The sequence below is a fragment of the Excalfactoria chinensis genome, chromosome 2 (genome assembly GCF_039878825.1).
Source record: "Excalfactoria chinensis isolate bCotChi1 chromosome 2, bCotChi1.hap2, whole genome shotgun sequence".
Classification (NCBI taxonomy): Eukaryota; Metazoa; Chordata; class Aves; order Galliformes; family Phasianidae; genus Excalfactoria; species Excalfactoria chinensis.
The window spans coordinates 17,109,641-17,253,819 of NC_092826.1; the positions used below are offsets into that span (position 1 = coordinate 17,109,641).

Here is a 144,179-nt window from a genome sequence, read left to right on the forward strand (position 1 = left end):
AATTTAAACGAACGTGATCCTGAGAATGTGAAGACCGATCCTGACATATGGCAGAAACAAGTACAGCACCAGAGAAATACGCGTCATCACTGGCAACAACGTGTAAAGAATATGTGGACCACAACAGAAGGCCCGAAGTTAGTGAACTGATTAGGACACTTCAATACTTCGAACATCAGTTGTCCCCACTGTACACCGCCACTATTTCTGCCATCTCACAAGTAAAAGACCGGCTGGATGAGATGCACGAGAAACTATTTCCATTGACCAATCGTGACAAACCCATACAGGTATCAGCAGTGTCCAATGAAGATCAGAACGATCAAGGAAGTCTACTAAAGGAACTGATCAAACTAATTAAAGGTGATGAACACTACTCCTCACCTGTAAGATCAGAAGTCTCGGCAATTAGACGCACACGCTTCCCAGCTCGAGCAAGGAATAACAGTACAATTCCACCACGTGTTTCCATGTGGCGCTACCTACGTGACTGTGGAGAGGACATGAGGAAGTGGCATAACCAGCCTACTTCTGTACTGCGAGCACGGGTGAGAGAACTACAGAATAGACCAACCACCAGTAGAGCTGCTCCGGTTATCACAGGTAACCAATAGAGGGGCCCTACCCTCAGTCAGGGGAGGGACAGGGATAATAGAATTTATTGGACTGTGTGGATTCGATGGCCTGACACATCGGAACCACAGGAATATAAGGCACTGGTGGATACTGGCGCACAGTGCACTCTAATGCCCTCCAGTCATGAAGGGACAGAACCAATCCATATTTCTGGAGTGACTGGGGGCTCTCAAGAGTTGACTGTGTTAGAAGTCGAAATAAGTCTCACTGGTAAAGACTGGCAGAAACATCCTATTGTGACTGGTCCAGGGGCTCCATGTATACTGGGTATTGATTACCTCAAAAGGGGGCATTTCAAGGATCCTAAGGGCTATCGATGGGCCTTTGGAATAGCTGCTGTAGATACAGACAATATTAAGCAGCTGTCTGTTTTGCCTGGCCTGTCAGAGGACCCGTCTGTTGTGGGGCTGCTACGAGTGAAAGAACAGCAAGTACCAATTGCTATAAAGACAGTACATAGACGGCAGTACCGCACTAACAGGGATTCCTTGCTCCCCATTCACGATTTGATTCGTCAGCTGGAGAATCAGGGAGTGATCAGTAGAACTCATTCCCCTTTTAACAGCCCCATATGGCCAGTGCGTAAAGCCAGTGGAGAATGGAGGCTAACTGTAGACTACCGTGGCCTGAATGAGGTAACACCTCCACTGAGTGCTGCTGTGCCAGACATGTTGGAACTCCAATACGAGCTGGAGTCAAAAGCAGCCAAATGGTATGCCACCATTGACATTGCTAATGCCTTCTTCTCCATTCCTTTGGCTGCAGAATGTAGGCCACAGTTTGCCTTCACCTGGAGGGGTATTCAGTATACTTGGAACCGTTTGCCCCAGGGGTGGAAACACAGTCCAACCATTTGCCATGGACTGGTCCAAACTGTGCTGGAACAAGGTGGTGCTCCCGAACACCTGCAGTATATTGATGACATTATTGTGTGGGGCAATACAGCAGAGGAAGTTTTTACAAAAGGAAAGCAAATAATTCACATTCTTCTACAAGCCGGCTTTGCTATTAAGCGAAGCAAAGTAAAAGGGCCTGCCCAGGAAATTCAGTTCCTAGGTATCAAGTGGCAGGATGGACGTCGTCACATCCCAGCAGATGTGATCGACAAAATCACTGCCATGTCTCCACCAACTAACAAGAAAGAGACACAGTCTTTCCTGGGTGTGGTGGGCTTTTGGAGGATGCACGTTCCAAACTACAGCCTCATTGTAAGCCCCCTTTATCACGTAACGCGGAAAAAGAACAATTTCACATGGGGCCCTGAGCAGCAGCAGGCTTTTGAGCAGATAAAACAAGAGATAGCCCGTGCCGTGGCCTTGGGGCCAGTACGGACGGGACAGGATGTAAAGAACATCCTCTACACTGCTGCTGGAGAGAAAGGTCCCACTTGGAGTTTGTGGCAAAGAGCCTCAGGAGAGACCCGAGGCCGACCCCTGGGATTTTGGAGTCGAGCATATAAGGGGTCTGAAGAGTGCTACACTCCAACTGAGAAGGAGATCTTAGCCGCATATGAGGGGGTTCGGGCTGCTTCCGAAGTAGTTGGAACTGAAACACAACTCCTCCTGGCACCTCGACTGCCAGTGCTGAACTGGATGTTCAAAGGGGAGGTTCCTTCCACCCATCATGCTACCGATGTCACCTGGAGCAAGTGGATTACCTTGATTACACATCGAGCAAGAATGGGGAACCTCAATCGTCCAGGAATTTTAGAGGTAATCATGGACTGGCCTGAAGGTAAAAGGTTTGGAACATCACCAGCAGAAGAGGTGTCACGCGCCAAAGAGGCCCCACCATACAATGAACTTCCGGAAAACGAAAAGAATTTTGCCCTGTTCACTGATGGATCGTGCCGCCTTGTTGGGAAACATCGCAGATGGAAGGCTGCTGTGTGGAGCCCTACACGACAAGTTGCAGAGGCCACAGAAGGAAGAGGAGAATCGAGCCAATTCGCAGAGGTAAAGGCTGTCCAGCTGGCCCTAGACATTGCTGAGCGGGAGAGATGGCCAGTGCTTTACCTCTATACTGACTCATGGATGGTGGCCAATGCCTTATGGGGATGGCTGCAGCAATGGGAACGAAACAACTGGCAGCGGAAGGGTAAACCTGTTTGGGCCGCTGAACTATGGAAGGACATCGCTGCCCGAACAAAGAATATGGCCCTAAAGGTGCGTCATGTAGATGCCCACGTGCCCAAGAGTCGAGCAACAGAGGAACAACAAAATAACCACCAAGTAGATCAAGCAGCCAGAATTGAGGTGGCTCAAATTGACTTGGACTGGCAGAATAAGGGCGAACTATTTCTAGCTCGATGGGCCCATGAGACCTCGGGCCATCAAGGAAGAGACGCAACATATAAGTGGGCCAGAGACCGAGGGGTGGACTTAACTATGGACACTATTGCGCAAATTATTCATGATTGTGAAACGTGTGCCATAGTTAAACAAGCCAAGAGGATGAAACCTCTCTGGGAGGAAGGGCGATGGCAGAAGTATAAATATGGGGAGGCGTGGCAGGTTGATTATATCACCTTGCCACGATCTCGCAGTGGTAAATGCTATGTGCTTACCATGGTAGAGGCAACCACTGGGTGGCTTGAAACATATCCAGTACCCCATGCCACCGCTCGAAACACCATATTGGGTCTTGAGAAACAAGTCCTGTGGCGGCATGGCACCCCAGAAAGAATTGAATCTGATAATGGGACACATTTCAAAAATTCACTTATAAATACTTGGGCTAAAGAGCATGGCATTGAATGGATTTATCATATTCCCTACCATGCACCAGCCTCTGGTAAAATTGAACGATATAATGGGTTATTAAAAACGATGTTGAAAGCAATGGGTGGTGGAACATTTAAGCACTGGGAGAAGCACCTGGCAGAAGCCACTTGGTTGGTCAATACTAGAGGATCTGTCAATCGCGATGGTCCTAGCCGATCTAGTCCCCTACACACCATAGAAGGAGATAAAGTCCCTGTTGTGCATGTGAAGAGCATGTTGGGAAAAGCTGTTTGGGTCCTTCCAGCCTCTGGAAATGGCAAACCTGTCCGTGGAACTGTTTTTGCCCAGGGACCTGGGTGCACCTGGTGGGTGATACAGAAGGATGGGGATGTTCAGTGTGTACCACAGGGCAAATTGATGCTGGGGGAGTGCAGTCAGTAATTCCATGTATCTGTGTAACCATGATGTAATAATGTAGAATAAGGGGTGGAATGTCATGGTTTTGTGCTGTCAATATTCTACATCATGACATCATGTGCGGTATGAACTGTTTTGGTGGTATAAGAAAGTGTAACAGAGGGTATGTGGAAGTGTAACAGAGGGTATGTGGAAGTGTAACAGAGGGTATGTGGAAGTGTAACAGAGGGTATGTGGAAGTGTAACAAAGGGTATGTGGAAGTGTAACAGAGGGTATGTGGAAGTGTAATAGAGGGTATGTGGAAGTGTAACAGAGGGTATGTGGAAGTGTAACAGAGGGTATGCGGAAGTGTGGAAGGTTCATGCTCCAGATCTGTGGAATGGCAGCATCCCGAGTACTCAGCCCTTGGAGGAAACTACATATCCCAGGGGACAACGCGGCCAGAGATGAATCACCAGAGGAGGAGGACACACATATAATCTCGCTCCCAGGCTGGAACGTCCCTTTTTTCGCCCTGTCTTTCGCTTTGGAGCGCTCCATCCCTGCCATCTCGCTCTATCAGCAACGTTCCAGCCTGTCGCCTAGAGATTGCAGTAGGCCCCCGGTTCTCCGGGACTCTTTTTCTCTCTTTCTTTTTCTCTGCCTTGTTTGATATAGTAGTTGTAGTTATATTGTATCATATTGTGTCTCGTATTTAGTAAAATAATTTCTTTCCTTAGATTGCTGCCGTTGTTTTTGTTCATTTCTCCCCTTCTAGGGGCAGCAGCCTCTATCACGGATAAATCTAGATAACCCGATTACAGATACAGATATACAGATAAGGGTGGATTAAAAGAAGATGATGTGTACTGGGTAAGGCCAATGGGTAATGTTCACAGTTTGCACTGTATGTATGGCAGTAATCTGAGAGGGTGAACCAGTCTCAGAAGAGGTCTCCCGGAAAGGCTGTGGAATGTTCATTTTCAAGTATCTTCAAAACTCAGGTAGATAAGGCTCTCAGCAACACAGCCTAACTCTGAAGTTAGCCCTGCTTCAAGCAAGGGGCTGGACTTGATGATCTTCAAGCTCTCTTCCAAACTTAGTTACTCTGTGATCCTGTGTGGATGTCTTTGTATGAGTAAGAGCAAGAAAGCAGTGGTTATGTGAAGCTTGGGGCAAAAAAAAAATGGGAAATCTATGTAAAAGTATGTAAAAAATTATGTACAAAAAAAAGCAGTTCAGTTTTCAGCTTTCCATTCAAAAGGTCCATCCCCGTGAAGCCAGTTTTCTGAAGCTGTACCAGAGCAAATTTAAACTCATATGTACATGTTGCAAACCACAACTCTATAGTTTGACTGTATTCCAAAACAGAAAGTGTGGTAGGCTTGGTATGCACTGATTTTTTTTTTTTTTTAGTCATTTTCTCATCTATATGCTGGCAAATTGATTCACCATTCTCCAAGAGAAAAGGTTTGTCTGCTACTGCCAAGCTGGCATTTAAGCTCTCACCTTAAGAATGTGATATCCATGCATGAGCAAACTGTATTGTGCACTCTCCAAGAGAAATATGGTGTCCACAACTGGCAGACAGGAACTGGTTGTCTTGTGCCAGTCCAAATTGGAAGAGAACGACACACATCATTTACAGCATGTTTTTCTCATTACTTTTCCTGGGCTTCTTTTTTATTTATTTTTTATTTATTTTACTTTATTTTATTTTATTTTATTTTATTTTATTTTTTTCTTGAAAGAACTGGAAATTAAACTCAAGAGAGCTACTAAAGTTATTTTGGAGATGTCACCCCTTCTTTCCACATGTTTAAATGTTAACCCTTCTTTCCATTTATTTTGCTGAACCCTTAATAAAGATCTTTATTTTTAATGAACTTGCTCTCATTCAGACAATATCCTCATGGATATTCTTGGAAGATTTTCATGAGAAAAGCCTGAATAATTGGGTCAGAAACTGTGAAGTTTGATTGTTTCAGAGAAGTCAGAGTCAAAACGGTGACAATCTTTGATCCCTTACTCAACTTGTAAGAGAATTTAGATGGATTGCATCTAATCTCAGACTCTTCATATCTACAATCTTCTTCTATATGTCATTGGATATTTTTTCTGAGACTAAACTTTTTAAAAATGAAAATAGCTTTCTACAGAGATTATTAACATTTCCACAACCTTTTTCCATAAAAGAGTATGGAATACTTTTGTTTCACTGGCTTTTGTGCATAAAATAATTTCTAAGGTCATTGTAGCTTAAAACTAAAAAGAGGATGATTGGAATTCTTCCTGTTGCTTCAAAACTAAGGGACAGTTTTATGAAGATTTGTTTCTCTGCATGCTGTGGATATTTCGGATTAACCAGGTGTGGCTGGTTAGAGCTTGAAGTGAACCAATGCTAGTGTCAGAAGGATGCATCGAACAGACTTCTTACCCTATTTTGGGAACTCGTGGTTTCTGTAGAGTTGGCAGGGATGCTGGGAAGTCCTTCGTGCAACTTTCTGCTAAGAGCTGGGTCACCAGAGTTGAGATGATGTTGCTCAAAGCCTTGCCCAAGGAGGGTAAGTCTGCAACTTTTCTGGGCAAACCTCCTCCAAAATTTATTCATTCCCATATGGAAGTTTCTATGCTGCCATTGAAAACCCTCCTATTTCAGTGCCATTCAGTGTCTCCCATTCTTCTACCTGTCACATCCATAAGCAGCCTGGCTTCACCTGTGCAGTAACCCTCTTGTGGGTTCGGCAAGGGGCCTTTAGACCTTCCCAAATGTGCTCAGCTCCCTCAGCTTTCCCTCAAAGGGCCATACTCCTACCCCCATACATGTTGGTGGTCCTCCCATGGCCTTGCTCTAGTTTAAAAAGGCTTAGAACTGGGCAGAATATTCTCATATTATTAGTTCAGTTCATATTTTGAAGAATCCATGAATTAAGTATATTTCAAGAATTTAAAGGAAGTAAAAATTGACTCAGAAATACACTGTTGGAAGCAAGATTGTATATGAATATTTCTTTCAGTTGTAAAGCTTATCAAGATAACTCGTTTCTTTCTCTGAAGATAAAAGATAGATCTCCTCTACTGCAGTATAAAACTACATAGACTTTCATATTCTTGCTGATACTCTGGTCTTGGTGAAGAGAGTGACTGAAGCGTGAAACAGTTGAGTCTCCCAGGTACTGCAATTTGGAGTGATGTAGCAATTTCCTTTAAAATTAACTTTGGTATTGTTTATTTTAAATCTCTCTCTGCTACATGATGAAGTTAGGATGGTTGCAGATCACATATTATGGAAACCAATAAGGAATAGAAAGATTCGATTACTTCATACCGTAAAAGCAGCAGCATTTCGGCTTTAATATAGCCAAATGTAGAAGTCGGTGAAATCTCTGTGGAGCACCACACATAAAACTGAATATGCACTGAATAGAGCTCTAATTCTGTAAAATAATATGATTTCAGGATGGCGTGTAATGAATCATTTCAGCACTGTTCAAGTGCATTAAACTGGCTGCTGAGACTTTTGAGTAAACTATAAAAAATACACCCCTTCCTAGCTATCCACACAGCTGAAGCTGCTGCCCAAACTCATCTGGCATTTCAGTTATTGCCACATCATCTTCTTGGGCCTTGAGTAATGTATTCTTCCCATGAGCATGTCCATCAAACAGCACTGTTCAGATCATTATCCCAGTTTCTCACTTTGACAAAGCCTCCTGGAAGGCATAAAGTGTTGATTAATGGCCTAGTGCTGCACAATGGCACACACACGGTTTAATGCCTACAGTGAGCTCTTCTCTGTTGATTTCAATGAGAATCCAAAGAGACAGTTTTACAGTGTCCAACAGAATCCATTCCAGTACCTTTCCTTCCTCTGCTCTTTAACCTCACAGGTAACTTGACTCTTTTCCCTCTCCTTGTAAACATGCTGTAGGCTCTGCAGTATGTAATTAGTCTTCTGAACCACTGACATCATTCTTTTCAAACTCTTTAGTTATTTCTTCTTAATCGAATCTCAAAGTTACCTTCACTCTTCTCAATTTGCCAACCATCATAGACAGCTGGCTATGTTTGCAGTTTTGTTCTCCATTAGCTCTGTGGTTCCTCTTGCTCTTTTCAACCTTTCATTCCTGTTACCTGTTCCTGTTACCATTCCTTTCGAAGCTCACTTAGAGGTGATCCTCATCCACCTTCCGGATGCCCAACATTTGTTGACTAGTCTCTTCAAGACATTTCTGCTTTCTCCTTCTGCCTTCTATCTCTGGGTTGTCAAATTCAGATGTCAGTCCCATAACAGTGAATAACAGCTGTCATTTTTTCTGATTCGCTGAAACCAAAATCTGGACCTTTCTCAAATGCTTGCACAGACAAAAGGTAAAGCATTAAGAGACTTTTCAGGTGCTTTGAACACATTTATTGTGAACAACACTATCACATTTGATTGGTGTGAAGTACTGTGGTCATTGCCTGTGACTTACCTTTCCTTTTGTTAACCAAGCTATACTGAGAAAGATTATTTATATGCTGGTGATTTTTAAACAAGAATTTTCCATCCATTGTCACATCACAATTATTATTCAGATACTTATGGCCAAATATCTTGCTTTCTACAACACTGCATTCTGTGAACTAAAACCTAATTGTAGTCTGAAATTTGTCTGGAACTCTGTTACTGGACATTGGCTTTGATTATAATGCTCACTTTCTTGCAAACTTCTACAGGTTCTTCCTCATGATAGGAAGCATAAGATGGATGACTTTTCTTTGAAAGCATTTCCTGCCTACTTTATTTCATGCAGTATTGAGAGTTTACTTCCCATCTCCATTTGATCCAGAATGCCTCCATCACCCAAATACTGAATCTGACAGTACTTTCATACTGTCCCTTTAGCAGCTCATCAAGCTTGGAAAGAGCTCTTGAAAAATATTAATGAAATAAAAATAATATTTATTTAAAGTTACCATAGCTGTGATTCCTACTACAGTCTTGAAAATGCTACTTGTGCTGAGCTGTCTGCCTGTTACAGACCACTGGTGGACTGCAGGAGTTCCCCATATGTCATGACAGAAGCCATGCCCTCTGTTTACAAGGCACAATAGGATGCTATGGTGAGTGCTGCCAGGGCATGAGAACTGTGTGTGGGTGATGCAGCCTGCCTGGCTCACCATGTGGATGCTGAGAGCCCCACCAGTTGCTGAACCATGGTGGGCTGAGCTGCCTCTCACCTGGGCTTACGTCTCTCCCATTATAAGCAGGAAAAATATAGTGCTGGGGCACTCCTGGTCTCCAGGCAAGGTACTTCACATGGAGATGCTTTCCCATAGGTATTTCTTTTTCAGATCTGTGAGACTGTCAAAAAGGCCCAGAATAAAGAAGAGTGACATGCTGTTCTGCCTAAAGAGCTGGAGAGATGTCTGAGTCCTGCATCCCCTGGAAGCCTGTGCTACCCTTGGGGAGACCTTGGTCACCTTCAACACCAGCAGGCCACCGGTTTAAAAGTTCCCATATAACTTTATGTACTTCTGACACATTCAGGTCTGAAGCTGAACTAGCTAGAAGTGCTGATGTCAGTACTTACACAAAAGACTCTGTCTATCTATCTATCTATCTATCTATCTATCTATCTATCTATCTATCTATCTATCTATCTATCCATCTATCCATCTATCTATCATCTCTCTATAACTCCTTTGGAAAATTACAGCGTATAAGTAAGGAATCATAGAATGGCTTGGGTTAGAAGGGACCTTAAACCCCCTGCTGTGAACTGTATTCCACCCATTGGATCAGGCTGCCCAGGGCCCAATCCAGCCTGGCCTTGAATGCCTTCAGGGGTGGGGCATCCACAACTCTGGACAGCCTGTGATAGCACTTTACACCACCCTCAGAGTAAAAAAGTTAAAAGTAGAGTAAAAAGTAGACAGAAGAAAACAGTAAGCTGCAAACCACATATATGCAAGCCTTATTTCTTGCACTTTTCCTTAGCATCCACTTTGAATCCACTCAGACACCTCTGACACTGAGCTGGAAGGGCCTTGGCTGACATAATTCTTAGGTCTGGATGAGTTAGCTGAAGGTTCTGGCTCTGCAGAGTAGCAGAGTGAGACCTCATACATTGAAATCTCCAATAACAGTTATGGTAAATAAAGATTTGTCACCAGAAGTTATTATTCTATATTGTGGTCACAGAATCAGTAAGGTTGGATAAAACCACTAAGATCATCTAGTCCAACCGTTAATACATCACTGCCATGCCCATGCCATTAACCCATGTCACTCAGCATGATATCTCCTCATTTCTTGAATACCTCCAGGAATGGTGACTCTACCACCTCTCTGGGCAGCCCATTCCAATGCACTACCATCTTTTCTAAGAAATTTTTCTTCATATTCATCCTGAGCCTCCCCGGTGCAACTTGAAGCCATTCCCTCTCATCCTATCACTGTTACCTGGGAGAAGAGGCCAAACCCCACCTCACTACAACCTCCTTTCAGGGAGTTGTAGAGAGTGATTAGGTCTCCCCTGAGCCTCCCCTTCTCCAGGCTGAACAACTCCAATTCCCTCAGCCACTCCCTATAAAACTTGTGCTCCAGACCCTTCACAGCTTCATTGCCCTTCTCTGAATATGCTTCAGGGCCTCACTGTAATTCTTGTAGAGATGGGCCCAAAAGTGAATGCAGTACTCAAGGAGCAGCCTTACCAGTGCTGAGTACAGAGGGATGATCACCTGCCTGCTCCTGCTGCAATTTCTAAGGCAAGCCAGGACACTTAGCTGCCTGGGCATACTACTGGCTCATGTTCTGCTTAGCACTGACCAACATTCCCTCATCATTTTCCCATGCACAACTTTCCAGCTACTCTGCCACAGATCTGTAGCACTGCCTGGGGTTGTGGCCAAAGTGCAGGGCATGGCACTTGGTCCTGTTGATGCTCATACAATTGGCCTCAGCCCAGCAATCCAGCCTGCCCAGATCTTTTTGTAGGCCCTTCCTACCCCAAGGCAGATTGACATTCCTCCCAACTTGGTGTCATCTGCAAACTTACTGAGGGTACTCTCAGTACTCCCATACAGGTCATCAGTGCAGATGTAGAACAGGACAGGCCCTCAGCACCAACCACCACTCTGTGGGCCTGGCCATCTTCCAGTCCTTTACCGATCAGAGTGTACCTGTGCAAGCCAGAGGCGAATCATATAACTTGTAAAAATCTTCAGCTTTCATCCTCACAGTTACACAAGTGTAGCACTGCTGCTGTGCCACATGTGAGCACAAAGGAGGGCAGCCCAGGGATTACTGCACTGTCTGAGAACTTGGGAAACTCAGGACTGAGTTTTGACTGTCCTACCCTTGCCTTCTGGTTCCAGGCAAGTGACTCAGATTCCTTGTAACTCACTCTGCTGCCCAAGGGTACCAATGCTTTTCTGCTTTAGGATATTATTCTACTGATAAATATAGTCAGAAGTTCTGAGGTCTAAGGGCAGTGTGGTAAACACCATACAACCAAACTTTCCCTCTCTATGGTCAGGTAGATCGCCCAAGCTGTGGAGGAGAAGCATGCCCGGGTCCAGCAGCTGTCAGTGCAGTGGATGATGTGAGGAGATAACAAATCTCCCTGGACAGAGCTAAGTGTTTCTGAGAGCTCTGGGGTACTCTCGTGTTCCACCCTCTCTTGGCAGTGCTGCCTGGTTCCAACTTCACCAGGGAATCAGTGCTCTGAAGTACCTTTGCCAAGTGGAAATGTGGAGAGGAATGGCTAAAAGTCACTCTGTGCCCGTATACCTGGGGACTTCAAGAATAATCTTCCCAGAATAGTGCAAATGGCTCCTCAGTGGAGAGCCTTGGGAGATTTAGAGATAAGATTTTAGGAACTGTGAGGAAAGGAAAGAATGGAAAACGAATGGCTTAAAGTCTTAAAAACCGGGCTGAAAGAGGGAAACGTTTAATTGCTGGACGCTGCGGGAAGAAAAGAAGGAAAGAAAGAGCGAAGTGAGCGTGCTTTAGGCACTCCAGGAGGCTTTGCAGGAGAGGCACCGGCGCGCCGAGCCGAGCCCGAACCCCGGGGGTCGCGGGCGGCGCTAGGGCCCGGGCGGGAGGAGGCGGGGGCGCGGCGCCGGGCGGCGCTAGGGCGGGCGGCGGCGGCGGCATGGCCGGGAGCGCGGCGCGGCTCCATCCCGCGGCCCCGCGGCCCCGGGGGGCGGCCCCCGCCGAGAGGCTGCGGGCGGCCGGGGGGAGCGGGCGGCGCGGCGTGCAGACGGGCGGAGGAGAAAGAGGAGAAGGAGGAGCGGGGGGGAACGCGGACGTCGCCCGCATGCGGCCGGGAGCTCCCTCCCCCCAGACTCGAGCCGGGCGCGGGGGGCAGCCCCGCGGAGCCGAGTGGCTCTACGGCCCCGCCGACGGGGCGGGCTGGTTGCGGGGCCGCGCCGCGGAAGGTAGGGGAGGCGGCTACGGTCCCGCCGTGCTGCGACCTGAGCGCGTGTGGGCGGGGTGCGCCCCTGCGCCGGGATAAATAGCGGCTGGCGAGGCTGACAGCCCGGCCCGGGGCGCTCGGGTCCGGAGGCTGCGCTCGCGGTAGCGCCGGGGAAAAAGTTGGGGGCACTCGGTGACTCCTCTCGGAAGCTCCTCTCCCGCCCGCAGTCGGACCGAGCTTTTTGTTTCTTTTCTTCCTTTTGATTTTCCCGAGGAAAGCCGGAGAAAGGGGAGGACCGGAGAGCCTCGCGGAGCCCGAGCCGCGCTTTCCCCCTCTCTCTCCACGCAGCGCAGGGGAGATGCTGGAAGGCGCAGCAAGTTCGCAGCGCGCGTTCAGGGCAGCGGGAGGCGCGTGAGCTCCCGCAGCAGCCGCTGCCCCCTCCGCCCGCCTCGCGCGCCGCCGCCGGAGGAGGCTGCCCGCCCGCCCCAGCGGCCCAGAATGCGGTTTCGCCTTTTCTCCTTTGCCTTGATCGTCCTGAACTGTATGGATTACGGCCACTGCCAAGCCGGCCGCTGGAGACGCGGCAAGAGAGGTGAGTGAGGAGGAGCAGCGGGGGCCGCCGTGCCCGCCCCCTGCCCGAGGCAGGTGAGCCGACCCCGGGCCGGCTGCTCCGACGGGCTCCGCCGACCTCCAGCCCCGCATCGCTCCCGGAGTACCGAGTCGTGCCGCCGCGCGGCACCGCAGCGGTTCGCAGCGAGCGGGGTCTCGGGGCGCGCTCTTAGGTTTGGGCGTTGGGGTTGCTCTCCGTCCGCCCTGCGGTCTGGTCCCGGCACGGCGGAGCCTCGGGCAGTGGTTTGCAGAGGTTTTGCTTTGTTGAGCGGTGAAGTTGGGCTCAAAGCGCGCAGAGCCCTTTGAGAAACGGGGAGAAGCGGTGCGCTGGGATCGGGTCTGTTTTGCTGAGATGCTGCTGCGGGGATTGCTGAGTTGAGAACGGAGCGGTGTGTCTGTACAGCACCCGTGTGGCCGCAGCGGTTACTGCAGCTCTTCCCAGCTGTCAGCAGCCTGCGGGCTGCTTCCTTCTTTCTTCCTTTTATTTTTTATTTTCTGTCGGACGAATCACTTCAGTATAAAATGTTTCTATTTTCTACGTATTCTCAATCGCGTTGCCGTTCGTTTCCCCATTCTTTTCACAGCCATTCCCCCCTTTACCGAAGCTAACAGTATATCAGGTGGCTCCAGTACTGGGACAGACGTTGGGATTTCAGGACAAATTGCACCGAAGGGATCTTTGAGTGGGGAGGGAGCGAACATCTACAATGTAAAGCCGGTACATATAGCACTGAAACTTGCAGAAGAGCTTGTGCTTCCCCGCAGCCTCAGAGTAGGCACAAATAAAACTGTACGGCACTTTAATTTTGATGGTTCTCCAACAGATGGTTTCCAGAATTTAACTTCAGTGTGTGGCTAAAACGATAGCAGTCCTTGAAAGTGACCAGCCTATCTGTGCTAACAAAGGGGATACTGTGTCTTTAATTAAATGTGGAACTACTTAGAGTGCTGACGAGACAGCGGAGGGTGATAGCGGTATTTCTGCTTTACAACAGAGCTTAAGGGCTGCATTGTGGGAGCTCGAAATGAATAGGCATGGAGCTCGAGTTGTGTGAATTGTCCTCTGACCAAACTTAAGCTGGTTTTAATTGATCTCATGTTCGACGATTGATCTCAGAGCAATTGTTGAGCTTGTTGAACAATTGGCTTTTCCAAGGAGATTGATTTAAATTAGTTTTTAGTTTAGTTATTGGATAAATAAGGTCGGTATTGATAGTTGACTTACTGGCACTGTTTTGTGCCATCACCTAAGGGTTCTGTTTTGTGCTTTGAAGAATGTGGTCTTTTCCAGTTAATAAAGCTGAAGAAGCAAGCGCAGCCAGTTTTGAGCACTGAAAGCAAAAGCTAAGAATGCATTCAATACTATAATAGACGTTTGCCATGACACATGCAGTCTGAAGTAATGCTTTCGTACAGGACTCAAAATTCCAATAATTTCACAATTTTTCCATATCCCATCTGCAAATAATCAGGCATTCACTGTGGGGTACTGGCAGTTAACGTTTCTTTGGCATTCTATTTTGTCTGTTACATGATCTCAGATGCTCCATAATATCATTTTCTTAATGAAATGAAAAGTTTGGCATCAATTCAGTCTCCTGTGTGGTAGAAATCAATTGCATTCAGTCTGGAATCAGGGCAAAAATCATGTGTAGCTGACTTTTTTTTCCTTCTGAAAAGCAGCTGAATTGTGTATTGTGAATGTTAAGTATATATATGGCTGCATATTTGTGTGTTTGTAACTACTGTGGGATACTCCAGTAAACAAGAATTTAGATAATTTGGGTGGACATTTCCAGACTTCTGTATTCTCCTTCTTCTTTCAACCCTTTCTCGTTCCAAGGAATCCTGCAACACTGCAGTACATGTGGAATGAAATACTGTTGCTTAGGAAATACTGTTCCTTCTGGCATTGGTTTTTGCTCTCTTAGCGTGTACCCCTGCTTTAAAGGTAGTGCTTTATATTTATCACAGTCAGCAGATGCTGTGAATGCCACTGTTCCTCTTAGTTACTCTGTTGGCTCATTAGAATTCTGCTCTGCAAGGTTCAGGCAGACCTTACTTCTCTGGATACACTCAAGCACCTCCTCCCATTAGAGGTCTTGAGCATAGGAAGGTAGATATGATGATTTGCCTTCCTAACGGAATCTATTCTAAAAAGCATTGAAGGGTATATAGCTTAAAAGTCTGTAGTCCAACCTTATCACTAACTGATTAAATATCAAAGCACCTCCTTTCCCTTTCCTGTTTAGTTGTATAGTTTGATTTCCCCCCCCCCCCCCCCCCCCCCACACACACACACACTTATTTTGAATGCCTACTACTTGTTCATTTCAATCTCAGTTTTCTTTCTCTGTGTTGCTCAGCATAAGATGTGTGACTCCATGTCTTAGGATTTCACTGAACATGGTGGTGTGTGTGAGAGACCAATCATTTTGAGAAGTGAGGAGAACAACTTTCCTGAACTCCACATCCAAATGGTAGTGGTATATAGAAACGAAGGCTGTAAGCCATGCTTATCAGGAGGACTGATGGTATTCTGCAGAAGCACTGACTGAGAGGAGTTTGGTTTCTATGGAAATGACTACCAAAAAAAAATGAGTTGCTGAAGTCAATGTGATAGCAATGTCTGCATGGACGGGGAGGCTTTTCTGTAGTAAGAGAGCCTAAGTGGAGTTGATGAGACCACTGCTGGAATAGTGAAGAGATGCAAATGGGACACATTCACATGAGGAAACTGGAGTTTACCTACATCCCAGAACTCCAGAAAAAGCTGTGTAGAAAACTTGTCTTTCAAGTCAGTTTGAGACTTCATATTCAGTGAGTGTGATAAAGGCTACCGTACATCCTCATGTGTTAGATGTTCTCATTCTGTATTGAATAAAGGCTGTGTCACTGGAAGTGCATGAGTGGTGAGCAACAGTATTGATGGCAAAATATCTGTAGGTAGAAGTAGGAGGAGGGCCTGGGAATGGAAAATTCCCTGTTTCCAAGTGGCTTAGTAGAGCTCTGCCTGGAGTGTTTATAGGAGTATATGCATATATGAAGGAACATAGTCACTGGAATCTGATCGAATCTGCTTAACTGTGTATCACCTTATGCAAGATGAAGATCTTGACCACACATTGGTTATTAATATGTTACATATGTTCCCAGCTAGAGGAGAACTTATTGAGATAAAGCTATTTCTCAAACCCCTATATCAATTACATAATTACTTGAGAAGGGGATAATATCAAAGCCTTTCTCATTTGTATGTGTGGTCAGGCTATAGGAAATGTTGAGGACTCAATTATGAGGGAAGAGGAATTAAGGAAAAATGCCTTGATTAAGGCATATACCACATTTGCTTTACAAGAACTGTACTGACTCCAAAGAGCAGTATGCTGCCTTAAACAACAGCAGCAGTCATACAGACAGAACAGAGAACACCTTTTGACTGTCCGTCAGTATCCAGGCTTTTTGTCTGTTCTTACTTCTCTTTGAACTTGAAACATGTGTTGCGTTTGGAGGACTGTGAACTTTTTGCTGGTGGGTTAAGGCTTAAAATCTTTCCGGGAAGCTGTACTTTGAACTCTGTGTTTTCCTCAGGTGTTACTTAAGTGCTTGTAACAATTTGTAAAAGACATGTTAACACTTGCTGGAGTTATTCCCCAGGTACTTGTGATCAGTAGTAACGCTCTGGAGGGTCGCTTCTGTTCCTCAACACTTTGCTACTTGGAGTAGTTAGTTATAAAACACTCTGCATATACACATGGTATTATACCAGCAACAATATCCTAACAATGAGTCCACTGAGAAGTCTAACTTGAAAAAAAAATGTTGGCTACTTATACCCTATTGTCTGGTAAGTCTAAGGAAGCTTCTTACATTAAAATGTCAGCAGAAACCAAAACTTGTATGAATGAAGGAATAATGAACTAGCTGATGGCACAGTGTCACTGAGGATAATCAGTGCTCAAGTGGATTGTGGAGGTTTGTGAAGGGGTGCTCAAAATGCAGAGTGGTGTTCTGCTTGGAAATGACCTCTGAAGTCCAGGAGCTTAATTCAGTTGCCTGATGTAGGTTTCTAGTACTGCTTGGGATCTTTAAGCCACCCTTTTGAGCCTGATAGGCTTGATGGGGATGTGTATGACCTTCTGGAGAAGCAATTGGAGGATTCCCATAGAGCAGGTCACATGCATCTGACACCCTGAGGCAGAAGATGCAAATGGAGAGCACATCCCAGCACGTGCTATATGTATGCATGCTTGCCCATTCCTGCCTGCATCCACTACCTTCCATTGCTGTTCACTTGGGGTGAGTATACTGGACTAGATGGTTGTCTGGACAAGTATAGCATCTCTGTCCTTTTATTTTTCTGTATTGAAACCTGTAGGAAGATTTCCAGTGTGCTTTCAGTGTGTTGAAGGGTATATTTGTCTGCTTTTTGACTTCAGTGCTTTCCAATGTTTGGGAATATGTCTTCCAAGGCTTAGCTGAAATCTGTTGCTAGAGCAAGTCAAAATGCATGGCAAATGCTAAAAGTGAGGGTGCTTACTGATTAGGAAAGTTAAGATGGTGTAAATAAGAATGCTATTTCACAACAAAGTCTATCATCTGCAGTATACAAGGACATGTAATTACTATGACAAAATACTACCATACTAATATACTTGACATAAGCCTCTGTCAGTAAGAAAGACTGACATTATTTAAAAGACAGAATGTGAAAGAGGTGTTCACTACCAAAATTCAAGGCATAAAAAGAAAAACAATGGTCTTCCTTTTTATATTATTATTATTTCTCTTTCTGCTTTTGCGAAGAGCCTGACTGTCCCACAGAGGTCTGCTTTTCATTTCTTACATAGCTATTTTTAATAATAATTATAAAAAAAGAAACAACAGCCAAATGAAAACCTTAGCTATTGATTACTTTTTGTAGTTTAGGGAGAACTGTCAAGTCAAACCTGCAGATCATCACAGGTTACAATTTTTTTTCCTAGTGGACTGTACATCAAACTCAAAAACTTATAGCTGAATTGTAATGCCCCTTTCCAAAATGTATCCTTGATTATAAATCTCAGGAATGGAATTTACTTGACTACACATAATTATCTTCAACATGAATATTGTATGCTTCTTTTATAGTTGATGGAACGTTGGTCAGTGTGGTCAATGTAGCTGTTGGTACAAGTTAATCTATCCTGCTATAGATGCCTCCCCTTGATTGGGCTCCAGAAATATTAATAAACTCAATAAATGTTAAATAAGATTACTCACTAGCCTTTTAGTATATCTGAAATATAGTTCAGATATGTACCTTTCTGTTGTTGGTCTCTGAAACAGGCTGAAAGCAATACCAAATTAGAAGGGAACCTGCACATCCAACTGTCTTACATTTTCTACACAAATTATGTTGGTGTAGCTCTCTCAAAAGTAACAGATATAGAACCTGGAAAGCTCTGCTTTATTTTTTCTTAGAGGTTTGTTTCCTTCCAGGCATTTTTAATATGTGTCCCTCTGGAAGTAATACCTCCTATTGGAAGGTCTTTCCATGGACATTTTCCCATGGACCTACAGCAGTTGCAAAGAGCACAATAACAGTATTTGATAGAGAAAATTCTCATCTACAAAGCACCATTTTTCAGTGTAGTCATCATCATGAGCAGATTCACATGGACAAACTGATTTAGAGTCTTTGTTTTATGGTATGACAACTGTGCATGGCCATCTGGAATATGGTTTGTCTTCCATATTGCTGTTGCCACTGCTGAAATGCACCATCCACTGTTTGGTCTTGGTAAACATTTGGCAAGTATCAGTGAATGCCGATGAATGTCACTTTTTGTTTTTTTCCTGCTTGGAGGAGTTCAGTTCCACCCCTTTGCTTCATAGGCACTTCCACGTCAGACTGCTCCTCTGCTGCCATCTGTCACATGGCAACAACATGTAATGGGATACTGATGGAAAGATTCATCCTCTGGTGTCATACCACCATCATCTGCTTCTGATGTGGTGGACAACAAAATAAAATAGGAGGCATTACTTTTGGAACAGCCCTCTTAAAGTACTAAATTTAACCACTTCCCCCCCATCCCCCCCACCCCCAAGCATTATTTTTCTTTTCACCACAAAGATGTGTTTGGGCACAGTTTGAGAACCTTCTGGTATTTGTCTAGACTCCAAGTGTTTGCTAATCCTTTTCTTAGTGAAAATGTATGACTTCATACATGTTGGCTATTGATAATGCAAAAATGTAACAGTTCGATCCTTTCATCACAGGCTGCTTTAGACCCCCAAATTAGGTACTGCCATAATGTGTATACTCATTGTCTGTGCAGTGCTTGTTTAGTAGATGCGATACCTTGGGAAGTGTTATTTGGGTGCTGCAAGGTTACCTTATGCATGCAGAGTGAATCTATTACTTTTTTGGCAGTGGTGTTGGCTTTATAGCCTGTTAAATCTCCTCTCTAAGAGTTTTTTGTTGTTGTTGTTTTAGAGTGTGGAAGTGGGTTGCAACACGACTCTTTGATACCTGGATCCTGACTAGTCCATCTCACTAAGTGAAGTATCAGGTGAATCCTACTCCTGAGGCCCATTGGGCAGATGCAGAGTTTGGGCTGTGCATCTGCTTTTGTCTGCGCAATAGCTTTGTCCAGCCAACTCCTTGCATTAGAACCATTTGTTGACTAGGGTTTATTTTTGTATTTATTGAACTTCATATATCTGTGGGCAGCAGGTCAACTTGCCCAAATTGAGAATGAAGTGATGGATCTATGTTTCTCTAAATCTGATCCAGCTGTCACTTGGTTTACCATGAGATGAACAATTCTGTCCATTTCATTAATACTTTTGCAAAACTCTGGGGACAAATGAAGTTGAAACAGTTTGAGGTATTGGCTCCCAAAAAGGCACACTGGTACAGCAGTGTGTCAAGCACAAAAGAATGAGAGTCTGGTTGACAGGCACTTGGATTAATGGTACCTTTGCAATATAGTTTCCATATGGAGATAGGGAAGGGGGAATTGCAAGAAACTGGTGTTTGTATGTATTGTATGCCAAAACCTTAGTTGATGAGAAGGTCAGTAGAAGTAACCATTGTAGGTCATTACAAGTGTTTCTGCAGATTTTCTCATCCTGTGAGACAACGAAGGTTTGAGACATTGTGTCCTTAGTTTTGGCCCATTTCAGCACTTTGGTTTCAGAGCCAAGCACATCTCTGAGCTTTGTAATGTCAAACAGCATTCCCTGGAGCAGGTGCATTTTGTGAACTTGCACACCTTGTCCTTATGTCAGTGCTGAAGTACTCCTGAAGACAAGGCTGAAATTAATCTATGTAGCTTTGCATTAATCTCACTTCACTTTGCTGCAATTGTTTGTTTTTATGTGCTGAGTTGCCTTTTTACATTTCTTTTTGGATGGTGGCATGGGAAGATGTTGGTGATTTCTTGGTCTTTCCTCTTGGAGTGTGAAAACTATAAGGAGTGGAAGAATATAAGGGAATAAAATGTTAACGTGGGGCAAAATGATCTTCTTCTCAGGTATTTCTTTTAAGATATCTTAAGTATCTTGACTGTGTAATGGCAAAGGAATGGGAGGATTTTAAGATCCAGTATGTTAAGATGTGATTAACAGTGTAAAAAAAAAAGTTCATGATCTGCTTCCACAAGAGAAGCTTGTGTTATATCCTTTTGTAGCATGTAGTTTGGCATTCAGTAATTAATTAATCATGGCCACCAGTAATTAATCAGTTATGTGTTACAGTAGAGCCAAGTGCTCCATGTATCTGTGAGATTTTGTCCTTTCATAAATGAATGGAATTCATTCTGTTTACTCTGACATCTTTTTATTTGTTTGTTTTTATGGGATGGCATTTGAGTGGCTTTAGTGAGGACAGTGTAATTAAATACAACCAGTATTAGGCATGCAATTCTGTAATTACTTTTCAGAACAAACACTCATGATTGCATTATGACCACTGTTTGAAGAGGGCACCAACAAATATCATGTGCGGTTCGTGTAGATTCAGAATGTTGTGGAAGTCTTTCCAGTAAGATTTACTGCTAGTAAATAATAAACTTTTGCTCTCTAGGATTTTTTAAATGTAAATCTAAAAATAATCCAGAGCTTATGGGTTAGGGATTAGGAGGCTTAAACTCACCTTGCAGTAACTTTTGTCCTTTTATTTTGGGGGGGAGAGGGAGGTGAATCATCATCCTGATGAAAAACAGACACAAATGTGGATGTAGTGAGGCAGAGTGAGGGCCTTGAAAGATGTTTGATGCTTGGGATATCAGCAGTTGGTTATTGTCACTGAGAGGTTGCGTGAACACTCTCCCAAGCAGACTGGATGCAGCAGTGAATCTGTGCTTATGTGCTGGGGAAAACTTGTACATGTCACACTGCAAAGGGAAAACAGCTTTTGTGCGAGAGAATTGCAGTGGTGTAACAAAGTATAAACTTCCTGATGCGGGTAAGTTCTTTTTTTTTTCCCCTGAGATGAAATGCTGGATGAAATGTGTTACAGACAAATACATGCACTAATGTATGGTCTCTGCAGCCGTATGGTTGCCACCTTTGAAATAAAAAAGCACCATCCACCCAACCCCGGACTGGCCGCATCAGACATATGGCTGCAGTGCATGCACACATCATCTGCACGTGTATTGTGGCCCAGACTACAGCCAGTGTGCCTGAGCTAGGATTTGCCAGGCAGGTTGGAAACTACAAAAGCAGTGACTGTGCTTGGTGAAGGTAGATATCATTGACTTGCTCAATTCCTTTCCAATTGCTGCAGATTTGATTGCTGTGTTTTTATTATAAACCTGCTAACCTTTCTGCTGGTGTACTGGCAAGCCTGTAGCTAAGCTTCTATTAATGATAACTAAAGGTTACTAATCTTTTATGTTACCTGCAGTGAGTTAGCATTTAAGGATCCCAGCCAAGGTGGGGCCTGGTAGTACTGGCATTGCTTAGCTGACGGCCAAGGAAGAAACTGAATCAAAGTCACCAGAGAAAAGTCTGGCCTGGATTTCCCTCCACTAGCAGGAATGATCCTTGGCCTTTCATTACAGCTTGTTCAGACCTGTTTTATGTCCAGCTGTACGCAGTACATGCTAACAACATGATGGACGTGGGCTTAGTTTTGACACAGCAAGAGGAATTGTAACTCAGCAGGAGGCTGTAATGCAGCCAAGGGGCCTTAGGTTGTGTTTACAATGCAACAAGACAGCAGCCCCTTGTTTTAGTTTGTTCCAAGCTATTGCCTATTATTGCAAAATGCTTACGTATGGCCTCTGGCTTGAGGTGCTTTGCCCTTGCAAGGGGTGGGAATCCAAATGATGTTTTATAGGGTGTTTGTTTATTTACCTAGCCTCTTGGAATTGCATATTTCAATGCCTTCACCAGGAGCATTTGCAGGGGGTGGTTTCACCTCTAAATTTGGTCCCCTCCAAAATGGTCAGTCTGATCTCCCCTGCCTAGAACCCTCTCTTGTGAGCAAAGCTGACTTGAGAAAGCATGCTGCCATTTGCAGATTTCCCATGCATAAAACTTTTGTTAACACATGTATGCATCAAAGCCAGTGGTAACAGAAAATAATTTCCTGCTTTATGTAAATGTGAAGCAGCATATTGGTGTGGGGGGAAAATGACGTTATGGCAATATGGGAATTAATAATTAAAACATGCAGTTGAAAAGGTGCTTCAAAACAGGTGCTTTGGGTTCCAGCTGTGTTTCTTACAGCAGTAGTGAGGTCTGCAGGACTGCAGTGACTTCACTGATGCTGTGAGATGCCAGTGGCCATGGTTTCTTTTTACAGTTCTGTGCTTTCATTCATTTTAAGTGCTCATCGTTACTGTTTTATTCAGTCTCAGGTATTACTGTCTTCACTGGTGGCCTCCAGAGGAGGAATTGAATTTTAGGAGATGTGGAGAAGGGGAGGCTTGGGGATCTCATCAGTGTATCTTAGGAGAGTGCCAGGAGAATAGATCCAGGTTCTTTTCAGTGGTGCCAGTGCTGGGAGAGGAACAGAGGAACTGGAACAGAGACTCCCTCTGAGGCTGTAGCATCTATTCCTTGGGGAAGTTCAGAAGCTTCCTGGCCATGGGCCTGGGCCCCTTGCTCTGGGTGTCCCTACTGGAGCAGGGGTGGGCCAGAGGGGCACAGAATGCCCTGCCAGCCTCAGCTGTTCTGGGATTCTGGGAAAGGCAATTTGGTAATGTGTCAGGTATCTAGTTGGCGCCTGCTTGGTTTTGGAAATCATCAGCTGTGGAGAGGAAGCGTGGAGCATCCAGTCCCTGTAGGAATCCCTGGGGTACATGTTCTAAATTATCTGCAGTAATAACCTTAACTGTGTTGAGGGACTTAGTTTGGACTTAACACTGTTAAGGCTATTGAGAAATGTAAAGGAGTTACCTTGTGTTGAGTGGTGATACTGGAGTTCTGAGGCCAATCATTTTCCTTTCAGCAAGACTCTCAGGCTTGCAGAAGTCTTGAAGTATCACCTGCTCCACCCTGACTTTACTTCTTGTCCTGATGTTAAAAAAAAACAACAAACAAACAGACAAAGAAAACCAACTAATATTGTTGCACAGGGGAAATGAGATGTAGGAGGCAAAACCAAACAAGATGAAAACATGGGTCTATCTGGGTGATTTGTGCCTTTTCAAGATATCAGGCAACACAAAATTGGGTTCTCGATATCATACTGATTTTACATTATAGAAGTTTCTTTTCTCCTCAATATTCTTCTTTCTGAAGTTAACATTTTCCAAATACCAGAGACTGGCTTGTGAATGAGGTGGCTGAGATACCAGAACTAACTTTGGTCTTGTTCATTTTATCTGTGGATGATGCCAAACTGACTCTGGTAGAGTGCATACAACTGAAGTGGTGCTTGTTCTGGTGAGTATTGCACTGTCAAGCAGTTGTACTGTCAGGATATACAGGAAGGCCAAATGTCAGGTATTTCTCTTAAATAAGAACTATAGTATGCTTTGTCTAATGCTGTATCTGAAAACTCACACTCTTTTATTCCTTTTTGTTCTTTCCATCAGACTCCTGGAAAAAGTCCTGCTGCTTCCAAGTTCCAGTTTTTGTAACTTTAGCAGTGGCATAAATACATGTAGGGTTTTTCAGCTTCTGGAAGAGGGTTGAAATGTGACTCTATTAAACCTGAATCTGAGGACTGACTTGGTTCATATTGTTTTCTCTTAATAGCTTTCCAAGCAGCCGTTAAGTGAAACTACTGCATATTGAGCCGGGTGTAATATGAGGCTCATTGGGTAAAATAACATTAGTCTGTGCTACTTAAACACACTCTGAAAGGCTTAAGGAGGAGAGGAAGGAAAATATTTGAAGAGATCAACTGGGATGCGGTGGAATACAAGTAATGTCACCTGAGAAGGATTAGAATTTGCCAAAGCTTGACCTGAATGAAGACCTCCATTTAGGGCTTGTGTTCCTACCAGATGAGCTGCAGTTAGTTTTTCCATGCAGGGCTTTCTATACCAGCAGTCATAGTGAAAGAGCCCAGTGATTTACTTGGCTACTGTGTCTCAGTAGCAGTGAAGTTTTTTTTTGTTGTTGTTTTTTGTTTTTTGTTTTTTGTTTTGTTTGTTTTGTTTTTTGTTTTATTTTTTTTCTTCTTTAGTAAATAATAATAAAAAATATAAATCCCAGTTCAACGTTGTTTCTTATTAGCTGCAGCTGGCTTTTTCTAATTACCGAGGTCTTAAGAGAATGTAGCTGAGAAAAATACTGCTATTTTCCTCATTGGCAGATCATTATATGCACTGTAACTGATAGGCAGCTTCGTATCCTATTCATGTCCTTAGATGCAGGGGGCCTCAAAACTGTGTACTGACACCTCAAAATCCAGAAGACTATGGAGGAGCTGATAGCAGTGGCATATTATCTGTCATGATTTTTTTTCATTTTATTTTATTATGAAGGGTCAGCTAACCCAGCAGCCCCATACTCTTAACAACATGCCTGCTGTGATAGTCTCTTTGAAAACAACTTATTCTTAGGTACTTAGTGCCCCTGAAGTAACAAGTAGTGATGAGGTGGGCTAGGGCTGGAAGTATACAAAACAATTTCTCTTATGTCATGTTACTAGGTGGATATTCACCCCTACAGGCCATTATAGCCAGTCTTGGAGGTCTGAGAATTGCAGCAGGGTTAAGTGGGAAGTCCTTTCATATGGAAGTTAACATGACTCATGCTTGGTAGCATCATAGATCTTCAGAGGTAATATTTTACCTTATGCTTCTTTGTTTGGGCTTGAGTATGAGAGGTTGGGAGTACCTGTGTGTGAAGAGGAATTTGCATTTACCAGCAAGAAGTTCTTTATGCCTTTCTTTGAAGCACTATTGACTGCTGCTGCAGTGAGTGATGCTTTTGCTCTTTGCATCAATTTCCATGTGAAATTTTCGTTACTGCTTTTCACAAAATAGCAAGATCCATGCCAGTGGTATTTGGTTCTGTATTTCTGTAAGGTTCAGCTTAGTGTGCACCTTTCAGGGCTTGATTTTCCTGAAACACACCGTAAGTCACAGTTAAGCCTAGCAGAAAAGTAATGAGAAAAGGCACGCAGTGAAATGCAGCACTGTGGAGGAATATGGCATGTCTCTCCAGAGGCTTGTATGGGAATGATTTAATGTCAGAACTAGTTAGTATTATCCTTCTCTCTCATTTACGTCTCATTGCTAACTTCTGAAGCTTTGGCAAGCACTAACCATTTTGTTTAGCCATAAACATCACTGACTTGTTTTTTCATCAGTGCTTCTTAGAGTCGTAACTCATTTCTTGATTTTTGTCATTCATGCTTAGTTTGTAACAGAAACTATATCTGCTCTCTCCATGAAGTAAACATGTAAAGATCCCCACGTTATTCTACTGTATGGAGTAATTTCTGTTTTGTTTACATATTTTAGCCAAGGAGAAGCCTGATTAGCTGAATTTTTAGTAGCATTCAAATACATCCTAGAGCTTTGCATTTGCTGTTTGATGTTCCATTTTATAGCTTTACTTAAATGCTCTGCAGGGATTGTGGTTTAGTGGTGGGAGCATGAAATTTGAATCCAAGGTGCCTGTTTCTCTTACCAACAGAGCTGGTCAGTATGTTTTAAACGTCAGATTCTTCTATCCCACCACCCTCATAATGCATTTTCTCATGTATGCGAAGAGGTTTTTTTCCTTTTTTTCCCCTTCCTTTCCTCCCCCACTTGCCTTTTTTCTTCTTCTTCTTTTGAAATAAATGTTGAACATTCATAGATTAAACAGTAATTGCGAGTGCCTCAGTTTCCCTGGTGCACAGGGCAGTGTTTCATTACACTGCATTTTAAGTTGTATCAGTGATTTGTGTGGCTGAGGGGTCCCAGAATGTTAATCTCCAGGCATGTATACAGTCCTTATGAAAGATGATAAGCACATAAATGAGTTTCCTGCCTCCTCAGGTTCACTGACAGAGCAAACATCTGCATGTAGAACATCTCATCCATGCCAGTGGTCTAAGAGATTTAGGAATGGTTTGTTCTGGCTGATGTGAAGTCTATGCTCTCTGCAGATTTTTATTTTTATTTTTTTTTTTTTCACAGCAAGATGTGTCTGAGAGAGTTTAAATGCTTTTTTTTCCCTGACATATTTTACTAATTTTCAGACACAAAGGATGGAGCTCTTCATATGCAAGTAGTTATTTGCAGTAGACTGATTAATTGCAGTGTGAAAGATTTATATACACATAGAGCCCAAGTGTATCTTATTTCATACCTAAATAAGATAATTACATGATAAATACTTTGGAAATGGCAAGAGATTTGAGGCACCTCAGACTTCAGCTTTTAAGTTGTTTCAAAGAGTTCTGCTTTTAGAGAAAACCTTCCTGGTTTTATTTTTTATGGGAACTTACCTGCAAATGGAAGCATAGCTTTAAAACTCTAAGGCAAAAAAAGAGGAAAAAGAGGAAAAAGAGGAAAAAGAGGAAAAAGAGGAAAAAGAGGAAAAAGAGGAAAAAGAGGAAAAAGAGGAAAAAGAGGAAAAAGAGGAAAAAGAAAAAAAAAAAGAAAAAAAAAAGAAATCAGTAGCTTCTTGCCAAGGAGTAATCTTAATTTCTGCTTTCCAGAAAGCCGAACATGTGGGGTGCACAGGTAAATCTAACACATTTTTTATTTAATTGAGGAAATTCTATAGCCATAAAGTGGCAATCTTTCTAAGCTGCTGTGATATAAGTGGATATGAAATACAGAAGCTGTTTTTTTTGTTGGTTTTTTTTTTTTTTTTTTCCCCTAATGTTATTCCTACTAGATGAGGAGATAAAGCTGTACGTATCTGAACAGCAAATGAGCTCCATCTGTTCCAGTTCAAGATCTCAAAAGTCTGGTCCATCATTTTTGTTTGATGTCTCAAACTCTGATGCCTTAAGTTGACAACAGAGAGGATGACAGAAGATTTGGTGGATGTTTTGAATGTGCTAAATTAGTGCAAGCAGGATGTAAAGTACAGTGCAGTGGGGATTGAATTAAAGTGAGATACTGAAATGAACCATCTAGCTGTGTAGTATGTAAACAGTGAGAGTTTGAGAAGTCTTTTTCCATATCTTAGTAAAACTTGGATATATATATATATGTATGATAATATATGCATATTTCTAGAGTTATATCTTTCAGGTTTAGTGTTTCTCCACCATGTTTAGCGGCACTTGTTTTTTCTTCCTCTTACCTTCTTCCTTTTAAAATGGAATACTTTGATGCTACTCCTCTCAGTTATATGCAGCTTTGACATAATTTTTAGTTTATATATATATAATATATATATATATATAATTTATATATATATATAATAATTTACCCATACCATGTGACATCACATGGAAGGCCATAAAGCTGTGGGGAGCCAGACAAGGGCTGATCCCTGGTCAGGATTTGGTTGGGTGTCAGTGAGTAATTGTATTGTAGATATATATCTACATATGTATGTTGTTGTTTTCTCCTTTTTCTTTCCATTTTCCTTTTCTGTCTTAGTAAATAGCTTTTATCTCAGCCCACAAATTCTATTTTGTTTCCAGCTCTCTCCTTCTTCCTCTCTCTCTTTCATCAGCGGGGGTGAGAGAACAGCTGTGTGGTACTGAGCTGCTGCCAGGTTAAATAATAATGCTATTAAATTAATGACACATCCTCCATTGACCTGAGTGCAATGAGAATATCACCACTGGTTCAGAAGTGTTTTGTGAAGAGCTGTGTCTGGGAATAAACTTCTTATGGGCTTTGGTAGGACCGTGTGCTTGTTTGCACAGTACTTTCTGTATCTTCTATGTACTGTAGTTAGGTTTTAGATATCGTAGAAGTAGCTGAAGTGAACTAGAATCATAGAATCATGGGATGGCCTAGGTTGAAAAGGACCATGAAGATCATCTAGTTTCAACCCCCTGTATGTGCAGGGTTGCCAACCACCAGACCAGGCTGCTCAGAGCCACATCCAGCATGGCCTTGAATTCCTCCAGGGATGGAGCATCCACAACCTCCTTGGGCAACCTGTTCCAGTGCGTCACCACCCTCTGTGTGAAAAATCTCTTCCTAACATCTAACCTAAACCTCCCGTTTCAGTTTAAAACCGTTCCCCTTTGCCCTATCACTGCCCACCCTTGTAAACAGGCATTTCCCCTCCTATTTATATATGTTCCTCTCAAGGACTGAGAGGTCACAATGAGGTCTCCCTGGGGCCTTCTCTTCTCCAAGCTAAATAATCCCAGTTCCCTCGACCTTTCCTCATTGGAGAGGTGCTCCAGCACTCTGCTAATCTTAGTGGCCCTCCTCTGGACCTGCTCTAAGAGCTCCACATCCTTCCTGTATTGGGTGCCCCAGGTCTGGATGCAGTACTACAGGTGAGGCCTCATGAAAGCTGAGTAGAGGGGGACAATCACCTCACAACAAGCTGCTTCTAGAAGAGGCAAGCTTGTTCCTAATAAAATAAAAATACAAATAAAAGGACTCCTTCAGGTTTCTGGATTTTTATTTACTCAGCATACTTTTAGCATGTGAAATATTATGGGCATGAATGTGATTTAGAAAAACTCTCTTTTGTTAGCATTGTTTCCAGTTTGGCAATAAATAAACTGTACCCTGTCCAGTAGATAACTATTTCATATTTTATTAGAACAATTTGGCTCCTGACATGAACTGTAGTCCCATTAATCCTGTAATGTAGTGCATAGGATTGGAAAAACACAGGATGTAAATATGTTCTTCATTATGCACTTTAATGTAAAACAGATATATAGAGCTCTTTCTAGAACATGGTAGTCAGAGTGTACTAAGCAACTAGCAAATTGTTGACTAGACTCATCTGCTATTAGTTTATTTTGGGGCTAGGAGCAAAAAGCTTAAGAAATCTCCATCGCTTCACGTTACATCTAGATGTATACCATATCTTGCTGAACACAGCTTAAATAGGTAGGACCAGCAATTCAATTGCCTTCATTAAATCCAAAATCAAGGCAACTTAAAGGTTTTGGTAGGTCTCACAAAAGAAAAAGACTCAGTAATGAGGATGTTTGACAGTGATGTTATATAATCATAAATAAAAATCTAGTCAATGGAGCAGTAAATCCAGGGGCTTTTTTTGTTTGTTTGTTTGTTTGTTTTTGTTTTGTTTTTGTTTTCAGTGACCTTTTAATTTTAGGGCTTTGTTATCCTTCCCAAGTTTAATCTGAGAGTTCCTTGGATCTTTCAGAAGCAGTAAAGAATAAACTCCTTCTAATACTGTAGCATCTACTCTGTGAGTCTGAGAGGTTGAGTGAATTAGTTGGTACTTATTTAGTGGGAAAATGGACTGGAGCAACCTCTAGAAGTAAATGGTTATACAGATGTGCTACAAGAAATACTGTCTCTAAAAGTTGAGAACTGGAATAACAACCTGAGTTGCTGGTTCCTTAAAGATAGATACTTAGTTGTGTAATTGCCTCCAAGAATGATGAATATTGATTGCCGTGAAGTCAAATGGAAAGTGTTTTCAGTTTGTGCTTACTCTAGTCATTGGTTGGGCTTCAGACTGGAAAGTATACTGTAGACCGTTTATCTTAATTTCATCCATGGGATGGTGTGTTTTGGCTTCCAGGATAGGTGGACTTCCAATACATTTGTGTATGTGAAAGCACAGTTCCTTTAAAAATGAGTTTGGAGACCTTCTCTGGAGACCACTTAATACTTAATTATACTGCTGTGTAATTCTAATATTGCATTAGTGTACTGCCATATTACCTCGTTTCCTGTCCTTACATGATAGGATAGCAGAATTTTCAGGTACTCTGAAACACCGTGTGTGTTAGAATATGATTTCCATGACACTGGTGGCTGAGCAAGGGGTGTCAGTACTAGTTGAGATGGAGTGAAAAGGAATCTGTAGCCTTACTATTGTCCCTTTCTGAAGTCTCAGATCTTTCCTATTAGGAATGAAACCACTATGCTTCCACAGCACAGATATGGTTATTTGGGATAACAATCAAAGGATGCAGTAGATTTGGTGGAAAGCACCTCCTTATTTTCTTCTAGTGGTGGAGGAGTCTAGACTGAAAAATAGGGAAGGGAAACAAAACAAATCCTTTTCATGAATACCACTCAACTTTAATTAGAAGTATAACTAAATAAAAGGGCAAATAATTGCTAAATGAGACATCAGTGTAGTAGCTTACAAGCAGTCACAGAAAACAGCATCTAATTAATTGATAAGGGATTTGGGGGTGCAGCTTTTATTGGGTTTGGTCAAAATGCCAGAATGTGTTATGTCTCTTTGGAGTGAGACTTCATGGCAATACACTAGCAGCTAGTGCACAGATTCAGAAAACATTCCTGTATTTGAAGTGGTTTAGCAAAATTCATTTATCTATTAAATCAAGAGTTGTGTTTAGGCTGCAGAACCTGATGGCCTGCATAACATGCACGGGGCTCCTAGCAGTCATATGTAAACTGACTAATTGCTCTCAGCTGTGTTGAGACAAATAGTAGGAAACTTAAAATCTACCAACATTGGTACCTGTATCTCTAACAGTAGCAGACATTCCTCTTACTGCTTCCTAAAAGAAAAAAAGACAAGATACCTTAGGGAAAAAAAACAAACAACAACTTAGATTTCTTTAAATTACTTTTTGCTGCTACTGTAAAACTGCTCTGTAGAGCTTGGCTGCCTCTTGTCCATGTTCCATTGTTTTCTTTGAACAAAAGCCAGTCTTTTTTTTTTTTTTTTTTGGCAAGTACTTTGCCATCTGAACAACTGTCAGTAGAGGGAGATGCATTTGTGTGTTGAGACAGTGATGATTTTAACGGGTTGCTAATACAGCGCAGGATGTTCCTGGAGCATTCCTGGATATTTGGTTCCTTGCTATGAACCTTTCATTTTGAGTCCCAAGGCACTGTACGGTGGGCGGGTTTGTCTCGTCTGTTGCGTTGTTTTCACATGGGTTAAAAGACCCATAAACTCCTTTGCAATAACATTTGATGTTACTTAGCACACATTTTATTTAGGTCTAAATGTGTGTGTGGGTTACAAAAGCAAGGAGAAAAAAAGCTGCACCCTGTGTTATGCTGAAAGATTTTCTGTTTTAGTAATGTTATTTGATATATTGGAATTTTCCAGATCTCAAATTGAGAAACCCAAGTCTGCTGAAATGTCTTACAAGACCTGGGAGAGTATTCTGAAGGGGTAGTATTGTGGTGGGCAGATGATATAGCTTTGCACTCCTTTTAGAAACAGAAAGGACACTTCTATGTGAAAAATCATGAATACTTTGCTTCAAGTTGTAATGAGATCTCTTAAAAATTCTCATTGCATACACTTTGAGTTTAATTCAAATATGAAACTGGTGTCTGTAATGAGAAATCCTTTTTTTTTTCTTCAACAGAGGCATGTGAGCAGATGTAGCAACTTTAGTATTCTGTAGTTACCCCATTAATTAGCTGGTGATTGCTCAGCAAAGAATCCAACAAATCAAGAATACAATGCCTCATCTGTGATATTTGCTGTATACGATAGTTCAATTGTTCAGTCTTGGGTATATGATTACTGCATGACTTATTCGATGTTTTATAACTACAGAAGGGAGATAAAGTGTAAGAGCTCGTTTTCAAACAAAAGATCTTTTCTTGGATTCAAATGGAGATGATCTTTCTCTTTTCCATTCAGATTATCGTCAGTGAGACCAAAAAAGGAAAGAAAAAGCTGTACAAGTGCTGATGATAGCACCTGATTGATTAAACATTTAAATGGGGACTTTATGTTCATTTAACTCTGTTCTCAGCTTTGTTTGTAGTATTTAGTCATGCACTAAATTAGGTCTTCTACTCCTGAGCTGAACACAAACTAGTGATGAGCTCAGTTGAGAGCAGGACTGACTGCTCAACTAAGACCTGCGTGTACTTGCAGGTACATGGCCTTGTAACACTCCAAAGGCTGAGGGTGGTCCAAAGAGTACAGTCTTAAATGGCTTATCCTCTCTTCTGTTTTTAGTATACCCATTTCTAGTGGACAGTGTATCTTTACAAACTGTTAGGCATAGTTAGAACTCTTGGCAAAAGCCCATAGATTCTCATGCTCATCATGACTACATTACATGGAATGTGATGGTAATATGGACTTGAAAAATTGAAGTTTTCATGAAGACAAGGGAGTTAGTTCTTTTACTTTGGTTTATGCCTTTAGAAACCTTTCTCATTTGCTATGATTTATTAAAACCAACATTTTCTGCATCTTAGCAGCATTTACAAGCAGTAGAGGCTGTCTTGCTTTCTTTTAGTTTGTTTTGTCTGTGAAGATTTTGACTCAAAATCCATACATGCATAAGTAAGTGTGCAATGCAATGCAGATACATTTTTCCAGATATCTCTTAAACCTTACATCCTTGTTACTTAGGTAGAATGCTTTGCAAGTTAGTCACCTGAATCTTGAGTGTGCACCTCTGTCTCTTGGGCTCTTGTAACAATAATGTAGCTCTGATCTTAAAGATATCATCTACAAGGAATTCTGAATTCATATAGAATTTACATACCGCAAATAAAACTGGGGTCCGATTACTTTAATCTGGAAGTCCAAAAGAGCACAGAGAAGAAAGAAGGGTGGCAAAAGACAAAGCAGACATAAGTGTGCTCAATGTGGCACTGAGAGGAAGTTGCAATGGAGAAGGCAGTTCTTATTAGGGAAGGAGGATCAGTTGAGTTGATTGGTTTCACGTGTTGCTAAGATTATTTTGCAAATATTTGTTTATGAAATTAAATATAAATTCCTTGCTTGGAAGGAATATTGTGATTGAACGCAGTTATGCATTTGTGACAGTAGATAGCAATGTATACATTTTGCATGTGGAGGGGGGAGAGAGGGGGAAAGACAAGGCTGTTCAAAATACAGATTTATAGGGGAAGCACCTCTTCACTGACTTGTAACAGCAGCTAAATTGTGTTCCTGCCTTAATTAGTGTCAAAGTTATTTGGTTCTCATCATATTAATCTTTGTTACAGTTATTTGAAATATAGTTCTCGACATTGTTCAAGTGTTAGGTGCTGATGAGAAAGTCTGTGCATCTTATAAATCGCATGCAATGTGTGGAGTTCTTATTAATTGGTGGTGGAAGTTACAATCCATATTTTAAATAAGTAGCATAATACAGCCATTCAGAATTACACCACAAAAAAGAGAGGTTTTTAATGGGCTCCATATGTCTGCTTTTAGAACTGGTTGAGTAAAACTTTTGCTATACCACATAATGGTAAACCATCAGTGCTATAATGTCTTTAGGGTCTTTTAAGAACCTTCTTTATAGACACTCTTTTGACAAAGATTAATTCATTAATGGATTCAAGCCAACAGCATTATAGTTTATACTGTTGCAATAAGCAGGCATCAGTGTTGGTTGCATTATCCCTTTAAATTCCTGAAAACTGAAATGTAATAGCCTTCTCTCTGGGGAAAAACTCATTCTGAGCAACAAGCACTAGTTCACTACATTGCTTGAATTTTAAAACAATCATTTCAATGCTTATTTTTTTGCTTATCCTTTTTCAGAATAAAGACCACAAAGACTAGATGTATGTAGGAAGATGTAATACCACATCCTATATTTACTACCTTAGTGACTTGTTTGTTTTACATGGAAAAGTTAGTCCCTACTTCTTTAAAGTCATTTTATGGCTGAGCCCTATTATTAGCTAAGAAACTAGGGTTGAGCTGCTACTGGGTAGCTAACTTAAGGCCAAGCTATGTTAAGAGCCCGACTGCCTGCACCTTCCTGCAAGTAGTACTAACACCTGGGAGTATTTCATAACCCACTGAACCTGGCTTACAGAGACTGAGTTGCACTTATAGTTCTTCCTGGCTCAGCCACTCTGTAGTAAATACCAGATCACTGGGCTTAGCATCAGCAGTCCTGTGGGGAGCATGTTAAAAGACCTGTGGTGATCCCTCCTTCACCTCCTGCCTTTAAACATGGGCAGTCCCAGTAAGACACTGGTCTGAGACTGGGCTTTTCCACACTTGTAAGTATATCACTAACGAGACAAGAATGCCTTGGTAGAAGATAAAGGCCATGACTTTTTTAAAAGTGGCACAAATAGGAATCTAATCTTCCACTTGTTTGTTATGTGTCTTAAAATTATTTATTTCAGAACTGTGAATGTTTGTGTGTGCTTTTAAATCAGTGTACTGCTGAAGTTCTTGTTAAGTTCCATTTTGCTAAGTTTAAAGACTAAAACTTTACAAAATGTGGACACGAATGGACTTTTTGTTTTGACAGTCTAGGAAATTTCAACCTATTACTTGAATTCAGGATTTTTTTTTGTTTGTTTGTTTGTTTGTTTTTTCATGTTGAGTTAATTGCATGAACTGCTTAGACTAACTCTAAGCTGTATTTAGAGCAATTAGCCTTTCAGCCTGAAGCCCGGTGCTCAGATCCATCTTCCCACTTCCATCTCCACATGAATATTAATACTTCATCTCCTGGCTGTTGCTTGTGGCTGTGTGTGGTGACTTGACCTTGGCTTGTGGCCAGATGCCCACCCAGCCGCTCACACAATCCCCCTCCTGCACAGAACAGGAGGAGGAAATAAGATGAAAAAACTTATGAGTCAAGATACCAAACTCTTTTGTGCTCTTTTGCGGTATGGGAATAACAGCAGTAAAATCTACTTTTAGTTCCTGGAGAGGTAGAGAAGGCATTTGGGCCATGTTCTTGAGTGCTACTTCATGACTGCAGAGTAAGATTGTTTCCTCAGTAGTTATGGAAATATCAGTGTATTTTGATAAAGCAAGAGGGGGGGTAAAGCCTCTTTTTTTATTGTTTGTTTTAAACCCTAGTAATCCAGAGGCTGTATTTTTAGAATCCCATTCTTCCACATCCTAAGTGTTGGCAGTGCCAGTTTTGGGGACTGTGCCCTTGGATATCAGCAGTCTGCGTTTTGTTTTGTTTTTTTTTTTTTTTTTTTTTAATGGCAACTGGAACTAATTAATCTCCCAGGGCTAGTCTGTCCATGCATTACAAGAGAAAAACAGATCCCTGCTGTAAGGAAGGGAATGATACAGCTGTCAGTCAGAGAAGGAAGGGAGGGGCTCTCAACTCCTAGCAGTTTAAGACCTCGTTTCTGTTTTCTTAAAAGGCTGATAATTAATTATCTTAGTTGTTTGTCAGCCCACATTTAAAAAAGAGGTAGTTACTGTAGAAGGAAACATCCGTTTGTTATTTCAGATGCTGGGATTTAATACATTCTCCCGGTTACCTTCTGCACATATGTAATACATTCTAGCTTTTTATAAGGCTGTTGGTTACAAATAGCTTTGAAATAACTACCATGTCTACCAGATCTAAAATTCCATAATAACTATTCATTATATCACCATTGTTTTTATTATACCAAAAGTAATTTCTTCATGACCCCTCCCATAGGAGAGTGATGCTGTAGAAGAGGTTTCATTTGCCCTCATTAATCCAGGATTGCTCAATGCAGCAGTACAGTTATGTCATCTTAGTTTTAAGAGAAACTGGACGGAGTGAGACAGCCACTCCATGAAACTTCAGTAATTGGATTCATATTTAAGCAATGTGTGGGCAAAAAAACCCCTTCAGCTTCCTAGCTTAATTCTTTTTATTATCTGCATGTAATCTGAGTAGGTTCTAACTAGAAGTTCTCTAAGAATTAGGAGAGCTGGTTTTATAGCTATAATTTAGGCATAGTTATACATACCTCCGACAATTCACCGCTTCCTGTTACATATTCAGAACAAGGCTGTTGGGACAGTAATTTGTTTCTGAGAAGAAATTCTGACTCTTTCTTTTCAAATTTAATATTAAATCTCCCAAATTTTAACAATATTTCTGGAGCTTAGGGCTATATATCTGACTTATTTTTCTCTCATTTTTTTTTAGGGACTGCTAGACAAAGTCTGATTTTTAACTTAATTTTAATGTGGTGCGTGCTAGTGTAACATCCAACTGATTAAATGTCTTTTAGGCTTTAAAATGCAGTCCCTTAAACTGCTTTAGTTCCAGAGTATCTGACTTAGGTACTTGTATGACACAATATGCTTTCACTTTATTTTAAGAAGTGAACACACAAGATACTACTTTTTTTCTTTTTTTCATTATCTGATCCTTATGCATTTGAACTTGGGCTTCTGTGACAAAGACACAGTTGTTTGTCTGCTGATTGAATTTAACAAGAAGCTGGTGTTCTCAGTGCCTCATTTCCTATAGCATAACCATACAGTAATGCTAAATGCACGTATGTACAAAAAAGCATTAAACCCCAGAAAATCCCCTTAAATCTCAAAGCTGGAAATTCAACCACTGCGAGGTAATTGTACTGAAATTTAAGCCAAAAGTAATTTTCTTATGTGGTTAGGAAGTTTAAATTGTAATAAACTGTGATAAAAGGAATCTTTAGAGGCAACCTAAAGGTGATGGTATGAATTCATGTGTATTGAGTGATCGTAGTTTCCATCTGAAGGTGAAAGAAAAATGATATCTTTAAACCTTTTGTAAAATAATAGGCAAGATTACCCCTGTAGTACTGCAAATTCTAAATTACTTATCTTAGATATTTATATGTCTTTGGAGCAGTTGCCTACAAAACAAATACTACTGGGAAACATCTGTCTGCCTATGCTGCAAAGTTTAGCCTCCCTGCATTGCGTATGTTATTTGAGCAATCAGAGTACAAGAATGTCATAGAATTCAGTGGGACCCATTTTGTGTAATTTTAGCCATCCGAGGGTTAGGTTCCATCTGATCTAGCCATGAGTCCATGAAACATGTGTCTCAGCAGGGAAGTTTGGCCCACTTAGCTTTCAGGTTGTTCTGTAGTCAGTGGAAGAAGATGAGTATTTTCAGAGGGTAGTTTATCTTATCCTAAGGAGCTGACCTGTGAGTTAATCATTGAGATTTTCAATTGGTCTTACTGGCAAATGGGAAAGGACTTATACAGGTTGTACAATGTCAAGGCCTTTTCTACTTTTCATGCTGTTCTGCCTTATTTATTCCTATGTTTTCAAGACTCTGTCTTCACAAAAGCAGATTGGAGTCCACATATCCTACAAATCTAGGCTAGCACAGTTCCTGTGGATGATATCCTTGTTCTCACAACTGTAAATGTGTAGCAATTTTAAAATCAAAATATTTAGGAATAAAGAAATGCACTTGCCTCTGGCTCTGTTAGGCCAGCTTGAAAGTTGAAGCTTTTACAGCAACAATGCTTCTGAAGAGTCTTGCCAAGGTAGTTTGAATTCCATGATTGCCTTCAAAGCACGTTAGGATATCCTGCCAAGCTCCTGAATCTTCATATGTTCACTTGCAATGTTGACTTCTACCTATTGAACTTGCACATGCAGAATACTATTATTTCCCTTTGTTTTCTGTCTGGTTCTGCATAGTTACCTGGGTTTGAAGGGGGGGTGGGGGGGTGGGGGGGGATTTTTAGCACTGGTTTCTGTCTAGTGTTTAATGCCTAGATATTTGTCATCTGCATTGTAGTTTCTGATCTCTATCACTGATTGTTTTTTGGTTGTTACACATTTATTGTAGAGTTTGCGGAGCATGCTCTAATTTGTTCTGTGTGTCGTCACAAATGTTCATTTGCTGACTTTGAGAGCAATGAGAAAAAGTACTATAACAGAAAAAGTTTGTATATGTTTTTTCCTATGTTAGTAGTCAAAACAATACAACATGGAAAACACAGTTGTTTCAACAGACTCTTGAAACTGAGACTTAGGTAGTTTACAGTTTCAGCGGGACTCAAGGGACCATGCATTTTCTGCCAACACTAAAAGGACTTGAAAATGTGTTGAAATCTTATGTGTATTGTATTTGTTTTGTCTGTGTAGTCAAATGCTTCTGTGTGGCCCTTATTTTCCTTGATTGTTTCTGCAGCGGACCTTGTAGGTGGGTTTAATGTCTCTGGTGTCTATCAAAAGGAGTTTGTGAAGTGCATTTTAAAAGTGCTTTAAGGGTTGGTTGGACTCATATTTCAAGGGTTGGAAGGATTTATTCAAAAAATGTTCAACAATTTCAGTTTTTTATATAAGGAGTTAGAATAGTGTCTTGAGTTGTGTCTTTCCTTACCTCCTCAAGGTTAAAAAAAAATCTTATGGTATTTATGTCTTAAATAGAAACGATAATTCCCACTGTATGGTCTGACTATTTTTACCCAACTGTTGATTTTTTTTCTTTTTTTCATGACAAATATGTAGCCATCCAGGCCTATGGCTGGAGTATGCCTGAGCCTTTCACTGTATGGCAGAAGTGAGAAACAGCTGTGTGAGATGTGAGCAGGTGGAAGGCTTGCTTAGCCTGGTGGCAAGGCTACATGATAGAACAGATGGGCTAGAAAGTGTCAAGGGGGCAAAAAGAGAGAAGGAGCAGAGGAACTGTGCTCTGCCCTTGCTGAGATGTGTTCAGCCAGAAGATCTAAGGTAGTCTGCATCTTCTCACTACTAGGCTGAAGGCAGGAACTCAAAGGAAAGAAGTGAATGTAGATAACTCCATGCTTGAAGCAGCAAGCAAAACACCTCCTTGCCCATTCCACCTCTCAAGTGTCTCTGTGCAGAAGGTACAAGACTCTGGTTGCATGTATGTGGGTACACATTAGAAGAACAAAAAAAATACAACAAAACAAAAAGATAGAAAGCCTTCCTCTGCTATCAAGGCTTTATCTTCACAGAATCACAGAACTGCAGGGGTTTGAAGTGACCACAAGATATCGAGTCCAATTGCCCTGCTAAAGCAGGTACCCTACAATAGGTCATACACATAGGTGTCCAGATGGGTCTTGATTATCTCCATAGAAGGAGATTCCACAACTTGCCTGAGCAACCTGTTCCAGTGCACTGTCACCTTTCTTGTAAAGAATGTTAGTGTGGAACATCTTATGTTCTAGTTTTAGGACATTATTCCTCATCCTATTACTACATGCCTCTGAGAAGAGCCTAGCCTCATGCATTTGCATCCCACTTCTAGATATTTATGAACATTTATCAGGTCCCCTCTGTCAGCTTTTCACCAGGCTGAGCAGCCCCAAGTTTCTCAGCATTTATTCATACAAGAGATGCTCCAGGCCCTTTATCTTTGTGGCCTTCTACTGGACTCCTTCTAGCCTAACCCTGTCTTTTTTGAACTGGGGAGTCCAGAACTGGATGCAGTAGTATAAATTATGCCCCACTGGGACAGAGTATAGGGGAAGGATCACCTCTCTTTGACCTGCTGGCAAAAGAGAAGAGGTGGATATTAGTTGTAGGTGACTCCTCCTTGCAGATATCTGAATACCCAATCTGTCAAACAGACCCTCTTAGAGAAGTCTGCTGCCTCACTTGGGCTTGGATGAAGGTCGTCTCCTCTGTTCAACCTGGAGGGAACCTACAATGTCCTTTTAATATCTAAAGGGGGACTATAAGGAAGAAGAAGACAGACTCTTTAGCAGGGTCTGTTGTAATAGGACAAGGGGAAATAATTTTGAACTGTAAATGGGGATATTTAGACTGGATGGAAGGAAAAAGGTTGATTTATTTATTTATTTATTTATTGTGTTACAGTAGGGAATGGTGAGTTACTGGAACACGTTGCCTAGAGAGGTGGTGGATGCCCTGTCCTTGAAGGCATTCAAGGTCAGGGTAGAATGAGCTCCAAACAATCTGGAATGTTCTGGTCTGTGTGTGAAAATGTAGAGATGGGGGAGATCTCACAGAATCATGCTTGAAACTGTTCCATGTTTGTATGCAGATGCTCTTCTGTGGCTTGTAAAAATAACTTGTTTCCCCACACCCACCTCCCTCCCCTCCCGCCCCCAGTTCTATGCCAGAATTTTACTTCTGTATACTTTTTGGATATGGTCTGAAGCTGACAGACAAGATCAGCAAAAATCAGTCTGTTCTTCTATGTATGCTTACCTAATGTTGCCGAGCACACTTAAATACCAAGCAAAGATGCTTGGTTATGCTTTTTTCATGTTAGGATGCATTTCTATTTATTTGTTTTGACACATGATACCTGAGATCACCTATCTTCAGGAACAGTGGCCAGATGGATGTGAGACTAATCATCAGTGCAAACAGTTCAAAGTCTAAACAGATTACTATTACTACTATTACTAAACTATTTTGCTGCTAAAATAATTTATCCACCATTTTTCCAATTCTCACAAATGTGATTTTTTTATCTTCTCTATTTGAGGGGGGGGGGGGGGGGGAAATAGGGAAAGACGTGATTGGGGAATTATAAGAGGTCATGTATCTACATTTTGTCTTCTCTGTAGTCTTACTGAGTTTCATTCTCTTCACATTTTAAAGGCCGCTTCTCTGATAGCAAGCAAGCTGTTAAGCTGTGGTGTGTGTATTTATTTATATGTATTTATATGCATACAGGGTAATTTGAAGTTCTACCTCTACTCTAAAAGAAGTCTGGGGCCCTAGGAGTAAGTGTGAAAGAATCTTATCCCCCAGAAGAGGTAAATAGCTTTCCTTTCATGTCTTTGCATCATTTCTGAAATTTACACTACCTTCTCTTTCTAAGAATAGGTACTTTCCCCAAAGTCTCCTCTATTGAAGGGCTGAAATTTTCTGACCATCAAGTGGAAAGTGATTAAAATAGACAAATCGATTGGATAATTATTCCTCTTCATGAAAGGTGACTTTTTCAGAGATATTCAGAATAGCTGACTTAATTTTTCTTGTTCTAAATCTCACCTCAACATATCCTGTTAGTTTCTGTTGACCGTTGAGGCAAGTGAAGCTATCCAGAGGGACCTGGACAGGCTTGAGGGGTGGGCCCATGCTAACCTTATTGAGTTCAACAATACCAAGTGCAAGTTCCTGCACATGGGTTGGGGCAATCCAAAGCACAGATACAGGTTGGGCAGAGGGTGGTTTGAGAGCAGCCCTGAGGAGAAGGGTTTGGGAATGTTGACTGATGAAACATTTAACATGAGCTGGCAATGTGTGCTTGCAGCCCAGAAGGCCAACTGTATCCTGGGTTGCATGAAGATGAGTATGACCAGGAGGTCGAGGGAAGTGATTCTGCCCCTCTATTCTGCTCTCATGAGACTTTATCTAGAGTACTGTGTTCAGTTCTAGAGTTTCATAGCATGCAGATTTTATCTGAAAATCAGCTATCAGTTCTACATCTGTAATTAAGATAGATAGGAGTTGGAAATCAGTCACCATCTTGAAACAGAGCACTAATGAACTCTTTTGCCAGCTTTACTTTGGTCTTTTTCTTTCCTTTCTTATGAGAGCTTTGTTCAGCATCCACTTTTCTGCGCAACACCACCCTCTCCAAGAAACTTTTCTTGAAGACTGAGGGAGCGGCTTAGCACTGGATGCAGATACACGCACACAGGCACAAACAAATGTGACATCTGATAGCTGAAGAAAGTGTGACTTCCTGTCACAGTGAGGGTGGGAGTGTCACATTTAGGAAGCTAACATCAAAAAGGCAATCCTCAATGTAAAATTCCTATAATTTAAATAATAAAATCAACCAAATGCTGGTACTTGTGCTGGTGGTTTATACAGAATCCAAATTTGGATTGTGACAACCAGACTTGGACTGTGGAAGAAAGCAAAGTGAACAGGGGGTGGATAGCAGAAGAATATAGCAGGATTGGCTTTAAGCGTCTTAGTAATTAAAGTGTCATTTCACTGTCAACTAGAAAAAAAGATAGGGAACTGAGCCACTGCATTAAGAGTTCCTTTGCTGATATGTAACTTAGATTTTCTCTGTGGTTGTTAATATGCATCTTGTACAGTAAAGGACTGAGTTAAGGAGCTCACATGTAGTGCTTCCTGACCTGGAGTGAGCTTGTTTGCTTTTTGCTTTTTCATCTGATTAAAATGGTGGAATAACATGAAAATGGTGGAAATATGATGGACTCATTTATCCTCTGTGAACTACTTCTTGTCTATTCATCTGCCTAAATGTGTTTTCTTTTCCTCCATAAAATCTCACTTGCTTATCCCCCACAGACTTACTGGAATTCTTTCTGCATACCCTTTATCATTCTACATGCCCTCAGACCAATGCACTTTGTGGTCCTCTGAGGTAGGAAGTTGATGTGACTTGCTTCGGTGACAACTAAACTGATTTGGTTAGATACTTGGGATGTAGATATTTCAGCATCTCTGCTCCTGACTGAGATAGATGTTCCTCATTCTTCTCTCCTTCTCTAGTAGGAGAATGTAGGCCTGTGCCTGCTAGGTTGTTTGACAGGGGCTGTGGGAGGACTCAGCAAGTTGGTAGTTGGTTGGAACTTTCACTTGCAAGGAAAGGAGAAGGATGGATGAGCTGATGGTTTTTGACCAGGTTTTTTCCGGGTCCAATTTAGGGCCTTAGAGTTCTGTCACTTTTGGCACGTGCACCAGGAACACAGCTGTGAGGATGACAATGTTCATCTTTAAAAAGAAAGGGAAAAGGTTGACCACAGTTATCCGGATGAACCCTGAAATGTACTCATTATCAAGTGAGACACTCCTTGCTGCACAGCCAACTATGTATGGTGAAGAAATCCCTTCTTGAAAAAGAACATTTGAAACTGCCATCCATCTATCAGAGACTCCTTCTGGGCCTCCAAAGGTTTTGCAAACTTTTAAAGAAAAGTAAACAGCATAACTTGGACTGAAAGAGTTACGATAAGCCATTCTTTCTCTCCTAATCACCACATGCTCCAAAATGACATCTCCCTCCATCTGCACCAACCAATAAACAAGTACTGTTCTGTATTCCTTTTCTGTTGTGTTTTTGAACATGATAAACTCTTGTCTGCCTACAAAACAATTTTATTTAGATGTCTGCTTTCCTAAAAATAGCAAATGAACGAAGCGCTCCAAGTAGCTAACCACAGCTTCCTGAGATAGCAATTGCTGTAGCACAGCTTCTAGCTCTAAGATTGTTTTATAAGTGATATAATATTGCAGATCCTACACCCAGTTTTACAGCATTGCTGTGCTGTTTGTTCATATTCATTTAACAGTTACTGGGTGCAAAGCATGTGTTGTTAGTTGACTAACATAACAGAACATCTCTACTTTGTTGTATGTGTGCCCAGTCCACTGCTTGATGAGGTTTTTTATCCTATTTGTTGTTTACTAGACTGCACTGCTCAAAGTACTAGCTGCATATTTGGTCATATATTTTATTGCTCACATATAAGCAGAAAGTGTTCTTCATTTTGCACAATACATTTAAGAATGAAAGAAAATGTGTGTTTCAGACTTAGTAGTTTCAGACTTAGTACTTTGACTCTTTGTACAAGCTGTTGTTCTGGTGTCTGAAACCTGCTTACTCAAACTCTGGTTAAAAAGGGACCTGGCTGGGATTCAGTTGCCAAATGTGTTCTGAAAAGGCATCGTAAATGATAAATAATGGTTTCAAGTCTGGGAGAAATCCAAGCACGACATATATTATGCTCCAAACTTAATTCAGCAAAATGGAGTGGGAGGAGCAGAGAGGAGAGAATGAAGTGATCATTTAGCAGTATCAAAGTACTTAATTTTCCTGACAAAGTTATTAATATTTTAAAACATTTCCATTTTTTGGAAAGAAACCATGCACTCTCTAATTACTGGCAATAAAACGAAGTAAAGGATTTAAGACCTATGAATGTTACAGTTGGAGGAAACTATAATTAAGGCTGGCAAGACTGTTTCCCTAAGGAAACAGGGAGTTCAGGCAGCTTTTAAAAAGAGATGGTAATTATTTTTCCCACTGAACTTCTATGTATTGATAAATGTGTTCTCCAGTCACTAAGCAGTAAAGCATACCCCAAGTAACTTCTTAATTTGCGTTTCCCAATGCATTACTTTAGTTTCAAGATGATTTATCTAGAAATAACTGTAGCTTTTTCTGACCGAATAGGAATCTCCTATTTTTATACCTTACGGTATCTACTGGCAAACAGAAGCGATGTAGAAAAATGTGAGTTTGGATACGTTTAAATAGTAAGCTGGCTGTGAAAGACTGAACTACATATTCCATTTAGGATTAACAGTTACAAGTTTAAGCATGGTGGTAGGGATTTGCATGCTCTCTTTTGCAGACTGTATGAGTCAGGGACTTTTACTACTGAATAAGACAGCAGGGAGAGCTACAAAATAAATGTGGGTCCATATAGGTGCTGCCAGTCAGATGGTTGTTACGTACAACCAAGTCTGGGTTGTATCAGAATCACTGCAGAAATCAGTGTGTTGACAAAGCCACCTTGATCTTGTGAGCTTCCCTGGGGCATCATTTCTTCTCCAGGAAAGATGCCTTGGAGGCTGCATCTCCTGAAGATCTTGCTTGACCTCCGTGCTCTGGGGCTGGCAGGACTTGGGCTGCCACAGCAGCTTCTCAAGTGTCCTGGGCCACATGACTGGTTGGTCATGGCTCTGTATGCTGAGGACTCCTCTTTAGCTCACTGGATGCTATGAAAGGGAGTGAGTACTTGGGAAGGGGATGCCAGGTTTCTGTGTCTGCCATTTTCTCTGGAGGCAAAGACATTATTTTTTCAGGTGGGTAGTGCATGAATTTGACTTTTCTTTGAGATCTTTTTTCTTATGTTATTCTGCACTGGGGTGAAGACTGGTTTCTGAAACTGTAGAACAGGCTTCTGTGAAGCGAAGTTGTATTTTCTGTATGTCCCTGGAAACAAGGTCCATTTTCTACCTGGGAGATTTGGATTAGTAGGGGTACTTGGATAAGAGTTATATAGTTAGGGAGCAGAATAATTAAAAATAAATGAACAAGCCTGTAAAAAAAGAAAAACGTGGAAAGTAATCATATAACTAGTGCTGTTAAAGTAAAAATTCATTCCTAATTCATAGAATTTGTGTAACTCCTTATTATTCACGATGTTATTGGATTGACTGGTTGTGCTTAGAAGAGTCAAGCATTTGTGGTGGATTTCTTTTACTTTTGGTGAGCAGAGTTCTTGGCTCTGCCTCTGACCTGTTCATCATGTGTGTTTGTGTAACCAGATTGTTCTGCATGTGAGTGAGTTCATCATGTCAGCTTCATCAGAAAATGGTTGGTCTCCACAAGAACAGAGTGCAGATAAATCTGTTGCTATAACTGTGGAGAGGAAATGCGGTGTATTCATGTATCCTTCTGTTTGTTTTTCCAGATATGAATGATGTAGTTTTTAAAAGCTAAATTATAAAGAACGTGTTTCACAGTGCTCACACCAAGCAGAGCTGGGAATTGCACAATGTTTTCTTGCAGGTCTATGGTACAGTCATGTTTTTCTTTCCATCTTTGGAGATGGAGGAGACAGCTGTTCAGCAAGGGCCATAGTGGACAGTGTGGCAAATGTGATTTTCACATGTAATCAATCCTATTAAAGCACATAAACTGTTAAAACACAAAGCATCTAGCGGCTTTTAAATTAGTAGAAGGTCAGTAAGGTGGGGAAAGCTACTGCTCTCTCACTGTACTGCACTCCTAGAAGTCAGGAAATGTACAGTGATAGGTGTATGGGGATATCATGGGTTAGTCTGTGCAGAACCTGGTCTGGGTGGATGGCTCTTGTTTGGGTAGGTGTCTCTATTATTAAATTTTGTTGTGCTCTGGATATCATTCCATAAATTATGCTCTCAATGGATATTTTAACACCTTACATCTATTTCCTAAATCTTTTCTGCAATTGGTTCTTTTCCTCTGGTTCACCGCAGCATTAAGTAGCTCCGGCACTCTCTTCCAATTTATGATGTCTCTTTGACTCGCCAGCTGGACTCCACACGTAGCCCTGGTGCTCCAGGAAGGGAGAGTTGGCATCAAATGAGTCTGGGGTAATGAAAGCCTGGAGTGGGATGTTATAAAAATCAAATGGTTATAGTAATTGTACAGAGCTAGATGCTGTGTTTAATAGCTCCACAGGGAATGTTGATACATGAGGTGTCTAGGAGGAGAGAATAGGTATACGAAGGTGCCATTATACATATCCATTATACATATATATCACCTTTCCACTCTGCTCCCATTCCATCTTTGTGGGATGGGTTATATCTTTTTTGCCAAAATCCAGTCTGCCTAGGGTGTGCTGAGTCATCTAAGAGTTCCTATAGAAAGTTTGCAGAAAGGGGAAGCTGTTTCCAGGATCCAGTCTTTTCTCTGGCTGCAATGAAATACATAAGTCAGATAATCCATGTGATTATCTCTCAAATATTTCATGATGATTCTGTCATCTGCTTTGTCTTTTATCTTGGTCAGGCACTAATTTGGATTTATTTATTTATTTCTTTTCAGGCAGATGTAATAAAAATTTCCAAAAGGAAAACAGCCACAAAGTTAATATTTCCTTGTATGCCTGTGTGTCTGGAGTTCAAGGCTGGTGCTTCTGATCAAATGGAAACAGGCAGTAGCTGGAGGTAGGCCTCCTCTATAAGGGGTTGATGCAATCCCAAACTCACTAGCCCAGGTCACACCTTGGGCAATTGTTCTGCCTGCAGTGCTTGGTGCTCCTCTCCCTTCTTGGAGGTGATGCTGTGTCCTTGAGCTTAATCAGCTGGGCCTTGTGCCATGACCTACAGTAAGAAGACTGTGATGTTACTTTATAATGAACATCAAAGCCTTGGCAATAGTGGATGCTAAAGTTAGGAGCTGCTTCATGTTCAGCATCATGCTGCATCTGAATGGTTGTAATATTAGTTGCTGAAAAATAAGTACATAGGCAACAGTTAGTAGTGCTACATTGGGATGTATTATAGTTTAAATAAAGAAAAAGATGAAGCTGTATTAAAAATATTAACATTTTACATAAAACAAAACTTTCACTCTAGGACTACCTGGCAAATATTCCTCATCATCCTTGCTTCAGAGATTCACCAATGTGCTTGCTTGCCTTGTTGGCTTTGTAATGTCAGTGTTTGCATCAAAAAATGCTTCAGATTCCAGCATGTGCACTTAGAGAATAATGAGATAAATTGGCATTGGCAATGTAAGTTCTGCCTTTATTTACATCTTCTTTTAATCATGAAGGCCGTGGTTTTTGACTGATTTAACAGAAAGTGTAGTGACTCCAAGATCCCTGAGGGAGACACAAAACCTTCCATGTTATGATTTAATTAGTTGGTTTTTTTTTTTTTTTTTTGTTTTGTTTTTTTTTTTTAGGACTGGCTTTGGCAGGGAATAAGTTTGCATGTGTATATGTGTGCATGTACACACTGAATACGTGCAGCTTGGAACCTGAGAAAAGCACTTGAGGCATAAGTGTGGAACACCACAATGTTGTTTTTGCAGCCCGTGCTTTGGAGGAGAGCAGCACTTGAAGAATATCCTATTTGCTTCATTTATTCAGTTTTTGTTGAAGCTTTATTACTTAAGGTTAGGATAGCCTGTTCTCTTGTATATTTTACAATGTCAGGAAAAAAGAAACATACAAAAAATCCCACTCTCACACACTGTTTTTTGTTTGTTTGTTTTTCTTAAAAAAGCCAACAATGAAAACAAAACCACCCCACCAAAGAAACAAAAACATCCCCAAACCAAATGATGGGGACTGCTTGAGTAACTCAAGGTTTCAGATGAAGCAGTGAAGTATTTAAATATCAATTTAAATGGTAGTGTGTATAATGGCCTTTCTTGGAGGCAAAACCAAATATCATTGACTTCCAAAAAATTTGTCTCAGTTGGTAAGAGTTCAAAACGTGCCTGTATTTCTCAGCTGCAGCTTTTGTGGTAAGGAATATTTCTTAAACTTCATAGTTTGTCTGAGATGCAAAATGAGATACATTTGAATTTTTTTCATTCTTCCTTTGAAATAGCACTGTAAAGAGAACATATCACAGGTGTATGAAGGGATCTTTTAAGCTTATTTTCACTTCTTGTATTGGAGCTCAGACTTACCCACAGCAACGCTTCTTTTTACAGCCAGTTATTTGTCTATGAGATCCCATTTATTACTGCTAATTTTTAGGATGCTCTTGTTAGGTGGCAGTATGTCTAGATCTCTGGGGGTTTTCCTAGTAGCCGTATTCTGAAAAACCTTCTGCTTGTCTTTGCAGAAACCTCATCTCATCTGTTTCCAGTGGGAAAATGTTCTTTCTTCTGAGTAATTACTTCAAGTCAAAAATGTGATAGTGAGAGTGGTAATCATTGTATGAAATAGGTGGCTGACTTAAAGACAGTAGTTGCACTAAGGCTGTACTATAAAGCCCTCCCTCACTGGAAACCAATGACAAAGCATTTACCACTTAAAAAACGGTACATGGAGGGCAGTCCTGGAGTGGTCCTGGCTCCTCTGGACTTATTTGGAATGTACAGCAATGTTAGACATAGAAACCTGTTTGAATATCAAAGTATCAATTTGGCTGCAAGGTTACAGGCACCTCATTTGAAAATACTAGTCTGATTACTTTAGTATTATTATTCACTATTAAAGCAAAGTTGCTTGCTGTCCTGGTTTTGGCTGGGATAGAGCCAAGCTATGAAAACAACTGTGACTGAATTACAACTTGAACCTAGGTGTCTTATCCTAAGCTCAGGGCTTCCCTGAGTAGTTCATTTCTTTCTCTCAGATATACAGCCTTTAATAATAAAAGTGAATGATAATAAATACCTTTTTAGACTACATAAAGATAACAGTAAGACTGGAACTTGGAAGAAAACATTTCATTTCTCAAGGGACCAAACTGTGCTACAAACCACAGCAATAACCAAGGAGCCACTGAACACTTAAGGCCTGATACCTTAACTGAAGGAGAATTGTCCAGACAGTCCTAGCAAGTAAACCACACCACATGTTGCATGTCTCTTGATTTGATGGAAGAAAATTCCTTTCTGAGTGTAATCTGATAACTAGCTTGATTCTGAGTATGGGGGACATACACAAACCAGACACAAGTGTTGATCTAGCATGCTATTTCCCCTAGTCATAGCCAGTCTGATTACTCAGAGGAAGAGTGATAGTTTTCCCTCGTTCTTGGGAACTGTTTCTGCCTGCATGTGAGTAATCATTACAGATTACACATTGAGCCCTGAAGTATGAGACCATGTAAGATTTATAACTACTGTTCTAACAAGTGTGAATCTATCAAAGGCAGTCCAGGTATTTGTGATCCTTCATGGGATAGAGAAGTTCACTCACTGACAAAAGATAGCAAGAAATGAAGCCCAGTAGGGGTTCTGGGGACATGGTGCCCACACTTCCACAAATTTCAGGGTTTTACATTGGGCTATCTCTGATCTGGTCCTGTGGACTGAGTGATGCTTCTTGTTGAAGTGTGTTAGTTGTACACCTGGAACATGCAATTCAGTTCATGTTAATCTGAAGGAAATACACCTCCAAGTCTGCTCGTTGTGGAACAAGCTCAGTTTATATCAGGGGCTGATTTATAAGCATGCTTCTGACCCAAACTGGCAAACATACAATTCTCATATTCTGAAGTGTTTGCTTGACGTGTATCTTCTGAAGAAAGCCCTATTAAGACAACGTCTCCAAGCCTTTTCACATTCCATTCTCCCCTTGCCTTCATGTAACATGTTCCAGTTTGCAAGGTGGATGCATTCAGTTCTATTTGGAAGTCATCAGCAAGAGTTACTCTTTCCCTTCCCTGAATAGCTCATAATTACCTTTGTTCAACTGCATTTGTTGGATTGTATTTAGTCTTGAGTTGACTCTGTACCAAGGATGGGTCATTCTGGTGATGTGTTAACCCATGAGCTCTTGTCACGGGAAGACAATACTAGCAAAGATTTTTCATATTCATTGAGTCTTTTGTGGGTTAGCATTGATTTGTTTCCAGTGTCAGTATACATCTTGAGATGTGTTTGTGAGCTGGGATCTGAAATCAAAATGCTGTGTCATTCTAAGTCAGATGAAGAAGTGCAGCTATACCTTGCCAACCATTTTCTTTCCTTCCACATTCAAAGGGAGTAACAGTTTATTTTGATCCCAAACCATAGTTATATCTATCTATATATACTGCACATGTATGTGTATATTTTCAGTCTCTTTTTCTGATTTTGCAGCACTTTCTTAAAAACTCAAGTTTTATTTATTTTTTTCCTCCTGAAATTGATGTTGGGTGAATTATTTACTTGCTACATGGTTGCCTTCTAAGCTATTGGGCTTTCCTGTTTTCCAACATTTATTAAAAATAAATAAAAAATAATGATTGAATAGCAGTGATAGTTGATTATTTCTTCTCTTTGGCAAATGGAATTGCATAGCTTTGTTTTGTAGGAATGGTAAACTTTGGATTAGAGCTGTGTTATCACACTGGGTGGTTACATCCTGCTCGACTGCAAACATGAGGTGTAACTGTTAGGGTCTTTTTGTTTTCTCTCTGTCTGTTATTTTAAGTGTTATAAATATGGTTTATTATTCTGGCCTTTATTCACTGTCAAGTTTGGGAATTTTGAGGACTTAAAGGGGTGGTGTTTAGTTTTTCTTATTACTCTTTTTTTAATTTTTATTTTTATTTTTTTTAACCCTTTGAGTTTTTTATCAGTTATCTCATTTTATTTGCTGTTTCTGCCTTATTTTTCTATTCTTCAAGGCTGTGCTTTAATGCTACTTCCACATTATTTGTTTATTTATTGTTAGGAGGAGAAGACTACATGTATAACTATAGCTTGTTATTTATCCAGTAGAATATCCTCATCAATTCCCAATTTTATCTCCTTCCAGTGCCTAATTTTTGTTTTCTGATAATTATGCCATTATGTATTTTAAACTTTATGAATCTGTCTCTGTCAAAGTTCAAAATAGTTATGTTTCTGGCTTATGCTATATATTACTTGAGCAGTGGGAGCATAAACAGACCAAAACTCACAGAAACACGCTAATTTTTCATCAGCAGTTACCTGTTTATTGTCTTAATCTATATATAATATTGCTCCAAAGCAAACCCACTGAAACAGTGCTCTTTAGAAACCAAGCAACTAAAAAAAAAACAACCTCTCCAAACTTTAGTAAAGATGCTCTAAATTGTTATTTTTAATTATTAATCAGGCATATCTCATATCAGTTTTTTCCAATGCCAAAATTTTCTGGGATGCAGCTTTTCTTTTTGATAACTAATGACTAAGGAAAAGTTCATCCTGTTCTCTTCAGGGGGCTGAAGGATCACCAGTCCCAACTCTGCTTTTGTAAGAGCTTTCTAGGCCTTGGAGTTGCTTCTGTGTCTGTGACATTAAAAAGTAATTTTTGGCATTTGAACATACAGCTATTTCTCCTTCGTCTTGGTAATACTAAATTCATTCAAGTTGTTGTGTTTGGTGTGTTGATAATGAAGCTTGTGTTCTGGTGACCAAGCCACCACAGGGCAGGTGGTTCATCATTGCCGGAGGTCCTTTGCAGTAAGCAGTGGGTTGCTACCCATCCTTCTGCAATGTCCTTTCTGCCTTTTTCAAAAGAGAAATATCTGTAAGGGGAAATCTTTGGGTGTTTTGGCCAATGGTAGATGTCTTGTGTTTTTCTGAACTTCATCTGGTTTGAGCTGAATTATGTTGCTACGTGTAGGCCTTTTCCTTCTGTGAACTATTTTTTTTCTCTTAAGATGGTTCAGTTTATATGGAGAAGGTTACTTCTGGCTGTGAAGATAGCTTTTAGGTTCTCTTACTATAGTGCATTTCCAAACTGCTTTGCTTCTGTTTTCTTCCTTGGTACTTGTTGGCTGTCTCTGGAATCTCCGGTAAGACAGAATATATCTGGACATCCAGAAAACTTTCCTTGTCCCCACGTGCTCTGCTGCCCATTCCTCCTCACTCAGAACTATGCATGAATAGCTCAGGTTATCTCCTCTCTCAAGCTAGAAGTCAAATCTGTGGTATCAGGCACAGGTCATAGGACCACAGGGTAAGTCAAGCTTAAGGAGTCTGTGGAAGGTTGCCTCCTTGGCTTAGACAGTTCACAGTTCTGCTTGGATTTTTTCTACAGAAGCTTTGGTAGGTAGCTTTTGCTCTCATAAGGAACTATACAGCATTTCTTCTGTAAAACTTGCAAGATTGTGAATATAACCTTGCATGTATTTTAATGGCTCCTACACAGGTTATGGTTGATGTCATTAAAACTTCCAGACTACTCACAGATATCTAAACCTTAGATTTCTTCATTCTTAGTGGGTATGAGTTTCTCTACTTTTCAGTTTAATAATATTAATAAATAAATAGACAGGCAGAAAGCTACATTTGCACTCTGTCAAACGTTTCAGAAATTCAGTGTTTATAAAACACTCATCATTGTGTTCATTGCTAAATAAACTGGAGAAACAAGACTTGTTCTTCACTATTGCAAATTTACAATCCATGGTCAACATTTATTTGTTTGGCATTCCCTTTATGTGCCAGTTCCTGTTGCACAATAAAAATGTGATAGTAAACAATAGTTGAGCATGTGGTCATTAGTTTAGTATGCCTAATCTAGTAGTGAAAATACCCATGTAATCTTCACATTTTTAAATTTCTACAGGAATTGCTATACACTTTATCCATCTTCAGAGTCCAGATTTGATATATATTTCATGTAAATATTGATTGAATTTGATCTTCTAGGAAAAGAAGTGCTTGAGCTCTCTCTGTTTTTTCTTTCCCCTCTCTGTTCCTCAAACTTTTCTACCTTTTTAGGAACTGGTCAATAAAAATGTGAAATAAGAAAGTGAAATGTCATGCATCTACTATAAGGTTGGCTTATATGTCACTGTACTTTCTGTTTTAAAGCTGAGTGTTCTGGATCTTCACCTCTTTAGCTTTAATGCTTCCAATAATGTTTTGTCTTCAGCGGTTTGGGTGGATCTGGATTTGGAGCTGTGTTTTTGTTGGAATGCCTCTACGTTGGATCCCTGCAGATTTCAGTGCTTAGAAAAGTTATAACTTACAATAGAGGACAAAGTAAACACACCATCAAAGAGGAAAAACTTAAATCTCTGTTTATTCACCTGCATGCTAGAGATGAATCTTATTCACAGCAACTAGTTGAAATATTCTAGATATTAAAAGGCTTGGCCAAAAATGAATTTATTTTAATGCCTGTGACTATGTTCCAGTAGAATTTGTGTACCAGATGTTGGTTTGCAGAAACAGTATGCTAGATGAAGTTTGAATGTAGTGTCAAATAACAGCTCAGAATATATAGATGGGGAAAATGCATTCCTAGACAATTCTGTAATTAAGAAATAGGTCGTGGCAGCCTGTGCATTTCTAGATGGGTATGGCATGGAAATTTTAAATAGAAAGATTGGTGAGCAAGTGGTTTTTCAAGACTTGACAGGTAGAGTTAGGTGTTGTGATATCCCCCTGATGTTACCTCCTCACCAGCATGGCATTGTGAGAAAAGCAAATAAGTGTTTATTGGATAGATCTTTGTGATATCTGCTTTAACAATAAGAAAAAAAATTTGGCCCAAGGTATAGTAAGTCACTGAAAGAAATAAAGCTATTTCTTCTGTTTTAGAAGTAGAACTGCCTTTGTTTGAGAGTATATTCTTGCTTCCAAATGCAGTTTATTTTCAGTGGAAGGCAAGTCAATTTAGCATTCAAAACAAACACTCTCAACTATGTATGAGTCCTTGAAGATGCTCCTGGGCCTCACGCATAGATGAGATAGAATCATCATAGAATAATAGAATGACCTGGGTTGAAAAGGACCTCAAAGATCATTTAGCTTCAACCCCCCTGCTATGTGCAGGGTTGCCAACAACCAGACCAGGCTGCCCAGAGCCACATCCAGCCTGGCCTTGAATGCCTCTAGGGATGGGGCATCCATGATCTTCCTGGGCAACATGTTCCAGTGTGTCACAACCCTCTGTGTGAAGAAATTCCTCCTAATATCCAACCTAAATCTCGCCTGTCTCACTTTAAAACTATTCCCTCTTGTCCTGCCCACTATCAACACACGTAAGCAGTTGTTTCCCCTCCTGTTTATATGCTCCATTCAAGTACTGGAAGATAGAAGAACTACAGGTGAAAAACAGAAAGATGAAAGTGGGCATTTTAGCTTAGAATCATAGAATCATAGAATTACTCAGGTTGGAAAAGATCTTGAAGATCAACAAGTCCAACCGCAGCCTAACCAGTAGCCTATCTCTTAAACAAACAAACAAACAAAAAAACCAAAAAACAAACAAACAAAAAAAACCCCACAAAACAACACCACAACAACAAACCTCTGCTAAATCATATCCCTGAGTACCACATCCAAACGGCTCTTAAACACATCCAGGGATGGCGATTCAACCACCTCCCTGGAGAGCCCATTCCAGTACCTAACCACCCTTTCTGTAAAGAAGTTCTTAGGAATGTGAATTTTTAAATTAAAATACAAATTTTAAAAGCCAGACTAGGAGCATGTATGAATTGATTTAGAGTTCCCTGTTCTCTCTGTAGGAGTTTTAGATAGGCCCTGTGCAGGTGCAGGCTGTGGCTGACCAAAGCTGCCTGGCTGAGACAGAGGAACTGTGGATATCCCATCCTTGGAAGTGTTCAATACCAGATTGGAATGGGCTTTGGATGTAGTGGGAGGTGTCTCTGCCTATAGCAGGAGGGTTGGTCAAGATGATCTTTGAGGTCCATTTCAACTCAAACCATTCTATGGTTTTGTGTGTGCTGATTTAGTAAGATTTACACTGAAGTCATTGAAATGAAGTGTCACTCCACAGTTTGTTTATCTTCAGAGGAAGACTGTCACTCTAGGGAAAATGGGGGTTTTCTGTGTGGTAGATAACTGAGAAGAAAACAATTCCATGTGTATAAGGATCAGATCACTGCGTGATCTCCAGAATAATTGCAGAATGCATTGGGAAACAAAATGGCTGCTTCCTACACAGAGCAGTGAGGTACTTGGGAAGCAGTGTCTTTGTGGCAAACAAACAAACAAAAAAAAAAACAAACAACAAAACAAACAAACAAACAAACCCACCCAAAACAAATCCTTCCATAATACATAAATGTTTCAAGTGAGTAGTATCTAGGAATAGTAGAGAAGTTGTATCACTTCTGTATTTGGCACTGGCGCAATCACTTTTCCATTGCTGTGTTCTTTTTTGGTGTCCCTAAGCCTGTTGATAAAGTGGTAAGGGATTGATCAAAGGATTGGATACTTTGCCTTGCGGTGAGACATTCTGGAATCTTGCTCTGTTTATCTTATCCATGAGAAGGCTAAGAGCTGACCTGATCAGAGTGTCTGCATTTGGGAAAAAAACATTGAAAAACTGTTAACAGTCTGGCAGACAAAGATATAAAAAGGTCCAGTGGTTGCTATTTGAAGTTCAGAATTCCATTGCAGGTTTTCAACAGTGAGAATGATTAGACTCTATGATATCTTAACAAAGGTTGTGGTGGTTTCCTTACCACCAACAATTTTAAAATAAGACTGAATGGTTTCTTAAATGGTACGTTTCAGTAAAGCACAAGTTCTCTGGCTTTCTTGTACAGGGCTTTGGAGTAACTGATCACAAAAATGCCCCTTGACCTTGAATATCTTAATTCTTTTAAATTAAGACAATAGCTAGAGTCAAGCTACTCATTTTTGTTTTGTTTTTTTCATCCAAAATTTGTGTTTACATAACTCAAGTGAAAAATTCACCATTTTCTTGGCCATCTCCTTTTCATAGCCCGTTAGATTATTTTCAACTATATGACTTTGCAGTCTCATAGAATTAGTACATTGGTATGCTATATAGTGTTGATGCATCTGTATGGCTGTATTCATTGTTCAGTTCTTAGGTACCCTGAACTCATATGCCAAGCAGGAATGTAGTTTATTTCCTTGAACTTGAGAGAGAAGTATGGGATAACTTTATAGCATTAATTGAATTTCAGGTTATGAAATCTATTCTTTCTGCAATAAGTGCAGCTTACTGAGATCTTTTAGTTGATTCTCTCCCCCAAGTTCCATCTGTGTACCTCATGTTTTGCTTTCAGTGATAAGTGTTTCAGAGACATTCTTGCTAGATCTGAGCTAAAAATCCAATTACCAGAGCTTTGTTTAGCTGCAATCACAATCATTAAGCTGACCAGTGTACCAATAATCTCAATTTCAGAATTGAGAGAACTCAAGTCCAGTAACAATGAATGGGCAGTGAGCAGTTAGTACTGTAATGAGCATGGTGTCCAATGCTTGAAAGAAATTATTTTAGGGTGATGTTATTTTCTACTGCTTGTTTTTTCTGCCAGGGCTGCTTCTATTTCCAATTGATTTGGGACCCATTTATCCAGCTGTATAAAAATACCATGTTCTTGGGGTGAAGTGAACACAAGATTCTGAAGAGACTTGTAACTATTTGCAAGTGAATATACAAGAAAGAAACAAATTGGTAGCAGTTATTGTGGTATGGGCTGCAAAACATTAAAATCCATAGGAAATAAAATGCTGCTAGCTCTTTTGCTCGCAGAACAACTTGTCTTATTGTGGGGAACAGGCTAGACTCATTTTGCACCATTGGTTCTCTTGTGATTTCAAATAGTCATAACAGTTCACTTTAAGCCATATTGCTGAAGTGGTTTTAATATTTTTGATCCAGACAAGAGTTAAAGTAATTAGCTGACATTTGATTTTACTTGATATGGATCCAAACCATGAAACTTTGAACACCCCTAGAGTTCAGAAGTGTTTCATTCAGTGTTTGGGTATTAGTCTGTGTTCTCAAGTAACCTTTTCTAACTTGGCGTATTTTATCCCAGATTTAAAATAATAAAAAAAAACCAACAACGTAGAGAATCAAGTCTGTAAATGATTTTTATTTAAATACAGAGATGCCCTAGAAATGTAGCTATAGAAGCAGCAAGCCAAAAGAATAGAAGGGACACTGTCTGTGTAAAGGTGTGTGTTTGTGTTTATGTGCAGCTTTCACACCTGGATACATATCTGTGTGGCTGTTCAAAATGTTACTCCTGTTGCAAGGAGCTTACAATGTTAACAGACAGCCAGGGCAATCATGTGCTTTGAGACCCAGAGGATGGTGCTAACTTAGAGCATGTGTGCATTTTTGGTTTTATGATGTGATGACAGCAGCATTCTGACACTGGTTAGCATTTGTGGGCCTTGTGGAAGGAGTGAGTTTTCATGAGGGATCTGGATGGAGAAAACCTGCCTGCTTGGCACACAGAGTCGAGGAGGGTGTTCCAGGCAGAGTTGAAATAGGGATGTGAGAACTGAGAGAGTAGTGTGATGTTTTACATTGTATGTGACGCAACTGGTAACATGGAATGTGTCTGACTGTGTTTTGTAAGCTTGTTATTTTTTTCTTGCCATCTAATACAGAAGGGGAAAAACATGTTGTTATGAAGCAACTCAAAAGGAAGCATATAGATGTTCCTGGTGAATGTGGATGCGTTCACTTCCTCTTCCAGTTATCTGAGAATTGAGAAAGCTATATGCCATAAGATGTATTTGTCGTGTTGAGAGATGAGATGGAAAAAGAAGGCTTCCCAAGGGGGTGGGGGACTTGTAGAACTTGATTATAGCTTGTGTGTAAAGGGGTGAAGAGCTAAAGTTAAGTTGATATCTTCAAGATGGTATGCTTATGTGATTCTGAAAATGGTGCTGGAATACTTGATTTGATGAAGTATGTGTTCAGTATCCAAGAAATTTAGCAGCAGAGCATATCATGATTTTTCCTGCTTTGGGACAATTCTAACTGAAAGAAAAATTGCAGAAGTTGTTTGCCTGCTTCCTCTGAAGTTCTGCTAAGAATACTAGTGATGACAGTGTAGAAGAAAGGCAGTTCTGTAACATATACTTCACAGTAACTTACTGTGTACAAAATACTTGCAAACTGTTCAGTTGCCCGAAGTAGCACAGTCAGAAATTTCAGATTCTTTCATAAAGTTTACTCTGTACTGTAGCATACAAATAATGTCCTGTCCATATATTTATTTCCCTTACCACTGTATAGCCTTTCATTGATTTTATTGCCTACCATGGTGAAAAAAGTGAGAAAAACACTTGGTGCATATTCAGGTTTTTATTGTAACATAGTAAATAGGAGAGTGAGAGGGAAAGTCATCATTGTATTACCACCATGACCTCCATGTTATCTGAAATCAGTGTGTCTAATCATCAGTTGTTTAAGTAGCAATACACGTACTTCGTCTGTAATACCTCTCTTATGAAGATTTCAAAGCAGTTTAAAAGTTCTAATGCTGCACCTTGCAACAGTGTTCTGAGAAGAAAAAACACAGTGGAGAAATTGCAAATTTGTTTAGGTTGTTCATGAGATAAAGAAGGCCAGCTGATATATGATAGTTTGGGGAACTTATATGCAAGATTTTGGGATAAATATACCCTACTTACATATTCACTCTTTCATATATTCCATGTTATGTGGGTCTGTGAAGGATTTACCCATCATATCCTAAGTAAGACTAACATAAAGTAACTGAAGACCATTTTATGCTGTTAGTTTCATGACATGTGAGAGTCTGTTGGGATAGAGCTATGGCTGAAATCCAGGGAGGTCAGCATAATTAAATTTTTCTTGTCAATTGAAGGGTTGAGGGAAAAAAACAACAAACAAAAAATGAAAAACCAACATCTTAACAGAAATGGGGAAAAAGGAGAGTAACGCTTGTACAGTCATAGATAAAGGAAAGTTGGACAGTGGAGTCAGTTGGAGACGTTTTCTGTAGCCATGATGTGAAAATCTGATGAAATTCAATGAGGGTATGACCTACATGGATCCTACAGACTTGTCTGTTCTGATGTTATCTGTGATCCTTGAGCCACGCTACTGAGAATTGCAGCCTTTAGCTTTATCCCTCCTGTTGTGTTTTGTTCCTTCACCTTGTGTGGTTGCACTAAGTCATAATCATACATAAGCTTCTCTCTGTTCAAAGCCTCTGAAATAATGTGAGGATTGTACTGTGTGACTGGATAGTTTTTTTTATGAAAACTGTTAATGTTGTGTGGTGTGAGTGTACAGGGTGCTGCTCATGAAAGTCATACGTCTAGTGTAAAGGGTGGGTCAGAAAAGGGTGTGAGGGCTGTGGGACAGAGCTGGACAGTCTTCCCACTGCTTACCTGGAGGATTCTCAAGTGCAGACTGTCACTGGGGGCATGAGTGGGTTATGTTGTGGAAGGAGCTAGTTCATTCCAGAAGAGAGCATAGCACTGGAGCAACAGTTATGCAGGTAAATGGGCAAAGATGAAGTTGCCTTGTTTGATATCAATATTGTGCAGCTGTTCCAGAGGGACAAAGAGGAAAAAATATCCTTGATTTGAGGTAGAACATCAAACATCATTCTGTATATGAGATCCTGACCCCCACTGTTTCAAACACCAGAAAGATCTCTGAGCGGTGGTGAATAACTGGAAGCATGTTGTAACTTTACTTTTGTTTTGATCCATTTAATTCTTTTTCTTAAAGCACAGGATTCTGTGGGGAACCTTGAATGAGTTTGAGTTACAGATTTGTTAAGGGTGAGATTCAAGGAAACTAAAAGAGGAACTGGAGGTCTCATCATGTGTTAAGCAACAATTGCTCTGGCATACACAGTCCTGTGTTTGATGTGGTTACAGAAAAGCAGTTTCTGTGACAGTGAGAGGAGGGATACACTCAGGCCTAGCTCATCACCTGTTTCCTTCTTGTACATCTTCAAAGAATGACAGTATTTGCAAGACAAACCATAGAAGTTGTGTCAGAGAGAGTGGAGGGTGGGTGCAACAGGATGTGTGCACAGATTCAGGGATTTAAGGCAGTTGGTCTTGTAGGATGTGTCTTTGCCATGGGTGCATGGGTGTGAGAATTTAGTAGTATGTATACCAGAGGGGATAAGGATGCTATTCCCATCAAGAGAACCTCAGTATGCGAGCCTGGTTTCAGAGAACTCCACCCTCAAGTGTTTCACTGGCTGAGCAGCTTCCCACCACTCACTTGGCTACTTGTCCTGTCCGCCACCCACCCGGAGTGTTCTGCACTGGATAGGAGTTGAACACTGAGTTGGGAGAGGCGTGGGGTAGGGGGGGGAGGGAGCAGCCACAGAACGAGAATGTGGCGTGCAGATGTGTGAAGGTGAGAGTAAAGCTTATCAGCTACTGGTTCCAGAGGGTGGTGGGCTTTTTCCTTTCTTCTTTTCCCAGCTCAGCTGGTGAAGTCAGCTTTTATACATCCATGTAAGATAAAATTATTGGAGTACTGTTAGGGCATAGATACTACGAGATACTTTAAAATACAGCAATTAAACATAGTCTTTGCTCTTTGGGCCAGCTGCTGTCAGAGTGACCTCTATTCAAAAGCTCTTGACACCTCAAAGACTTTACGCTTTTCATGTATAATGCTTCTCTTTTGTTTCTAGTAAACTAGATATAAGCAGGCAGACTTCTGTGAAATCCCGTGGCCAATTTAATATCTAAGAAAGACCTATTAAGTTATTCCGGTTTCAGGAACATCTTGAGCCTTCATCCCTCTGCTAACCTGCTGTGCTGACTCAGCACCTGAGAAGGAGCTGGCTGTGTGTAGTGCAGCCTGATGTTGGAGGAAGGCAGAACATTAAAGGCTCATAAGGGCAGAGAAAGATGCAGCCATGGTTTGTTGTACTATCACTCAAGTAAAAAAAAGAGAGTACATTTAGTTGAAAACATAACAGCTAGTGAATCCACAAAGGCATTCAAGGCTAGATGTGACTCTGGGCAGCCTAGTCTGGTGGTTGGTGACCCTGCACATAGCAGGGGGGTTGAAACTAGATGATCATTGTGGTCCTTTTCAACCCAGACCATTCTGTGATTCTATGATTCTATGACCTAAAATGGTGATCAGATGCAAATGCCTTTCTTCTGAGATGCCTGTGCATGTTGTTTTCAATTCATTTTGGGTAGAGTCTCATAGAAAACAAACATACAGATTCTCTATCTTTTTGGAAATAATTGTCTTTATATTTATTACAAAGACCTAGAAGGCACTACAGTAATACCTGAAAGATGTGTACATAGTGGGTGTTGTACCCATTCTGTAGTTTGCTACACTTAATATTGCTGTGTTCACAAATCAGAAGTTGCATCTGTGTTGACTCTGGAAATACTATTCCAGGTGTATAGATTAAGGTGCCAATATCTTATATCTGTTTTGTACTTATATGCTCAGCTTCAAATTAGAATTGAGCATACAAGTTTTGTTTGTTTTGGTTGTGAATTTTATGTAGCTTGGTCTTGGCTTGTAGCTTGGATACTTCTTTGTATCTTTATTTAAAATGCATCAAAGTCATTAAATTGCTGTACATACTAGTTAAAAATAGAGATTACTTTTCTTTTTATCCACTTCCTAGTGCAGATGCTTGACAATGAGTACACTCGCAGAACCTTCTTTTTGAAACTACTTGTAATCATGCGGTAGAGAACACTTTACAGGAAAGAGGACTTACAGCCAAAATAATTTCCAAATGACCCTAAAGTGTAATTTATCTTCTTATTTTGCAGCTAGCTATGGATCAAATCCAATTTGCAAAGGCTGTTTGTCTTGTTCAAAGGATAATGGATGCATCAGATGCCAGCACAAGTTATTCTTCTTCCTACGAAGAGAAGGAATGAGGCAGTATGGTGAATGCCTGCATTCCTGCCCATCAGGGTACTATGGACTCCGAACGCCAGATATGAACAGATGTTCAAGTGAGTTGCGTGGGTTTTTTGTTTGTTTTGTTGATGTTTTTGAAAGCTTACATGCAGTTTTTATTGGGAAACCATAATTCACACTCTGTTTTTTAAGGCAATATGTTGTGGAACATAATATTTTTATAGAAGTCATGGTCTTCATAAAAACTTATTTGCTAATGTCTAAGCTCACGCCAGAATCTGTTGTGTTCAGCTGGCTAAATAGTTGTTGTGTTAACCTAGCTGTTGTTGTTATTGCTTCTTTTGTTTTAATTAAAAGGGAGGTAGGAAAGAGTTATAATTTAAGCAACTATTTTTGGTTAAAAAAAAAAATATAATTCCCATTATAATAAGGAAAGATTAAGCATATATTTAATGATGCTTCACATAGGTACAAGCCCAGTATATGCACTGGGATATGAGTAGGCTTCTCATCATGCTTTTTGTTCCAACATGATTTTCGGGAGACCAGACACCTCACACCATACATGTTTTAATATGTAAGTGTTGCTGTTTTAATAAAACAGATGTACTATTAAGAACAAACAAACAACCTTTCACTGTTAGTGCTGCATTTTATTTGGAAATTTACAACCTGCTAATGTGCAACAAGATTCCTTGTTTGCATGTTTGTGCCTAGCAGTATGGGCTGTTAAGACCTACGAGTGCTCTGGTATATCTGCATGTTATTTTACCGCTATCTGGCAGTTGTGCCTATTTGTATCGATTTTTCCATATGCTCATATGTGGACGATTACCCATATGGACTACTAATCATTGCTACCACCCCTAATTCATATTTTTTTCATGTGTTGTAGTCTGACCAGAATTAGGTCACCAAACTGAAGAACCTGAAGTGAGAAACAGCTTTTCTTTGCTTCCTGAACTAATCAGACGTTTGTTAAATGTAGGGAACTCTCCCGTGGGTCCTGCAGCATGTCACAGGGATGCACTGTGTTGTGAGGAAGTGGGTGCTGTCCTTCAGATCACACATAATCTTGACAGGCCCATGAGGTCATTCTGTGGCACTTTTGGCTGGAATAAGAGTATTAACTGCAGTGCTCTGGCCATGTTCCAGCCAGCGTAATGACATCTCGCCTGTTTCTCCCCATTCCCTGTGTGGGTGCAGTGGATATGGTATTCTTCACTTTGTGATAGGTAATGCTGTTGAGCGCTGCCTAATCTGTACCAGGTGGCTAGGTTTTGATGAAGAAGTCAGTGAGAGCGGAATAGCATTTATACATTCCTTCTGTAAAACAATTTAGGAGCTTGGCCTTAATTTTCATAGCATGGTTGTGAATTCAGCAAATTGTCTGCTTTCAGCCTTTCGAAAGTGGGTTGTAAAAGCTTGGCAACATGAAAATGTTTTTCAATATTGTTACAGTTTTGGGAAATAGATGAATGTATTTATCCCCCCAAACCCCAAAGCTTGCAAGAGGTGCGCTGTGAATTCAATACCACTTATTCTACATTTTTACCACTTACAGAAAGTGGCCTTTTTCCCTGAATTACAGGATTGGTTTTGAAAAGCACAAATGTGAGGCTGTGTCCAATCTATATTGGCATGTGTTGAGTGCTGGATATTTAACTCACCCTCATGCTTTTGACAGTCTCTCCCTCTGAGAATAATAATTACAAGTTGCATTTACAGACCAGTGCTGGTTCCCCTCCAATGATTTTTGAGCTGTGTATTTTTATTTTGGTGTGATCGCCAACTGGTGTATTTATAAATCATATCTGCGTTTTTGCTCTTGGTTTGGTGATCTTGCATGGTACGCACGTTGCATTGTGGACGTGGACATTTTGTGGATTCAAGCTGAGATAAAATAAACATTCCTGAAAAATAGAATAGGTTTCTTCCTACTTGATGTCAGATACTTTTAGTTACAGCTTGTTACAGACTGTTGCTCAGATAGTATTATCTCAGCTAAAAATAATAAAAATTCTGGCTCCATTAAAATCTGTCTGGGAGTTACAGGGCTTGAATTACTTAGGTTGAAATGATTTCTGCCCTATTAATGCCTTTACAGGCACAAAAGCTGTTTAACGTTTTATTACTGGAACAGTTGCCCGTTTCTGTTCAAGAAGCTATAGAACGTATTTTTATGGAAAATGTTGACATGATTTTGAAAGCCAAACATAGTTGGTGCCAAACGTAACACAATAAATACTACAGCCAAGTGCAACAGCTCCAAAATTATGGAAATTTTGAATTTCAAGGCTGATTCTTTTTTCTACATGTAAGCAGTATGTGTCTCTTGAATTTGCTGAATGGTTCTAGACTGTTTTTCTAGTAACAGTGAATCATGTACTTTCTAAACTGCTTTTCCCTAGAAATCAATGTAGTACTTCCTGCTGGAGCTTATTTTCTTCTGGAACACTGAAGTCAAAACACTTGAACATGAAAGTGAAAAGTGTTGAGTCTTTCCTCTAGAAGAGTGCCCAATTGGAGTGCTACAGTTTATTAATAATTAATAAGTTTGAAGCAAACTGTTCCAACATGGGGAAAAAAAAATCTTTTGAGAAAAACAAAGCAATAAATCTGAATAAAATAATCAAATGAACTCTGTCACCCCTGTGGTTGTTTCAACTTTGGCTTAATTAATCTCTCAAGCCTATCTTGAGCCTTTCAACCTGGTCAGTGTCTCTAGTAAGCTTCTAGGGGGAAGACACAGTAACAGTTCCCTTCAGCTTGAGTTGGCTACTCCATTTGTTTATGTTCACCTTCTTTCCTCGTGGGAGGACCAGGCATTTCTAAAACTGTGATTAGCTGTTCCATGTACCTTCAGTGAAAACAAGATAAAGAGAAGCTTTTAATAGCTGGCTTGTCAATCTATTATTTATGAAACATGTACAGTTTCTGTGTAAAGAAAGGTAATGATTTTTTAAAGCTTTCTTACAAAATAGCAAAGCATCAATTATGTGTATTGGCTTAACTATTGCTTAGGTAATACTGCAGAACATACAAAGCTCAGAGGCTATTTATTTATTATTATTATTATGGTATAGGCATCAGGCATCTTTCCATCTTTCTCCTCTCCCTCCCCCTCCCCCTCCCCCTTCTCCTCCCCCCCCCCCCCCCCCCCCTTTATTCCACTACTGTTTCCTCCTTCAACTGCATCTTGGTAAGTATTTGGTCATGTTCCTATTTTGTTCTTATTTATTGATTGATTTTTAATTTTTGACCTTATTTTATATTTTGATGAAAGAGTATCCTTCCACCATTCTGGCAACAAAAAGTCTTAATAGTGCTTTCAATTAAAGATTTCTTAACTGTAGTCAGTTTAGACTTAATATAGCAGTTGTATATTTGTAAAATACTAATTGAAACCACAGTGGTTTTGGCAATTGTTTGAATGATCTCAACTAATAATACATCAAGATAAGAACATAATAGAAATGTATTAAGTGTTTAGTAAGTGAATTTATTAAAATAATAATAATAATAATAATCCCCTTTATAGTATTTTATAAGCAGCATTTCATATTCCAAGCTCTGATCTTTCTGAAATGATAGACCCGGGAAAAACTTTGGTAATGATTACTGTCAAGAGGCTGCATTTGTTGTTCTCCAGAGCTCATGTTCATCCACTGCCAAAGCTGCAGCTCAGAAAGAATTTCTAGTTTTAATCCTAAATCCTTCAGCTACTGAAGCCTCTACTGCTTAGGAGTTTGTTAGCACCCTTGTAGTCTGAAGCATTTTTGCTTGTGATTTTCGTGCTCTGATTGATTCTTTAAAGCCAACTGACACTTTGGTCTCTGTTTCTTCATAGAATCACAGAATTGTTTGAGTTGGAAGGGACCCTTAAAGATAACTAGTCTATCTCCCCCACAATGAACAGAGATTTCTACAGCTGGATGGCTTGCTCAGATCTTGAATGTGTCCAAGGAGAGTCATACACCACATCTCTGGGCAACCTGTTCCAGTACTTCACTACTCTTATAGTAAAAAACATATCCCTATATTCAGCTTAAATCTCCCCTAATCCCTCAGTCACTCCTCTGCAAGAACTGCTCGCATCAGAGCTTACTGTAGCTCTGGCCATATCTCCTGCTCTTAACTGTTCTGTCTGTTCCCCCATGTGCCTTTTAATTCAAGGTGAATTATTAAATCCATGGTGGAGGGTTGGAACTAGATGATCTTTAAGGATCCTTCTAAGCTATTCTAGGATCCTGTGAAATGTATAGTCCAGCTGTATTTTTGAAATGTCTACTAGCCGAAGAAGTTCTACAGGGGAATCAGTGTAGGAGGTGGTATGGAGCACCAAGGAGTGCCAACAGCCAGTCAGGATGGCAGCCTGGGGATAAGACTGTAGCTCCAGGGCTGCAGAAGAAAGGTGAGAGTAGAAGTTGAAGCATTTTATGCTTCAGTTTGGTTTTCAAAGGTATTATGTTTCCTTACCATTCAACTTATTCTGACATCGTAAAAGCTAGTGGTAGATGTACTGTGGAAGGACAGTGTTTAACAACATCATGCTTTCTTTAACTGCAGTAAAGACTTAAGTATTCACAGGAGTGCTTTTTTTTGCTTAATCATAGAAAACACATGTACCTGGGTCAAAATTTAATTTATATTCTGAGTTCCCAGACTTTTGATTTTTTATTTTTATTTTTTCCCCTTAAAAGATGAGTCTGTCAATTGTTTAATGCTTATTATAACAGAAGAATTAGAAGAATTGTCTTACCATGACTGTGAGGAAGTAAACACATGCCAGGGAAACCTTTTTATGACTGTAGTTTATTCAATTTGAGTGTATCTCTAATTTGGGCCTGATTTGTAATCTAGACTTCTGCTTCCCTCCAGAGTTCTTTAACAAACCATTTATGTGGTGCCCTAATAAACATTGGGAACGATACCCACCTCAATTAGATATACTTTTGTAATGATATACATGGTCACTATTCACATCAGTATAAATGAGATAAAGCCTAAATCAAATGTTTTATTGTTCACTAGCTAAGTACCCTTTTTCTAGAACAGATCATTTTCTCTAATCTTAACTGATATATGCTTCATAACTATTACATAAAATAATAATATAATAGAATCATTTTGGAAGAAAATTGTTTCTAAAGTGCAATGGGATGCTTGGCTTACTGAAAATGAAGTCAAAGGACAGTTTAGTTTCTAAGTTTTGTCCAGAATTATTTATTTTTTTATTTTTTTATTTTTTTGCTACTCTCTTTCAGTAGTCTAAGTGCAAAGTCTAAGTTGTTCGAAATTTCTGTTTTAGGAGTCTTTTCTGATAAGAGCCCTTTTGAGGGAGAGATTCTCTTCCTCCAGAGGACAAAAAGATTTTGATGCTCTGGTTCTGTTGGTCTCCTTACCCTTGGTTTAGGTGGGAACTCAGTACTAGTTCATGGAGGGAGCTATGGTGATGCTTCTTTCTTGAGTATGTTCTCTAGCTGTTCTCAGGCATGGAAGCCCTTTGACATAATCTACCTTTGTGCTGTACTGAGATGTCACTTAAGTTCTTATTCTTTTATCAGGATAAATGAACAAATTACACAGTATCACTAGACTTTCCATCAGAGTCAGTATATATTTTGTATCATGAACCAAACTTTCAGAGCTCTATTGAAGGCATATGTCTTTGTTTAGCTTTGTTTCATTTAACTGCTAAAGGCACTTGAGCAGTGCACTTCAACTTAGTTTCAGCCCATCTTAGCTTCACCAAAGTAGTGACTTCTTTCCACCCTTTCCCCTGAGGGGTGAAGTCATGGGGCTGTGTATTCACAACCACTCCTGTGATGGTTTGTGATCAAAAATAGACTTGTAGTAAGTCAGTTTTTCTGACTGTTTGGTTTTTCATTTGTCGTTCTGCAAATGCATTTTTGTCATGACTGATTGTATCTCTTCAGGAGAGTTTTAGTATTTTTTTTGCCCATTTGGGTAACTATAGTGGGCTGTGGTCTATCTGATGGCATAAAAAAAGTTAGTAGTTTAAAACTGCTCTTGCTGCAGCAATTAGGACCTTTGCCATGGACTTCAGTGATGTCAGAATCTTGTAGCATTTACATACAGCTCTGGTGGGAATATGGTGTAACACTTTAAAAAGTGCCATCTGTTTAGAAATGGAGTGTGATAATCAGACATAACACCAGATTTCACTGAGTGCATTTTGAAGTCCAGACATATAAAGATGGTAGCAGAGGAAGATGTCTGGCTTTCCTGTGATCTTATGTATATTTTATACCTTTCAATTGGTAGGACAGAAGCAATAATTTAACTTTGAGTGCCAAGATAGAAACATTAGAAAAGAGAAAACTATGTTAGATGAGATACAGTGAGAGTGCTATAGTGAGTCTGAGAGGTCCTGGCTATGTAGTAGCAGGTTGTTAGTTCCAGTGGGATGTAGGGAGACACAATGTTGAGCAGGAATAGAAGGGATTTGGGTGTGGTAGGAAGCAGACCCACTGCTTGAATTGAGTAAAAGGGAAAGAAGAGGTAGAGTTTCTAACCTACAGACTTCTTGTTGCTAGCTGGATGGGAACAGCAGCAATGGAGCCCCTTTTCTTCACTGAGATTCTGAAGTTTAAGTGTCCTAGATTTTTGTTGCCCTGCAGTACAGTTGGCCTTGCAAAGGTATGTGATTGCTCTTTAGGGTTCTTCTGCACTACTGAATTAGTCATTTCATTCTCTTCTTGACATCAGCCTTCTGTATCTCCAAAGCATCCACTTCTAGGCTCCTCCTTCTTGCTACTTCCAAAATTTCCCAGCAGTTAGGAACCCTATAGTGACGGCAATTTTCTGTTTATTTTTAGAGACAAAATAAAAGCATTTTGAAGCATACTGGAGGCTGTGCATTATTTGTTTTCTTCCTTTACAAAACTGCTTCTATCTAAAATCTTAATGGGACAATTAGATCTACAGGTAATAAGATGACTTGCCAAAAGCAATTCTTCTCCAGATTAAAAACAAAAAAACATCTCACATTCCAGCCTGTACAGTCAACAAATGTACAGTTGGAAGAGTAGCACAGTTAAGTTGGCATTTTACAGATGTTATAGTTGGAAAGATTATTGTGGTGGAGAAGAGACAATAAAGGAAGAAATGCTCACCTGTACCTGAGGATCTAGGCTTACAGAGGAAAACTCTAAAAAGGAGGAATCTCCAGGAAAAGAGATCCTTCCCCAGTGGCTGTCGGCCCTTAAATGGGGTCCAGGTGAGGTGCAACCATGTTCCACCCCTTCTGGTCACACATCTGAACTTCCATGGCTCAACAGTTCACATATACAGTTGATTAAATTGTCAGTAAATTAACTAGTAATTTAAAAGGATTTAGAGAAGTAAGGAAGATTCTACTTTTCTTTGCCACACTTAGATGTAAGATGCTAAGGTGAAAAACTTCAACTGGTTAAAAGCTGTGGCAATCAGAAGGAACCAGTTCAGTTCTTTAACTGTTAGCAATATTGATTTTTTTTCATTCTCTTGTGTAAAAAATAAAACCACCTTTTAAATGCTATTTTTCTTAATCACAAATGCTGCTCTGAAAGTAGTGCCTCCTGTTTATTTCCATGGAAGCTACAAGAGATACAAAGAGCACAATTTAACAGAGCAATTTCTCAGCTACAAAACACCATTTTAAATATAGTACCACCACTAGTTTTTGTTTGTTTGTTTGTTTGTTTTTGCCAGCAATGAACAAGAAACCTGCATACCACACTCACAAAAATCTGCCTGTGTGGAAATGGTTCACTTTTTCACAGCTACTACAGCAGCATAATTGCTAGGAAGTTGAACAGATAGGAGTAAGAAGGCACCAAATCTGGACTATACAGTGGGTGAGATAAAATAATCCAGCTAATATTGACAATGTGCTCTATGGGCTTCGAGCTGGTATGTGTCCTGGTGTTACCATCTTTGCAAGAGAAAGGTTGTGTTCACCTCTGGTAAATGATATCCCTGAGCACTACATCCAAATGGCTCTTAAACACATCCAGGGACAGTGATTCAACCACCTCCCTGAGGAGCCTATGCTAGTGCTTGACTACCCTTTCCATAAAAAAGTGTTTCCTAATGTCCAACCTAAACTTACCTTGGTGCAACATGAGGCCATTTCTCCTTGTTCTGTCACCAGTGAGAAGAGACTTGCCCGGCTCTCACTGCAAGCATCTTACAGATACTGGAAGAGAGCAATAAGGTCTCCCCTCAGCCTCCTTTTCCCCAGTCTAAACAGTCCCAGCTCCCTCAGCCTCTCCTCATATTGCTGATTTTCCGAGCTCTTCACAAGCCTCGTTGCCCTTCTCTGGACCTGCTCCAGTACCTCCATGTCCCTTCTGTACTGAGGTGCCCAAAACTGAACACAGTACTCAAGATGAGGCCTCACCAATGCCGAGTATAAGGGCAGGATGACTTCCCTAGTCCTGCTCAATTTTTAAATGCATCTACTGATTTATTAAACTCAGAAACAGTTAATTTATTAATATCTCATTGATTAAAAAAAAAAAAAAAAAAAAAAAAAAAAGTAAAGATGATTTGTTTACAAAGCATTCCTAGAATCATAGAATCACAAGGTTGGAATGGACCTATAAAATCATTTAGTCCAACCATCCTCCCATTACTGTAGCTACAGCAAACTACTAAGCCATATCTTGGAGCTCGTCTTCCAGGCACTTCTTGAACACTGCCAGGGACAGTGACTCCACCACCTCCCTGGGCAGCCATTCCAGTGCCTGACCACTCTGAAAGAAAAAGATTTTTCTTACGTCTAATCTAAATCTCCTCTGGTACAACTTGCAACCATTTCCTCAGTTTCTGTTTGTTGCTTGGAAGAAGAGGCCAAGTCCCTCCTCATCCCAGCCTCCCTTCAGGAAGCTGTAGAGTGCAACAAGGTCTCCCCTGAGCCTCCTCTTATCCAGGCTAAACAATCCCAGCTCCCTGAGCCACTTCTCTTAAGACTTGTGTTCCAGACCCCTCACCAGTTTCGTTACCCTTATCAGGACACATCCCAGGGCCTCAATGTCTTTCTTGTAGTGAGGGGCACAAAACAGAACACAGTACTCGAGATGCAGCCTCACCAGAGCTGAGTACAGGGGGATGATTACCTCTCTGCACCTGTTGGCCACGCTATTTCTTATACAGGCCAGGATGCCTTTGGCCTTCTTGGCCACCTGGGCACAATGTTGGCTCATGTTCAGCTGAGCATTGACCAACACCCCAAGATCCCTTTCCTCTTCACAGTCATCCAGCCACTCAGTCCCAAGCTTATAGCACTGCATGGGGTTATTGTGGCTGAAGTGCAGGACCCGGCACTTGGCCTTGTTGAACCTCATCCCATTCACCTCAGCCCAGCGATCCAGCCTATCCAGATCCCTCTGGAGGGCCTCCCTACCTTCAGGCAGATCATCACCACCTCCCAGCTTGGTGTCATCTGCAAACTTACTGAGCGTGTACTCAATCCCCTCATCTAGGTCATCAATGAAGATATTAAATGTTAAACCATATAATCAGGTGAAGCCAGGCACCAAAACTAATATACTTTAAAAAATGTCAGTTTTATAAGCACTCTTCTGATAGTTTGCGATTGAAAATAGACTTGTAGAAAGTTAGCATTTCTAACATTTGGAATACTTTCTTTACCTCTTTAGTTGATTGGAGTTGTCCTGCAAGGCTTAGAGCTGCTTAAGCATCTTTAATAGTTTGAAACATCCCAAGTAGCACCTAATAATGTCACATTCCAGGAATGGTTATCACTCTGGTGAATTAATACTTCAGTTTCAAAAATGTTCAGATTTTTTTTTTTTTTTTTTTTTTTTTTGTATTTTTTCCAAAACTGCATCTTATACAGACTAAACAATAGGTGTTTCATATTTGAAATCTTAACCTTAGCCCAAGAGCGCCTACTATGTCTCCAAAACATAATTGTCATGGCAAAGGCTGTTCTGTAACACAAAATAAAACTCCCATGGAAAGTAAAGCAAGAGATACAAATAGGGTGGGAATTTGAAGTTTGATCAAGGAACTGGTAGAAGACTGAGTTAGTAGTTCAGTGTTTAAATATAGGATATTCACATGGTCTATTAAATAGCAATTGTTTTATGTAGGGTATCCCCAGTGTAAGGCAAGGCAAGATTTCACCTTATAAGTGTGTTTATATGTTATCAGGCAGTGGTGTTCTTTGTTTGATCCCTCTTCCATCTCAAAGAGTTCAAATGGAATAGACTTTAAACACAACAGTCTCCAGCGTGATTTGAAAGCAATAGTTAAAGCACTGCTTCAAAAATATATTTGCGTCAATTGGATATGAGGGAGGGTTGCATGATGCTAATTTTTCTTTTCATGTTGGTGTTCTGCACCTCATCATTGGACTAACTGGTTTGGAAAAACCTTGAAGTCTTTTCAAACTGCCTTGTGTGGGTGTGCAAGAGGCAAATGTTTTTTCTGAATATTTAAACTCAGTGGATGTTTGATTCAAGCATCACAATTAATATTTGCAGTACATGTGGAGTATAACAAACCAGATTTGCAATTAACTATTGCAGTACATCTGCAGAGCAGCTCACCTTATCATTTTGCCTTGCAGAAACATTCACCTAGGGAAGTTTTTTTGAGGTATTTATTGCATGAACACTGATATTCTGTTCTTTGGAGACTGGTGCAAACCTCGGGAGAAGGAAATGGTAAATCTTGGGAATTTCCTAAAGGAAGGCTGTGGGTAAGAAGGAAAATTTTGCTGCTGGTGTGCACAGAAGCTCTGGGAGTCTCTTTCAGAAATGCTGTACACTGGATTTGCTAGTAAATGGATTGTGTGATTGTCTCTACACAATGAAATTTGTATCTTTGGCAGTGGAAGACTTCAGATTTTGATTTGCGAGTCCTTTCAACACCAAAGATGTACCATCATTTGAAATTGTTTCTTTTTTAATCCCCTCTATGCAGGGTGTCTAATTTCTTATTCAGTGTCACAAGAAATCTGACCTGGAAAGTGCCTTCATAGTCTAGTTTCTACACAGAACAATTCCTCACCACCACCCAGTTTCTGTTGTGGTATACCTTCTTACCCCCTGAAGTTTATGAATAAATATTAAAATCTATCTCATAGATTGGCTAAATTTACAGTGCAGGGACTGGGATGCCAATTGGTGACTTCGGAAGTCCCTGTGGTTTGTTAATTCTTTTTACTTTTTTTATTTCTGGCTTTGGAGAAGAATGAAAAAGAAATGAATGACGCAAATGACCAAAACATTTAGTACATCATTACATGAAATGAGTAACAAATGCTTACTGCTGTAACTTCAGCTGAAGACAGGATACAGATAATGTAGTTTACATGAATTAGACAAATTTACTTAAGGAATAGATAAAAAATGACAAGCTCTAATGTGTTTATTATTGTTTCAGATATAATGACTTTTACTTCTGAAAGTTTTTCCAGTCTTTTTTTTTTTTTTTTTTTTTTTCCTAGGTATGTATGAGAGACTTCCATAACCTTCCATGGAAGTATTTCTGTTTTACAACAGAAATTTTTTATTTATTTATTTATTCATTATTTATTTATTTATTTATTATTTATTTTTTATTTATTGTTGTTGTTGTTGATATCTAGTTCATTACCAGTTTGCTGTGGTTTAGTGTGAAATAGGAAATTTCTGAATAGTCTGCTTCTGACTCTGTAGTCTACTGTGGAGGATATTTAACCAAAATTATTAGTGAAATTCACTATTTTACAAGGCAATAGTATTTTTTTTTCCTTTTTTTTTTATTTTTTTTCTCTTTCAGTCTTCTAATAAAGGTTTTTTGGTTTTTTTGCTTTTTATGCACGGACTTCAATGGTAATAGAGAAGTTACATTCAGAACAGTTCTATTTATTCATTTGTTTTTGCCTGTTAGGAAATGTATATGTGTAGATATAGAAGTCAAACAAAGCTAAATGTTTTCATGTATTATTTACAGCAGAAAAGGTGAGGGAAAAATTTGTACCCTGCTTGCAATGATAAATAATAAAGCAATTGCAATACATGTAGCACAGATCTAATTCCCAAAATAAACCGTTTGTCTTATGTTCCTTAATATTGATTACAAGGAAAATAATGTGCATTTTTCCTCCAAAAAGATCAAATCAGCACACAAGCCATTTAATTGGAAGCTTTTATTTTTTTATTAGAAAACAGAATTAAAAGGGCATATGGAACAAGAGATGCAGTGAACTGGTTTCTCCTAAATAGTGGATAGATTCTCCTAAATAGTGGATAGATTTCAGGGTGGCAATATATCTCAATATGGTACTTAAGATCTTGTTATTCTATCCCTTTACAAATCCTTTCAATCTGAATCTTCTCCTAACTTAGCAGCATTTTTGTTCCTTTTGATTTTTTTGATTCAGGATGCAGAATAGAAAACTGCGACTCCTGCTTCAGCAGAGACTTTTGCACCAAATGCAAAGCTGGCTTCTACTCCCACAGAGGCCGCTGTTTCAGAGGTTGCCCGCCTGGATTTGCTGCCTTGGAAGAGCTCATGGAGTGTGTGGGTGAGTCTTCCAGCCCAGTAGTGCTGCTGAAGCCAATTTTTTTTGCCAAGTGTCCAGGTTTGAATGCTGACAACAATGTTTTTAAGCTGATGCTTAGTAATTCCTCTACAGTGCCTGAAAGGAGGTTGTAGTGAAGTGGGAGTTGGCCTCTCTTCCCAGGTAGCAGTGATCAGACAAGAGGTAATGGCTTCAAGTAGCACCATGGGAGGTTTGGGTTGGGCTTAGGGAAAATTTATTCTCAGAAGGAGTGGTGAAGCACTGGGACAGGCTGCCCAGGGAGGTGGGAGATTTGCCAGCCCTGGAGATGCTTAAGAAAAGGGTAGATGTGGCCCTGAGTGATGTGGTCTAGTGATATGGTCATGATGGATTGATGGTTGCAGTAATGATCTTAGTGGGCTTTTCAATCTTAATGATTCTATGATTCCAATTAAGAAATATTCACTAAAACATTGTGACTCGATCTCTTTCTCCATATAAATATATATATTGCTTCCAAACTTTGAAAGGATACGCTGTTGGGAATGCTGTTCAGCATCTGAAGTTCTGTCCTGTAAATCACCTTGTGTGTACATCTATCTGTAACTCAGAATTTGTAAGATTTCAGGAAGGCCTCCTTTTGCTTAGAACTTGAATGCCCATTGAATTTTCACCTCCATATAAGTTACCTGCTCCTTTTTCTTTTTACAGAATCCAGAATCCAGGGGTACAGGGCAGATTGAACATACGCCCTGTTCATGAAGCTCAGCAACATCTGGGCTTCAGAGTCACTTTTGTTTTTTCTACACCTCTCCCCTGTTCTATTTTGCAAGTAACAAGAAAGCAAAGGGTGGGATATAGCAGCCCATCTAGGTTGTTCATTGTATCACAAGTGTTGTACTGGGCATTCTTACTATAACTGACACTTTTCTGCTAGTGGAAGGGGAAATTTAAAATAACAAAAAATAAAATAAAATAAAATCCCCCAGCAACAACAAAAAACGTATAAGTTCTGAAAGCAGGAATATATGTAGGTGGTCACAACGACAAATGAAAAAGATGATGTGAACTGGAGGAGAGTGAGAAGTAGAAACTCAAGTTGGTCTTCTATATTTTGACTCTCTTGTTTCAAAACAGGGTAGATAATTCTTTGCAGGCTCTATAAAATCTGTAGCACTGAGTTCAGACTTTATTTTTTCCAAACGTAAAACAGAAAGTGTGTTTTTTTTAGTAGAAATTTTATTTTGTAACTCTGAGTCAGCTCTGGCAACTTTGTGAGTCTCTTAGCTTGGTGTTTTACCTTGAGGTGTGGAAGCTACCAGCTTCCAGCACAGACTCCTCGTTTTAGGAAAAGTCCTTTTGTTTCATGATGGACAGGACCTAGAAATGTGAACTCTTGAGATTTGTGCATCTGGGTGACAAACAAGTAGGATTTATCAAAAAAAGGAAAAAAATCAAACTCGGCATTTGAGGAGGGCTTTGGGGCTAATATGATGTCCAGACGGTCAAACTGATAGTGTGACTGTTTTATGCTTGGGGTGATGTAGACTGAAAAGATTCTGTGAGATATTTTGTTTCTATGTTTTTGCCAGTAAGTAGTAGAGCTTTTAAGTAGTACATTCTAATTTAGTGGTCCTTGCTAATTAAAAATCTTTAAAAGAGAAGGAGAGAACCAGAAGAATATCTAACAGGTTTTCTTTTGCTTTATCAGAAGGCTGTGAAGTTGGTCAGTGGAGTGAATGGGGAACTTGCAGCAGAAATAATAAAACATGTGGATTTAAGTGGGGCCTGGAAACAAGAACAAGGCAAATTGTGAAGAAGCCAGCGAAAGACACGATACCGTGCCCAACCATTGCAGAATCCAGACGGTGTAAAATGGCTGCGAGGCACTGTCCAGGAGGTAAGCCTAGAGCATGCCACAAAAATCTTTATGAGCATTCCTGAACAGAAATCCTAGTTCTAACTTGAAAACAGAGCTATTTCATCTCAGCTCAAGCAGAAATCCTGTCTCTGCTCTGCTAGACAAGGCTGATGGGCAGTAGTGCTTCTGCGGACCTAATTTCTGCAGCATGACTTGAGGAAAAGGCTCAGTATAGCAATGGGCAGTCTCTCAGTGGACCGTGAAACTGTTTTCCTGATGTGGTTTTTCAAAGAGGTATCTCATCAAAGAACATGCTATAGTTCAAGCTGCAGCATAAGAACTGTAGGGACTGTGGAATATCTAGTTGTGTTGCACATTGCAGGAAAGGTCATGAGTCTAAATGTTTCTGCAGGTGACAGTGCTGGTGTTATGGGTATTTAAATTAAATGAAGAAAGTTACACATGGCATTGTTAGCTGGAACTACTAGCTAAAATGTTACTTGTTCTGAATATTTTGTTCTGATCAGAGCCAAATGATGCTAGGTTTGAAATGAATAGAACAGTGATGGACAATACAGTTTTTAGCATGAGACCTGCTTGTGGCAATTGCTACAAGCTGATTAAAGAAGAAACACCATGATAAAGAAGATTCTAAGACTTCAGTTTTGTGGATCAGAAGAGTTGTTTCAGAAAATACAAACTGAGAGTGAAAGGCTGGTTTCCCACAAATCCTGAGGATTCTAGTCCATTCCTTTCTAGGAATGGAATTCCCTGATGGTATTTTTGGAGATAAAAAATAAATACATACAAAAGTGCAGGTTTGCACTCTCTACACTTAGTGCTGATGATTGCTACTGTACCAGATGTCTTATCTCCTGCTTTGTTGTTTGTTTCAATTATGATTTTCTACACGGTTGGTCTACAGTCATGTTTATCATATTTCATTTAGCTATCAGGCCGCCCTTTTAGTCATTCAAAATGCTTAGCTACTTTCTCAGTCATGGTGAAGTACCAGGAGACCGTCCTGTTGGTTATGGAGTAATTCCAGTCAAGTGGATTTTCGATTGCTTCTGTTAAAGAAGAGATTCTGGGACTTGAAAAAATGCAGCATTTTTCCAATGTTAGAAATTTCATAATTCATATTTTTAACTGAGGAAATCAGAGAAAATGCAGTTAGTGGCACTCAATGACCAAAGAATCATAATCCCTGGAAATATCTGTTGAGAAGTTACGTTAAATCCTTTCATCTGAGCCTCCTCAGTATAGAGACTCACACAGATTTTAATGGATTAAATTGAGCTCAGGAAGTAAGGATGTTTTTGGTAGAACAGGGTCAAATAAAGTGCTTTTGGCATGTTTTCTATTTATGTACGTTTTACTGTTGCTATTTATAATCCACAGTACAGAAAAACTTCTGAAACCCATTTTACATTTGCAAAAGAAATGAAGTTAAATTCAGTTTTCCTACTAAACACTTCAGTTTCATATTTATCAGGGATTAAGATGTTACCCATCTGGCCATATGGCTGTAGTACAAGTCTTGTTGATAATTCTTTATCGCTTTCCTATTATGTGCAGAGTTATAGAGATGCAAGCTGGAATGCAAGTGAAAGATGATTTCACTTTTTTCCTACTGAAGCCAGCAACATGTAAGAGGATACTCTCCTTGATTTCAAAGTAGATATGTTACTTTGTAATATTTTCTTATTTTCAGTATTAACTGATTTCACTGTTATTACCAGATGGGACTGTCACATTTGTATATCTGTTCACATTATGTATGCTACCCTGTGGCTTGGGTGTGACGTGACTCATACAGAAAAGGGTTAGACTTAGAAAAAGATGGCTTGGATCATTCAGGACACCTCCTACATATGTTGGTCTCTTTCTGATCAGTCTTTAGCTCAAAAAGAAAGAAAAATAGATTATTATTGTTATTATTTAAAGAACAATTTGGTTACAGGGAATGGGGAAATTATCAAGCAGAAGTATGGGTAAATACATATTGCTATCTTAAAAATTTCTTCATGCTTAGTACAAGCATTCACTTTTTACCTCTCCTTTTTGCATGCTCCCCAAGTTCACGTTAGTAAATTTCTTCTTTAACCTTCTTTTTTTTTTTTTGTACCCTTGAAGTACTTGTAATACTCATGTTTTGTATTAGGCATTACAAAGGCAAGCTAAACAGCTTTCTACTTCTAATATTCCATGATGCTGCAGATCCTCAGGCTGTCTGATACACAAATATTACTCTACACAAAAATGTTATTTCTAGTAAGAATCAATGTGCCATTCAAGAATGCTTATTTTGGACATGAGGATGAGATATGTCTGCATTAATTTCCTAATACTGAAAGGGAGAACATCATGAGGTGGGAGGGAGTTCTTTCCTCAACACAGACATATAACTTGATGGACTTTATGCTGTTTGATTTGTTTCTGAAAGCTTATATTATCCTATTGCTGCAAAGGAATTAAACACTTCTGGTGCAGCAACAGTAAAAACACCCAATAAGGGTGCTTCCTTCTTTAAAACAACACATTTCCTCTAAGAGTGAATGTGTTAAAAATGATGGCTTTAAATTGATAACATGCACTACTAAATGTCAAAAATGGCCTTGTCATCCCCTCCTCCCCTGCCAAGCTTGATGCTAACTACATTCAATTTCTTTTGTAATCAGTCAAAGGAAATTTGGATTTCTCTTTGAATATAAAGAAGGTTTTATTCATGAGAGGCTAATCAGATTTTTTTTTTTTTTTTTTTTTTTTTTACTTGCATACCCAACTTAGTTATAGAATCATTGAGTCGTACTGGCTAGAAAGAACCTAGAGAGGTCACATATTCCAACTCACTGCTCAAGGAGATGATCACTTCCATGCTGTCCTGCTAGTACAGTCAGTATACTGCTTGCCTTCTTTGCTGCTATACAGCAGCATACAGATGGCTCACATTTAACTCAGTTTTAAGCAGGACACTTCAGGGCCTTCCCTTCAGGCAGTATATTTTTCAAGAGTTTCTTCCATCCCACATTCAGGACTCTGCATTTTGTGCTGAATTTCTTGAGGTTTCCTTCAGCTACAATGAATCTCTCTTTTCTAAAAGAGAATTACAAAAGAGCTCAGAATAAATGCAGCACCAGTGTAAGTGGTCTCTTTGATAAGAGAGATTATTATGTTTGAGCTTCTTGGCTGCATCTGCCTTAAAGCATGCAATCTTGAGAAGTTTGTAAGCCAAGATGCACTTTTCTAATTTGAAGTATAATTCTAACTGTTTCATGCTTTTGGATCTATCTTTTATCCAAATGAAAGCTTAGTTGGAAGTTCTGATTATTAGTTTATGTAATTATTATTTGATCTGTTAAGTTGCGTGTCTGTGGCTAAATGCCTCACACTCTAAAAAGAGATGTAACATGATGTATACTTAATTTAATGTACTATAGCAGTCTAAGAAAGCACTGTAAAACTAGCAGATTTACTGTAGAGATGCAGATATAGTACTCCATGTTAGTTTCAGAGTTGCTTTCATATATATATATTTTAAGGGCTGTATTAATTTTCAAGAAACTCAAAAAGCTTTATAATGCATGTAAGAATCTGTATTGGAGATTACGCCTTACGCCTGAAACCTCATAGATTTGCAGACAAAAGTTAGATGGTGTACCTCTCTGCCAACACTGCATTACAAAGTAACTGAAATACAGCAGGAAACTAACAAACCTATGCAGATATTTTTTTGTTTATTTGTCTTGTTCCCTCCCGCCACTGGGATAGGAAAATTAGTGATTAGTTTTTGGAGGAGTGTACTCCTCAATACTTTCATTTCAAAGCAGTGAATAAAACTAAGGTGTATTTATGCTGAAAGGTGAGCAGATACTTTCTTAGTGCTGATGAATGAATAACAAATCTATTAACTCCTGAAAAAACAGCATGAAATATTGATGTTTTAGCTATAAGATAGGCATGGAAAAGTTAATATGAACCATATTTTTCATGCAGAGCAATGTGTTGTTTAGTTAGAAATACTTGATGGAATTAGTTTATGAAATCTTATTTTAAAATTTACCTTGCACACAAAATATTTAAGATTAATTTGTCTAGCCATCCTTAATATATCTCTTTATATCTATATATAAAATAAGAATGTCACTTCTACTTTCATTTTGATGGGTGAAGTTCTGCATTTTATGAGTGAGCTCAACCATTATGGTAGTGGGTCCTTCAGGTTCAAGGTAAGATATTGTAACATGGTTACATGGCTATTAATTTAGTTATTTAATAATTACATGGAGAAGAAAAATGTTACATTCATTTGTAACAGAGAGATGTGCTATGCAGAGGGGAAGGCCTGGGGAACTAAGAGGTGGCAAGCTTTACCTTACTTCTTGGGAAATCATAGAACAAGTCTTCAAGATAACTGCTTGCAGGCAAATGAAGGACAAGAAAGTGTTTTCAAATGTGTTGTCTTAAAGCAGCGTGGGTTTGAACCTGATTTACCTCCGAGATGAAACAGCTGCCTCTATGAATGAGCGTAGAACAAGGGCAAGGCTTCTGATAGACTCCTATAATATCCTTCTTGACAAACTGAGAGATAGAAAAGGTTGTACCTTTATCATAACTCATCCAACAAAAGCTCTGTGGTTTGGGAAATGGAGCATATTGCATACTAGTAGAGGCTGACATCATAGGATCATAGAAAGTCCTATGTTGAAAGGGGTTCCTGAAGACACCTTTTTCAACGCAAGTGGTTCTATGATTCTATGACACTGGGCCATGTCCATCTCCTGACTCCACAGAGGGAGTGCTGTTTTAGTGAAACCTAGGCTGGATTTGTTTGTTTATTCAGTGAATGGCTCATTTCAGTTTTAAACTTTTAAGAAGCTTAGTTCTTTGACTTAGACAGAGCTAAAAAATGCTTGTACCTTTACAAGGCTAGAAGTAAGATCTGCCTGAACAGACTGACCTTTAAAGGGTATCCTTCAAGACATCTGATTTCTTTTTTAGTTTTCCAGTGCCCAATTAATGTCTTATAATGGACCGCGTATACTTGAGTGCAGGATCTTAGTTTTATTCACCTTGACTGGACATTTCAGTCTGGCCATTATGCATTGTTTTATCGTATTGCAGAAAGATAATTTTTCAATTTATTTTCAAAAGGTTGTCAGTGAATTCACAGAATCACAGAATTATAGGGGTTGGAAGGGACCTCTAGAGATCATCGAGTCCAACCCCCCTGCCAAAGCAGGCTCCCTACACCACGTCGCACAGGTAGGCGTCCAGGCGGGTCTTGAATATCTCCAGAGAAGGAGACTCCACCACCTCCCTGGGCAGCCTGTTCCAGTGCTCCGTCACCCTCACCGTAAAGAAGTTCTTGCGCACATTCGTGCGGAACTTCCTATGCTGGAGTTTCAGCCCATTGCCCCTAGTCCTGTCCCCACGCACTACTGAAAAGAGACCAGCCTCGCCACTATGGCTCCCACACCTCAGGTATTTATAAACCTGGATCAAGTCCCCTCTCAGCCTTCTTTTCTCAAGGCTAAACAGACCCAGTTCCCTAAGTCTCTCCTCGTAGGGGAGATGGTCCAGGCCCTTCACCATCTTTGTGGCCCTCCGCTGGACTCTTTCCAAGAGATCCCTGTCTTTTTTTGTACTGGGGAGCCCAGAACTGGACACAGTATTCCAGATGAGGCCTCACCAGGGCAGAGAAGAGGGGGAGGATCACCTCCCTTGACCTGCTGGCTACGCTCTTTTTAATGCACCCCAGAATGCCATTGGCCTTTTTGGCTACAAGGGCACACTGCTGGCTCATGGCCAACCTGTCGTCCACCAGGACGCCCAGGTCCCTCTCAGCAGAGCTCCTCTCCAGCAGGTCTTCCCCCAACCTGTACTGGTGTATGCAATTATTTCTACCGAGATGCAAGACTCTACACTTGCTTATATTAAACCTCATCCGGTTTCTTACTGCCCAGCTCTCCAGCCTGTCCAGGTCTCTCTGAATGGCCGCACAGCCTTCAGGCGTGTCAGCCAATCCTCCCAGCTTCGTGTCATCAGCAAACTTGCTGAGGGTGGCCACTATCCCCTCATCAAGGTCGTTGATGAAGATGTTGAACAAGACAGGACCCAGCACAGACCCCTGGGGGACGCCGCTAGTCACAGGCCTCCAGCCAGACACCGCACCGCCAACGACAACCCTCTGCACTCTGCCAGTCAGCCAATTCTCGATCCACTTCACCGTCCACTCATCTATCCCATACTTCCTCAGCTTTGTTATAAGGATGTCATGGGGGACCGTATCAAAAGCCTTACTGAAATCAAGGTAGACTACATCTACCGCTCTCCCCCCGTCCACCCAGCTAGTGACATCTTCATAAAAGGCCACCAGGTTGGTCGAGCACGACCTCCCCTTGGTGAACCCATGCTGAGTACTCCTGATAACCTCCTTTACTCCCAGTTGTCTGGAGATGGCATCCAGCACAAGCTGTTCCATCACCTTCCCTGGGACAGAGGTGAGGCTGACTGGCCTATAATTACCCGGGTCATCCTTCTTGCCCTTTTTGAAGACTGGGGTGACATTGGCCATCCTCCAGTCTTCAGGCACCTCCCCAGTTCTCCAAGACCTTTGAAAAATTACAGAGAGCGGCTTAGCAATAACCTCCGCCAGCTCTCTCAGCACCCGCGGGTGCACCCCATCAGGTCCCATGGATTTATGGACATTAATGTTTCCTAAGCACTCACGGACCACCTCTTCCCTGACTAAAGGGAAATCTCCCATTCCCCAGATTCTCTCATCAACCACCGGGGACTGGGATTCCTGGGGGAGAGCCCTTTCACTAAAGACAGAGGCAAAGAAGGCGTTCAGTATTTCCGCCTTCTCAGCATCCCCCGTTACCAGAACACCCCCCTCACTTAGTATGGGGCCCACATTCTCCCTAGCCTTCCTTTTGCTGTTAATGTACTTAAAAAACCCTTTTTTATTATCCTTTATCTCCTTAGCTAGATTCAGCTCCAGGTGGGCTTTAGCCTTCCTGGTCGCATCTCGGCAGTCCCTGACTACATTCTTATATTGTTCCCAAGTGGCCAGACCCTTTTTCCACATATCGTGTACTTTCTTCTTTCTGCGGAGCTTGCACATGAGTTCCTTACTCATCCACGCAGGTCTCCTGGCACCTTTTCCTGACTTCTTAGTTACAGGGACGCACCGAACCTGAGCCTGGAAGAGGAGCCGTTTGAATGCTAGCCAGCTCTCACAGGCCCCCTTGCCTTCTAGCACCCTGGCCCATGGGATGGCCCCAAGTAAGTCCCGGAGGAGATCAAAGTTGGCTCTCCTGAAGTCCAGGGTAGCAATCCTACTTTTTGTTTTGCTTCCTCCGCTCAGGATCTCGAACTCCACCATCTCATGGTCGCTACAACCCAAGTTACCCCCGACTTTTACTTCCTTAATGAGTCCTTCCTTGTTGGTGAGAATTATTGGAGCGCCAACTAAAACACATTTTTCCCTTTTCAGTAGAAATTATCCTTCAGTCCTCTTTTTTAGTTAAAGTAAAGCAATAGGGAACTTTTTCCTTTGAAGGCTTTCATATTGTTTTTCCAATCATTAAAAAGTTGTACATTCAATTTACTTATTGTCATTGTTGTATCTTAGGCCAGATAAATACTTTCAACATGTGTGTTTCCTTAAGTATAATGTATTTCAGAAGTAGCGTGAGTATCATCTGATGCAGCAGCTCTTATGGGAGTTATCTGTTTTTAATGAATAACTGAATAAATGGCAGTGCAAATCCTCGTAAATAACCAGAGTATGAGTTAGAGCCGTCCCATGGCAATTACACAGTTCAGGATTGTTTAAAACGTGAAAAGAGAGCCAGATGCTAATCCACATGGAAATACAAATACTGGAAACAGTTGTAGCTGATCCAAGTGCATAAATTGCATTTGTCCATAAAAGGTACCTGACAAATTTTATTGTCCATGCCTTTATGAAGTAACTCCTGTTGGTTTTGTCTCTTGCTCATTCTGAAACTACAATTTACCTGTACGTGGAAAACCCATATGCTTTCTCATTTCTCAGCGAGGCAATCCCTTTTTATACAGTACAGTATTTGCTGGTTTCAGTCACAGCAGAGAAACCTGCAAATGTTTGCCTACCTGAGATTACTTTTTCCTCCCTAGGGATCAATCAGTGAGGCACACTTCTGTACATATTCTCTCCCAGACCACAGGCCTGGGTTTGGCAGATCTGGAGATGCGTCTGCTTCAGGTGCGGTGTGTCTGCAGAGCATTCTGATCATTTTTAAGGATTCTTAGGATTCACTAAGCCTTTCCTCACACAGAAGTCAGTCTCTTCTAAAGTAATAAACATGTTGGGTTATATAGATATTATTCATTTTTGCAACATTGGTACAGGACCATATTCTGACAGCATATTTGGGTGGTTCTGATACTCCTTGTCAGTGCAGTTCATCATTCCAGCAGTGCTAACAATGGCAGTGTTCAGGTATTGGATGTGTTATTCCATAAAGAACAGTAACTGTGACTGGAGTAGTGAGACTTCACCATAATATACATGGTATTTATATATGCTATATTTAGATACTGTCTGCCTCCTCACCATAAAGAATACTGTAAGAAAATGCGTGTGACTCTCAGTGTTGGGCCCTGCCCTCCAAGATTGGATTGGTATCTCTAACCAGCTGTGACAGAATTAAGATTCTTTGGATGCAGATGTAATTGCCAACAGTTATAGCATAATTTTAAGTAGCTAAAACTCTTCAGCTGAGCCACAGTTGTGTGCACACTTCCAATGCAAAGTAAATTATTCAGGTATACATCAATTTCTGACTGGCTAGCAGGGTACCTGAAGCTAATTGCAGCTGTTTGGGTGTTAAGAAAAGAGCTCATCATGCTTCTGTAACTTGATTGTGATGGCCTGTCTGTACCCTTTGTGATAGCTTTCTTCTGGAGAATCATTTTGAGTGCTCTGTAGCCTGCTTGCTTCATAGCTAGTAGTAACCTAAGGTAACCCATGACAGAAATAGTTTCTATCCTACAGCCAGGTAGTTGAAACCTAGAGAGCAAAGAATACAGCAAAAAGAAAGAGAGAGAAACGAGTCTGAGAAAGTCTGACACATATCAGGCACAGTGATACGCAGTTCAGAGGCTCTTGAACTGATGTGCTGAGTAAGGGAGCTCCAGAAACTGAAACAGTTTAAAAATGTCAGTGTAATGCTATTCAAGAGCTGATTGCCTCTACTGAGAGACAGGATTTATTAGGTCTTGCACTGTGCTATGCAGATTTTTCAGGACATGAGATAGTGTTTGTGATTAGGAACTGTTATTTTCTATAGAGATGCATAGCTCACAAATGCTAATTTGGGGGTCTCATTCTCTTGTATGTCTCATTCCTATCAAATAGTTATTACAGAGAGGCTTGCAGAATTCTGGAAGGGGGCACTGTTCAATTTATTAATGCAACAGCCTCTATTGCTCTGCTGTAGGTCAGATTTAATTAAATTAGCTTGCACCAGCTGGCTTCAGGAGTCAAAGGGGAAGGCCAATGGGGAATAGGTGGAGAAGCAGTTTCCCCAGCTGCTCTCATGTGATCACCACCAAGGTTAAACCCCTGGAGTCAACTGCACTGTTTTTTAAGGATGTGCTGTGGAAATCATTTGTTGATTTCTTCTAGATAGGTCTGCATTTTTGCTATGAGATGCACAGAAGAAGCAAAATGGAGGCTGTGTTTATGTATTTTAAGAGCATATTTACATCAGATTAGAAAGCTTGGATACTGTTAGTTATAAGTAACAGAGAAGAAAAGCAATAGAAAGCAAATAGTGCTAATAATGGACAGGGTTTTCCTATTCTTTATTGATATTTCATGGTTTTATAGTCTCTCATTAATAATTTAAATAGGTTTAAATAATTTTTAAATGCAGTTATAGAAATGAATTAGCCTTAAATGAGTAGTAACAAGTAAAATAGCATCGCATACCACTGGGGTAGTTCAGAACTGTGCCTGAGTCAGTATAAAATTTTGCCCCAGATGATCAGGCACAGAAGTGGTACTATGACGTAAACTTATTTCTTTGGGGTATCTAAACTGGCATAACTGATTTTGAAGGTTCATGAAAGTAAAATATAAACTGTCTGACGATTTATAAGAATATGCTATATTCTTTACCATTTAATACGAGTGCATATCGGTTTCTATATAATTAAAAAAAGTGAATCAAATATAAGGAAACCAGAGCTCAAATTAAGGCTATGCTTATACTGCCTATCACCTCCAAGTATATCACTTAAGTGTTATGTTCTATACATCTATTGTCTGCAATACATGTATGCAATAGTACAGTCTGCTAAGAATGTTCATTGGAGGTGTTCTCTTCTTGTAGAGTCTTGTCAGCTTGGCTACTCACATTTGTCTATTTTCTGAGAGCATGCATGGATACTGAGCACTTCAGAGGAGTTTTCAGGTATCTAGCTGCAGAGAGCAGCAGCAGTAGGATACGTGCCAGAGCAGTTGCTTTATGTCATGTGTGATTTATCTAGAACTTTGTTTAAAAAGTTCAAACAAGGGACATGACTTTCAAAAACCAATGTTTGAGTTGCACTATCATGTAACATAAAGATCACCAGTATATCTAGTGACGTTAATATCCTATGATAGCACCATGGCAAGTGTTATAATGAATTTCTGATGAAAATGACAGGCAGCTCTTAAATCATTCTGCTTATCTGTTGGATACAAATGTGAACATCTTGAATGGGTTGCCAATTGTATTTATGTGAGCACTTTCAGCATGGTAGAAATAAAACTGTGAAAACAGTCCAACTTATTTTTGTTCCTTTGTTACATTTAGAGTGGCACAATCACAGAATCACAGAATTGTAGGGGTTGGAAGGGACCTCTAGAGTAACATCTCATTTCTTGCCAGCATGTGTATTTCAGGCAGCTTTGGTCAGATCTGGCACAGTTGCCTGGAATGTATATTTTATTTAGCTTTGATGCTATGGTATCTCCACTACAAAGAAATTTGCTCTATTTATCTGCTACTTGAGATGACAAATGCCTAAATGGTTTCTAAAACACAGCTAGTTAAACTACCACAAAGATGATTAAATTCCAGCATTGTATTTTCACTCTGAATTTGTGGATTAGGTTGTTACCTCCTGATTTACCATCTGTTCCTTATAACATCTGAACTGGAAGAAATGACTTTTATGAGGTCTAGCAAAGAAATCCCACAATTTGGCAAAATACAAAGAGTAAATATTAAGCATTGCAAAAGAGTGTGCAGGAGAGACATGCTAGAAGTCAGTTCACAACTTTGTCATATAGCACTAGGAGTTGTATGTATGATATAACTCTTTTGAGTGTATTTGTGACAGAAGAAAAGATATTGTGTTTGGGAACTGATGGCTGAGAAAATATATGGGCCATAAAAACTCCACAGATGAAAAAGATCTCCTTGGCAAGTCCTGTGTCAGGCTTCAAACCATTGCTCTGGTTGGGAACTGGGATAGGTGGTAGAAGGTTTCTGGCTAAAAGAAAGCACAGTGGCAAGATACAGGAGGATAAGTCATGAAGCAAAAGGAAGTTGGTTTCAAAATCATTACAGACTGTGTCTGTTTTATAATACAAAATACTGTCATTTTGATGAAATGTTCAGAATCAGTTTTTCATAATCACTGAAGGATCTCTACAGGATATAAGAATAGATGCTATCAGCTGTAATATGCAGCACTCGCTCAGTATGCGATTATTCTGCCACTAGACTTTCCTAATCGGCTCTGCAATCCAGTGCCAGCTTGAGCGTAGGCTGTAATACCTCATTTGAGAGCGAGGGAAGCCAGTGGATCATGAGTCCTAGACATATAAATGGAAAATTCCTCTGAAATAAGGTTCACTTTTCTTGCAGCTAAGGCAATGAAAAGGAGAACAGGGTTTTATATTTTTTGCAGAACTCAGTAGTAGAGATGCCTGAAGAAGGGCAGTGTGTTTCATAAGAAGTTTTATAACATGCTGAATATTTCTTTCAGCTGGAGGGATTTTATTAAGTAAGTAATTGTAAAAATTTCAAACTCTAAAAAATATTGATTCATGCATTCTTCCCAGAATAATGTTTTTGGGGTGGAGTATGTTGTGAAATATTAGTATATTAGTTCTCCTACTTTTCTTACAACTATCAGAATTATTTTTTGAGGGAATAAAACAAAACTCCATTTTATCGAAAGGGAAGAAAACCCACCTCTTTTGTTACAGTGTCTTGAGCAAATTGTATCTCAGCCTGTGATTCCAGGTCACAAAGCAGTCACAGCCTCTTTGTATGAGACTCTCAAATGCAATAAGTCAATGTTGCTCTAATAATGAGTATCTATTGATCTCTAGCAGCTCAGATGAGTGAGAGCTTTTTCATGCCTACAGACAGAAGTCAAGAGAAGCATCAGCAGATTTTCATTGTTCTAAGACTGGCATAAAGCAAGAAGCATATCTGGCTGCTTTGTAATCATTAATTATTCCACAAAATAAATAGGATCTGAGAACTTAGTAGCAAAATTAAAGTATGAGCCAGAAAATAACTGCAGACCTTCACACTTCATTGAGAAATCTGTACCTGGAAGAGGGATGGTAGTATCATATCATAGTATCATAGTATTGTGCGAGTTGGAAGGGACCTTAGAGATCATCGAGTCCAACTCCCGGGATTCGAGCCCCCTGTGTAGTAGAGCGGCACTTCTACCCCCTGCTCCACAGGGGGGGGATTCGAACCCGGGCCCCCTGGTGTTGCAAACGGGAATTCTACCGCTGCGCCACCGGAGGCACACAAAAAGTCCCATAAAAAGGTATAATAAAAATATACGCTCCTCTCAACTGCATGAGTCTAGAATAAGAATCTAAGTAGAGCTGCTGGAGTCAGCTGTAGCTGAATGTATCGCTGTGTGCTCTTCAAAGCTGGGAGAAATACGTTACAAAGGAACCTTTAGAAAATTATTTTAGACATTGTTCATTGTCCTCTTTCAGAGCTATTAGAATAGGATGTGGTTCCATTGGTAGGACTGTGTGTTACTACTTATGTGAACAAAATTTCATCTAATTAAGCAATCAATTGTGTGAACCAGAGGACTGTTCAGTATGTGGTAAAAACATCCTGACAATTGACTGGCATTTGAACTGTTCTGTCTAGCTTTTATACCACTTAAACTACATTTTCAAATGGTTTTGTTCAACAGTATTACACAAAAGAATAAGGAAGGGCCTATTGTCTACATGGAAGACTTGTGCTTCTTCCAAAAAGTAAACAGATGGCTTCAGAAAGACACTTTTTCTTGAAGCAAAACTCTGGTACTGTCAGCATTGCAAAGCTTCAGCTGCCCAAAGGAAGGTATGCTGTGTCAGTAGTGAATCCACCATAATCTGTAGGGTCAGCTCCCGTGGACATTTGCAGAAAGCCTGTTTGCTTCTTTAAACAGAATGCTAGGAACCATGGAAGTTGCCATGCATCACTCTTGTTGTTAAGTGCTATAAAGAAGCTCTACCTTATTATTTTCTGGTGTTACAGATGATTCAGAGAAGTAAATAAAATATTAATGAGGTCACTAGTAAGAGTTCCCTTTTGTGCACAAGTTTTCTCACTAGTTGCCTCATTTCTTAGAGCTCAGCTGCTGAAACCACTGCATAACAGTTTTCATATTGTAGTTAGTTTTCTAGTCTTTGTAGCTGTAAGAGGAAGACTGAAAACACAGACATCCTGAATGTTTCAGCACCAGAAATGAAATAAAAAGCATTGCAAAGTAAGTAGTGCTTTAAAATCTAGTGATTTTTAATCTTAACTGATGGCATTGAGACTGACTCATTTTGTTTGACTCAGAGGGGTTGTGAAACTTGTACCTGACAAGCAATCCAAAAAGTTGCTCATTGGGAGTTCTCATTGTTTGCTATGTCTTATTTATTCCCATAAAAGCTCTGATATATTTCTGTATGAAAGCACTTTGCATGTGTTTTGTGGAGAAGAGAATGATTCCACGTAGAACTGAGGATATGGTGTATTTCTGAAGGGCTTGCTTTCATTGTATTTAAGCAAAACCTAGTCAGCAACAAAAAATCAAGTGTTATCAATGAAGGAAAACTTCAATGCAATAATCTGACATGCTAATTTGAGAAGATTAGAAATTTGTATTTTCATTTTGGTTCTGAAAATGAGATAACACAACACATTGTGCCCAAGCTAAATAGCTGATAATTTGCTTCCTCAGTTCCTGTCAGCACTTCCATTTGTACTGAAAAGGTATAATCGTGTGTCCTCAAAGAGATTTTGCTAAAAGCGGTGATGAAACAGCCAGCTTTTCCAAATGCTTTATGAAGCACAGCAAATTTTTGCTATGGATAAAAAGAACTTCAGTTTTCAGTTACATTTACATTCTGAAATTAAAAAGTTGCAGTCTCTTAAAAATGCCTTATGCATAGTCTTCAAAGTTGATTTAAGTTATCCTATCACATCTGTGTTCATACAAATGTGGAGTTGAGCTGAGCAAACTTTAAGTAATAATTTAAAAAGCAACATATATTTAAAAGCCAGTGAACAGTAATGGGACACCGTGGTACCAGTGGTGAGAGCGAGTACTTTCCAGTTGTTTAGCTGTACAAAGTTAAAGAAGGGGAAAGTACTGAGATTTCACGTTTAAACTGTTGTACAGAAAATGAAGTGACAACAGCTACTGCTGCTCACCCACATGATTTGGTGCAATAATTTTGGGAAAATTTGTTTACATTTGTCAGAAGCTGAATACTAATCAAGCTTCTTTTCTCAGTTTTGCTAACTAACCTACTTTGCCTATAAAATGGAGCTCAAATATACTTATGGTGATCTTACACTCCTGAGGGTAAGTGGAAGAAGTATGTACTTTGCCTACAATGGAAGTTCCTGCCAAATTTTAAAATAATAGTCAGATCTGGTTATCCGTTGCTTGAAGCTTCATACAGTGTCTATTGTAGCCTAGCTTTATTCTGAAGAAAAAATAACAGACTTCTTAGTATTTAATCATGTACATAACATCAACATTTGGAAACATTTTTTGGGTTACCATAGCTCAAGAGCCAATGCTAATTATTTCGCTTTTAGTTTAGTATTTGGTTAATGCATTTTGTTAAGATATGAAAGCTTAGATTTTGTACATGATTAATTTTTTTCTAAATAGTTTTGACATCTCTCTTGTTTTTCATTTATATCTATAACAAGTTATCACCAAAAACAAATGCTCCATTTTACAGAGAATGAGGCTGTAGTTGTTTATGAAATGAAAACATTAATGTGTAAGTAGAAATAAAGGTGTTTGTGAGTTTCCAAACCTGTAGTATATTCTAAATTAGGAGATCTTTAGCTCTTGGTGTTTTGTTTTTTTTTTTTTTTAATACACAGTTCTTGTTCAGGCTTTTGAAAACTCACCAAGTACACAAGTTCAATAATAATTTTGTTATTGAATATTTGCTGCTTGAAAAGTATCTTTTCAGAGGTGTGTGTGTGTTTAAACAGATTCCTTGGCTTCTTTCAAAATGCGTTTTGAAATGTATTGACTTCTAGTTGCTATTCTGAATCCCTCAGGTGTGCATGTTAGTCTTCTGTTTTTTTTTTTTTTTTGTCTAAAGTAATGGTATTACAGAGGTTGCTGTGGGATTTCTGGTCTTAGATTTCTCCATACTAAAATTCATGATTGCGAACTCTTAGATTATATGTAGATCACATAGGAGGGGGCTATTTGCTCAGAGTTACTGTCACAGGCTGTCCAGAGAAGCTGTGGGTGCCCCATCCATTGAGGTGTTCGAGGCCAGGCTGGATGGGGCCCTGGTCAGCCTGAGCTGAGGGAGGCAGTCCTGCCTGCAGCAGGGGGTTGAATCTGGAGGGCTTTAAGGTCCATTCAAACCCAAGACATCTTATAATCATGTTTTCTTTCGTAGTTGGTTGGGTTTTTTTTTTGAAGCAGTGGCCTAACTGGTGGTCACATATACTGAGTGCTCCTCAAGGAATTGGGTTCAAATCCGGCAACAAAACCTTTCTTGCACAATTCTTGGAATTGCTTGACATCAGTGAAAAGTTGCTCAATTTGCTTTTAAGAATTTTAAAACGTATATTTAGATGAGCTAAATCAAGCTGTGGAGTAATGAATGGGATGTAGACAGATTTATTTATTGTGATACTTGCAAACTGTGTATTAGTTTGGAATAACAATAGCATGGTATGTCTTTGAGTAGTCATGATATCAGCCCACATCTCTTCAGTCCTAACCTACTGCCTTGTCTTCAAGAATATTTGTCTGGATTATGGCAAAAAGGCTACAGCATGAGTTAATTTATCTTACTCTTAAAAAAGTAAACATTTTACTTGATAAGAAACTTGTAGAATCTTTCAGGGAATTTGTGCCATAAGAACAATCTTTCTCTCAGTTTTTTTGTTTGTTTGTTTGTTTGTTTGTTTAGCTTCCAGTATGGCTAAAAGAAGGAATTGCAGAAGCATATGAAAATATTCAAATGGTGGTTAATGGATAGAGTTTTGTTTTCTATGATTATATTGTTATTGTACTGTGTATAACTGTTACTTGATATACAGCTATTTTTCTAAATGTCAAGATGTGGCTAAGTAAATAACCTTAAAACTCCATCTCATGGTAACAACAGTAAGTGAGTTTCAGTGGAATAATACAGTTTGGAGAGGAGACAGAGCTGCTGTGCACACTGTGTATTTTTGTTGGGAAATATCCCCTTCTTTTTTTCCTTTTTCCCCAGCTCCCTATCATAGCTCTCTTCCTCCTCATCCCCAGAAAAGAGGTTTCTTTTTTTTTTTTTAAAGTCACTTCAGAAAAAATGTCTGGTGTTATTGCATAATAATATGGCTTCATTTGAATCTTCTGCATAATTTGTCTGTTCTGTGCTGAGATAAACTATGCTATTCTTTGATTGTCTGGTGGAGCTATACTGCACTTGGGATGCTTACACGGAGCCAGAGTAGCTGGCAAGTGCTTGTAAAGTTTCTTTGCATGGTGTGTGCTGCCAGTGAGAGCTCCAGGTACGTTTGTCAAAGTGCAGTAGCTTTAACAGTGGCTGAATTTTTGGAGTGGCTGAGTTCAGTAGTTGTACATAGTGCTTGCTACTAGATTACTGCGCTCCCTTAAATTAATGTAATTATTTCTTTTAAGAATAATGTATTAAATGGATAATTACCACATTTGAAAGTGATTAAAAAAGCACAATGTAAATCCACTTAAATTCTACATGCCATTCTCTCTGCCTTTAGTTGTGCTTAATGACTATCAGCGTGTCTATCTAAACATGTTTCACAGTTTTGTGGAATCTCCTGTTTCTCTGGAAGCTTTCTTCTTTCTTCCATCTTTGACACAGTTTTCTCTTTTTAACAACATTCTTCCTACTTTTCCTGGTCTCTTTCTACAGCCTAACCATGAGATAACTTAGAAGATATTATCCTGTATTTATTAGATGCTGTAATGTGGGCATAATTGTACAGCCTTGAAGTAAGAACTGATGACCAACCTGTTTGTAGGCATAATTTGAATGCAAAAAAAAAAAAACAACAAAAAAACAATTTGAAGAGATGGTCAATAACAGTTGTATTGTTCTCTGTCTTTGAAATAAGACTGTTGTCAGAGCTAGGTTTGTGGCTTTATTATTCATTATGTGGTTCTCCATTAACAAGAGAAAAAAAAAAAAATGATGCTTAGTTGTACCTGGGTGCTGTACAGTTTAGAATATGTGATGTTTCAGTTCACCAGCAGATGTTGCTCTATGGGGGAGAGGCAATGTATATGACTAGATGAATGATGGGAGTCTTAACTCTCATTGCAAAATTGAGAGCAGTTGTTGGCATTTTTAGAACATATGGAGAACTGTGTAAAATTAAAACAATAATTTTAAAAAAATACCTAAGATATAATAACTGAAGGGAAATACCTGCAGCCCATTGGATGTATTTTAAGGTTGAACATCATTCTTTGTTACATCTGTGGATGATCTGTCCTTACACATTAGAAAATAGCACAATTCTTTATAATCCTGAAAACACTTCCTCCGGCTAGCCCTGTCTTTCTATTACAATAATAATAATAGGAAATATTGTAGGTAACTTTAGAACCTGGAAAGATTCTCTCAAAGTGTCATCATTAAGGCCTGAAAGCCATTAACAACTTGGATGTTCTTTTCTAAGTCAGCCTACTTTTTAATCTTCTCTAAATAATATTTACAACCAAAAGCTTGCAGTTTTGTTGGCTGTGGAAGGTTGACAGGAAGACTCTGTGCTCAAAATTCTCTTTTAAAATGTTTATTGAACTTTCTGTCATCTTTTCTGTGGAGCTTCACATTGCAAAAAGCGCTGATGATTTGACTGAATTATACGTAACAGCACATCTGCAACAAACAGCTACCATTTGCATTAGCACAATAGCTGGTTGAATAAGTGAGCGTCAGCACAGAATATTAGCAGATGTCTTTCTCTTTTCTGACCCCATTTAAGCATAAGTAGAATAATTTTGTTTCCTTTTCCACCGATCATGAAGTTCTTGCTTCAGAATGCTGTCTGATGTTAACAGTTTATAAAAGAGAGGATCTTAGATGTACAGATCTACAACAGAGAGAAGAAGGCTTTGCCAGCCATTTAGTCATTTTATCCAAAATTAGCATCTTTGTATGCTTTTCTGTTTCATAACATTCAGGATTACTTTTCAAATCTGTAAGTAACTGGAAGCCATAAACAAAAATATGCAATACTTTCTGTGGCTGTAAACTTAGGATAACTGAAAAGCAGATCACAGAATCCTGGAACAACTGAGGCTGGCAGGGCCAGGTATACTATGAAGTGTTTTTCAGTGTCACCCTATACAAGTGGATCATACTGTAGGTTGGCATGGAAGAAGAATTTGATTCATGTCCTGCGTTATCACAATATGACCTGATGCCATCAAACAAGGCATCAAGCTATAACTCTACTTTCTTCCTCTCTCTATTGGTCTCGGATGAGACCAAGATATATCTTTATTATTTATGGTCTCTCATGCCACATACATTGCGTGTGAGACTTGCAGGTTCAGTGCACGTCATTTGCTTTTCCCTTGGTAAAGCTAGGTTTCATGTATTTTCATTGCCATTCAGGCATAATCATCTGTAATTAGCTGAAAAAAGGCTGAAAAATAATGAGACAAGATGCCATAATTGCATGATCTTAATGAGCTTAGCAAGGGGAGGATCACGAAGCAGTAAAGAAGGAAATGAGCAGGAGAAATACAGCGCAGCATTTACCTCCAAGTGTTTTACCAGAAAGTGGATTCCCCAGCTAAATCCAGTTTGCAAGCTCTTCTGCAGAAAATTACTCAGTATGGCCACTTACATACCAGGTTTCATGCATGATGGTGAATTTTTTGGGGAAAGAAATAGTTTATTTTTGTCATGCTCTTTTACCATTACTAACACATTAGTTTGGGCCGCTGCTACAATGGTGGGTTTGGTGGATCTTTGGTTGAGACAGAGCAGCCACTTCTATTACGGTCTTGTGTTGTAATGCTCCCAGCTGTCTGTCTCTGCCTGTAACATTGTGCACCTGTGCTTTTGAGGATTTGTAGAGTTTAGGGCCAGTGCATTGCTCAAGTCTTCTGGCCATCATGAAGTGAACAAAATTATTAAGTCTGTTCTGTTGTTTGAAAACTCAGTTGTGCTCTCAAGCAAAAGTTTTTGCATGTAAGGAGAAAATAAATCAGCTCTTCAAAAATAACCAGATTTTCATTGCCAGATGAATTTTTGGAGCAGAATCACTTACCAAAACGTTTTGGAAAAATGATGGGATTGGGTCAGATAAGTTTTTCATTATGTCAATTATGGATAAAATCAATCCCATCTATTACCATCTAGTAAAAGAATAAAACTGCTTTCCCACTTAGAAACGTACTGCATTTGTTCACTGTTAGTTTTAGCTTCTGTTCTTGGCCCGCTCATAGGTCCATTACAGTGGCGCCTGTTAGGGCAAATACAGTGCAAGTTGGGCCAGTTTTTCTGTGATAAACGGTGTTTTCCAGTAATTCATACTAAATCATAAGAAAAAAATTCCTCATATTTGACATTTGGCATGGAAAGCCTTGTTTCACAATGGTTTCACTTGTACATTTATACAGATTTGAAAAAAAAAAAAAAAAAAAAAAATTAGATCAATCTCATTTATTGCATCAAAAGATTTTAAAAGTAAGGTATTGTTTAAAGATAATGGACTTGTATTTGTTAGCAAAGAATAATGTAATGATCATTTAACCTAAATAGATGTATTTCCTGAAATGAGTAATCACTTTGTTGCTCATGTATCACAGATGACTCTTAAACATTTCTTTGTGTTTCTTCTCTTGGACTGATCTGTGCAGAAAGTGGTCAAATTATTTTCAGTATACTAAAAATATTCATATTTCCAAGATGTTTTACTTTGAAAAGCCAATTATGTGCCAATGAGACTTTAACTGTAAAAAAATAACCTTTATGGTGGGATGTTGATTTTTAAATCCTAATGGTATTTTAGAACTTAATTTTCACAATTTAATTGATTACATGCAAATAACCGTGTAAGTGCATTCTTAAAGTTCAACACTGAGAAATGAGAGTTCATCTACCTTGTAATTCTTAACTTTCTCATACACCAATAAGTTTTTTGAATAGAAAATTTGCACATTTTAAGAAGGAAGTTACTAACAATCTCCCAGTGACAAACAGATGTGCACACGTGACAAATAAAGTTAAAATAGAGCATTCTTCACCTGGAACGTTTGTATGGTTCTGTTAGGAAAAAAAAAAAAATAAAAAATTGTAAGACTTGCAGTTTCTAACTAATAACCCCCATAACTGTGGAGATTTCAGTTATGTGCTCAGACAGGCAAATTAGGGAGGAATGCATAAATTCTTTTATTACGAACATTTCTTTTTGATTGGATATCAGGATATTATCTTTTCCATTGAATTCAGGCCTGGGGAAAGTGCTGTTATCTAAAGTTTATTTACACAGAATATAACAATGACAGGAATCACATCAAAGCCAGACATGCATGCAACACTCAAATGAAAATAGCTAGATGGTGTGAAGAAATCAGTTACCATTCAGCTACATGGAGGAAACTGACAAGATGTTACGTGCAATCAGAACTGATTCCTACACATTTTAAAAGAGCAAGGGAGAATTCAAAACTGTTCTCCACTCTACTGAAGAGGGAGGTAAGTGGCGTAAAAAGTAGTTTATCTCAGTACAGAAAATGAACAGCTGTTTAACTAATATAGTAATTATGTCACACCCTACAACAATCCATTTGTCTCCCATTATTAATCTTGTAGGACAGGTTGAATTAACACATAGAACAAATTGTGATGAAGGCACTGGCCAAGAAATGGGTGATTGCTAACATGATGAAGTAGTTAGCATCCAGTAGAGATCAACTGAACTTCAGTGTGCGAAGCTGGTAATCGCTTAGCTGAGCTTGGTTCATATAAGTACTTCCTTCCCACACTCAAAGCAGTATTAGCACAACCAAAGTATGCATTCAGATGTCTGAGTTCACATCCTTATATTTAAGTCTTGGGGCTTAGTACAAATGCATCCAAAATCAAAACTGCAGGAACTGCTGCTTGAAAAACAGCTGCTAATTTGAAGTTGGCCATGTCTTAAAAGTTACAGTTAATTTTTATTTTTATTTTTTTAATCATCCCTTGATCTGCAAAGAGCAGAAGGAATGTGCAGTCCTTAGGAGAATGACTTAGTTGTCGCAGGTTGGGAATGTGCCAGGTGTTTTGGGAGAGCATTCAGACATGTGCTACCCTTGTGGTTGGCCACCAGTTTAGCAAGGTTTATGGATGTGCTACTGTGCCAGCTGAACTCCGTGTCAGTTTGGGCTCTCTGTTACTGACAGCCTGAATATCTACTCATACCTCTGGCCCACAGAGAACTGTTAGCATCAGGCATTTGGTTTCTATGCCTAAAATAAATATAATTTATGCAGTCTTTAAACTAACACTGTCACAAAATACTGAAGCAAAGATCCTTCATCAATCGGATGTTTACCCTAAAAGTCGATGAGAGTGTGACGACGTGGAGCAGGAATGGTGTATACACTGAAATTTTCATATGGTTAATTAAACCCATAGACTCACTCTGTACATAGTAAGGTTTTATTGGTATTAGAATAAAGAATTTCTTTTTGGAAAAAAAAAAAAAAGAAAAAAAAGGAAAAAAAAAAAAAAAAAGACTGATAATTACTTCTCTCTGTGCTTCTAATCAACAGTCTTTGATGTACATCTGTTTTTTGCATACATCTGCAACTTCCAGTCAGGAAAAGCCTTTTATGGCAAGTGGCCTTTAAGCTACATGCTGAGTTTATTTCATATATTCCTTTTCTTTTGCTTCTTTAGAAAGCATCCACAGTTTGTTGTTTCTTCCCCCCCCCCCCCCCCAAGTTTATCAGTGAATATATACTTAAAAATATTTTATGGAGGAAAAAAACCCTTTAGTTTTCAGTTTAGTTTTGAATCTCTTACAAATGATGGAGGATATTAGAGTTCTGTCTTTCTTGCAGATGTATATCAGAATAAGAAGAGAACCTAATCTGTCCACTCCGTATGTATTATTAGATACCACAGTATGCTGCTTCTTATCATGTGATGCCAAGGCTGCATCCAGCTGCTGTGGATGTGAGGGGGGAGCACAGCCCCCTGTGGTGCTGAGAGCATCTGTGGCAACAGGCTGTCCTCACAACAGAGCATTCGTTCCCCCAGCAAGTCCTTGTCTGTAATCTCTGGGAAGAAAAAAAGTATTTTGCTTGTGTTATTCTTTAAATCAGGGCTAAATATTTATATATATGTAAATAGGTATACTTAAATATTACGTACTTAAATTCTATTGAAATTTGTACTCATTATTCAGTCTCAGTTTGTGAAACAGCACACAGATAAATTTATTGTCAAGGGCTGACTTCAGTTAAAGCTGTTTCCAGAGTGAAGCTATGTCCAGTTTTACACGTTTGCTCTATATTTGAATGCAGCACTGACTTTTTGTAGGTGTTCCTGGCCATACAGCTGTACTGGGGAGGAAACAGAAGCACTCTTGGGCAGGCCTGAAGCATGTAGGGAGATGATGTGAGCAGTCTAGCAGGTCCTGTTTTGTACCTGTGTGGATTAGCAGTTCCTAGTGAAGTCTGCATAAAAAGCTGTGAATTGTTGTTGCCAGGAGGTGGCACTGAGGTACAGCTGGGGCAAAAGTGTACTCTGCTGCTTCAGCTGTAGGTAGGAAAAGGGTTTTCCACACAGCCTCAGCAATGCTGATTTCATTCTGTAAATACAGCCTATTCAGGCTTCTTGTGGCTCTATCTAGACTTAAGTTCTTAAGAGAGCTCGGTATCTAAAGGGGGGCTATATGAAAGAAGGGGACAGGCTCTAGCAGGGGCTGTTGTGATAGGACAAGGGGAAATGATTTCAAACTAAAAGAGGAAAGACTTAGATTAGATATAAGAAAAATTTATTTTTTTTTTTTTTACAATAAATCCCTGTTCATTGCAGGGCAGTTGGTCTCAATGGCCTTTAAGGGTCCCAATTCAAGGGATTCCATGATAATCTTTTATGGAGAAAAAGAATTTCAGGATCTGTGGCACTTCACTGAAAAGTCATGTTATTGTCAATTATTTGCAGCTTCTGAGCTAAGATTCATTAGAGGCTCTAAGATGCTTACAGTTAAGTCCAGCCCAATGGACTGTTCTGTTTTTATCATAACATCAGCAGATAACTTTATGAAAACAGAATTCATTTCAAGGTAAAATTTTTCCATGTGAGGACTCAGCCTGTGGAAAGTTTCTGTAAAATCAATTGATCTCCTTTTGGCTTAATATTTGCATTTGTAGAAATGAAGCTAACAAAAGCATCACAAGAGTCGCAGGTGGAAATAACCTCTGTACTTGGAATGATTTTGTTCAAACTTGGGATGTTCATAGATCTACATAGTTTTCTTATCTTTACCACAATAAAATTAAACTAAGTGCTGGCAGAATGACAAGGAGGAAGAGGGGTGATGGCCTTAATATGCTTCTGTAAGCACTATTTATTTCAGTCAGTTGTATAAAAATTTTTAATAAAGAAGAAATGAGAGTGTAAAGGTAAGCAATGCTCTAGGAAAAATCCTTTCTTTGCTCTGTAATTGACGAAATACAATGTCATACAAGTCGATCGAACAAGTACAGACCTAGGAATGCATATCTACAGGAACTGCACATTAAAGCTGTTTCCTAACAGGAGTCCACTGCAGTGTTATGGGAACATTTCAAATATTAAATTTAAGTTAGGAATTGAGTGTGAATTTCTAGCGATGGATGAATAGCTGCTGGAACCATTACCAGGAGTGGTGGATCCTCTGTCTCCTCCAGATCTAGACTGGAGGCATTCCCTGATTTGATGATATTTCCTACTGTCCTCAGCCAGCTCGTGTTCGAGCCTCAATTGCCAGTTGGTCAAAAAAAAAAAAAAAAAGTCTTCTAATGGTATTTTCAGCAAGGCAAGGACAGTTCAAAGGTGTTGCTGCTGTTGCTGTTTCTGTTGTGGTTGGTAGTGGGGGTGCAAAGTTTATCCTTTGGCAAGAATTATGCAAACACTTGAACCATTCGCTGATCAAACATTCAAAAAAAATCCAGGAGGAGAGTTGAGGAAAACTGGATGAGTAGTTTTAAATCCACACTGAATGTTTCTAGAAATTTAATGGCCAGATTTTGAGGTGGCTTCTGCAGGCACTGTATGCCAAAAACACTGACATGCCGGGGTACCGCAAAGCCATGGGCTTGTGATGCTTGAAAGCAAAAATAGGCATTGTGGTGCTTCTTCACAAAACAGAACAAATGAGAGTGCAAATATCCAATGGCCCTACAAGTTCTTACTTTTGTGTTCTGGGCCTAGTCTGTCAGGCAACCGGAGAAGTCACTGTATATTGAATCTCAATATATAAACCAAAGATGTGGTACCATTTACATATTCTCTTTTGGTAGCTATGTGAACTCACAATGTACCTTTTTGAACACCAGTTCTGGGGTGGGGAGGGAAATGAGCTTTCCCTGAAGTTCTGAAACTCACCGTTCAGTCCAGCTTTTTCCACTGCTTTCTCCATGGTGTGTTTGCAGCAAAAAATAATGGTGTCAACATTCAGGAAAAGCTGTGCTGCCCTGTTTTGTCCCTAATATTCCATGGCCCTTTTAACACAGTCATTCTGTTTCTGAAATTGTGAGGATAGTTTGAGAATGCTGGTCATAAACAAAAGTTCTAGCAAGATGAAATGCCATATTCCATGTTATACCTGTCTATTTTTGATCAATGTCTGAACTGTATTTTACTGTCTGTAAAAAACTTATCTGTGACTATTGAGAAACAAGATTTAAGTAATAAAGGGCCCTTTTTCCGAGCTTCAGGTAGTGAAGAACCCCTGAGCATCTGTATGATACAGAAATAACTGGTTACAAAATCAACTGACCTGGCATGCTTATGAGACTTAGTGGGGTTGCCGATGTGTAATAAGTCCAGGAGCCCTCATAGGCTGTTGTGAGAAAGTGCCAATGTTTAGGCTGGCAATAGAGATACCCTAATACATTTAGGGATGAAGCTGTGTATCTCAGTACATCTCTTAAATCCAGACTGGCCATGACTGATATTAGTGACTCGGTCTGTAGCAATTAATTAAATGTTCAGGGGGTTGCTGTGTCACCAAAGTCAACAGGCCAAGGTTGGCCCACATCTGCATTACTCTGCTCAGAGCTCCCACACTAGGAACATAACTATACATGAGCAGCCCCTGGCCTATGCTGTCACTTATGCCCCTCCTTGGGAGTGGCAGAGGAAAGTGGCAACAGAGACAATTATTCCTTAACTGTTACTGTTGCCTATATAGATAGAGTAGATCTACATGTGTATGCATGTTCTTAATATTGTATAAATATTTTTTATTATTTTGAAATTTGCTTCATATTGAACTGCCAAGGGAAGAAAAGAAAACAAAACCACAAACCCTCCAAAGGAAACATTTTGCTTGGCTCTGCTTGCAAAGCATCTGATCTGACATATAACTGACTGAGAGAATACAAGTGAGTCACCTCTGTGCCACCAATGTCCACATCATTTGGATTCAGAGATAAATCCACATTAGGTAAACATTTAGAGTTCACTGGAGACCCACCTGTTTTTGCATGACTGTGAAAGGATGACCTGATTCAGCATTAAATCATCTGTACTACTCAGTTCCGGCAGTTGTCTATGATTTCCATGTCACCTTGTGTTTTCAAGCTTTACTCTTCCCACTCTGTGCTTCTTTTCTCTTTCCTCCTGAGTCTGTAAGTGTGAAATCCTGAGTTTTGTATTGTTTAATTAATAGAATCAGCTGTTGTTTCTCTAGACAGAGTAAATGGTACTTCTGTAAAGAAAAATGAACATTCTTTGAAATGATGGAAGCCTGTTTTCAGTTAATGTCACTGCCACCTACCGTGCATGTTGTAAAACTGCACTTGGAGAATGGACTGCTTGTCAGCAAAGCCAGAGTAACCTTCTCAGTCAGTTTGCCCTACAGTTGAAGAAAAATTCACTAGACTCTTAATAGGTTGTGATGTGTAAATTCTGTTCTTTGTGAGGCCTAGTTTGTGCAACATTATTCAACTCTTGTAAACGAATAAAGAGCATCATATAATTAATGACTGAGTTGTCCACTGTTATCATAATTCAGTGCTTTGCAAATATTAATCCACCTTTATAATATGCTCAGGGATATGATTTAGCAGAGGGTTTTTAGAGTTAGGGTACTATGGTTAGGCTGCTGATGGACTTGATGATCTTCAAGGTCTTTTCCAACCTGGGGAATTCTATGATTCTATGATCTGATATTTTGGAATTAGAAATGATGGTGTGGACAGCTGAAAATGTTTTTTTCAAAACAGCCTTTCTATTGCTTTCTGAGGCAAATATGTGTGTGTAAACTTCAAATGAGAGCAGATATTCACCCAAGAATAACAGGCACTGGCTGCTGACCCTTGGCCCTTTCTGTCCCATGTCCTTAACCCATCTCCTTTTTTTCTAGTGTCCATTCAAATCTGTGTCATTCACTGCCTACCCCAAATGGCTGTTTTATGTTGGCTGATTCCCCCAAATTATGTTGTTTCTGAAGCACACACTGAGCATAGATAAATTGAGCCTAAATTTGATGACATTAAAAATAACTGCAAACTAAATTTTTATCTGTCGTGAACTCCATAGCAGGTGATGTTGGTAGTGATGCCAATGATTTGAGGTCTGCTATACTATTAAACCTCACTGTTTTATCTTCCAGTGTGGTCCATGTTTCACAGTTGGTTGGTAAACTGCATGGTTTAGCCATGCTTTAAGCTTGATTTAGTAGCAATGGGGATTTTTTTTTCCTTTCACTGCATATATATGCTTATAAAATTTCTTAACAATTCATGTATTTCTCTGGCAGTTTCTGTATCCACTATTTTTCATCCAATTGAAAGGATCAGGAGATAAATTGCCTTTGGAGGATCATTTATGGATGGAATCTTTCGATTATTTGAGTGGGTTTGTTTGTTGTTTTTTGTTTGTTTATTTGTTTGTTTTTGCAGTCACTGCTTCTGTGTAGTTTGATCTTTACTGTAAATGAAGAGGAAATGATTAGGCATCCATGGATATTTACACAACAGCAGCTTTCCTTCTGTCATGTGAGACAGGGCATCTTGCATCTTGCATCTTCTTGTTTCTCTTGATGTGATTTGGCTAGTACTAATCATCCATCCTTCTGCTGTTGCCATTAGTTCATGCAGTGTCTACACTCCTGCAGCGATCCCAATTGGGTCTCAGAAATTCCCTTGCTTACCCTGCAGAGGAGATGCTGCCACATACAGGATCTGAAGTAGAACTACATCTGTAGGAGAATGATTTACAAGTATACAACATAAAGGGACAAATGGAATGGAAGAAAAGATAAAATAATGTATTTATTGAAGTTAATTTTTATCCCAGGACATCATTGTGCTTTTACATCTAGCAGTGGAAATTATGCACATGAAAATACTGGAAAGGGAAAAAGGCATACACTGTTCAATGCTGTTATTCAGTAGTCATCAGTAGAAGAGAAAAATATTTTAAATAAAGAAAGGAGTATTAAGCAATTTGATCTCTGTAAAATAATTTCTTTTTTAATACGAAAACACTGAAAAGTTGTGAGGGAATTACAGTGTGAAGTAAATATGCAGATAGCTGCTTCTTTTTCTTTTCTTAAATGTTTTAAATTTAAATCCTTACTGCCCTCCTGTGGATGTAAACTGTTTTCTCCATCTGCTAAAACTGAAAATGGATGGGTCTCACTAGAAGAGCTGTACTTACAACAGTATTTCTACTGCAAATGAAGGATAGATTGGCCACTGAACTAAGCTGGGATCTTGAGAAGTGTGGCTGGGGTCCTCTGTTGTCAGGCATGCCCTGAGTGTGAAGAATCTGCCCTCAAGATTCTGTAAGTGGAAAGCTGCCTTTGCACCTGACAGGAGTTGATGAAGGCTCCCTCTGAACCAAATGATGTGAGTCCATCCAGAAGGAATGTGCAGTGTTTCCAAATTCCTTTAAAACTGCCTGAGAAAAACCAGGGAACTGAGTCTCTAATTAATAGAGCAGCATGCAGCTGCTGTGGGAGCAATGGTGATAATGTGATAAACAGCAACAACAACAAAACAGAAGAATCACCCACATAGTAGCAGTTATTTATAGCTCTTTGTTGTATGGACAATATCTGTGTATGTTAGCATAAATAATTTTTTTGAGGAATAGATGTTGGAATTGCAATACTACCTGTGTGTTTATGTACCTTTGTCTATATGTCATTATACTGCTAGAAACTGTAGCATGTTATTAGCTAACAATTAGCTGACCATCCTCCTACCATAAGCATGTAGTCCAAACAGAAGTTTCATGAATAACACTATAAAGAGACCAATGACTGCAATAATGTACTTAGTATAAAATGATGACTTATTTATTGGTAATTAATAAAGCAAATAGCAAAACTGAATTGCATAATATTGCAGTAAAGGTTGGCTTAGCTTTGCCAGTCTTTCTTCTGTGTAGAAACTGTGAGATACAGAGTGAAAGGTAAGCTTATAATATAATAATATACTATTTATTTGCTAAATAATTGAATACCAAATCTAGGTGTGTTTTGGCTCTTTCCTATGCCCTGTACATATTTCAGTGACCACACCAACTGTACAGAGTGTTAAACACATTTCTACCAACTATGTTCCAAGCTGTCTCAGATAGTGGAAGTTGAGGAGCCCTTTTATAGGTGTGAGGGCTACTCTGACATTTTCTTATGTTGGCTCACAACATCAGTGGTGGATGTTGGTGGTACAGCGGTAGAGGTTGAACCTTCCTGCCAGTATCCCGTTAGATATTGTTGCCGTGTGACAGATGGCACACTGACAAAATGGCATCTGACACAGAAGTGCGGATGAAACAAAGGTGTGTGTCACTGAATTTCTTCATGCAGAAGAAAACTGGACTCATTGACATTTGTTGGTGCATACTGAACAGACTGGTGATGCAGATTGTTCTGAATGCAGCATGCAGGCTCTTGTTCACTGCTGACAAGAATGCAGAGGTAATGGTGGTGACTATGTTGAAAAATGATGCTTCATAGCTGAGAATTTGCTCTATCAAATAGCGTTATTGACCTCTTTGTTTTGGTTTCTATAGAAATAAATAGGAGACATTACTTTTGGAGCGACCTACATAGTTTGAGCTAAAAATATGCTCTTCAAGCTGGAAAAGGAAGTTAACTAACTAGTTAGCATGCAAGGGAAAAAACAGTTGAGGAATACAGTAATTTGAACAGCCTGCATTCAGATATCCCGCTCTTCAACTGAATTACTTGTATTTCTTCCATTGCTGTTAACACTAAGGACTTTCAAGGATACATTGTCTGCAATAATAAAATGAAGATTGTAGATCAGACCTGATGTGGAGGCCTATAAATTGGAGAGAAGAAATGAGGCCTGTGGCTATCTGCCAGCTGACAGGTGGGTGAGGTATCACTGCAGACAACCCAATGTCACCAGAAGAGCATTGCTGGCTGCAACCCCAGGCACTTCACTCAGCGATCTGCTCCCCATGGCTGTTGCTGATAAGGATCAGGCTGTGAGGATCAGGAATGCTCTGTCAGATACTGTTACACTGCGTCTGCAGGGGGATGCTGTAACTGGCTATTGATGGAGGAGAGCCAGGAAAAAAATGCTGGGCTGAAGAAGGGGTTGCGTCAGAGTCTGCTGTGAAGACCCAGTGCTTCCCAGCACATGCAGAGGGGGACTGTTGAGTTTTCCCTTTCTAGCAGGCCTGGGCAGGCCTGGGCCATGTAGGTTTCAGCAGTTTGTAGAGGCTTTGCTGATTGGTACAATGAAACTTCTCAATGAAGATCACTAAGCAAGCTGGATAGGGAAACTCCAGTAAAGCTCTAATTGATTCTGGCAGCCCTCTGACTAGCAGCACTGTCACTTGTTTCAGATCATCTGCTACTTTCTTATTAAATATTTCCAAGATTCAGGTTAAAAATAATTAGAATGTATTTAAAGTTCAAGTAGGAATGCAGTGTTCAACAATGTATTTTGATGCTCTACAATATACCAACTAGTAGAATCACATAATGAAAATTTGGTATGGAAATGTGTATAATGGAAACCATCTTGTTGTAATGCCGCTCTGTGTCAAGTGTTCCTTCTCCCTGACCTCATTAGGTGCACCTAGTCATTAGATACAGTGTTACTAAAGAGTTTTAACTTAAAAGCGGCTTTGATTAATGATTGGTTGGACTGAAGTTTAACTGTGTAGGATTAACTAGATTTAAAAATGGCAAAATGCCATAGTAGCATTAATGCCAGACGTTAACAAGAAGCAGAAGTAAACTCCAAGGACCCTTATGATTTTCATATGGGCTAAACTCATGTTCTCATTAACTTAATGTCCTGTCCTGTTTTGAAAGATGATGTCCGAATAATTCTTAGAGAATAGTAGCTTAGGCAGCACATTACAAATATGTAATCCTTATATGTTTAATGAATCATACATTTTGATAATTTTAATATTAGGCCCATTCAGCCATGTGCTGTCATTGTAGTTGGAAAGTACATTTTCACATTTTCGTGTTTTCTGCCATTTGAATCTTGTTTTCACATCTTCTTATTTAAGTTTTCCTGAAGGTTTAGAGTTAGCATCTCTACAGCCTAATATCCTTATTTTTTTCTCCACTGATCAAATATTTCCTTATATCATACTGCTGAGAAAATGCAACCAGTTTCACTTAAAGAACTATCCTACTCGTCTGTAGGATTTAAATATAATATAACAAAATAAAAATCAATGTAATGCTGAATTGAGACCATTCTGTCCTGCATTTTTTCCAGTCCATAGGATCTTTACTGAGTTAATCAAAATTCACTGATTTATTATTGGAGCTGAACAAGAAAAAAACTTTCTCATTTCAGGAATCTGAGAATTCTTTTTGCTGCATTGATCCTGATTTCTTCATTTGGGTTATTTTTCATTGAGCTTCTGAAATGCGTAATGAAACTTGTGTTTCAGCGTAGTAACGCATTGTGAGAATTAGGTGCTGTGTGTTAATAATTAATAATAGCAGTTCTTTACAGAGGCAGCACTCTTTCTGCCAAAGCATCCAGCCAAATACTTGGGTTGCAATGCCTAATTTCTCATTGAAATACAGGATATATTAGACTTGACTTAAAAAGGATTACTCACTCAAGCAAATTTATGCAAGTGTATAAGGCATGTATCCAGCTTGTAGTGAGTTAGAAGTCTACCTACTTGTTTGGCTCTGGGCCCTAGGCACTTGCATAACGTTGCTTGCATGAATTATCCCATTAAACCAAGACTCGCATAAACACTGTTACTCATACCAACAAAACTGTGTGTGTGGACAAGTGCTGACAGTCCAGGATCTTGCTTCCTCTTGTACCATATCAAAAGGTTCTGTTTCCACTAATGATCAGAGTGTATTAACTAAACTTTATATTTGCAGTCCCCATTGGTAATTCCTGTGCCACTGAGGTTTTTGGCTGCGTTGTAATACTGCCTTTGTATTTTTTGCTTCATTGACTCAGTGATATTTTTTCTCTTTTTGGTTTTCTTTTTTCTTTTTAGGAAGAAGGGCAACGAAAACAAAGGAGAAGAAAAAGAAGAAAAAGAATTTGATGGAGAGGGCTCAGAAGCAGCACAGCATCTTTTTAGCTACAGATAAAACAAGCCAGTAAAGACTTGATTTATTTTTTTTAATATATTTTTGCAAAGTGCACAAAAGCTGCTATATGCTCCTGCCCATGGATGCACTACAATTCAGCTGCTTTAACAGTATTGGTGGCAAATAACTTGTGAAAAGAAGCCCACAAGCTTGTTTGTTTTTATTTATATATTTTTTATTTTATTTTTTTCCTCTTATTTTTGACCTGAAGACTTCAAGGTCAGGAGCACACTGAGTTGAATCAGTGGAAGTGGTGCTGAAGTGTGTCAAAGATTTTGGACTGGGTGTTTGGTCAACGTGTTGACACTGAATGGAAGCAGGAAAGAAATCTACGTATCACCATTAGGCGGACTTGTGCATATTTAAATAAAAATAAAGGAAGTCTTGGAGGTGTAGGTACTATTGCATTTATGGCCTTTGTCTCCTATATTTGTACATTTCAAGAGTAAATGGATATGACTCATACTTAGCATTAACGTCCATTGTTCTCAACTCCTACTGCATTGAAACTGTTGTATGAGTATAATGAAACTGCTTTATGACAATATGCCACAAGAATCACTGCTTAGAGTTACAGATGTGCAACAGACTTTATGTGTACATATTACTCTGTCTACGTATAAATGAACATATATACTGTACATCTATGCATTTTTATGTATAATACTTTACACATGTTTAAAGTTATGTCCTGTTGGTTCTAGTAATATACTTTAAGGTAATCCAGTAAATGTTTACTTTTGACTATGTTTTAAGGATCATTTCATATTTCTCAATAGTTACAAACTGGATCTTTATCCTTTTTTGTAAAGCACATTCAGATGCTAGACTACCTTGTACTGACCCTCACAATGGAGTGTCAGCTCTGAAGTATACTTGCCAGACTGGTATAATGCAATTCTTTTCTGCTCTTCTTTACTCCTATCTCAGCCCTAGTGTATATTATCTCAGAAAAAGTAGGGTAACTTTTAAAGATGAGGCATGATGATAGATGTTTTGAGTGTCAGGAAAGAAATTTTACAGAAAGTTCTTGGTATCTAAGATTGTATATGTAGTTTTTCAAATGTAATGCACAATGTTTTATTTCTGTTAGTCCTGATCCAGTCAGATACAGTAAGGTGAGCATCAGTCAGTTTTCCAGTATTGCCAGTTACTTGTCAAAAGTTTAGCAAATGCATCTGGGCTGGGGAAGGTGTCTTTTTAAGTAGCTAAAATAGCTAAGGATGTGTAATTTGGTATTCTTGCATTATCAGGCTTTAATTTCAGGAGAGTTTTGAATATCTTCTTGGAAAAGCCCACAGCTAAAATACCTGCCACTTATGCTGTCACTTACAGAATTCACAGTTCTAGGACTAAAACTTGCATCACTACCTGCTCAAACAAGGGTGTTTTGTTAAAATTTATTTATACTTAAATTTTGACAGGTCTGGCTAAGACGATAATTCTAACAAATGGATTTTCCCTAAATCTAGGATTCTGAACATTTCCAACCTGTGCCATACTCACTTCTGAGCTAGGATAATACTAGCTCCACTGCTACAGGCTCCACCAAAAGCCCTCTCTCCATATTGTCCACTGCGGCAGTTAGCTAACTGCTTGAGGAATCCAAATGGGTAATTGGCTTTATTAACACAAAAATGATTATCTGGAGCTCACTTTCCAAGCGTAGACATTTAGCTTAGTTAGTATTTGAATGGTTTTCCTCATCTCTTTTGCCTTCCTGAAATAGTTTGTAAGTGGGTTGTCTGCAATTACTTGAAGAGAACTGGGAGAGGAAGAAGGCTGCTTGTTCTCTCACTGTGATACTAGTCAATAAAGCTTCTGTATGACCTGGTTTAATACTTGTGTTAATAGGCACATAGAGTCCTGATGCTCTTCAACCAAGGAAAAGGCAAAACAGACCCAAGAGTCCTAAGGATATATTTTTAGAAAAATCCCCCAAATCCTAGTTTTAGTTTTATGGGTTATATGCTTCATAAGTAAACTAGGAAGTAAAGCATCTATACAAATGTACAAATATATTCATAATTAGCTAGGAGAAGTGTTGCTAAAAAAAAAACAACCCACAAAAAAGAAGTGCAGTATTTAGACGCATAAGAATATTCCATGAAACTGCTTGTGGACTTCCACTTAACCATGAGGTTTCCACCTTTCATTTAGAATATGACTGTATTTACCTAGAACATAACAATGATAAGGACAGTAAGAATTTTGTGACCTGGACTGCTATTTCAGACTTTAAAAGCTCACTTTAAAATAATAAGGAAAAAAAAAAGGGGGGGGGGGGGGGGGGGGGAGGGCTGGGGGAGAGGGGGGGAAGGGGGGGGCAATATAAGCTGTAGCTGCCTGTTTGCTTACCTGTTATCAAATCTGGCTGTAAGTGCAGTGAATACCCTCGTACCATCCTTCTAGTCGCAGTTACAGATGTTGTATTAGGCATGTCATAGAAAGAATGCTACAGAATGCAATAAAATGTTGTCACAAGCTTCTGACTAAAATATCTTTGGTCCTTTTTAATTCATTGAGCGTATCCCTTTAGAACAGCATGCGCACAGATGAATTGGAGAAGGTGTGTGGATCCAGGTTTTCTCTCACTGTACACGAAATTTTGAGGATTGTCCATACAGTTATCATTTTGTTGATACTTACAACATGTTTGAAAAGGACTGTGCAGACACTGTGCATTAGATACACAATGATGTGTACCTACTTCCTACTTCCTACTCATCTTCATATTGAGATTTTCTTGAGAATACAGACACAAGAAACTCATCCCTAAGAAAAAAGTGCCCTCATATGTAGTTTCTTTTTTGTCCTAAATAACTGTTTCAATTCCCTTTTGCACAGTAGGTCCTATCAAAATGTTCATAACATTCTGCGTTTCATGAGGTCATACTTCTCCAGAAGTTGGAAAGGACCTCAAGAGACCACCTAGTCCCAATCCCCACTTGTAACAGGATTAAGGTATGTCTAATGTGGAGGATTTAATAGCCTCTCTAGTTCCCATTGCAGTATTTGACCACCTTCGCAGGGATTTTTTTTTTTTTTTTCCTTTTGTCCAATAAGAATTTTGTCATTGCAATTTTTGTCTGTTCCCACTTGACTTTCTACTGAGAAGCATTTGTTTAAGTCTCTTCTATAAGCCCTGTTCAGGTGCAACTAGATTTCCCTTCAGCTCTTTTTTTTCAGGTTAAATACTCACAGATAACAACTTTTTCTTTTACAAAGCTGTCAGTACCTTTTGAATCAAGACATTTATTTAAAATACTGGCAGGAATTGTAGCAGTGGAGCATCTGTCTTCACACTGGTTTTATGCCCGAAGTTTAACAGTCGACTACTGGAAATTTGCTTAAAACTCAGAAAGATTCAAGTTAGTAAGATTAAGAACTTTCATTATATATCCATTGGTTTAAAAAAAAACATTGCATTACAATTATGCATAATAAGTCCTTTTTCCTAAGCATATAATCTCTTAGATTGTATTCACCTTTCTCAGAAGAGACAATTGTATAGCCCATCTCTCCTTTCAGGACCACTGTATCCTTAGTATGGCCAGCCTTCTCCTGGCCTCCTAGTATGTTTCTGCTTAAATAAAACAACAAAAAATCTACAGAAAAACAGGTGCAAGGTTAAAGTAATTGTTTTGTGGCTGACTGGTTTTTAATACATCTCAGCTGTTCTTGCTAGTGAGAGATTATTGCTACATTTCTCTTTTCTTATTACTGGGGAAAGAAAAGAAAAATTGTGCTCCACATTATGGTAATACAAACCTTCCATGCTACAAATGCTGGTAATGGAAAATTGCTCTCTGACACTGAGTGCTTAACACAAAGATGTCTACAAAAATTAAAAAATAAATAGATAAATAAAGATAAATGCGAAATTGAAAGTTTATAAATTGAGAAGACTTTTGAAAAAAAAAATAAAAATCAGCTTTTCTTTCTTTGCTTTAACTTTTCTATATTACTGAAATAAATAGAATATAGAATAAAATTGACCAGGTATGACTTTTTAAAATGGATGAGTCTAGTAATGACTGATGCTACTGCTTAACTGAAGGTAAAACAGCCTTTTGAATTCAAAAAGCACATCTCTTTCCCTTCACCAACAAGATGTACTTGTCTCTTGACACTAGTCCACTTCCACTTATGATGGCGTAAGCCAGCATGAATTCCAGTACACTGATGTTATTTTGGATGGACACCAACAAGAACAAAATGTACCCTTCTGAACATGTAACCTACAAACAAATATCAGCATTTTGTTCAGCTCTACTGAAAACACTGAGCTTGGCATTGTTTCTTTCATGAAATCCTCTGTCCAGGAGAGAGGAAACAATATTAAATTTAGGAAGTGTTAGAGCAACCTGACACACACGATGCCTTTAGCTCACTGTGTAACTTTCCAAGGCTCCAACAGATTTTTTAAATTATTTTCATTATTTTCATTTTTTTTTTTTTTTTTTTGCAAAGTAGGACTATTCATGTCTAACAAACTCCAGAGAAGCTGGATCCTTTCCTAAATCAATAGGTAGTATTTCTATGATTATGCCTGCTGAGAAATTGCTGCCCTGTCTCCCTGTTTTCAAGTTATTTCTTTAGTGACACTCATGTAATCTTGTTCATGTTAACTGAGCAATAAAAACAAAACAAAACAAAACAAAAAAAAACAAACCCCAAAACAAAAAAACAAACATAACTAAAATTTATAGACCACAAATGACTAAACACTGATTTATTTTCCCCAGACACTTCTCAAAATAGAAATTAACCTCAAGAGAGAAAAATGATTACCCAAACAGTGGCACTTGGAGTATATATCTTGGCTTGCAAATATTGTAGCTTCCCGACTGAACTTTAAGGGGGCTTTACAGGAATCATAGAATCATTAAGATTGGAAAAAACATCTAAGATCATCTAGTCCAACCATCAGCCCATCACCACCATGCCAACTAAATCGTGTCCCTGACATCTATCCTCTTCTTGAAAACCTTCCCACCACCTGGACAGTGCAGCCTGTTCCAATACATTACAGCTCTTTCTGAGAAGAAATGTTTCCTAACATCCATCCTGAACCTCCCTTAAGGCCATTACCTCTCATCCTATCACTGTTACCTGGGAAAAGATGCCGACCCTCACCTCATCACAACCTCTTTTCAGGTAGCTGTAGAGAGCAATAAGGTGTCTCCGAGCCTCTTCTCCAGACTGAACAATCCCAGCTCCCTCAACCAGTCCCCCACAGGAGTTGTGCTCCAGACCCCTCACTTCACTGCCCTTCTCTGGACACACTTCAGGGCTTTGATGTCTTTCTTGTAGTAATGGGCCCAAACTGAACACAGCATTCAAGGTGCATCCTCACTGGAGCTGATTATAGGGGGACATGAGATGGTGGAGTTTGAGTGGAAGAAGTAAGGCAAAAAGTTGGGATTGCTACCTTGGAGTTTTGGAGAACCAACTTCAACCATTTCCAGGGTCTACTTGGAGATATGTCATGGGCTGGTGTGCTAGAAGGTAAGGGGGTTCATGAGAGCTGGGCAATATTTAAACAGCACTTCTTCCAAGCTCAGGATTGGTGCATCCCTAAGAGTAGAAAACTGGGGAAGGGAGGCAGGACATCTGTGTGGATGAGCAAGGAGCTCATGGATAAGATCAAAGAGAAGATCTATGAAGTGTAGAAAAAGGGCCTGTCTTCTTGGGAGGAGTATAGGAGTGTTGTCAGGTCCTGCAAGGATGTGATGAGGAAGACTAAAGCGTATGGGCCTGGATGGGATCACAGAATCACAGAATCACAGAATTATAGGGGTTGGAAGGGACCTCTAGAGATCATCGAGTCCAACCCCCCTGCCAAAGCAGGCTGCCTACACCACGTCGCACAGGTAGGCGTCCAGGCGTGTCTTGAATATCTCCAGAGAAGGAGACTCCACCACCTCCCTGGGCAGCCTGTTCCAGTGCTCCGTCACCCTCACCGTAAAGAAGTTCTTGCGCACATTCGTGCGGAACTTCCTATGCTGGAGTTTCAGCCCGTTGCCCCTAGTCCTGTCCCCACGCACTACTGAAAAGAGACCAGCCTCGCCACTATAGCTCCCACACCTCAGGTATTTATAAACCTGGATCAAGTCCCCTCTCAGCCTTCTTTTCTCAAGGCTAAACAGACCCAGTTCCCTAAGTCTCTCCTCGTAGGGGAGATGGTCCAGGCCCTTCACCATCTTTGTGGCCCTCCGCTGGACTCTTTCCAAGAGATCCCTGTCTTTTTTGTACTGGGGAGCCCAGAACTGGACACAGTATTCCAGATGAGGCCTCACCAGGGCAGAGTAGAGGGGGAGGATCACCTCCCTTGACCTGCTGGCTACGCTCTTTTTAATGCACCCCAGAATGCCATTGGCCTTTTTGGCTACAAGGGCACACTGCTGGCTCATGGCCAACCTGTCGTCCACCAGGACGCCCAGGTCCCTCTCAGCAGAGCTCCTCTCCAGCAGGTCTTCCCCCAACCTGTACTGGTGTATGCAATTATTTCTACCGAGATGCAAGACTCTACACTTGCTTATGTTAAACCTCATCCGGTTTCTTACTGCCCAGCTCTCCAGTCTGTCCAGGTCTCTCTGAATGGCCGCACAGCCTTCAGGCGTGTCAGCCAATCCTCCCAGCTTCGTGTCATCAGCAAACTTGCTGAGGGTGGCCACTATCCCCTCATCAAGGTCGTTGATGAAGATGTTGAACAAGACTGGACCCAGCACAGACCCCTGGGGGACACCACTAGTCACAGGCCTCCAGCCAGACACCGCACCGCCAACGACAACCCTCTGCACTCTGCCAGTCAGCCAATTCTCGATCCACTTCACCGTCCACTCATCTATCCCATACTTCCTCAGCTTTGTTATAAGGATGTCATGGGGGACCGTATCAAAAGCCTTACTGAAATCAAGGTAGACTACATCTACCGCTCTCCCCCCGTCCACCCAGCTAGTGACATCTTCATAAAAGGCCACCAGGTTGGTCGAGCACGACCTCCCCTTGGTGAACCCATGCTGAGTACTCCTGATAACCTCCTTTTCTCCCAGTTGTCTGGAGATGGCATCCAGCACAAGCTGTTCCATCACCTTCCCTGGGACAGAGGTGAGGCTGACTGGCCTATAATTACCCGGGTCATCCTTCTTGCCCTTTTTGAAGACTGGGGTGACATTGGCCATCCTCCAGTCTTCAGGCACCTCCCCAGTTCTCCAAGAAATGGAGATGCATCCATGTGTGCTGAGGGAGTTGGCAGAAGTGATTGCTGAACCGCTCTCTCTAATCTTTGGCAGGTCTTGGAGATATTTAAGACCCACCGGGACGCCTACCTGTGCAACCTGCGGCATGAAACCTGCTTTGCAGGGGGTTGGACTTGATTATCTCTGGAGGTCCCTTCCAACCCCTCCAATTCCAGGATTCTGTTTCTGTGATTCTGTGGTTTTGCTATGTAACAGGCTGCCATTTTTCACTGACATGCACCTAGGTGCAGAAGCCTCATTAGGTATTGCTGCTGAACCTGTAGATCTTTCAGATGCCACTGCAGTCATAAGATCCCAGGAGAGCCAAAGAAACATCCAGTGAATCACCATGAGTTTAGGAAGGCATGTATTTGTAAAAATAGATTTGGCTGGTGTCTAAAGTGTCATCCCATTTTTTGAGAAAACTCATATTGGCATTCATTCAGGTGCAGATAAAGACAGAAACAAACACATTCCAAAGATTTTCTGCCCAGGCTGAAGAACAATGTAATCTTAAACTGGCAAGAGTCCTATCCTTAAATATTTTGGAAGTTAACTTCAGATGTAATCAGAAGCACAGTCGCACAACTGCTATTTGCCAGTGAAGTCTCTCTATGACAAGATTCCATAAAGTTTCACTTCTTCAAAGCAAGTACTTTTAAAATGCATGTTATATTTACATGTTTCATAATTGTTTTTTCGTAAAAGTAGTTAAAAAAGATATGATATTGTGTAACTATGGAATTAAAAAAGCAAGTATCACAGGACATATTCTAATCTAAAATGAGGTCACTGAATATCTTTACTGACTAGGAGCAGCTGTATCTTTAGGACTGCATAAAGCTATGTGCTATATGGGGTAGTATGTAGCACATTCAGCTGCAGATCTGATATGATGATGGATCTGGTCGCAATCTGATTGATTGTGAATGGGAACACAAATTTATTTCATTATTAAAAATGAACTTGCAGATGAGATCTTGGCTTCTTCCCATTCAGTCTATGAAGGTAAAGTTGTTGCCTTCTCATGGAATAAATCTTTCATGAAGACAAAAAGTCTTCATGAAAAATACAATTGCTAATGCAGTTTTTCATCAGTGGGGGACAGCATGAACTGAAAAACTAATATAAGCTTAGTAAGCCTTCAGAATTCTGAAAATACTTCTTCCAAGAGTGTTTTTACCAGTTCTGGTATCTCTGGATCACAGGAGAGATAGAAAGCATGTGTGCAAATGGAAACTTCTCAACACAATAAGAAGCCACTGGCCAGAGCCCAGTGTCTTGCATATTCAAGGCCAGTTCAATGCCAGCTATACGAATTGCTACTTAGAAGATGGGGAGCTTCATAATTATTACTTGTTTGTTGTTTTTTTTTTTTAATAAAAAGTTGCCAGGCTTCTAACTTCTACTCTTTTGTTTGTAGAAAAACTAAAAGGAGAAAACATTATTTATGCATAGAACAGAATCATAGAATCACAGATTGACCTGGGTTGAAAAGGACCACAGTGACCATCCAGTTTCAACCCCCCTGCTATGTTCAGAGTCACCAACCACCAGAACAGGCTGCCTAGAGCCACATCCAGCCTGGTGTTGAATGCCTCCAGGGATGAGGCATCCACAACCTCCCTGGTCAACTGGTTCCAGTGTGTCACCACCCTCTGTGTGAGAAACTTCCTCCTAATATCTAACATAAACCTCCCCCATCTCAGTTTAAAGCCATTCTCCCTAGTCCTATCACTGTCCACCCCTGTAAACAGCTGTTCTCCCTCCTGTTCATATGCTCACTTCAAATACTAGAAGGCCACAATGGGGTCTCCCCAGAGCCCTCTCTTCTCTAAGCTAAACAAGCCCAGTTCACCCAACCTTTCCTCATAGGAGAGCTGTTCCTGCCCTCTGATCATCTTAGAGGCCCTCCTCTGGACCCACTCTAAGAGCTCCTGTACTGTTCTTCCTGTACTGGGGGCCCCAGCCCTGGATGCAGTACTGCAGATGTGGCCTTACATGAGCTGAGTAGAGAGGGACAATCACCTCCCTCTCCCTGCTGGCCACCCCTTTTTTAATGCAGCCCAGAACACAGTTGGCCTTCTGGGCTGTAAGCTCACACTGCTGGCTCATATCCAGCTTCTCATCCACCAGGACCCCAAAGTCCTTATCTGCAGGGCTTCTCTCAAGGAGATCTTCCCCCAGTTTGTATAAATACATGGGATTGCCCTGACCTAGGTGAAACACCCTGCACTTGACCTTGTTGAACCTCATTATTGCATACAGTGTTGATCTCTCAAACTCTTTATTACTATAGTCCTTCGTCCCACCTAATGCTGTGTGCAGTACTTAAGAATCATTTCTTCCTCACTCACCTAAAGAAGTAACTGTGACAAACTTCAGAGTGTGGCATTTCTCGCCAAAAGAAGAAATAGTCAAGTAAGCTTGTTGAATTAGGAGCAAGGGAAGGCTTCCTTGTTAGTTCTTCTTCTAAACTAGAAACAGTTCCCAGTAGCCAATCTTTTTCAGCAGTAATAGATCCCTGGTGGATGACAGGTTTGAAATGAACCAGCAGCGTGCTCTGGTGGCAAGAAGGCCAAGGGGATCCTGGTGTCCATTAAAAGGAGTGAGGCCAGCAGGTGGAGGGAGGTGATCTTCCCCCTCTACTCTGTCCAGGTCAGGCCTCACCTATAGTACTGTACCCAGTTCTGGGTTCCCTGGTACAAAAAAGACAGGGATCTCCTGGAGAGAGTCCAGTGGAGGGCCAGAAAGATGTAAAAGGGCCTTCCCCTGTGAGGAAAGGCTGAGTGACCTGGGACTGTTTAGCCTTGAGAAAAGAAGACTCAAAGCTGATTTTATTAATGTTCATAAATATCTTAAGTGTGGGACATAAAGAGACATGGCCAACCTCTACTCAGCGGTCTGTGGGGACAAAACAAAGGGAAACAGCCATAAGCTGCAGCACAGAAAGTTCTGCACCAATATGCAAAGGCACCTCTTCACAGTGAGGGTGATGGAGCACTGGAACAGGCTGCCCAGGAAGGTTGTGGATTCTCCTTCTCTGGAGATATTCAAGACCCGCCTGGATGCCTACCTGTGCAGCCTGCTGTAGGGTGCCTGCTCTGCAGAGGTGCTGGACTCAGTCATCTCTAGAGGTCTCCTCCAACCCCTACCTGTGATTCTGTGATCCAGACTATGAGCAAGAGAATGCAAATACTGTTCCAGGACATAACCACACATTACTATATTCAAAATTTAAGTCCAGAGAGAATTAAGACAGGACTGAGCCTAGGCATCCAATCTACCTAATGACCATTGATTGAGTTGAGCTTCCAATCTCAAAAAACATAGCAACGCTAAACTGTCTGCCTGTGCTTCTATTGGTAACCTTACCTCAGTTTCATTTGCATAGTGTGTTAGCTTTGTGTCAACGGTTTACGAGCTGGTTTGGCCTGGTTCCGTGACAAGTGGGGTGGAGGGATTTCACAAAATCCTTGCCTTCAGAAAAGAGAAAGAGGGGACTCCAACTGTGTTGAGTTGGTTGACAATTTAACATCTATCTGTCTATCTAGCTGTCTACCTATGTTTCTTGGAAGTTCTGTGCAAGTATTTCTAGATTTGATGTTTGAAATGAAACATTTGATGGGTGCTGCAGAAGTAGATGGATTTCATTCTCTGACTGGAAGTTTAGCAGTGATACTTTTTTTAAAAAAAGAAAATTACTGTGCTTCTAATAGGGAATTTATTTAGTAGATCCATTTTATTGTCTCATATTCTATGTCAAGCAGTAGCTAGTAATATTTTTTGCTGACAGTAATGGAGACCTAGAATAGAAACAGATGCTTAAGTTCACATGAATTGGTGTTCTGAAATGCCCATGTTACAGGATCTCCAATGTTACTGTTGTGTCTTCTAGGTAAGACTACATTCAAAATCATTTAACCTATAAGCCTAGGTTTTTAAGGGGACTTTGGCTGAACATGCTGTACTTGAGGCACGCACAAGAGCACATCAGTACTTCTGCAGTCAATAGATGAGCTGATATTGCAGGTTTTGCTGGCTGAACAAGTAAGAATTATGGTAACTTGTTGCAGCTGTGGGGTATTGTAATTTTAATCCCCTTCTCAAGAATAAGTCATTTGGATGAGTGCTGAGGCCACAGTGTCCTGCAAGAAAACCTGTTTGTACAAAGTTGGTATTTTATTTAATAGTCTGCACTAGAAAGTGTTTGGAGAGAGGTATGCTGTTAGAGAGAAATATATGAGAGAAAGTGGTTACTCATCTGCCCCATCAAGTGAGATTTTGAAAAAGATGGGACCTAAAGATTCGCACAGCTGTATTTCAGGTCTTGCTTCTTTAGTACTCTTCTTGTTGCTTGGCTGATAGCCATGTTTGCTCTTCACATTACTTTGACTAGATGCCAGTGTTCTGATTAAAACTTAGTGGAAAGAATAGAGTTTTTCTTCTTTATGTTACAAAACATTAACAGCACACAACTAGTAGTGCAGCCATTCTCTTGTCTCTGCTTCTGCTGGGAAACCTACAGAGATTCTCAACCTAGCATCTTCAAGGGAGACATACAACTTCAACCCTATCCAGAGAACTTTCAGATCAAGTCTATATCTACATGACATTTTCTTACACATTAAAGGACAGAGGCAAAACTGTTCCCAGTGCTGAAACAAATGAAAGAATCAGTGGCAGAAATATCTTCAGGAAGAAGAGCCAAAGCAAGATTGCTTGTCATGCCATTATTTGCCCACACAATGACAAACTGTAGTGCACTTTTGCATGATGGTCATTAAAATGCCCCCAAAAGTAGTTTTCATAACTGAATCCTCACCTTCCTCCTCCTTGCTAGAGACCTCTTTGGTGAGGATGAGTTTTATCAAAGCCACCAGGTGTGTTTGAGCACACTGCTGCTTGGGCCCCAGCACTGAGCACACTATAAAGTAGTTAATCCACACCTAAAATGATGCACAGAGCATTCTCTGTTCTGCTCACTTCAGTGCAGGAAACACCCATATTTCCTTTTTCTGGACACCCACTGTCTGCTTCAGTGCTGTTATGCTGGGATCCCTCCTTAGAACTAATGCTACATATTCAAATTGCTGTCAAGTCATAAGAATTTAAGATTTTCAAAATCATCAGTTTCTTCACAGAATCCTCAATCATTGGTCATATTTGTTGCCTTCATATATTTCTTTTCTGACTTCCTGTCTGTTAATAAAGTCCTCTTTCTCCTTGTTATTTAATTCATGCTCTCTGTACAGAACAACTGGAAATATTCAGGCATTGCACAACAAAAGTGTTTATAATAGCAGAAGAAAGAAAGAATGTAACTAGAACAACAGAAAAGATGAATTAGCTCAAAGATGTATTAACAAATTTAATATTAAATGATATTTTTTCACAAGGTAAATATTTAAGTCAAGCCATGGAAATGACTTGAAATATATAAAGTTTTAAGGAAGTGTGGTGTATTTTATTGAATAGAATTCCACAAAGGGAATGCTAAAATTTGCATTAAGCTTCATTCTTTCTTCTATGTATCATGAGGCTGAACAAAAGCCAAAGAGGATGTTTTGCTTTGTTTTGTAGATTGGAAGTCAAAGCAACACTCACTGTCAAAGCAACACCGGACTGTTTTTTGCCCTACGTGCCTACAATAAATGTTGCCAAGAGAATAGCAACACTTCATTTCTTTCTAGTTTGTCTAGGTCTTAGTGGGCCTTTGATAGGAAAGTCACCATGGAGGAGAAGGACAGCAACCACATTCCAAAGCTCTGAGCAGAAGCATTTTTTTACTTGCTAGCATAAAAACGAAGACTGTCAGGACAAGTTCTTGGGCACTGTAGCATTCACCTTAGGAACCACAGAATCACAGCCCATATGAAGAAGGGAACTCTCACTTGGAGAGAGGCTGACATCTTTAAAGAAAGATGAACAAGGGGTTCTGCTCCTTCCCTACAGAGCCCCTCAGACTGCCCGTGAATATTGCTTTCTGAGCTGGAGCTCTTCTTCTATCAAATGTCAAGTATTACCTCTAAGAACAAAAGAAAAGAGTCACTTTTAATAACAGCCCATGCAACATCACCTCCTGGCATTTTATGCATGCACCTTTGTCTGACTACATTTCTTCATCTTAATTTTTACCACAGTTTTGTATAACTGCAACTCTTCCATATCAAGAGTAAGACGTTGTCTTCTGACTTTATATTAATGCAATAGTGTTCCAGTGATGAAGGAGGTGTGTGAAAAGTTTTATATTGTACTCATATTTTCGAGTTTGAGCAAGCACATTTCATACCCTCTGCTTGCCCACAGCCATCTCTGCCTAAGGAGGAGTAAAAAGGTTTTTGGTTGCCTGGGACATCTTTTTCCTTAACCCCAAGCCCTGTGAAAAAGACTGCTGTATCCATCTGTTATGCAGAGCTTGTAATCAGAAACGTGTTATCTTTTTGTAAGATATCAGCTGCCCATTAATTGCTCCATTGTTTTCCTACCCATCACAGTAAAGGAAAAAGCATTCCATGGCCTTGCTTCTATTTGCAGTTAAAAACTCCATGAACACCAGTTACAGGGCAGAAACTGTGCTGTGCTAATCTTCATGGTAATCAGAAGAGTAAACTTAGATTTTGCCAGCATTGTACAGTGGACAAGGGAGCAAAATAGCACCAGGCTCATTTTCTATCCCATGCCTATTTAACATCTTCAGGATGTAGGACATGCTGTATGTTAGCATGTATGAGTAGTCAGCTTGGTTACCCTTGCATTCCTGTGGGGCACATTTTGGACATGGTTCCTCCTCTTATCTACTTGACATGTGTGATTTCATTTAAGAATAGATGATAAACTCTACTCTCCATGCTGTGATTTATGTGTTCAGGCAGAGGGATGAAGATTACCAAGCTGTCTTCTCCTGGAATATTATCAAGGTTGTCTGAAGCTTCCAGCCTGTGGTTTGTGTCCACAACATGTAGACACTGGGCTCCAACATTAGCTCTGAGTTGCTCTCAAAATATCATGATGTTAGATTTAGCCATGACCTGTTCATTTCCAGTTAACTTCTCTGCTTTTCTAAATATCATTTCATCACATACTTTTCTGGATTAAGTATCTCCACCCCCATTGCATTGATGTTACTGTTATCTTCCGCAGGGATAAACCAAGACTGTGGAGAAAGACTGTTATGAGCCTTTTGGGCATAGCAAAAAGGAGTCAGTTACTTTATCACTCCTATCCCATCCGTAATCTCTATTATATCGTGCTGTGCAGCATGATATAATAGCACATTACAACTTAGCAGCTATTATATTCATGTATGACTTCTTGCTAACAGTTTAACAGTTTTGCATCAGGAGAAGATTAGCAGATTAGATTTCAGAAGGAAGCCACATCACACAGATCTTCAAAAGGTTTTCTCAGAGGGACAAGAACCAAAATAAATACAGCCTGAAAATGAGGCATTTGATCAAAATTGACCACTGCTTCCTTTGAAAGTAATCAAATGAAGATTTGTGGGCAATAAGGATCCGCTGGCTGCAGAAGAATTGTTTGATTTGTTATTAAAAAAAAATATGTTAAAAAAGATTGTCTAAGTCCTTCAATCTGTCTGCACTGAGATCAGAAAAGGCTCTTCATATGCATTCAATGATGGCTACAGAACACTTGCTTTTCCCCCCATCGTTATAAGAAGATACAGGAAAGACAACAACGACATATGCCAAAGGTGTTTTATTCTTTAGACACTTTTACTAAGTCATATACGGCTTTTGCACAGAAAAGAGGACATTTTCTACTTCTCTCCTGTCAAACATTAACTGGCTAACCACGTTCTTTGTGATTGAAGAAAAAAAAGCATGTATACTGAATAGAGATGAGTGAGTTTGCTGCTGTAGCTCTTAGCAATGAAATGGTGTCTCATTTAAAAAAGCAGTCAGATTTCTGTGAAGGAAATGTTCAGTCCACTAAACCTACACAAGTTCTGAAAGGAGTTATACAAGGTTTTGCTTTATTGCTGGAATAGCATTTTTATTAAGAAATAAATAAATAAAAAGTCCAAGAAATCAAGTCAAAGGGACTTTTTCCCAAAAATGTATCAAGAAACCAACTTACTTATCTGTATCTCCCTGCAGAGGAGGGCAAAAGCATTTTTAATAAAAAGGAGCTTGACCAGTTGAGTTTATCTCAGAACAAAAGCAGAACAGTAACGCGTGTGTATGTTTATTTTAACTTCCTCACACCGGATTCCAAGTAATGAATAACTACGGGAAGCCGTTCTCCTGGCACTTCCAGCTTGGCTATAAACAAGGCAGAGAATTACTGCAGTGATGCCTGACAGCTCTTTTGTTTTGTCGCAGTATCAGTAAGAAGCACCCAGCTCCGAGCACAGGCCGGTTGCCGCTGAGCGCAAGCCCCGCAGGACGGGACGGAGAAGCCGCCGCCGCCGCCGCCGCCGCCGCCGCTGTCGCCACCGGGTGCGGTTCGGCCGGAGGCGCCCCATAGAGCCTGGCTCGCAGACATAGCGCCGCCCCGCGGCCGCAGCGCAGCACGGAGGCCAGAGGCTTCGAGGAACCGGTCACACCGCCGTCCCGCAACGGGAGAAAGAGCAGAAGTTCCACGGAGAGAGAGAAGCAACGTTTACTTATGAAGCTACATATAGGAAATAATACCTCACATCGGAGCGTAAATGGATAAATCCTACACGGAATGTGTCCTTGTGATTAGTAACCAACCGATTTCCAGAATTCATTGCACAACAGAAACATTAAAATAAGCATCCTGAGTAGATCCTCACAGCCACACATACAAGGATAGTTGTGCAGCCATTGGAACTGAGCAAGGCTGCATATGTCAAAGAAGGTTCGGGAGACCCGATGGTGGCCTTCTAGTGCTTAAAGGGAGCTTCTAAGCAGGAAGAAAATCAACTTTGTACATGGGTAGATAGTAATAGGACAAGAGGAAACAATTTTACAGTAAAAGAGAAGAGATTTAGGTTAGAAATTGGGGAAACTTTTTCACATAGAGGTGAGGCACCAGCAGTGCCCAGAGTGGTTGTGGGTGCCCCAGGCTGGATGGGGCCCTGGGCAGCCCTGCCCATGGAGGGGGTTGGAAAGAGATGGTCTTTAAGGTTCCTTCCAACTGAGGCCATTCTATGATTCTGTGTTGGGCATCAGGCTTTATTTCTCAGTCAGTGACATCTCCTCTGAACAAGCCAAATGTGCAAATGCTTCTGCAAAGCAATGATGTAAAAAGCTGAGAGAAATCATAAAGAATGAATGCAGTCCTGAAACGATGCACTATTTCACATGAGAATAGTTTTTGACACTCTGTATGATTTATTATCATTATTATTATTATTATTTTAAAAGCCCTTCAGGAGGTGCTAGGAATTTTTCCATAGGCAATATTAATATTATACACTCAAAATATTTTTTTTTTTAATGGCATGTGTCCTCCACAAGCCGTTTTTAGCAGAGTCTGCTACATGAGTTTTTCCCTTATGGGTGTTCTTTTAATTAAAAGAACATCTGAACTGTACGTATAATGACATATGTATATTATGTATATATATATATATATAATATTTAATAAGACAATTTTTATCTCAGTCCAAATGAGATTCAAGGAGGAGTTCCATTCTTATTTATTACTTTGACATTTCTTCCACTTACTATTATGATGAAAAGAGGGCTGGCATGGTGATATCTGTCTTCTACACTATGCTTGTTCCTTTTCTGGATGTACTCAAAGCATAAGAAAAACTGAAATCCTTTCCTGCCTTGCTGATGTAGCCTGTGATCTTCATATTCACTGTTGCTGTGGCTGTTATAGTTAAAATAAATGAGGGTACCAAGGTTTGGAAGACAATTTTTTGTAGGCCAATTTAGTATAATGAAATATAGAATCTTTTCTCTGAATTCTGCATATCATTTAAACCATAATTATATGTAGAATATTAACAAAAGATGAAGGAAAATGCTTTTGACATTCTTCACTCTGCACTGCAGGATAAAAATAACCCACAGCTAATACTGGAGTGTTTGTGTAAAATCAAATATAAATTAAATACAACATAACTTCCTTTCCTGAATTGCTATCAGTTCAGTCATGTGACTTAAGATAGCATCACGAGTTCATGAAGGTGTATTGTTTATACCCTTCCAGAGTACCCTTGGTTTGTCACTAGCGGGGTGTATATTTTAAAGAAATGAATAATACCCAAGTTAGAAGTGATTACTAGCTTAATTCAGAGCTGAGCCTTGCTTGTCACTCATTACTCTTAACTGGCCGTGCATTTTTTGTTATTATGTTTGTACTGCAGATCTTTTCAGTTTCCAGTTTTCATTTCTTCCCATGAAATTTTTCGTTTTCTTCCCATGGAAATTGAATTTTCGTGCCAAGATCAAGTGATAGATTTAATCATTTCATTTGCAAATCCAGGGAGTTAGATTTAGAAGCAGAATCACAGAATTACAGAGCAGCTGAACTTGGAAAGGACCAGTAGAGATTGCCACCCACCTTCTCAAAACTGAGTCAACTGGAGCAGAATGCTCGCGATTGTGTCTGGTCAGATTTTGAGTTTCTCAAAGCATCAAGAATTCAAAGCCTTTCTGTTGGAAGATGTTCAAGGTGTTCAATTACCTTTACAGTAAAATAATAAATCGTTTTCTTAAATTTCAATGGAATTTCCTTTATTTCAGTTTGCCCCCATTACCTCTTTCCATTCCACAGCAAACCACTCAATATATGTATTACAGATGAGGGCTGCTCTGAAAGTAATTCCTTCTGTTTTATTATGTTGGCTCATAATGGCAGATGTTGATGGTATGGCACCAGTAAATGTTGAACCTTCCCACCAATACTCCATTGTGTTTTTCTGCTGTGTGACAGATGGCAGCAGGGGATCAATCTGACAAAATGTTGTCTGACTTGGTAGTACATATGAAGCAGAGGTGTGTCACTGAATTTTTCCATGCAGAAAAATTTGCACCCACTGACATTCATTGATGCTTACTGAACATTTCTGGAGTCCAAATAGTGGATGTGAGCACAGTGAGGCTGTGCATGATTAATTACTAATTAATTTGTAATTAGTAATTAATTTGTTACCACCAACAGTGGTAACAGCACTAGTGGACCACCTTCACTGGTGCAGGTATTCAAGAGTGTGGCAAGCACTCTCTTGTTTGTTGCTGGCAAAAATGCAGAGCTAATGGTGGTGACTGTGTTGAAAAACAGTCTTTTGTAGTGACAAATTTGCTTTATCAAATACTGTTATTGTGCTCTTTGTGTCTATTGCAATTTCCAAATGGATGGTATTACTTTTGAAGCAACTTAGACACACACACACATATATCTGTATTTTTAGTTCACCTACAATGCAACTACCTTAATTTTAGTTAATGAGACTACTACGATATTATTTTTTTAAAGGGCAGATTACATTGGTGGTACATGATAGATGAAGGAAAACACCTTTATATAATTTTACATGGTCATTTTCTTGAATCTCAGTCCTATTTCACAAGTCAAAACTCTAGCATAGAGGTCAAAGGAAAAAGATTACCTTTCTCTTTAAAGTGCTGAGTTTGGTCTTGGCAGTCTGACTCTGAGGGATGTCTACAGAAAACTGAAGCTGATGCTTTTTCCTCACTTTCTGCCCTCTTGACTTTTGCCAAAACTTGCAGTTTGTTCTTATTAGTAACTCGGGGTGAGTCCAGAGGGGACACATATTATACTGGATAAACTTGCCCTCTCAACTCAGGCCAGAGCAGAGGGATTTGGCTGTTTTAAGTAGCTGACAATAACAGTGATATGCTGTGATTCACCAGTAGATAGCAGGAAAGGTGAAATCTTCTTTCTCACTGTTAAGGTTCATTTCCATCTTGTTTGAACACTCGTGTAAGTGTACTAGAAGAAATAGGAAAGAGACAGAACAAGGTTAAAAATCCTTTTCTTTCTCTCTCTCTCTCTCTTTTTTTTTTTTTTTTTTTTTTTTTTTTTTTTTTTTTTTTTTTTTCCAGTGTCAAGCACATGGGAAAGTCAACAGGAAAAAAGAAAACATCTGGCTTCATACAGGGAAAAAATCTTTGGTTAAGGATGCTTCTTCACTATTTTCCTTTAAAAAAAAATCTTATATAAAGCTGAGAGAATGTCTTTTCTCCCATCCTATGCCAGAAAAGAAATAATCAAAAGCCTGAGCCCAGGGAGATCTGAGCCTCAGAAGAGCTGGCCAAGGAGACTGATAACAACACAGGAAAAAAAGAGGCTTTCCAGGGTTGTGGAAATTAGCTACCATGGAGTGGCTGAGCTGAAGAGGTGGCAAGTAGGAGGCCAGTAACTGTGGCATAAATGGTGCTAAGAAAGCAAGAGGCTCTTGTAGTCATTGTGAGGAGGGCACACTGGGGTGTGAAGATTCATGATCAAAATCTGTTTCTTAGAGGTTAGGATAAAACAAATGTTTCAAATGCTCCATCTATTTCAGAGGAAACCTCACATATGACCTGGGTGAGGAAATACTATCCAAATTTGGAAATCCTTTCAATCATACTCTTCATAGAATGTGCATTAAAAACAAACAAACAAAAAACAAAAGACAGTAGCAACAACAACAATGAACAAGACATAAAACAAACAAACAACAAAACAGAAACAAACAAAAAAAAAACACAGAAATGTATGATGAACAGCAGCAAGATGTAAAATCAAAGGACATTGGTAATCACACTTTTCAGCATAATAGGTAACATTTTGAAAGAGGGAAGGTGTATTTCCTACACAGTTTGCTCCATGTTTCATGTGAAACAAACAGATGTTTGTAGATATTCAGGTGAGCTTAATGATATCAAGATGCTGGACTATGCCACAACAGAACATCTATCTCCACAATAGAAAGCTCAGCTATGGAAATTCTTTCCCACTCATGAGTACTATTTTAGATTGACAAGGGACATGTCTTTCCCAGTTCTTCTGAATAGTGTCTGGGACAAATAAGGGACTGGTCAGACTCTTTCTTAGGTGACGGATTTTCATGAGGTACTGGCAGGCAAGGGTCTCAGAGCACTGACATGCCAGAAGACATATATTATAGTCAGTCTGTTCTAGAAAGCAGAGCAGACTGGTGTTTCAGGAGTATCCCACTGGTATCACAGGGTCACAGAATGACTGAGGTAGACAGGGGCCTTTGGGTCCGTCATAGTATTGCATGGAAAGGGCAAGAAAGATTCTGAGTGATGCCTGATTTGGTGCTGTAAGTCTGGTCATGTTCAAATACAAAATATCAGAATTACAGATTCACAAATAGCACACTGCCAAATTCAACTAGCCTCATTTGAATGGGCTTCTGTGATGACTTTTAAGGAATTTGGCTGTGCCAAATGAGAGCTTTCATGGCTACACAATGAATAGAGCAACAGATTACAGATTCTTTTGAATATCTAGTGATAAAGTGCACTGTCTGCAAAGCATGTGAAGTTAATCAAGAACATGAAAAATACAGCTGACTACAATTGCTTTAAATCATGGAATAACTATAGAGATTGCTGAGTTTCCCAGCAAAGCACTCAAAATGGAATATATGTATCTTACCCAATAGGTGTCCCTTTTGGGGGAGAGGGGCTCAACTGTTGGACTGATCCCAGCTTTTCTGTGATAGTATCCTTCTGTCCTCTAAACTCCTTCTCTTAAGCCATTTCACATAATTTCTAACTTTCAGGTGGAGCTTGAGTGACTCTAGTCACAAGTATTTTGTCTTGCAAAGTTTACTTGAAAATGTGTTTTGTTAAAAAGATGGGAAACTGCTGGCTCAGAGTTGGCTCGAGAAAACAAGTTTATCAGTTCCAAAAGTATCATCAAGTCCCAATTCCTGCAGGATGATAACAAGGTTTGGGCACTGTATGCCACTCCAACTCCATCTTGTTTTTGTTTTTCTGTTGGAGTCAGTATGGTAGTGTTTGCTAACAGCTGATGTTTGCAGGTCTTATGTTGCTTAGGAAATGGATCATCCAGTGCATTCCACATTGGAGGTTTCACCTTCTCTCAAGGTGGACATGTCAATAAGCCTTCAGCAAATATTCCACACAAGCCCAAATCCTACTCAAGCAGTGGCACCCAGAACAGGGTGACCAGGCTCATGTCCAGGAGACTTCTGAAAATCTCCAAGGAGGAGACTTCTGGACCAAAGGAAGCTTGTCTTGCTGTCTGTCTTTGCCAGGGCTCTTCAGTACCAGCTGCATGCTGTCTTACTGTGGCTTAGAGAAATGAGACATCATAAGTACAAAACAATGTGCTGCTCATCATTACTTGAAGAAAGACATGTTATATGGTGAGAATAGGATTACATCAGGTCAAGTCACTCGTTATGCTTGAAAACTCTGGAGTCTTGCAGGCCAGAGAGCCTTTACAGAGCTAAGTGAGGAAGACACTGCTGCAGGCATGGTTTCAGTGACAGCTTAGGGATAAGAATTTTGGGAAGATTACCTCATTACTAGCACACACTGGTGAGTGCTCTTCTATTGTTACCAGACTTCACTAGCACATATTTTCTTGCTGATGTAGGTGCATGCAGAGGAAGCAGTGCTCTAGCCAGATGGGACTGAAACAAAGAGTTTTTCTTTTGTCTAATCTTGTGTTTTTTTGTAGACTTCAGTTAGCTTTGTATTCTACTGTGTTTTCACAGTATCACAATATCACAGTATCGTGCGAGTTGGAAGGGACCTTAGAGATCATTGAGTCCAACTCCCGGGATTCGAGCCTTCTGTGTAGCAGAGCGGCACTTCTACCACTTGCGCCACAGGGGGATTCGAGCCCCAGGCCTCCGGCGTTGCAAGCGGCACTTCTACCATGTGCGCCACCAGGGCACACATTTCATTTTCAAAGTGCAACTATTGACAGAAAATATTATTCAGCTGGGCTTTTCTTTGAGGGAAAAATCAAGATGAGTAGGTAAATCTCAGAATACACCATAAGAATAGTATATATAAATTCATTTTAAATACAGAGTGAAGAAAAATGTCTAGCTCCAATAACAGTGTGGTGTATTTAGATAGTTTTAAGTCATATTATATTACTGGCATTTAGAGATGAAGTGATAATCAAGTACATGTGCTTGTTGAGAGTGTGATAATTAGTATCTGCCAGAGTTAATTCTATGAAAAATAAAACAATGTCTATTGCGTGTTAGCAGTGGTTGCATTAAATGATTTTGGTTTGTACATTTGCAATAAATCTACAATTTCTTCAAGGCATGACTTGCTGCTTCTTTCTTTCTTCAAAAACTAATCTGCATTCAATTGTAAAATTAAAGCGATATCCACCCTTTTAATTTCAACTACGCTAACAGCTGACTCCAATTTTTGTTGTGTTTATAGGAGCAAACTGAACTTGTGCCTTTCCATAGTTTTTCATGGTACAAACTGCTGCTTTACTCAAATCAGAGCACTTGTTATGAGATCTAATTCTTACACAAACAACATTGTACTTACAACTGAGAGATCAGTGATCTGAGCAGGGAGACCAAGTGAACAAAGAAATACTGTGACAATTCCTATGTTCCAGCCCCAGTGCAAACTCTGGTAACTTAATGTGGCTCTCACACGTTGATGACCCGTTTCCAGCAGTGCATTCTTGACTGGTCTACATGAGAGTCAGGCTCTCATCTCTTGCTGGTCTGCTGAGGTCTCTCTGAGTCTTTTGGCTTGGAATTGTGCTCTGCTCTGGAAATTTGCGTATTCTTTTTTTTTTTTTTTTTTAGTCCGTTTATGAAAGTCAGTAGAACTTCTCAAGGACATCTCATTTTACTGAGATGTAACTCATAGGAAATGTTTTTTCTTACCTAATTTGTTTAACAGTGGAAAAAGCTGGAAATATCACACACTAAATGAAAAGCATTTGACATTTTTTACACAGTGGTTAAAGAAACAGTTGCACAATTTTTCCTCCAGTTTTGTTCTTGTTAGTTTTAGGAGAAAGTATAAAACTATGCTGTTATTTCACCACAAAGGATTTCTTCTCCATGAATGAATTAATTCTCAAATGGGAAAAGTCACGTTTTTCAGATCATCTTTCTAGACTCTGCAAACATAGGCATATAGAGCTTTCAAAACATGAATTGGATGTAAAACATGCAATGATCCTTCCCATCACATCTGTAGTATACATATATATTTAATATAAAGTACCTTCCTTCTGGAACATAGGATAGAACACTAGAAAATAATTAAATTGTGCCAAAAACTTATGTTATCTTACAATTCAAACTCATGGTCAGAATTTCAGATGGGATAATAGAGTACTTTAGATCAAATTGTCATCACTTCACCATTTGGCTTACTGTGGAGTTAGAGTTTAGTTGCATTTTTAATATTTCTATTCTGATATTTTAAAGCATCAATCCATCCCAGGAAGTACAATCTCTAAGACAAATTTTGTCTTTAAATGGGTGTTCTGAGAAACAATTAGAAACAGTGCTGAAGTCTCTGATCTGTGCATGTCATTCCTTTACATACAGGTCCCACTATCTTTTCTTTTCCCTTTGGTTCTTCAGAGATGAACTAGTAGCATATGATGCTGATGTTCAAGAGGTCAGTGAGAAATAACAAAAATACTTCTAGTCATAGAATCCTGGAAAAGCTGAGACTGGCAGGGCCCTCTGTGTCCCTTTAGCACACCCCTGTTCCAGCAGGAACACCCAGAGCAGGGGGCCAAGGCCCATGGCCAGGCAGCTCCTGAACATCCCCAAGGAGGAGACCCCACAGCCTGTGGGCAACCTGTGCCAGTGCTCCGGCACTGCAGAGCACAGCAGTGCTGCCTGGTGCTCAGGGGAAACCCCTGTACTCCAATTAGATATGATTGCCTCCTGTCCTGGCACTGGGCACCACTGGGAAGAGCCTGGCTGTGTCTTCTTGGCACATTCCCTTAAGGTATTTATGGACACTGGTCCCCTCTGAGCTTCCTCTTTGGACTAAACTGTCCCAGCTCCCTTAGCTTTTCCTCATAGGTGAGGTGCTCCAGCCCCTTTAATCATCTTCACTGCTTTCCGTAGGACTCTCTCCAGTGTGTCTGTGTATCTCATACAGGGGAACCAGAAACTGGAATTCAGTTGAGATGTCCAAAATCCTGAAGAGAGAAGGATCATGGCTGTTGTCCTACCTAGGCCATATTGTGAAGCAGCAATTGTTTGAGAGTTGCTTGGGAAGTTTCTTCAATCTGTTTGCACCACATAATACTCAGTTCCATGCTCATATTTGCTATTGAAGTGAATGGAAAATTTTAATGAGGAAATGAAACTCCTATGTTCTTATATTACCATATAAGAATTCCTAGGGGAAATAGGAAGGCAAAATTCTTATGCAAATGAAGGATTAAAGGGTTTATAATATTCAATACATTTTAAAACTGCTTTCATCATTAGTTGTTGAATACTAGCTCTATGTCTTACATAATTCTTTTAGCAGTATTGATTTTACAAAAAGTACAAAGGGTTCGCAGGCAATGGGGAATGTAGCACTTACATGCAACACGAACAGCCATGAATAGAGAGATTTGTTAAACCTCAAGTAACCACCCCATGCAGTTAATTCCAACATCTCTAAACTCTTTGTCCCCTGCAACAAACATATACATTCCTTCTAATGCAAAATTTTATGAACAAAATTATCATTTCACCACATGTTCTAATTAGAAAAATGACTAAGAGAGATCACAGATGTACAAATCAAACTGGAACAGGCAGATACACTTGACTCATTTCAAATACAGTTGTCTGAAAAGTGCATTTATTTGTGATCTATTCCCCTGAAAAGGAAAATAATTCAATGAATACATTTTTGACAGACAGTGGAAAAGAACCCTGCAGTCTCCAGGATGAAGATCTTCAGTAGTCATCTTGGAAATCAGAGATCAACGGGCACACAGGAGTTCTGTCCATCAAACTTTGCAGGTGTCTAAAGTGTTAAGCTAATCCCTCTTAAGCCTGTGTTGGTGTACCCAAACACTGAACAAATGGCATCCAGGTACATTCTCTTCTTCTTATACATCTCCATAATATCAGCAACATTTTACAGATAGACAGACAAGCAAATGACTGCAGCCAGCCACTGAGGTTTTTAGACATTTTTTCCATATTAGTGTACTGTCAATTCAGAACAGTGCATGGAGATGAAATGCACTTCAAGAATTCTTCCTTCTCACAAACTTCCAGCTTGTGAGAAAACAGCTGCTTTAGTAGTTGCCTTCATAAATAACATTGCATTTGTACATCCCTGTATGATATCCTTTCTGAAAAGACAAATCTTCAGGCTTTTCTGTATTCCTACTCATTTAATGATCCATTGGAAAGTACTAATCTTACTATTAAGTCATTAAATATTTGGTGTTCTTCCCTGAATTTACAGAACAGCAAACCAGAGGTTTGATTTATTATTGCTTCTCAAGACCCAGGTTTTCTGCTTAGTAGAAAGTCTCTGGTAATTATGTAGCGCAAAAATGCTGTCCTGCTCTATCAGTCGCAATGTGGGAACCTATTCTATACAATAAACTGTACAATCTTTAGACATATTTGGAAAAACACTGCAAATGTAAGAAATGACACTCACAAGGACTGGAATGCTAAGGTAATGCAGTAAAGATATGGCTGTTTCATTTTACTGATGAGGTTTTTTTTTGCTCTGTCATCTGTATTATGCTCTTCTACAAATGAAGAGAACTAGCAATGGCAAAGTCACTGGTTTTACCACAAATTTTACTAATTCCTGTAAATTATTTATTCTTTTAATAATATACTGCATCATTTCAATTAAAACCTTTTAAACTTGTATAGTTTTAGTGCTACCAACAACTGCATGTGAGCAGTGAGGAAATGCTGCAGCAAAACTGTGGAAGGGTCTGTGTCCCTATCAGGAGCAGATACTGCAGCATGTTACAGGGATATGCATGATAATTTCAGAACATTTATCCTGCTTTTGGATTCAGAGGTTCCAGAATGACTGGATCCTGCCACTTAATAACCTGATGAAAGTGCCAGTAAATTATCCATGAAATATGCCTGGAAAATGAAGGACCAAGCTGATGATTTCTAGGACAAATCTTTGTGTAATGTAAAAATATCAGATTATTCAGTTAGAGATATCTAATCACATTGCCTGATATAGTGTAAACTCAGTGTAATCTAAGTGTAAAAGACTTAATGAAGTCATAAAACTCCCATCAGCAGGCTTTGCAGCAGAAGACAAGTGTGAAATTGCCTATGTTTTTTTCTGATACTCCTCATGCCAATTTATACTCTGTGAATTACAAGTCCTAAGAGAGTTCCCTTTGTTCATGGATTTTTTCAGTGTGTCTGACATAAGATAGGAGTTAAGCTGCCACATTGCTAGAGAAGAAAAGAAAACATGATTTACAAAAAATTCCAAATGTATGCCTATAAATTATGACTCTCAGAAAATGCTATTTTGTACTTCAAAGACTATTGAGACACCAAAGGAACACTGTAAAATACTTTTAAGTTTTGTTTTTCTTGCCAGTTGTCAAGGACATCTGTTGTAATGTTTTCTAATATAACACTTTGAACATCCTAGTAGTTATTCCAAATACTTAGATATGCTTTATAAAAATAAATGCATTAAGAAGTAAATCCAACTAATGGTCAGTGTATGTTGTTGATGTTTCTATCACTAACTGGAGTTATTTATCCAGAACTGGTACACAGGTGAGAATTCAATTAAAGAAGCACAAAGCACAAAAAATCTCAGAGATAACATTTTAGTATGTTAATGAGTGTCACTGTAATATCTGAGGACCAACTTGCTAATGACATCATCATCAGCTTTTTTCAGTTCAATTTTTTTCCATTTATTATTAACGTAGAAATATGAAAGACAGATGTGCTGTTCCATGATTATTTGTATGAATGAAGAAATGACCAGTGAATTTAGCATCACTCCTGGAAGCAATTTGCTTTGCTTGAGCTGCTTATTTTTCTTTGAGAAGATATTTCATAGTTCTGTCTGATTCTTCTGGAGATTTCTTGTCTTGTGTTGTACTTTTATGCTTTTTGCAAAGTAATATTGCTCCAAGTAGTATGTGCATAAAGTGTTTTAAGAAGAGAAAGTCCACCCATGAGTGCAGAATAATTCTAATGAGTCCTGTACAGACCTGGACATTGAATTTTGCTATCAATAGTTGATGTTTGTTTCTGGCTCCATTTCACATGAGTGAATAATGTTTGAAAACCTTGATTTGTAGCATATTATTGAAGTTTTTGAGTAAATCTATGTGTGCATTTTTCTAAAGAATCTAATTCCACTTTGCTCATCCAAACAAAAATACTGATGTATTTTCTTGATTTATTTCTGAAAAATCATAAAGAATGCATGCCTATGTCTCCACGATTTGTTTATATGCCTAGATTTTGATTCTTTCCCTTTAATTTTTAAAAAAAGATGTGTGACTTTTTTTTCTTATTATTCAGCCTCTGTTTGTTCAGCATGGAATTACTTGAGAGGCCTATATTTCATTTGTTAAAAAACATTTTTTAGAGGTGGTTTTCACGAGATGACTTGAGGAGCAGTGACTTTCCAGTTGTCATCAAAATTGTGTGTTAAAAGTTACATCAGTCCCAAGTTCATAAGTCTATGGAGCCTCTGACAAGATTCACTCCAGAATACTAAGGGAGTTAATAAATGTTATAGCTGGAACCCTCTTGACATATACTAAAAGTCTTGGGAGTCTAGGGAGGTCCCTGCTGACTAGAAGTTGGCCAGTGGTGTACCCATCTATAGAAAGAATGTGAGAGGAAGACCCAGGAAACTACAGACTTGCTAGTATCACCTCAGTTCCGGTCCTCAGGCTGAGGACACTTAGCTTGCTCAGTCTAGAGAAGAGGAGGCCAGAAGGTGACCTCAGTGCTCTCTGCAGCTCCCTGAAGAGAAGTGCAGAAGATCATCAGTGATAGAATGTGCAGAAATGGAACAAAGCTGTGCCAGGGGAGATTCAGAATGGACATTAGGAAATGTTTCTTTACCCTGAGGATGATCAAAAGCTGGAACAGGCTTCCTTGAGAGGAACTGATTCTTCATGCCTGTCAGTGCTCAAGAGGCATTTGGATAATGCCCTCAATTATATGCTTTAACTTCTGATTAGCCCTGACATTTGAACTACATGATGTCTGGAGCTCACTTACAACCAAAATACTGTTATATTCTATGATTCAAAACTTGTTTTTGATAAGGAAATCACAAATTTCTGTGACTTGTTTTACATTCAATTCTGATTATGCTAGTTTAAAATTCCAAAGTAATTTCTACTGTCACTCACTGCAACAGAGGGGGCAACTTTCTTCACCTAGTAGCAATGGAAAAGAACCCTACAGAACAAAAGAATCCCCATATTACTAGATAATTTAGTCTCAATAAGACTGTCCCTTCCAACTGTGGGGGGGGGGGGGGGGGGGAGGGGGGAGAGGGAAGTGGGGGAAGGGAGAAGGAAAGCTTGTCCTAACTCAGACTTGGATTTATTTATTGTCTGTAATACATCTTCTATGTGCATACTTCTATACATAATATTCCTTTGACTTGCTGAGTTTGTGCCTGTATACCTCTGTGATTAGGTTTAGTAGTTAGAGAGGTCATTTAGACAAGCTCTCAAATAATCCTTAAGATGGGTAGGCATTCCTAAGTCATTAAGATGAATTTCTGTGAAACATTGGTTCTTGTTTTTTTTCTCAGTACAAAATATTTTGTGTATTCCTCCTCAGCATATTTTTTAGTAGCTCAGTATCAAAATTGTGCAAAAGAAGGCACAAGCTGAATATTCCTGCTTATATTTAGATATATTTTAATTATTTTTAACCTGGACATACACAGTTCTAATGTGGGTTTTAATTTCAGACTCTATAAAGTGTATATCTGTATATGGGCTTCACTTGGACACAGAGCTGAATGGAAATGGCAGGGGAGGCTACACTCTGCACAAGTTCTGTGTAAAATCAAAGACATAGAAAACTGAAAGATACTGAAAGATGTAGGTTGTTATAAGACTTTTTATGAGTGACTTTTTATAAGAGTATGTAGCAAAAGAATGAGGGGAAGTGGCTTTCAACTGGAAGAGGGTAGATTTAGACTAGATATGAATAAATTCTTTAATGTGATTGTGATGAGACGTTGGAATGGGTTGCCCAGAAAGGCTGTGGATGCCCCCTCCCTGGAGGCACTGAAGACCAGTCTGGATGGGGCTTTGAACAACCTGGTCTAGCGGGAGGTGCACCTGCCTACGGTGGGTTGGAACTAGATGAGCTTAAAGGTCCCTTCCAACCCAAACCATTCTATGTTTCTGTGATGATTCTATGGCTCTGCGAGTTCCAAAACAATTATAATTCTACATAGCTACTTAAATCTTAAAAACTCAGCTACATTTTCATCTGCAAAATGAAAGCTGAAGCTCTTTCTGACAAGTACAACTTTCCTACTTCCCTCATAACATTTGTTTTTCGTATCTCCATTCCTTAACTCCTTCAACAAGCTCTGGTCTGAAGGATCAGATGAAATGCTTCTAAACGGATTCTAATTTTTATTATGTATTTGTGGAATGTCCTGTGCTTCCAGACCAAAACAATTAAGTGAATTTAGCTAATGCAGTTTGTAGATGCAGAAATATGATCACTGTATATAGGCAGGGAGATGTTAAATCATGTTGAAAATAAACCTGTGCAGAGGGAACTTCTATCTCCTCTTCCACAGTGAAGGAATTGATAAATTCTGCTTGGGGATTCTCAGCTGTTTCATGATATAGACAATTTTATTACATCTATGAAACAGAAACAGCCATTAAGTACCCCCCTGAAAGAAACAGCTTTTGTATGCCTCTGACCCACTGTATATCATTTTATTATAACAGTCATTGTTCTGTCTGTAATAACTCGGTGCTCAAAATGATGCTACCCTCCTGTTAGAAGAGTACTTGCACTCCTTGAATGAAGTTCTCAGCTTGTGTCAGCTCGTCTTTCAGCACTCATTTTTTTGTAGATGCCTTGAACTTGTCATCATTAGTGAAATAAATTCACATTCTTTGGCTCTTGACTACAGTTTTCTTCAAGAATTTCTACTCCTGTGCCTTTGACAAACTTCCTAGCTGGTTGCATGCTTCTAGTTTTATCAGTGGTTATCCCTGAATTGTATTTCTTTGCTCACATGTGTGTATGTAATTAGTTTGTTTCTTTGTTTATCTGACTTGATCCATACAATGTTAGTTGAAGTCTTCACTGTTTGCAGTGGGCACCACACTGGAACATTTTTGTTGTTTGTGTGATTTAGCTAATCTGCCATTTCATTTTGCTTTGGCATAGTACTGGTAGCAAGCTAGTTCCTTCTTTACAGAATTAGAGGAGATGGATGGATTATCTCACAGGTGAAGTCCGAAGTTTATTCAGTCATTATTTACTTTTGTTGTTACAGTTGTTGTTGTTGTATGTTATTATTATTTTATTTTTACGAGTACATGCTATATTCAGGAAATAAACTAAGAGTCTAAGGGTTAGAATTCTGTTGGAATTCTCACATATTACACTCAAGCATAAATTGAAAAATAGTCACCTTTACACTAGAACAGTCATTGTGTAGAATTAGCTATTTACGCTCCTGAGTTTAAAGAACTGAACTGTGTGATGAGGACCTGGATCCCAGTGTCTTGTATGTCAGACCTTTTACATTTGCCTTTTACATAAATCAAACAATAAAATAAGAAGAAGCTTCCACATGCCTTTCCTGTTGGATCTGTCAGCAAAGAAGGACGAGTGAACTTTTCATAGAGTCAGCCCTTTGAAGATGTTTAGAAAAAAAAAGAAAAGAGAGATGCTAAGATCAAAGGACTCCAGAACCTGTTCTGCATGGTCAGTGAGTATTGTTCTTGTGCATCTGGGTCAGTTCAGAGTGTGTTTTCAGTGACAGAAAACCTTGTCCCTAGAGGCAATGAGAGATCTTTACACAGTGCATTCTACTGACTTTACTATGTGAATTTAGTGTTAAAATGAAATTAATTATCTGTGACCCTAAATATACACAATCCTAGACAAAGACTACTCTGAGCTCAAGTTAAGGTCACAAGATGTAACTATAATTTGGAGCAATAAATACATCCAAGGGGAATGCAGAACAAACACAGGGAACATAAAGCTATGTAAGGAATCTGAATAAAGCTGATGAAGAAAATACAAAAGAGACATCCAAGCTTCCCTCACCCATCATAGTTAATAGTGAAGTCATATGGCAATTTTTTGATTTTTTTCATAGCAGCTCAAAGAAACCTGTTTCTTGGTTCCTGTCAGTAGATCTCTGTTCCTAAAATCACCCGGTAAACCAAGATTTTATCCATTAGTCCTTCATTACCAGTGATCACTAGATCATTCTTACCTTCTCTATAAGAAAATACCTTTAACTGTTTTACATTTTCTTAAAAGGGACAAGAATTATAATTAGCAGTTGAGCATTCCTGAATAAAGAAATATGAGCAAACATTACCGTGTTTTCCCATGAGCTCTGATAAATTAGAAAAACTCCTTTATCTGGGTTCTGCTTCACTTGCTCAGAAGGAAGACAACATTGCATGTTCTGAAAGTCCCTCGTCTCTACACTGAGCCAAAAACTGAGGCTTTCTCATATCTAACAACCACTGCCAACCAACAAATCTATCCACCTGTCTTCTGCAGTTAAATCAAGCGCATCCAGTTTCGCTTCTTGATTCTTTTCCAAATAAATTGGATTCCTCTTGTTAGCAAAATTAAGAATCTGCTGACTGATGGGACAGGCAGAAAATCTCTGTGAATCTCTTGAGCTGCCATTACCCATTTGCTTTCTCAAAGTCATAACGAGGGCTGGATATTTACTGTAATGCTACATCTGGCTTTTGTACAACTTATTTTTGAGACAGATTCGTTAATAAAACTTTTTGTAATGGATAAATATGATCTTTCCTTTCATAGGAAAGAGGTGATTTTATTTGTTGAGAATGGCAGCTTCTTTTCAGGCCCAGACATCTTTCCCTTGACTTCTCAAATTGCTTATTTTTCCAGAGACACTCATTAATAACTGCAACTCTTTGCACTTTGTTGAAGCTCTAAAAGAACTTGGATTTAGTTATTTGGGTATCACAGCCCCTGGATTCTCAAACTGATATACACAATACCAAAAATTAGTACGTGTCTGAAGTACAAGTAAAAGAAGACACTGTTTCTTGTTGCATTCCTAGCTGAAATTCTCCACGCCAAGAATTTCAGCTGAGTGTTTTGTCTTCTAAGAATTAGATTTGTGGCACTGACTTGAATTTGTGTTACAGCTGCAGGATTAGTTCCTGTAGCTGATGACTCACCAGGACAAAAGATGCTTGCAATCTGTTCGAAATCTGGTCACTTTGCAGAACTTTGTGTATTTTCTCCATTGTGAACTTTTCCTTAGAGAGTTTCCACTTCTCTAATGCTACCTTCTAAAATGAATGGATTTTTATGTAAACTGACTGTGGAGTTCTTTTCCCATTCTAGTTCCAGAGCTATCATCTATCCTCAAACCGTGCTTTTAGCAGCCCTGTAAAACATTACCTTAAACAGTAGAGGGCAACCTAAGAATGAATAAGGGGCTCCTAGCAGTTCTTCAACGTGAGATGCTGTACATTTTGTGCTTTAAAAGTTATTACCAGTTATTGGTACTTGAAATACATGCTAAATAATCTCGGTATTCAGTATTGACTGTGGATGTGATATTACTTAGTGCAAGGTGAGTTTTGCATTCAAGGTCAATTGGCTATGTGACCTCCATAAATGGACAGCACTATACTCAAGTGTTCTCATACTCAGCATATTCTATAATTCGCCAAGTACAGTTGGCAATATATGGAAGAAATCTGTAAATGCAGATGATGAAATGGCATCATAAAAGAATCAGCTCTTGTGGAAATATCCTAGAATCAAACATGGATAAAATTAATTTAATTTATGGAGCTGTTATAGGTTCCTGCAGACGTATTTGATCTTGGCATATCTGTTTACCTCTACAGGCTTAAATGCAAATTCTCAATTATTTTTCATTGCAAAGTTTCTGAAGAAACAGAAAAAATTAACGGAGTTGTACAGTCTTTTTCTAAGCTTAGCTTTATGTGTTATTATGTTATATTAGATTTAGTGGAAGAAGAAGGAATCTGTTTAAGATACAACGAGACACCAGAATACTTGAAATTGGAGACAGAAATAAACAAACTTGTATAATATTGTCATGATTGTTTGGCAGCAGTGACTGCCTACTTGCTCACAGTCTAACGCAAATACTACAGCAAATTTATTTGAGCCACCCTTTAGATCTCAGAATTATTTTCCTGCCACTACATAATAGAAATTGTATTTTACCATGTTCCATTGCATTTCTTTAAATAAAAGTTTGGATTTTATACACAGGTTTTGACAATATATGCAAAGAAAATTTGCTGCTACTGTTTCTCTAGGGAGCTTTTGTGCCTTCTTCCCAAATTTTTCGGAGGTTGCAGACTTATCCCTTAATCCTACTTCTGTTTTCCTCTCCTGTGAATCTTCTTTGCAAACAGAATTCCAGCTATCGTCACTATTACAGTGACTCAACTTCAGTTCAAATTCTTGCCCAGTCTTCTAAGAACTCCTCAATCTTATGGTAAGCTCAGAATGCCTGAAACACAACACTTAATCATCCCTTTCCTAGTTGTTGTTTTTTTTTTGCTATCTTTGTACTATATCCTCACTGCCATTTCTAGTTCTGATGCCTGTAAGCTGGAAATTGCATTAAACTCAGCTTCCTTTTCAGAGATGCAGGTCCGAAGTTGCTTTGGTCTTTGTTTCTGGGAAGAATCTTTCCTTTACATCGAACTGGAAACAAATATTAAGATGTAACTTGAATTTAAAAGAAAACCAACAACAATTAAATGCAAGATGGTGCTGTTCTGCAGACCTTATTCTCTAACATATTTTACACCCTCAGGTTGCAGAGCTTCACCTTCTGGTAATAAAGCACTTTTTAAAATCTGTCTTCTACTGTAAAACTATTTCTTGCAACCTTTACTATCTCGTCTGCAATTATGAGCTGTTAAACTCATGTCTTTTCTGCCACCGTCTCTCCTCATCAACTTGTAAAATATTTTAGTCAAGTATTTTTGTGCTATTTGACTTACATATCAGAAGCAACCTACCCATTTACAATCATTTGTTGAGGTTAACGCTAATGGAATTTTGGGAGGAATTACTAAACCTTAAGCCTTAAACTTCGTATTTTATTCCAATCTTGTCTCATTTTTTATTTATTTATTTATTTTGTGTGTGAGAATATGATGATTAAATTAGTTTCAATCAGAATAGGTTTCTTCATGAAAATCAAAGCATTAAACCCAGATAATGTTTTTGGAGTGAGGTGCTGATAAAACACTGGAAAAATTGGATGAAACCCTTCCAGTCCTTTGCCTTGCATTGCAGAGGCTGATCCTTTAGTTTTCCAAGGTATCTGTATCTTCCAAGTGTTGCCATTCAGCCCACCATACAGCCTTAATGCCATTTTTTTTTTTTTCTCACTGAATTTGCTCTGTATCAGAATTAAGCCATATTTTGTTTCTTTGCTGAGTTGCTTTGCTTCTCTCTGTGTATTTCTGAGAACACAAAGACAGTTCAAATTCAGCCATGTTCCTTCAGTTAGGTTCTCATAAGTCAAGAATATGTTATTTTTCAGCCAGTTCTAAGTCATTACACAGCTATGTAGCTGTAAGACCTGAAAGAGAATGAAAAAAAGAAACAAACTCGCTGGATAAGTTTACCGATCTGGCTAGACTTATGACCACAGTATCATCATCCATTGTTCTCCCCTTTCTTTTCTGTTTCTTTGTGTATCTTCATTCTTGTCTTTTAGGATCTAGACTGTTAGCTCTTTGTGAGAAGGATAATGAGAGATTATGTGAGTGTATTGGGTGACTGCAAACAAATGATGATAATATAATAGATATATATCTCAGGACAAAGAGTGAGTATCTTTGTCATATGAAATATGAATATATTCCAGAGGTCTACTTCTTGGTTTGTTTTCTTTTTTATCTGGTGGTATGAGATACTGGACAGACATCACTTTTCATAAAAGTCTACTAAATGTTTGCATTTCTTAGATGTCCTTCTTAATATAATATTGGCAAAGCCCATGAACATTTTGAGAAAATATTGGCTGGGCAACTACTGGCACAAGTGTTAAAACAATATTACTTAGACAGAAAGCAAAACTGAGTGAAGGATTAACATGAGAGATTAAAATAACTTTTGGTTTTTCATTTGTTGAAGGTGCAGTAATTATGACCACCAAAAATTTTTCCACCCACTTGTGCTAAGAATGAGCTGTTTCAGGGCTTTTTGGGTGTCAGACTACAGACCATCGTGGATGTTCAGATTCTGTAAACCAGAAAACCTAGTCTGTCTGTTGCTAATCTGATGTGCCAACATAGTCACTGTGGCTGAGGTTCTGGTGCTCTTGCTTATATCATATAAGCAAACTATCTTCTGATGGGACATAAGTAGCTGGTA

The 144,179-nt window shown here is 39.6% G+C and overlaps 1 protein-coding gene across 2 annotated transcripts; it reads left to right on the forward strand.

Moving 5' to 3' along the window:
• Positions 1-12,331: 12,331 nt before the first annotated feature.
• Positions 12,332-110,877, forward strand: RSPO2 (R-spondin 2). 2 transcript variants are annotated; one of them, XM_072328752.1, is made up of 5 exons: positions 12,332-12,753; positions 61,594-61,782; positions 74,091-74,234; positions 75,922-76,110; positions 108,293-110,877. In XM_072328752.1, exons 1-5 carry the CDS (start codon positions 12,660-12,662, stop codon positions 108,400-108,402), a joined length of 726 nt encoding a protein of 241 aa, XP_072184853.1. In that variant the 5' UTR covers positions 12,332-12,659; the 3' UTR covers positions 108,403-110,877. The 2 variants fall into 2 exon arrangements, with proteins under 2 accessions (XP_072184853.1, XP_072184852.1); XM_072328751.1 differs by having other exon boundaries at positions 12,521-12,753; positions 75,925-76,110.
• The last annotated feature ends 33,302 nt before the right edge of the window (positions 110,878-144,179 follow it).

Excerpts from the sequence above, each read along its gene's own strand:
- RSPO2 (XM_072328752.1), top strand. The coding sequence starts at position 12,660 with ATGCGGTTTCGCCTTTTCTCCTTTGCCTTGATCGTCCTGAACTGTATG. Across the intron at positions 12,754-61,593 it reads CTGGAGACGCGGCAAGAGAG|CTAGCTATGGATCAAATCCA; the intron begins GTGAGTGAGGAG and ends CTTATTTTGCAG. Across the intron at positions 61,783-74,090 it reads AGATATGAACAGATGTTCAA|GATGCAGAATAGAAAACTGC; the intron begins GTGAGTTGCGTG and ends TTTTTGATTCAG.